At 43.2% G+C, this 144,179-nt stretch overlaps 2 protein-coding genes and 1 long non-coding RNA gene across 3 annotated transcripts in view; 1 reads left to right on the forward strand and 2 right to left on the reverse strand.

Moving 5' to 3' along the window:
- The first annotated feature begins 35,531 nt into the window (after positions 1 to 35,531).
- On the forward strand, positions 35,532 to 99,816 carry LOC123755722 (uncharacterized). Its single transcript, XR_006772561.2, has 2 exons — positions 35,532 to 35,929; positions 90,033 to 99,816. It is a non-coding gene; the product is annotated as an uncharacterized lncRNA (long non-coding RNA).
- An 18,405-nt stretch (positions 99,817 to 118,221) lies between these two features.
- The window catches only part of LOC123755728 (uncharacterized), a 107,020-nt gene continuing 81,062 nt past the window's right edge, over positions 118,222 to 144,179 (reverse strand). Inside the window, exons 6-7 of the mRNA XM_069305539.1 lie at positions 140,236 to 140,313; positions 118,222 to 118,532 (exon numbers count right to left, since the gene is read on the reverse strand). Of these exons, the coding sequence (XP_069161640.1) occupies positions 140,245 to 140,313 (69 nt within the window). The 3' untranslated portion in view covers positions 118,222 to 118,532; positions 140,236 to 140,244. The remainder of the gene's footprint in view (positions 118,533 to 140,235; positions 140,314 to 144,179) is intronic.
- LOC138352960 (piggyBac transposable element-derived protein 4-like) lies at positions 135,964 to 140,067 on the reverse strand. Its single transcript, XM_069305622.1, has 3 exons — positions 140,029 to 140,067; positions 138,059 to 139,106; positions 135,964 to 135,968 (listed from the first exon to the last, which is right to left on the reverse strand). Exons 1-3 carry the CDS (start codon positions 140,065 to 140,067, stop codon positions 135,964 to 135,966), a joined length of 1,092 nt encoding a protein of 363 aa, XP_069161723.1.

Below are 144,179 nucleotides of genomic sequence, written 5' to 3' on the forward strand. Positions count from 1 at the left end.
CTTACCTTCTCCCGCTCGTGTATACAATACTAACTTGTGGAACCCGTCCTCAACGTGAAACACCGGGATCATCTGCTTTTTCCTGAAGTGAGATGCAAAGTTCGCCGTCTCACCCCTTTCGCTAGCGTATCTACGCTCGCATGTTGCATTCTACCTCTCCTCGTCCTTCCCACCTTACTCAGTCTCACAACCATTTCCAGATCTTAGACCTGGACACGCCCACCACCTCCTCCCCTGTTCCTTTACGTTCTGTCCCGAAGGAGCCCCTTCCTGGTTCTCCATCTGAAGTTTCCCTCCTTCCTACCCAGCCTGTCATGTCTCCTGTGTCTTCTTTCCCCAATAATTCTTTCCATCTCTTTCCATCTCAGTCTCTTGGCCCTCCATGCCGCCTGTCTGTCCAGGCTGATGTCCATCACCCTCCTAGCAATCTTCATGTTGTTCACTCCCATTCATCTTCTGTTGAGACAATTGAGTCTATCGCCCAGTACATTGTTGCTGTAACACTTATCTCTTTGAATCAGAAACGTAAACTTGGCTCCTCTCCTTCGTCCTCCCCAGCAGGTAAGAAGGCATCACTTTCTTTCTCACCCCCCACCTCTGACACTCTCGCTCCGTCCCCTTCCATTTCGGTGGTTGGGCCCCCTGTCCCGGCTATGGAGGTTTCTATAGCCCCTGATTCCCTCTCAGTTGCTACCCTTGCTGAGGTGCGCTCCCCGGGTTCTGCCCCCCCCCCCTCCTCCTGCTGTCCTTGACCTCCCCTCTCGGTTGTCTCCTCCTCCTCTGGGTCCTACCCGTCCGCCTCTGGTCTGTCCTCCCACTCCCTTCACTCCATCCTTACTCAGTTTACCAATCCCTCCTAACCCTGATTTTACTAACCCTGATCCTGATCCTGACCCTGAGGTTATTTAATATACTGTGTTCTTTACCTGATCCTGAGGTTATTTAATATACTGTGTTCTTCTTTACCTTTATTTCTTCATTGTTCTCTGTTGCTGTCCTTTCTCTTTTCGATAATGTCTATTCTTCAATGGAATATTTGTGGATTTTATGCCAACTTCCATGAACTCCAACTTCTGATTACACAGTTTTCACCACTTTGTGTTTGTCTCCAGGAACCGATGCTTGGTGCTCGTCCTGGTCACTTTTATGGGTATTCCTTTCTTTCACCCCCCCCCCTTTCCCCAGTTCTTTCTGGAGCCCATAACTCTACTGCTCTCTTGATTCATACTGATTTTCCCATCGTCCCCCCTACTGTTTCCATCCCCTATCCATTGTTCTGCTGCCCGTGTTTTTGTGAGTAAATGGTATACAGTCTGTTCCATTTATCTCCCCCCAAATGTCCTGCTTTCCCTTCCTGATCTTAAGCACCTCCTGGACTCCTTGCCAGAGCCAGTGCTCCTGTTGGGTGATTTCAACTGTCGACATTCCCTCTGGGGTGATGTTCTAACAAACACCTGAGCCCGCCTTCTCAAACCATTCGTCCTCTTTTCTTCCCTGTCTCTTCTGAATTCTGATGAGCCCACCCATGTGGATTCTCGAACTCGCACCCTTTCCTATCTTGATCTTTCTCTCTGCTCGTCGTCCCTTTACTTAGATCTCACGTGGAGGGTTCTTGATGACCTCCATAACAGTGACCATTTCCCCATCCTTGTTTCCTATTTTCTTTTCACCCCTCCCCTCTCCTTCCCTAGGTGGCAGTGCCACCCTGTTCCTTATTGTTCAAACTGCCTTGTCCCCTCTTACAGTCGTGGATATCCTTGTTGACTGTCCTGACTTCCAGGATGAGCGTGTGTCTTACTATCCGACTGTCCCTCACAGTCACTTGTCCCTCGATAGAATTCTTGGTGAATCGGATACTTTTGATATCGTTCATTTTATGTATTTCTGTTCTCATATTGGCATCCTTAGTGATATTTAGCGCCCTCTGATTATTCCGCACATTTGATGGTGCTACATAGCCTTCCCGGCTTGGTGCCTTCTTCTGATAATTTCTTACTTCTTGTATATAAATTTGTGTGTGGGTATACACCCACATGCAACACTTAGTCAAAAAAAGTCTCAAAGATGGTCGGTATGCTCTCTAAAATCAGATATGTCCCACACACTGCTCTCATCTGATTATACTATGCGCTAATCTATCCCTATCATTCATACGGCAGCTGTGCATGGGGTTCAACCACTGCAAATTATCTGAAGCCTATCATCACTCAACAAAAAATCTGAAATTAAAACTATAACAAATTTTGTCTTCAGACAACACACAGCCCCTCTGTTTAAGTCCCTTAACATGCTAAACATACACTCACTCCACACATTCTCACTCCACATACATTCACATCGCTGATAAACTGATCTACAAGCAACTTTATGCTTATTTAGCCAAACACAATATACTTAGCTCTTGCCAATATTGTTTCAGACCCAAAAAAGCACTATCGATGCACTTATTAGTATGAATAACTTGATACATGCAACTCTTGATAAAAATGAGTTCCCTGTTGGTTTATTTGTTGACCTACGTAAGGCTTTTGACACTGTTAGCCATCAAAACCTTTTTCTTAAATGATTTCATTATGGAGTCAGAGGTCATTCCCTACAATATCTTCAGTCTTACCTTACTGACAGGCTCCAGTATGTTTCTGTGAATAATTCCATTTCTCCCACCCTACCCATCAACATTGATGTTCCACAGGGCAGCATACTTGACCCCTCTCCTCTTTGGCGCCCAGAACACCAAAGTGTTATTAAATTAAGTCACTGCACATCTCATGTGTACTCTATATATATTTAAAACTCTGAACTGTAATGTCAATCCTGGCCTTAAAAGGACCTAGAAGGTTGTAACAGAACCCATGGGCACCACACCAGAAACAAATACCTATTTGATATTGCCAAGGGTGGGACTTAATCAAACTAGAAATGCTCTAGAAATCTAGGGACCCAGAATGTGGAATGACCTTCCCAGTCATGTCAAAGGCTGTACCTCTCTCAACCAGTTTAAGCTAAAAACTAAGTACTACCTAAGTAACTCCATGTTATCTTCCTTACCCCCTAAATGTCAACCCATGTCTTACTATTTTAATCAATGCTGCTTGTTGACCAACTTGTACAATTGCTGATTTCTGCCATGTCTTTTCCCCCCTTTTTTATTCCTTTTTTCAACACAATTTACACTTTAATCTCAATTTCTATTAAGTTTTAGTCTAAGTGTCTTTTCTGGGGGAGCCCCATCGGCTCCCCGGAGCTATCCAGGCTGAATGGATATGTATAACTTTCTGGCATCAGTCAATGTGTTTGGAGTTTTTGCCTACCGGGGACCACGAGTCAGAACCTGGGGCCAGATTCACGAAAGCACTTAGGCAAGCACTTACGAACCTATACATCTTTTCTCAATCTTTGGCGACTTTGTTTACAATTATTAAACAGTTAATGAGCTCCGAAGCACCAGGGGGCTGTTTATAACAATAACAACAGTTGAATGGGAAGTTTTCATGCTTGTAAACATGTTTAATAAATTTAACCAAAGCCGTCAAAGATTGAGGAAAGATGTACACGTTCGTAAGTGCTTGCGTAAGTGCTTTCGTGAATCTGGTCCCTGGCCCCCCTCAGAGAGGCACGAGGAGCAATGGCCTTTAGAAATGGTTGGGAGCATTCTATGTCTGCCATCGACTGGGACAGGCACCCAGAAAGGCAGACACCCCAAAACAAACCCCTATTCTGGTGAAACTATTGCTACCGAAAGCCGAACAAGTAGACAGAACTCCCCAAACGAAAATTAGCAAACGAACATGACGTCATCATGTTGCCGCGCCACCGTCTGTGCAACCCCCCTCCCTTGGAGGGGGAAGGGGGAGCCACAGACCCTTGCGCCGGCGACCCAACCTGCAGGTCTTTGCTGATGCGATTCTGGGAAAGTCTTTTGCCTCTGGCTCTGTAATTTTTGTCTCGGTTCTGTGTCTAGTGACGTGGGCTGTCTCTCCAGGTGGTGTGTGAGCCAGGAGTAATATTCAATGGTACTCGGGCTGCATGCGCCTAGGGCTACCTTCCCTAGGTGCCCTGTAAGTACTGCCTTTGGGGCTTGGGGCCACCTTCCACAAATCACCTTGTGCCTCCGCTGTGCCGTTTACTGCTCTGTACTTGGCCGCCCTTGGGGTCTGCTGAAGTTTTCTTGCCCTTGTGTGTCCCTGGGTAGGGAGTAGTTTTTGTCACCGGTAGGGGCGCTGGGTACTGCTCAGCTAGTTTTCACCAATTATAGGGGCCGGCTCTGTTCTGCCTGGGTACGTTGTCCTCTTTCGGGGTTTTTCTTTTGTTTTTTGTTTTCTGCCTAGTGGGGGGATGTACCTGCGTGGTTCCCCTTAGCAGTTGGGGGTGTATAGGCATATTCTGTTGGTGGTGGTATCCCCCCACTTAGCCCCGCGAGTGGACACGTCCTGGGGGTTCAGCTTTAGCAGTTTGTTTGGTAGACTTGGGTGCCAGTTTGCAGTACCCTGCCTGGGCTTCCCTTATCGTGTTAAAATGGCTAAGGGCCCAGGGAAACCCCCACCAGGGCTCCGTGATCCGGTGGATGTGACCCTTGAGACCCATCTTGCTTCTTGCGAGTTTGAAGGTTGCTCTGTCCCCTTGTCTTAGGGCGACACTCACTAGTTGTGCCTCCGCCATTCTGCCTGTTGGGTCGGTGATTCTTTTGACCCGGAGTCATGCGACGTTGTTGTCTGTACGTGCTCCAGTTCACCTGTGCTACTCAATATGTGGGTGACGGTAGCTGCTGCATTGCATGCACGGTTTGGTTGCTGCAGTGTGCTCTATTGCAGCCCCGGATACCCCAAAACTGCCCCGTTTTGGTTATAGGGGTCCGGACTTTGGGGTGGGAGTCGCTTCGACTCTGGTTCCGTCCACCCCTCCTCGTTCTTCCCCTTTTGTTGTGGATATGTTCCTACCCCCTTGCTTCCGGCTCCGAAACGTCTGCGGGTTTCGGAGTTGGGGCTGGGTTTAGTTGGGTTGAGACTCTGGCAGTCTCAGGGGTTTCCTCTTCTGGGGCGGTGGCAGAGGCATTCGAGCCTGTTCATCCAACCATAGCGTATGGGTCTGCAACCCGTCCTCGACTCAAGTCCATTACATTCAGCAGTCAACCCCACAGACGCATTCATAAATTTTAACATGCTGTTTATTCAAAACGGGAATTTTCTTAAGTATAAATTAATATTATAATATATTAGCATATTGTGTATAAATAGGCATAGGATAGGTTAGGTTAGGTGTTTAGGTTCTGTTGGCGATTATTTGTATTTGTAGTACGTGGGTGAAGCATTTATAGCGTTGTGATTCGAACAAAATTCGTCAGTGAAGCACTTGGTCCGGATATGTTCGAACGTCAGGCTTTGTGAGTCGTGTGTAAACCGCTTTTCATTCATAAACAGGGAGTTTGGTGGGTGCATGGAATCACTTTTGGATCTTTGTTTGGAGGACGGGCTGGGGTCTGATGCGTGGGCTCCCTTCCTTAGTGTTTTTAAGCCTGCCCCGGCTTTTTCTTATGAGACCCGGGCTTTGGGAGGACGGCTCGGCCCTGGGTCCTGCTGTGGGGGGTCCCCAGGGTTGGGGAGGGGGTTGACTGGGGGGCCTGGCCCCGTTCGTCCCACTTGGGTTTTGTGCTCTCGGAGTGGGGCTTGCAGTTCCTCAGTGTGGGGTTTTCCTTCCCCCCTCTGCTTCCGAGTTGGTTCGTGTCTGCCCCTCCGCGGGTTCAGTTCCATGTTCCTTTGAGTCCATCGGTCCCATCCTTCCTGTGGGTGCTTTTCACTGCTTTCTTACCCTTTTTCTCTTGGGTGTGTACTTTTCTCCATGCTGCACTCCTGTTCCCTTCGTATCTGGATCCCTGCATGGCCCTTATATGTGCCTCTGTGCTTCCATGCTTGCTCCTCGCTATTCTCGAGGGTTCGCACAACTCTTCAATACTTTCCATATTATTGGAAAGTCTGTTGACTTCCGGTGAGGCTTCCCTCCAATCGTGTCTCAGACTCGTTGGGCCTCTTCCGTTTTCCTTGTCTTCTTTCGCTTCTATTTTGCATTATTTTGTATTCCCATTGTCTCTCCTTCCTGTCTCGACATTCCTGTTATTCGTTACATACACATTGCTGGCGTCCTTCCCCAGGAGATGGGTGGGGCGGTTCGGACCTCAGGCGCAGGGGCCTGGGGGGTCAGTTTGTTTCTGGGCAGTGTACACATGTGTTGATGTTCCACATCCTTTATCGCGGATTATTCACCATTCTCGCACATCTTCTCTCCAGTCATAGCCCCCTCATTATTGGGGGTGTTCTGGATTTTATGTGTGGGGAATTCACCCAGTTATTTTCTCTGCTTACGAGTGTGGGATGGCTCAGAGTGGCGCCACCTCCACTTTTGTATGGCACCTCGTCTTCTCCTGTGCTCGTACCACTGGATGTACTCCACTAACGATGCTCCTGGTACATTACACAGCTCAGCTGTGTTGTGACATGGTCGTATCTCCGCTCTGTAGGCGAGATTGTACAGTCTGGCGACTGTCGGCCAGGCGCTTGTTCTCGAATTTTGGTGGGGTATTCAGTGTTGTGTTTTGCTTGGCTACTTTGCGTGCATCTTTTCGTGATCTTACTTTGTCAGTGTCTAGTTCTTTGTTACACGGTGGGGCGCAGCCCCAATTTTCGTTGCCTTTTGTTTAGTCTTTCGGCTCCTGGATCTTTTCTCGATATCTAGACACTCCTTCGTTGCCTCCGTCCTTGCTGTCTGTACACTCATTCATTGCCTCGGGCTATGCTCTCTGGACACTCCTTCATTGCCTGTCTTTCAGGGCCTGGCTGCACCCATATATACATTCGGGTCTCTCTGTATATCTGGTTGGTCATGTACGTACATTATGTTACCGGCTGCTACTTAGGTCATCTTCGTTTGTCCTATTCATTGTACTCTCTGGTCCCTAGCTACTGGTGTTTGGACCAGATGGCAGTGCGGCAACATGATGACGTCATGCTCGTTTGCTAATTTTCGTTTGGGAGTTCTGTCCACTCGTTCGGCTTTTGGTAGCAATAGTTTCACCAAAATAAGGGTTTGTTTTGGGGCACCTACCTTTCTGAGTGCCTGTCCCAGTCGATGGCAGACATATAATAATAATAATAATAATTTTTATTTAGGTAAGGTACATACATAAAGAGATTTTACAAAGTTTGTTGGCTTTATAGATAGAGCTAGTACATACAATGCCTAAAGCCACTATTACGCAAAGCGTTTCGGGGAGGAAAAACATTAATGACTAAAGCTTAAAACTAATGGGTAAAAAGAATAAGATGTGTTGAGTACAAATAAAAATAGAGGTAAAAGAGGGGGGAACATTGTTGAAAAAGCAGCACAAATACAATTACAAATTATTACAGAAAATTACATTCAAACAGCGTTGATTTGAAAAACAAAAAAAAACAAACTTTTATAGAAACTTTTACAAACTATAGAATGCTCCCAACCACAGGGTGGGGGGTTTTCTATAGGCTATTGCTCCTCGTGCCTCTCGGAGGGAGCCAGGTTCTGGCTCGTGGTCCTCCGGTAAGCAAGAACTCTAACCACATTGACTGGTGTCAGAAAGTTATACATATCCATTCAGCCTGGATAGCTTCGGGGAGCTTCAAGGACTCGCCCAGAAAATGACATTTCATTACATTCAACGCTGTTTTTTTCTCCCACACCTTACCCAAAATGCCCCCTCCCCTTCCGGCCCGTTGGCGTCGTGAGGGGGCTTGGTGGACGGCTGCCGGAGTGTGATGCTCCGTTGGGCAGTCCTCTGTCCTTTTCTGGCCTTGCACTCCTGCTGCTGTCTTCTCCAATTGTGCCGGATCGCTTTTCCTTTTCCTTATGTTTCGTTTTTCTCCCCCCTCTTCTCCTATCTGCTTGTCGTTTCCTGCCGACCTTTTGCTTGTTTTGGATTCTTTCTTTGGACTTCTTCTATTTTGACGCCCGGGTGCTTGAGGAGGCATACTCTTGCACCCGTAGAACTGTAGTACCCGACGTCTCGAGCGAGGGGAACCTTTTATTGTCAATCCCCCTTTCGTCGCTGAACCCGATCTCGACGGACTGACGGTTCTTAAGGTGGCGTTTGTGGGGCGTATACTCACGACGCACCCCTAGGGGGCCCCGGCATGATCAGCGATAGCTTCCTGTTGGGTGTCCTGCCTCTAATTGTGGCTCCATGGTGGGTATGGGGGCACATTCGTGGATGAATTTGTCACTTTTCGTCTCTATGTCGTTGAATGTTTCCGTTGTACCCTCTCAGGCTCGTGGGGTGGGCGACCAAGCCCCCGAGTCGGCCTGTATTGGAAGACCAGGCTCTGTAGCTCCCGCTGCGTTGGGCCCCGACCTTGCTCCTCCTTTGACCGCCCCGACTTCTTCCCCCAGCTCCCCTCCCTCCTCTGAGGTTGGGTCGAGCCTCCAGCCCCCGGTGGTGACCACTTCGTCCCCTGGTGTGGCTAAGTCTTTCGTTGTGACTACTGCGCCTTTTGACCCCTCTCTCTCTAGGGGTTCTCAACGCCGTTCGCGCCCCAACCGCACTCGCTCGATTCCTTCCCGTGCTGATGCGTATCAGGCCTTGTTTGGTCCTGCTTCATGGGCCAAATATTTTGATCTCCTCCCTCTTGATTCTGCGCCTCCTGACGATTTCTCCCTCCATCGGCATCTTGTAGATTCCGTGGATGCGTGTGTTACTTTCAACCCCACTCGTCTCGGTACACGTGTCGTTGCTGCTCCTTCTCAGGATGCGGCTTCCCGCTTGGCTGCCTTATCTTGCCTTGGCGAGATCCCTGTTCGGGTCTCCAAGAACGTTCAGATGAATTCCAGTGTTGGCACTATTCTCCTCCCACCCCATGTTGCAACCGGTGTTCGGAATCTGCAGGATTGCCACGATGATATTCGGCATATCCTTGATGCCCAAGGCCATTCTGTCCTCCAGGTTGACTCGTTTACTCGTCCCCCTCGTGGTCGTCGCCGTCAACCCCTTCGCATTGTGAAGATCACCTTTGATGGTAGGACCCTTCCATCCTCTGTCATTCTTGCTGGTGCTAGGTGCTCTGTCCAGGAGTATATTCCTTCTCCTCGACTTTGTAATAGGTGCTGGAGGTTTGGGCATGGTGCCCTCCGCTGCTCTGGGGCTGTCTCTCTCTGTCCTTTGTGTGGGAGTGAAGGTCACTCTAAGTCGGAGTGCACTTCTTCCCAAGCTCGCTGCCTCAACTGCGGTGAGGCCCATCCTACGTTCTCCCGTGCCTGTGTCCATTACAAGCTTGAGGCGGCCGTCCTTAACCTGAAGCACCGGAAGCGTTTGTCTTTTCCTGAGGCGAGGCGCCAGGTTCGCCGGCTCCCGCCTTATACTAACATCTCTTATGCTCGCGTGTTGCGCTCTTCCTCTCCTCGTCCTTCCCCCCTTCCTCAGACTCTCAACCGTTTCCGGGCCTTGGACCCTGATACGCCCACTGCCCCCTCCTCTGTTCCTTTGAGTTCTTTCCCGAGGGGTCCCCCTCCTGGTCCTCTGTCTGGGGTTCCCCTTCTTTCGACCCGGTCTGTCATGTCTCCTGTGTCTTCTTCCTCGTCCCCCTCCGATCCTCCTTCCCATCCTCTTCCTCCATCTATCGGCTCTCCCCGCCACCTGTCGGTGCAGGCGGATGTCCATCGCTCTCCTAACGGCCGTCGTGTGTGCTCTCGTTCGGCTTCTCCTGTTGAGACACTGGAATCCGTTGCCCGGTACGTAGTTGCTGGGACACCTGTCTCTTTAAGTCAGAAGCGTAAGCCTGGCTCCTCTCCTTCCTCTTCCCCGGCGGGTAAGAAGGCTTCGCTTTCTTCCTTAGCTCCTACTTCTGGCTCTGTTGCTCCTTCCCCTCCCGTTTCAGTGGTTGCGCCCCCTGTTCCTGCTATGGAGGTTTCTTTGGCCCCTGCTTCCCTTTCGGTTGCTGCTCTTGCTGGGGTGCGCTCCCCTCTTTCTACTCCCCCTCTTCCTACTGCTGTCCTTGACTGCTCCTCTCCGTTGTCTCCTCTTCTTCCTCCTCCTCCTCCGGACCCCGCCCGCCCACCTCTGATCTGTTCTCCCGTTTCCTTCCCTCCGTCTTTGCTCAGTTTACCCATGCCCCCTAACCCTGACTTTGCTGACCCTGATCCCGACCCTGATATTCTTTAACGTGCTCTGTTGCTCTTTCGCCTTTGTTTCTTCCTTGTTCTCTGTTTTTGTCCTTTCTCTTCCCGTCGTTGTCCATTCTTCAATGGAACGTTCGAGGTTATTACGCCAATTTCCTCGAACTCCAACTTCTGATTTCGCGGTTTTCGCCCCTTTGTGTCTGTCTCCAGGAGCCAATGCTTGGTGCTCGTCCTGGTCGTTTTCGTGGCTATTCCTTTCTCTCCCCCCCCCCAGCCATTGCTGGGGCTTCTAATTCTTCTGCTCTCTTGATTCGTGCAGATGTTCCCTTTGTTCCTTTACTTTTTCCTTCGCCTCTCCATTGTTCTGCTGCTCGTATCTTTGTGGGGAAATGGTACACAGTTTGTTCCATTTATCTCCCCCCGAGTGTCCCGCTCTCTCTTCCTGATTTGAAACACCTCCTAGACTCCTTGCCGGAGCCTGTGCTCCTGCTGGGTGACTTCAATTGTCGTCATTCTCTTTGGGGTGACGTTCTGACGAATACCCGGGGTCGCCTCCTTGAGCCGTTTCTCCTATCTTCTTCCCTGTCTCTTCTGAATTCTGGTGAGCCCACTCATTTGGACTCTCGGACTCGCGCCCTTTCTTGTCTTGATCTTTCTCTCTGCTCTTCTTCTCTTTACTTGGATTTCACGTGGCAGGTCCTTGATGACCTCCATGGAAGTGATCATTTCCCCATCCTTGTTTCCTTTTTCTCTTTTCGCCCTTCCCTCTCTTTCCCTAGGTGGCAGTTTGCTAAGGCAGACTGGACCCTATTTACCCTCAGTGCTGCTCTCTCTGACCTCTCCCTTCTGCCTCTCTCTCGCGCTCTCCTCCTTTTTCATGACACTGTCTTCAACGCTGCCCTCCGCTCTATTCCTCGCTCTTCCTCTCGGGGTCCACGGAAGTGCGTTCCCTGGTGGAATGCGGACTGTGCTCGGGCTGTCCGCTGTAAGCGTGCAGCCTGGAAGAGGCACCGCCGTAGGCAGACGACCGATTCTTTTCTTTTCTTTCGGAAAGCGACTGCGGTGGCCCGTAGGGCCATCCGTACGGCTAAACGTGAATGTTGGGCATCTTATGTCTCAACAATTACGTCCGAAACCCCTCTGGCCCAGATCTGGAAGCGTATCCGCAAGATAGCGGGTAAGTTCGTTCCCGATGTTTCACCGGTCCTTCACCTCCATGATACTCTTGTGGCGGACCCGTTGCAGGTCGCTTCCGAACTGGGTTCCCACTTTTCTTCTGTTAGCTCTGGTCTTCATCTTCCCCAATCTTTCCTTCTTCGTAAACCTATCCTTGAGTCTCGTCCTTTAGATTTCTGCACTCATCTTCAGCTTCCCTATAATGATCCCTTCTCCCTCTCTGAACTTCGTTCTGCTCTGGCCCTCTGCGGTTCTACGGCGGCGGGCTCCGATGGTATTCATTATGAGATGCTTCGCCATCTCCCTCCGAGCACGTCTCAGTATTTACTGAGTCTGTATAATCGGATCTGGGAGTCGTCGTCAGTCCCTGAGGACTGGCTCGATGCCGTTGTCCTCCCTGTTCGCAAACCGGGGTCTCTGGGTACTTCCCCTAAGGACTTTCGCCCTATTGCTCTCACAAGTTGTGTCTGCAAACTTTTTGAACGTATGGTTAACGTTCATCTGATGTGGTTCCTGGAACACCATCACCTCCTCTCCCCTTGTCAATTTGGTTTCCGCAAGTGCCGCAGCACAACAGATGTCCTGGTGAACTTGGAGGTCTATATTCGTACTGCTTTTGCTGCGAAGACCTCCGTTGTTGCCGTCCTTTTTGACCTGGAAAAGGCTTACGACACCACTTGGCGTTATCATATCCTATCTCAACTTCATTCTTTTGGCCTTCGTGGGCGTCTCCCTCTCTTTCTCCGCAGCTTCCTCTCTCGTCGTTCCTTTCGGGTGCGCCTTGGTACCGCTCTCTCTCCCTCTTTTCAGCAATATGAAGGTGTGCCCCAGGGTAGTGTTCTGAGCCCTACTCTTTTTCTGGTTGCCCTCAATGGTCTTCTTTCCTCTCTTCCTTCTGGTGTCTTCTCCGCTCTCTATGTCGATGATCTTACCCTTTGTTGTCAGGGTGATGATTCGCCTCTCCTTCAACGCCGGCTTCAACTTGCAATTGATGCCGTGTCGTCTTGGGCCACTGATCATGGCTTCAAGTTCTCTACTTCTAAGACTTGTGCCATGACATTTACGCGGAAACGGGTTGTTCTTCGTCCCTCTTTGTCACTTTATGGTCATCCCCTTGAATACAAAGATTCCGCGAAGCTTTTGGGGTTATTCCTTGACACTCGTTTGTCTTGGTCTCCCCATATCTCTTACCTCCGTGTTGAGTGCTCTAAGGCCCTTACCCTCCTTCGGGTCTTGTCCCATACTTCTTGGGGGGCAGATAGGCGCACTCTCCTTGCTTTACATTCTTCTCTCGTCCTGTCTAAGCTCGATTATGGTTGCCCTGCTTACTCGTCTGCTTCTCCTTCTACTCTTCGCCGTCTTGATGCTTTGCACCATACTGGGTTGCGCCTCAGTTCTGGTGCCTTTCGTTCGACTCCCGTCCTTAGCTTGTATGTTGACACTGGCTTCCTGTCTCTCCAGGACCGCCGTGATCGCTACTGTCTTCGCTATCTTGCGCGGTCCTTGCAACATCCTTCCTCTCGCCTCTGTCGTGCTTTAACTTTTACCCCTCCTGCGGTTCCTGTTCCTCTTCACCACCTCCCTCTTTCTGTCCGGTTATCTCGCCTGCAGGATTCTCTTTCCGTTCGTATTTCTGATGTTTCTCCTCGTGTTGTTCCTTCTTTGCCCCCGTGGAGGGTCCCTCTTCCGCGGTTTTGTACTTCCTTGACCCGTATCACTAAAGCTTTTACCCCTCCTACGGTTCTAAAACGCCTTTTCCTCGAGCACTTTTCTTCTCACTCCCGCTCCGTTTCTGTCTTCACCGATGGGTCTAAGTCAGCGGACGGTGTTGGCTACTCTGTTGTTTTTCCTGATCGCACTTATATGTGTCGCTTGCCTCCGGAGACTAGCATCTTTACAGCGGAACTTTATGCTATTCTCTATGCTCTTCGTCTCCTACTTTCTCGTTGTCAGTCTTCCTTTGTAGTTGTTGTTGACTCTCGTAGTGCCCTCATGGCTCTCGGGTCCTTTAATCCAGTTCATCCAGTGGTTGTCGAGATCCAGCATTGGCTGTTTCTCGTTCATAGTAAATTTAAGTCGGTTGAGTTTTGTTGGGTTCCCAGCCATATTGGTGTGTCTTTAAATGAGCGTGCGGATGCTGCCGCCAAGGAAGCTGTCCGCTCTTGTCCCATCTCTCGTAAGGGCATTCCGTATTCCGACTTTTACCCGGTTATCCATTCCTCAGTCCTTACCCGTTGGCAGGCTTCTTTTTTGTCTGTTACTGGTAACAAGCTACGTACTCTTAAATGTTGTGTTTCCTCGTGGCAGTCCTCCTTCCACCGTAACCGGCGGTGGGAAACAGCTCTGGCGAGGTTGCGTATTGGCCATACTCGCTTAACCCATGGTCACTTGATGGAGCGCCGCCCTGCTCCTTATTGTCCTAGTTGCATTGTCCCTCTTACGGTCGTGCATGTCCTTCTTGAATGTCCTGACTTCCAGGACGAGCGTATGTCTTGCTTTCCGACCGCCCCTCGCGGTCACCTGTCCCTCGATAGAATTCTTGGTGACTCGGATACTTTTGATATCGTTCGCCTCATGCGTTTTTGTTCTCGTATTGGCATCCTTGGTGATATTTAGCGCCCTCTGATTATTTTGCGTATTTGATGGTGCTACATAGCCTTCCCGGTTTGGTGCCTTCTTTTGATAATTACTTACTTACTTACCCAAAATGCTATGCGTATTAGTGGCTTTAGGTATTGTATGTGCTACCTATATCTATAAATCCAACATTATGTCTTTTTTATTCAGGTAAAAGCACATACACAGATGATGAGTTACAAACCTTGACCCCTCAAGGTCAAGGACCTAGATTCAGGAAGCTCCATGTATTTCTTCGTAAGTAGGTTTGCTACGAAGGTTCCTAAGTGTGCCCTAAGAAGATGCTTAGGTGCAATTCAAGTACGTCCACTTAGGAAGATATTTGTTGGTTCACCTGCGTGCCGATAGAGGTCACTACTGTGTTTCATTTGACCAATCAGAGAGCAGCAACATTCTTCATATTGAAGATTTGTTACACAGTGGGGCGCAGCCCCAATTTTCGTTGCCTTTTGTTTAGTCTTTCGTCTCCTGGATCTTTTCTCGATATCTAGACACTCCTTCGTTGCCTCCGTCCTTGCTACAGTCTCCGTGGTGTAGTGGTAAGACACTCGCCTGGCATTCCGCGAGCGCTATGTCATGGGTTCGTATCCTGGCCGGGGAGGATTTACTGGGCGCAATTCCTTAACTGTAACCTCTGTTTAACGCAACAGTAAAATGTGTACTTGGATGAAAAAACGATTCTTCGCAGCAGGGGATCATATTCCAGGGACCTGCCCGAAACGCTACGCGTACTAGTGGCTGTACAAGAATGTAACAACTCTTGTATATATCTAAAAAAAAAAAAAAAAATTAGTGCTGGCTTATGGGAGCTCTACTGCCTCCTATTTACGTCGAATTTTCTTATAAAATTAGTATATTTCGAAGTAAAACAGTTTTTTTCAACTTCTACAGCCAGCATCGACATTGTAGTAAACAAATATGTTACATTTGTTGTTTACCTACGTAATTCTAAGAGATACTGTGTAGCTGCCCTTGTTGCTCGGAAGATGCGCTGACAATTATTGTATATATTTACTGAATTTACCCAAGGGCCACTAACTATCTAGTGGCCTCGACGAGGACACAAAGCCGGCGGCTTGTTAAAGGGCCCGCCAATTGTCTTAATGATATTTTTTACCTGGAATTTGGCATTTACGGCTTCAGCGGGTAGGCGGTTCCATGGGTTTATAACCCTCTTGGTGGAAAAAAAAATTAGTTTTCAGTCCTACTTGAGAGAACATACTCTCCAACACTATATCTGTGATTGCCCTGTTATCAGTGACTTCATACCAAATGGTATGAAGTATTTTGAGCTCTGTAATTACTTCATACACTCAGGAATATTGGAAGATATTCTGGCACCCAGATTTTGCCAGTGGAGGCTAATAGATCAGCATTAAGTATTTTGTTCTCTCCTAATTCCATGTATGACTGGCCATCCTGTGAAGTGAGGATATGTTGGATGAGCTTGTAGCTGGTTTTTGATCTACACTGTGTGGTCCTTTATACAGAATAGGGAAGCAGCACATTGCTGTGTATACCTAAACATGTTTAAAAATACATTGTTCTGCGGTTGGAAGAAAACGCTCACAGAGTGGGGGACTTATTTTATGTTATAATAATAATAATAATTAATTATTTAAATACAAATAATTAATTAATAATAATCATAATTAATGGTTAAATAATTGATAATCCTTAAATGAAGAAGCATAATAGCTCATTATAACGAATAAATAGATAATTAAAGTGGAATTAATTATGGTGACTAATAATGATTAGTGAATAACCATAACTTATTATACAGAAATAAAATTAATGGATAGCCGTTATAATGACGCACCCCCAAGGTAACACAAATTCGTTGCAAGATGGAACAAGTGTCCCCAGCAAACTGCTTTAGCGTCTTCCCTTGGAAAGTAAAACCGGGGAAGCAAGGTTTCCCGGGAGGAGGGTGGGCGTTTTGTTGTGTATCTAGCGAGGAGGAGGCGAGCAAGAGGTGCTGAGACCGCGGGCACGCTTTTAAGTACCCCGCTCGATGCGCGCGCTACTTTATTTTATTTTATTTTAGTTATTTTATTTTATTTATATATATACAAGAAGGTACATTGGGTTTGTGAGAATACATTGGATAGTACAGTATTTACATTCTTGTAAAGCCACTAGTACGCACAGCGTTTCGGGCAGGTCCTTAATCTAGCAGATAATTTTAAGTAGGTAATTTCAATCAGAATTGATAAATGATAAAGATACATTACAAGAGAAAAATGAGATGAGAGAGATAAGTAGGTATATTAAAGCACAATGTTATATTAAAGCTCTGCATTAAATACATTGACAGCTTGATTAGTAATTTAAACAAGGTTAATAGACACCACTTAGTCGGTTAGTCTCTGATTAAACTAACCTTAGTTTAGATTAAGCTAACCTTAGTCGGTTAGCTCTGATTAAATACATTGACAGCTTGATTAGTAATTTAAACAAGGTTAATAGACACCACTTAGTCGGTTAGTCTCCAAATCATGGTACTACACTTTCTTCCCCACAGAACTTCACCGCTTTTGTTGTGAAAGCAGTGACTATTTTGAGAGGAGTCTTGTAGAAACTGGTAAGAGTAATTATAATATAATGTTTCCATGATTCAGTGCTTACCTCTTGTGAAAATCGCGAAGAGTTGTTTCGTTTTGGTGATTGGATTTAGGAGTGTTTAGTTTTGGCGATTGTGGGGATTAACATACAGGAGTTCATGCTGTTAAGGAAATAGTCAACTTGAGAGCAATTTTGTTGACCCAGGTCAATATTAAAGTCTCCTCCCAGAATGATGTGGTTTTTGTTGAGATTGTTGTTTATAATAAGATTCCTTAGGTTGTCTGAGAAAGAAGCTATGTAAATATTAGGAAATCTATAGATGGCTCCAATAGTCAAAGAGGATTTAAGGTATTTAATTGTAAACTGAGTGTTATAAATAATAGTGTGTGGGGCTCCTATGGGGTACTGGTACTATTAAGGGGTAAGGGTAGTTAGAAGACAGAGTATCAAATATGGGAGAGCTAAAAGGCCCGGCCCCCAAAATAAACTATCCACAGTAGTAATAACTTGCTACTAGACCATATATGTTAGTCTAAGGGTTGATCAATGCGCTCCCACATAGGAAGAAGGGATACTCTGTAATTCATGTACTTATTTATTAACCCCTTAACAACCCCCCCATATACACTCACACCAATAACAATAATAATAATAACTTTACCACACTATCTTACGTTAAAAGCCTTGGTCCACCTAGGCAGGATACAAGGTTTACACTAATAACAAGCTAGGGTAAAGTACTACTGGATAAGCACTGAAGCTGGATGCAGCTTAGGGTAGGGAAACCACGTGGGACCCTAATACAAAACACAACACTTAGGGGTACCCAAAACACTGGCAAATACTACCCCCAGGTCTCACCAATCGTTACTACCAGAGTAGGTACACTTAATAATGCCCCATACTTAACTTAAGGGTACAGGAACTTCAGGTAAGGGAAATAAGTAAGAGGAGAAGGGAGAAGAGTAGGGGTGCAGCCACAGAGTAGGTCTCGTCCGCACGAACACCAGCCAGAGAAGAGAGAGCTCCTAGCAACCAGCTGGCCTCCCTCATGTCGTGGTGCCGGAAGGAGCCTAATTGATCGTGCAGCTAAGCACATTAAAGATCTTCCCCTATGCAACGTATTGTTACTTTATGAATGATTAGAAAGTATTATTAAGCAAAGTTGGTGCCTATGTTATTATTTAATAATCAACCCCCAGCTCAGTCTTTAAATGCTCTTTGAGAAACAATAATAGTCTTACGTCTGGCAGGGAAGATACAAACAATTGCCGTTCGAGTTGCACTCAACTGTACTACTAGAAAGTTTAATAGCTCAATTTTGACCTCTGGTTTCCACTGGAGAACCCAGGGTCGTAACACTGAGCAAAAGTATATTCACAGTAGTCATCTCTGTCACTAATAACACTGTTGCAGATAAATGTATCTCGGTAATATATAGCTGTGCCACCACCTTTTTTATTAGGCCTACAGTTATGAATGGCTTTATAACCAGCTAAGTTGTAGAGTTGGGTATAGTCTTTATTTAGCCAAGTTTCTGTTAAAATAATGAACAATAAGTTAGTACCTAGAGTGCTGTTAGTAATGCATTTAAATCGTCAAAATGTTTACCAAGTGATCTAACATTTTGGTTGTAAACTGATAAACAGGTGCTATTTTGGAGTTTGTTTTTAGCCTGGTGTGCTGTGAAATACTTGCAATAATGATGATCTATGTGCTGGGTGGTGTAGATATGAGACAGAAGATTTTGATCAGGATCAATATCAGTGTGCATAGAGATGCAGAGAGATCACGATACAAGATACCCGATATAGCAAAACACAAGACTAAAAGCAAATACAATAAAATAGTAACAATTTAGAATACAATAAAATAGTAACAATTTAGAAGTAAAACAAAGATCCAATAGATAGCCAGGAAGGACACAGAAGTTAGATAAAATAAAAAACAAAAAATCAGTAGAGACTGACAATATAAATGTAAAATAAAAAAAAATGAAAAAAATAATAATCAAAAAGTAAAATGATCTTGAAGATAATTAGCTTAGTAATGGTTAATTAAAATCCTATAATTGGTATGAACCTAAGAAAACAAAGTGAGCTCAAAAAGATAATTCCGAGAAAAAAAAAAGATGACATGTAAATCTAAGTAAATCTTGAACTTTAATCCAGACGAAACCACTAAAAAACAGGAAGAAATATTGCAACAGCTTGAGAACCATCTGAACAACCTACAACAACAACACACTGTTACCCAAGACGAGACAGACCAACATAAACTACTTGAGTCTGTAATTATCTCTTCACGTGATTTTCCCCAAGAAACTGATGGAGAAGACTGTGCTGCCATCGTGATCAAGGTATTGCAGGATAAGTTAAGGTATTCAATCCAAAAAAATGACATCAAAGCAGCTTATAGAGTGGGTACCAAATCATCTGGTACTAACAACAGGAGAATACGTATAAAACTAGATAGCTGCTCCAGCAAGTCTGATCTTATCTCATTTGCAGTCGCTAGTATGTTTATGTGAATGAATGTCTGACCAGGTTCAGGCAAAATATATTTTTTAAACTGCGTGGTTTCTGCAAAAATTCCCCTCCAATTAAACACTGTTTTGTGCGAGATGATAAAATTATAGCTAGGAGGACTGACACTGGAAAAACCTATTCAATAACCACTGAAGCTCACCTTAATTCTTTCCTCAGTGACTGTGGGATAACTGCTGTATAGCCTGAATTCAAATTATAATCTCATTTAACTACCTTTGTGTACTTTAGCTCTGACTTTCCTTTCAAAAGGTTTTAACTTTAGTTAAAAAAAAAATAATAATATTGTCATCTTTATTATTGTCTTTTTTCTTTTTACTCCCATGTTCCATAGTACACTGGCTTTGCCTGTGTCCTCTAGCATTAACTTCATTATCCAGTGTCCTGAGTGTATCTCTATTTAAACTACCTCAGTTTGTTTTTGTGTAACTTTAGTTTTCAACTATAATGTACTTATAATAGTATAGTTAGTTAGTTTAGTTTAGTTCATTTATTATGCACCCCATACCCATCTTGTGGGCGGTAGTGGAAAGGGTTACAGAGGCACATAATGGGCTCAGGGACTGAACCCCACAAGTATAGTAAGCAAGCTTTTCATTTTATAGATTTCATAATTGCTTTTTTACTTTTTTGGTCATCTATTGTTATTAATTATTCTAGTTCATTTTTTACATTCCTAGTTCCCATTAAGTTTTTTTTACTAAAAATTACCATTAAGTTTATATTTAGAATTTTTATTCTACTTTTTTCTTTGTTTTCTATTTTGTAATTTGCCATTCTTGCCTTGTTTTCCTGCAAACAGCCTTTTTATGCAGACAAGTATAGACCCAGAACTAAACCTCTTATCCACTATCTATGACAATCATCACTTCAATGGTCAAAATTGCAGATATTTTACAGCACATGATGTAAACAATGTATTAACAGATAATCACAATATCTCTGTAATCAACTTGAATGTTAGATCCCTAGGTAAACACTTCGATGATGTTAGTGCCTTGATTGAAACTATTGACAACAAATTCTCTTTTATTATACTCACTGAAACGTGGTTGAAAGAGGATACTACTCAACTCTCTAACATGCCTAACTACTCGGCAATTCACAACTGTCGTCAAATTCAGAGAGGTGGTGGTACTGCTCTTTACTACCACCAAGAACTAACATGCTTAAAAATAATTAGAACTAGAGACTGCTGTGGGGAGTATATCTTCGCCAGTTTCAGAGTCAAGGGTACCGAGTCTGTCCTGTCTGTGGGTGCAGTCTATAGAATTCCTAACACTGATGTGTCCGAATTCAATTCAAACCTTTGAAATCTAATAGTAGATAACAGACTGTACAAAAACCATCTAATTATCGCAGGGGACTTTAATATTGACCTCTGCGAGCCTGAACACCCTACTGCTGTTAGCTTCCTCAACTGTATGAATTCCTGCTTCCTCATACCCTTAATCACTAGACCAACTAGAATCACTGATAGTACTGCTACGACTCTAGATCACATCTGGACCAACATAACCTCTCCGCTTACTTCAGGTATAATCACTGATAGCACTACAGACCATTACCCCACATTTCTCTTAACTAACATTATCAAACCACTATTTGAGTCAAAGGAGTTAAGCTTTAGGCTGCACAATGAAACTGCTATAAACAATTTTATAACTGCTGCTGATAATGTCAACTGGGAGTCCGAGTTAGGTACCATAGGGGACATCAACCTAGCAGTGCAATCTTTTCATCAAACAACTCTTAGCCTTTATAACACCCACTGTCCTATGCTTACAAAACAAGTCACAAACAAAAGGCTTAACAATCCTTGGCTTACAAAGGGAATACTTAAATCCATTAACAAAAAACATGACCTTGAGAAAAAGTATAGGTTAGGAACCATCTCCAAAGAATTCTCAAAGAATTACTCGTTATTGATATCTAAAATAATTAGACGAGCCAAAACTAAATACTATGAAGATAAATTTACCCAAATAAAGAGCAACATTAAAAAAACTTAGATCACAATTTCACAAATATTGGGATCAAAGAAGATTTTAAATAACAAACCAACACTCCTGTCCAATAACGTTGGTCAGCTTTCAGCCTCTGATTCTGCTATTGAGTTCAATAGGTTCTTCTCTTCCATTGGGTCATCCCTTGCAAATGATATTCCATCTTCAAGTACTGATGTTAAGGACTATCGTACAGATAACTATCCACAGTCTCTGTACCTAAAGCCTACTAATTCCACTGATGTCAATGAGATAATCATTTCCCTGAAAACCAAGTCTAGTGCCCTCGAGGAGATACCAACTTTAATTTACAAAAAAAGCCTCCAGATCTTTAGCCCCTGCTATTGCATTGCTCTTCAACAAGTCACTTGAACTCCAAACCTTTCCAGACATTCTAAAAAAAGCAAGAGTAACCCCTGTCCACAAATGTGGTGATCTCACAGATGTTAACAACTACAGACCTATATCAATCCTGCCTAACTTGTCAAAAATATTTGAAAAACTAATCTACAAGCAGCTTTACTCTTTTCTAGCCAAACACAATATACTTAGCTCTTGTCAATATGGCTTCAGACCCCAAAAAAGCACTAACGATGCACTTATTAGTATGATTAACTTGATTCACGCAGCTCTTGATAAAAAGGAGTTCCCTGTTGGGTTATTTGTGGACCTGCGTAAGGCTTTTGACACTGTCAACCACCAAAACCTTCTTAAATTACATCATTATGGAGTCGGAGGACACTCCCTGCAATACATCAAATATTACCTTACTGACAGGCTCCAGTATGTTTCTGTGAATAATACAATTTCTCTCACCCTACCCATCAACATTGGTGTTCCTCAGGGCAGCATACTTGGCCCTCTCCTCTTTCTCATCTACATTAATGACCTTCCAAATGCCTCCCAACACCGCAAACCAATTCTATTTGCTGACGACACAACCTTCATTTACTCCAGTCCTGGCCCCCTTGCTCTAAATGCCACAGTAAATACTGAGCTAAAAAAAGTCCATCTTTGGCTAACTGCCAACAAACTCACCATTAACATTGACAAAACGTTCTATATTCTGTTTGGCAATAAATCCTCTAATCAAATAAATCTCAAAATAAACAATACCCAAATTTGTAACAAATTAGATGGCAAATTCCTTGGCGTTCTCATCGACCACAAGCTGAATTTCCAGGGACACATTCTAAATATATCAAAAAAAGTTTCAAAAACTGTTGGCATTCTTTCTAAGATCAGATATTATGTACCCCGCCCTGCCCTGGTGACTCTCTATTACTCCCTCATCTATCCATATCTCAACTATGGCATTTGTGCTTGGGGTTCTACTACCCAAAATCATTTACGTCCTCTAATTACTCAACACAAAGCTGCTATTAGGACAATATCCAACTCTAGCCCCAGACATCACTCGGTACCCCTACTCAAATCTCTGAATATGTTAGATATTAAGTCACTGCACATTCTCTCATGTGTATTATACATATATAAAACGCTGAACTGTAATGCCAATCCTGACCTAAAAAAAGATTCATTGAAGGTTGTAACAGAACCCATGAGCACCACACCAGAAATAAATACAGTTTTGATATTCCAAGAGTACGACTTAATCAAACTAGTAATGCTCTACAAATCAAGGGACCCAGAATTTATTTATTTATTTATTTATTTATTTATTTATGCATATACAAGAATGTACATAAGGAATGTGAGGATACAAATATGGTAATTATAGTCTTGCAAAGCCACTAGCACGCGCAGCGTTTCGGGCAGGTCCTTAATCTAAGAAAATTTTAAGGAGGTAAATACTTGCAAAATTTATAGACAAAAAAATGATAACAGATTACATGAAATGAAAAAAAAGAAGATGAGAGAAAATTGTAGGTACAGTATATTAAAGCACATAGGTAGCTAAGATTGATTGCAATGACAGCTTGAATGGTAGTTGACAACAAATTGGTAGGCACAATACAGCATATGGCTAGCACATAAAAGAAGACAGCAATGAACACAATGATAAGGTTGTTTGATATTACATAAAAATTAGGAGATTGGGTAACACTAGGTACAGAGCAAATTTAAAGCTCAGTGTAGGAAACTAAGATGATGATGTTAGGTACTTTTTGGTTTTGCTTTTAAATAAGGCAAAAGTTTTACAGTTTTTCAATTCACTAGGGAGTGAGTTCCATAGACTAGGTCCCTTAATTTGCATAGAGTGTTTACACAGATTAAGTTTGACCCTGGGGATATCAAAGAGATATTTATTTCTGGTGTGGTGATAATGGGTCCTATTACATCTGTCCAGGGAGAGTTTCAGAGCATGGTTTGCATTTAAGAACAGGGTTTTGTAAATGTAGTTGACGCAAGAGAATGTGTGGAGGGAGTTAATATTTAGCAAGTTTAGGGATTTAAACAAGGGAGCTGAGTGTTGTCTGATAGCAGATTTTTGCTGTGTGATGATGGGCTTAAGGTGGTTTGCAGTGGTAGACCCCCATGCACAGATACCATAATTAAGATTGTGGTAGATTAGTGCATAATATAGTGAGAGGAGAGCAGAGTTAGGAACATAATATCTGATTTTGGAGAGTATACCAACTGTCTTAGAGACTTTCGTAGTTATGTGTTGAATGTGGGTGCTGAAGTTGAGTCTCTTGTCTAGGAATAGGCCAAGAAACTTGCCATCATTTTTATTACTGATGTTAATGTTGTCTATCTGTAGCTGAATTGCATTTGATGATTTGCTTCCAAATAGGATGTAGTAAGAATGTGGAATGACCTTCCCAACCATGTTAAAGACTGTACCTCTCTCAACCAGTTCAAGATAAAAACGAAGCACTACCTAATAAATTCCCTGTGACCTACCTTACCCCTCTATTGTCAACCCATGTCTGTTATTTATTTTTTTTAATCAACACTGTCAACCTATTGTATTTGTGCTGCTTTTTCAGTCATGTTCCCCCTTTTTTTATCTTTATTTGTATTTGTTCTCAACACATTTTATTCTTTATGCTCAATTAGTATTAGTTCTAGATATTAATGTTTTTCCTGCCCGAAACGCATTGCGTAATAGTGGCTTTAGGCATTGTATGTACTAGCTCTATCTATATATCGATCCATTAATGTAACATCACTTGAATGTATGTACCTTACCTGAATAAACATATTTATATTTATTTATTTATTTAGAACCCATGAGCACCATACCAGAAATAAATACAGTTTTGATATTCCTAGAATACGACTTAATCAAACTAGAAATGCTCTTCAAATCAAGGGACCCAGAATGTGGAATGACCTTCCCAACCATGTTAAAGACTGTACCTCTCTCAACCAGTTCAAGATAAAAACGAAGCACTACCTAATAAATTCCCTGTAACCTACCTTACCCCTCTGTTGTGTTATAATCTCAGCCTGTAGGAGAAACGAGTCTCCCCCCTTGAGAGTTATTCAGCACGCCTGACCTATTTAGAAGGTCTAGCAAATATAGAGGTGATAACACATATGTAAAATAGCTGGTTGGATTTAAATAACTATTTAAGATTATGGGCAGTGAAGAAGAAAACAGATAAATGACTGGCTAGGAGATGTGGACATTTTGCTGGAGGCGTGAGGCTCGTTTCTGGAGGGCTTTGACCTCACTTGAGGCCAGACATCGCAGGGGGAAAGCCGCGCTCCGTTGAGCTCCCGTCAGAAGGGAACCCCTAGTGATGCCCGAAACGCTTTGCGTAATAGTGGCTTTAGGCATTGTATGTACTAGCTATACCTATAAGTCAAACAATCCTTGTAAATATTTATTGTATGTATGTACCTTACCTAAATAAAATTGTATTGTATTGATATATCTTCAAGAGAAGAGAAGTGTGTAGACGTGCCAGCTGTAGAATCGAGCTGGGAACGTTGTCGTCTCAAGTCCTGGTCGACGAGAAGAGTATTAAGCCGCCCAGAGACATTATTGTGGGCCGTGGAAGCGCCCTGACCAAGCTCTGTCAGAGGGATAGCGCCCTCGACGAGACAATCTGTGGTAAGCACGATATGCGTTTGCCCGAAACGCATTGCGTAATAGTGGCTTTAGGCATTGTATGTACTAGCTCTATCTATATATCAATCCATTAATGTAACATCACTTGTATGTATATACCTTACCTGAATAAACATCTGAATCTGAATCTGAATATAAGCCAGTTCATAGTGATTGCTTGTAGTTGGTCGTGTGTCCAGCGACAGTAGCAATGTTTATTTATAAGTTAGACATGTTTTGATAAGGCAGAAAGCCTAAAATAAGAGAGTGGAGAGGGAGGAACACGGATCGACGTCCGTCCCCTCTGAGCGCTGGCAGGTGACTGAAGGCTCCCGACGGCGGAGGCCCCTCCCGGAGTGAGTGAGGTGGAGTGAGGCCCGCCGGGCGAGGTGGAGTATGGACCCGCCCAACGGGGGAGTCCACTCTCACTGTATGTAGAGAACAGATAGAGGTTTGAGGCAAACATATTGTGTGATTATTTTTGTTTATGTGTTAAAGGGGAAATATTTTTATTGGAGTGTCGATGGGTTGCAGATTTGTCTTTGGGGAAGAAGTTGCTGAGGACTTCGAAGCCAGCACAGAAGGAGTAGTTGATGAGACTCCCAGGTAGTGGAACAGAGGACCTCGAGCTGTGAGGAGAAGCAGTGAAGAGGAGTGTCACGTGCTTCTGTAGAGGTGGTGAAGCACCATAGTTGCTCGAGGAAACTTCATGGTGTAGCAGCCAAGAGAGCTGTGGAGGACCCTAGCAGAAGGGTGAAGCACCGTAGTTGCTCAAGGAAACTTCATGGTAGCAGCCTGGAGGAGCTGTAGAGGATCCTGGTAGTTAAGCCCAGAAGAACCTGAAGAGATCAGGGTAGTGAACTTCCAGAGGTGGAAGGGAAGTTCTGGTGGATTACTTGTAGGGAGTTGATAGAGTGTTTGGTTGTCATTAGCGTGCAAGACGCAGTGAGAGGTGAGTGACTGTTTGCATTCTTATGTCAAGGAGTGTTTTATACTGAAGTTTAGAGTTACAGTCGTAGGCTGGATTACCTACAGATGTATGCGTTCTAGGACTGATAGGGTGATCGATTGATCATTGCGGTGTATCAAGGAACATTTATGCTGATATATGTTATTGCATTCACATGCTGATTTTCATTGTACACATTTATATATATATATATATATATATATATATATATATATATATATATATATATATATATATATATATATATATATATATATATATATATATATATATATATATATTATTAAATATGACCGAAAAAGTAAGATTAATAATTCTAACACGAATTTTCTCAATCTTTCGTACATTACGCTTCACTGTTGGAGGTAAATCAAAAATCACTTCTCCAAAATTCATTTTTATTTCTAGTCTGACGCGACACGGGCGCGTTTCGTAAAACTTATTACATTTTCAAAGACTTCACAAATACACAACTGATTAGAACGTATCTCTGATTTTATATCTACATTTGAGTGAGGTGGGAAGGGTGATGTGGCATTAACACAAGACAGAACAGGAGGGGATATTAATAGGGTATTAAAAGTATCAACACAAGACAGAACAGAAACAATGGGTATTGAATAGAAGTGTTTGTAGAAAGCCTATTGGTCCATATTTCTTGATGCTTCTATATTGGAGCGGAGTCTTGAGGTGGGTAGAATATAGTTGTGCAATAATTGGCTGTTGATTGCTGGTGTTGACTTCTTGATGTGTAGTGCCTCGCAAACGTCAAGCCGCCTGCTATCGCTGTATCTATCGATGATTTCTGTGTTGTTTACTAGGATTTCTCTGGCGATGGTTTGGTTATGGGAGGTTCTCTTCCCATAACCAAACCATCGCCAGAGAAATCCTAGTAAACAACACAGAAATCATCGATAGATACAGCGATAGCAGGCGGCTTGACGTTTGCGAGGCACTACACATCAAGAAGTCAACACCAGCAATCAACAGCCAATTATTGCACAACTATATTCTACCCACCTCAAGACTCCGCTCCAATATAGAAGCATCAAGAAATATGGACCAATAGGCTTTCTACAAACACTTCTATTCAATACCCATTGTTTCTGTTCTGTCTTGTGTTGATACTTTTAATACCCTATTAATATCCCCTCCTGTTCTGTCTTGTGTTAATGCCACATCACCCTTCCCACCTCACTCAAATGTAGATATAAAATCAGAGATACGTTCTAATCAGTTGTGTATTTGTGAAGTCTTTGAAAATGTAATAAGTTTTACGAAACGCGCCCGTGTCGCGTCAGACTAGAAATAAAAATGAATTTTGGAGAAGTGATTTTTGATTTACCTCCAACAGTGAAGCGTAATGTACGAAAGATTGAGAAAATTCGTGTTAGAATTATTAATCTTACTTTTTCGGTCATATTTAATAATATATGTCTACAGGAAAGACTGCTACCAAAATATACTAATATATATATATATATATATATATATATATATATATATATATATATATATATATATATATATATATATATATATATATATATATTTCTCTTGTTGATAGTGCAACAGTGTATGTAGACTTGATCTACTTGAGGAGGGTGATAGTATCAGGCGGTGAATCAGAAGATAGGATACCACTTGGTAAACTAATAATAGAGTTCTGATGGTGTTGGAGAGCAACCTGATTGTAATAGTATAGAGTATAAGATTCATTATTATTATATGTGTGTATGTATTGTGTATGTGCTTTGTCCAGTAAATGTATTCAAATTTGCTGGTATTTGACCTTGTCCTAGTGAGGCTTCCCATGAAATAGTACAGAATAGGAGAGAGAGAGAGAAAGAACCAAGAACCACTGCTGTGGACAGGGTAGTAGGTAATACTAATAAGTCAAAGGGGGATTGAGGAGATCATATCACCTAAGGAGAGAGTGGGGAGTCACAGCGGCTCGAGTGGGTGTGTGCACGTGACAATGAGGCTGAGTGTTGGAGCCGCATCCCCTAAACGTGTGACGTTGAGCCCCTCTCCAAGAGCCAGAAGCGCCTAGTGTGATCTCCTAGTGAAGTGTAAGCACTCTACAGAGTTGTGGGTTGGGTTGTCCGTAAAGGAGGAACACGACGACAACACAACCAACACACAAGACTATAATAGTTGTCAACCCATGTCTGTTTTTTTTCAAAACAACGCTGTTTGAATGTAATTGTCTGTAATAATTTGTAATTGTATTTGTGCTGCTTTTTCAGCCATGTTCCCCCCTCTTTTACCTCTATTTTTATTTGTTCTCAACACATTTTATTCTTTATACCTATTAGTATTAAGCTTTAGTCATTAATGTTTTTCCTGCCCGAAACGCTTTACGTAATAGTGGCTTTAGGCATTATATGTACTAGCTCTATCTATTAATCCAACAAACTTTGTAAAATCTCTTGTATTTATGTACCTTACCTAAATAAACATTTATTTATTATTTATTTATTACAATTTAATGAATGATTAGCATGGATTAGCAGTTCAAAAGAAATATGACTATTACATATCAACATGAGATCTTAATGATCCATGGTCAACATGATTTAATAAGGATAATACAGTACTGTATTTGTAATAATACAACCTTACCTTGAGGTTACCTTGAGGTGCTTCCGGGGCTTATATTAGCGTCCCCGCGGCCCGGTCGTCGACCAGGCCTCCTGGTTTCTGGGCTGCTCGCAGCCTGACGTACAAACTATAATTTAAAATCTTTATTATTGATTTTTTTTATTAAGAAGATTAGGTATACACTTCAAGGTAAGGTACACAGCAATGTGCTGCTACCCTATTCTATATGGAATATTACACAATGTAGATAAAAAACTAGCTATAAGTTTATCTAATACTCCCATCTGACAGGATGGTTAGACATACAGTACTGTACATGGAATCAATTTAGAAAATACCAGCCTCAATACAAAAAACAAATCAACTCTGACTAAACAACTCTTCGCGATTTTCACAAGAGGTAAGCACTAAATCATGGAAACATTATATTATAATTACTCCTACCAGTTTCTACAAGACTCCTCTCAAACAATGTATTTTTAAACATGTTTAAGTATACACAGCAATGTGCTGCTTCCCTATTCTGTATAAAGGTCCACACAGTGTAGATCAAAAACCAGCTACAAGCTCATCCAACATCCTCACCTCACAGGATGGCCAGTCATACATGGAATTAGGAGAGAACAAAATACTTAATGCTGATCTATTAGCCTCCACTGGCAAAATCTGGGTGCAGCACAAGAATATCTTCCAATATTCCTGAGTGTATGAAGTAATTACAGAGCTCAAAATACCTCATACCATTTGGTATGAAGTCACTGATAACAGGGCAATCACAGATATAGTGTTGGAGAGTATGTTCTCTCAAGTAGGACTGAAAACAGAGGTTTTTTCCACCAAGAGGGCTATAAACCCATGGAACCGCCTACCCGCTGAAGCCGTAAATGCCAAATTCCAGGTAAAAAATATCATTAAGACAATTGGCGGGCCCTTTAACAAGCCGCCGGCTTTCTGTCCTCTTCGAGGCCACTAGATAGTTAGTGGCCCTTGGGTAAATTCAGTAAATATATACAATAAAATATATACAACCTCTATATAAATGAGTGTCTTACAAAGCAGCGTGGATCCCTCCTCTACAGGCTGCGCCAAATTCGCAAACAAAAACCTGGTCTAATCAAGCAGTGCTACACTAGGAATGGTACGATTTTTGCGAAGAAGGAAATTACAGGAAAAAGATATGAAATAAAATGTGACCAACAACTCCTGGCCTTCTTAAGTGATTGTGGTATATCTGAAAACTTTAACCCGACCAATGCCAGTACTTAAAATAACTCTTTCAGTGCCTGAGCCTAACCTAACTTAATCTAACTTTGTCTAAGGTGCTGTCTCTGCCTTACCTTTTACCTAATGTTCTCTCATTCATATAATTTCCTAAATAATCCATCAAGTCTCTATGCACTTATGCAAGCATCTACCTCAGTTTCATTGTAAAATTTTACTCTTAAATCTAATCTTACCCTATTCCATTTATATTTTAAATTTAGTTGTATTGATCTATATCATTTATTGAAATCAATTATTGATCTCATTTTTGTTATTTTAATTAAATTCATACTAATTATAAGTTAAAACTAAGCTTAATAAAATTTATTATCTTTAAGATTATTTTACTTTACAATTATCATTTGTCAAATTTTTTTATATATTCATCTTGTCAGTCTCTACTGATTTTTTGTTCTCTCCACCAAACTTGTGTATCCTCCATGGCTATCTAGTGACCTTATTTCTACCTCTAATTGTTTCAATTCTTTTGTTTACTTGCATTTATTGTTGTGTTTTGCCATAATTATTCTCTAATTTAGCAGACTCAATACTTTGTAAGCTCTTATTGTATCGTTATATTATTATATTGTTGTGTTTTGCTATAATTACTTTCTATTTTACAGCAGATTTGTTTTCATCTGTTCCTGTAACTGCTTATCTTATTGTATCGTGACATTCTTATCTATATTGTCATTATCTATATTGACATTCTTATCTATATCTTATCTATATATTCTTGTGCTGCTTTTTCAGTCATGTTCCCCCTTTTTTTATCTTTATTTGTATTTGTTTTCAACACTTTTTATTCTTTATGCTCAATTAGTATTAAGTTCTAGATATTAATGTTTTTCTTGCCCGAAACGCATTGCGTAATAGTGGCTTTAGGCATTGTATGTACTAGCTCTATCTATATATCAATCCATTAATGTAACATCACTTGTATGTATGTACCTTACCTGAATAAACATATTTATATATATATTTTATATATTGATATATATTATCTATCTATTGTTACTTACAGTGTACCTGAGAGTACTTGTAAGCAATCTACCTCATTTTTCATTTTTGCTCAATTTGTTTTTGTATTGCTTAGTCTTGTTTATATTTTTGTTTTGTATATCTATATCTTGTGTTTTGTATAGTCCATGTTTATATGTTTTTTCTTTAATCTCATTTATTACCTAGGTTGCCTATAGCCTAGCCATACTCCCTTACTCCATTGTACCCCTGTAAGCCCCTTTTGTGTTTGTTTTGCACAGTATTGTGTACATTTTTTTCCCCTATTTTATAGCTTATTTCTACCTTGTAATTTGCCTTTCTTTCCTTGTTTTTCCTGCAATCAGCTTTTTTTATGCAGTCAAGTATAGACCCAGAACTTAACCTCTTATCCACTATCTATGACAATAATCACTTTAATGATCTAAATTGCAGATATTTTGCAGCACATGATGTAAACAATGTAGTAACTCATAATCACAATATCTCTGTAATCAATTTGAACGTTAGATCCCTAGGTAAACACTTCGATGATGTTAGTGCCTTGATTGAAGCTATTGACAACAAATTCTCTTTTATTATACTTACTGAAACATGGTTGAAAGAGGATACTACTCAACTCTTTAACATGCCTAACTACTCAGCAATTCACAACTGTCGTCAACTTCAGAGGTGGTGGCACTGCTCTTTACTACCACCAAGAACTAACATGCTTAAAAGAAATTAAAACTAGAGACTGCTATGGGGAGTATATCTTCGCCAGCTTCAGAGTCAAGGGTGCCGAGTCTGTCCTGTCTGTGGGTTATAGAATTCCTAACACTGATGTGTCCGAATTCAACTCAAACCTTAGAAATCTAATACTTGATAACAGACTGAACAAAAACCACCTAATTATCGCAGGGGACTTTAATATTGACCTCTGCGAGCCAGAACACCCTACTGCTGTTAGCTTCCTCAACTGTATGAATTCCTGCTTCCTCATACCCTTAATCACTAGACCTACTAGAATCACTGATAGCACTGCCACGACTCTAGATCACATCTGGACAAACATACTTACTCTCCGCTTACTTCAGGTATAATCACTGATAATCTGTATAATCACTCATTAACATCAGTGAAATTAGCGGGCGTTAGGTACAGAGACTATAGATAGTTACCTGTAAGATAGTCCTGAACATCAGTACTGGAAGATGGAATATCATTTGCAAGGGAAGACCCAATGGAAGAGAAGAACCTGTTGAACTCAATAACAGTATTAGAGGCTGTAAGCTGACCATCGTTATTGGACAGGAGTATTGATTTGTTATTTAAAATCTTCTTTGATCCCAATATTTGTGAAATTGTTCTCCATGTTTTCTCAATGTTGCCCTTTGTTTGGGTAAATTTATCTTCGTAGCATTTAATTTTGGCTCTTTTAATTATTTTAGATAGCAATGATGTGTAATTCTTTGAAAATTCTTTGGAGACGATTCCTAACTAATACTTCTTCTCAGGGTCATGTTTTTTATTAATACAAATACAAATACAAATATTTATTCAGGTAAAGTACATACATACAAGGTGAAATACAAAAGTTGATGGATTCATAGATAGGGCAAGTACACACAATGTCTAAAGTCACTATTACGCAAAGCGTTTCGGGCAGGAAAAACACTACAACTAAAACTTAATACTAACTTAGATTAAAGTATAAATTGTGTTGAGAAAAAATAAAAAAAAATGAAAAGGGGGGGGGGGGGAAACATGGCAGAAAAAAAGCAAAAATACAATTTGGTCAACAAACAGTAGTTTAAAATCGTAGACATGGGTTGACATTTAAGGGTGAGGTAGGTTACATTGAGTTAATTAGGTGGTACTTAGTTTTTATCTTAAACTGGTTGGGAGAGGTACAGTCTTTAACATAATTGGGAAGGTCATTCCACATTCGAGGTCCCTTGATTTGTAAAGCATTTCTAGTTTGACTAAGTCGTACTCTTGGAATATCAAATAGGTATTTGTTTCTGGTGTGGTGCTCATGGGATCTGTTACAACCTAGCTTCTAGGGAGCTTTTAAGGTCAGGATTGACATTACAGTTCAGCGTTTTATATATATATATTATATATATAATGTTTTATATATATAATGCTAAACTATAATGCCAATCCTGATCTCAAAAGCTTCATAGAAGGATGTAACAGAACCCATGAGCACCACACCAGAAATAAATACAGTTTTGATATTCCTAGAGTACGACTTAATCAAACTAGAAATGCTCTACAAATCAAGGGACCCAGATTGTGGAATGACCTTCCCAACCATGTTAAAGACTGTACCTCTCTCAACCAGTTTAAGTTAAAAACTAAGCACTACCTAATAAATTCCCTGTAACCTACCTTACCCTTCTATTGTCAACCAATGTCTGTTTTTTTTTAAAGAGCGCTGTTTGTCGACATAATTGTATTTGTGCTGCTTTTTCATCTATGTTTTCATTTCTTGTTTTCATTCTACTCATTATGCTCAATTAGTATTAAGCTTGTCATTTAAGTTTATCATGCCCGAAACGCTTTGCGTAATAGTGGCTTTAGGCATTGTATGTACTAGCTCTACCTATAAGTCAACCAATCTTTGTAAAAATTTATTGTATGTATGTACCTTACCTAAATAAACATTTTATATATATATATATATATATATATATATATATATATATATATATATATATATATATATATATATATATATATATATATATATATATATATATATATAAAATACACATGAGAGAATGTGCAGGGACTTAATATCTAACATATTCAAAGATTTGAGTAAGGGTACCGAGTGATGTCTGGGGCCAGAGTGAGATATTGTCCTAATAGAAGCTTTGTGTTGAGTAATTAGAGGACGTAAATGATTTTGGGTTCTTGATTTGATTTCGGGGCTTTTTAGTGTCCCCGCGGCCCGGTCCTCGACCAGTCCTCCACCCCCCAGGAAGCAGCCCGTGATAGCTGACTAACACCCAGGTACCTATTTTACTGCTAGGTAACAGGGGCATAGGGTGAAAAAAACGCTGCCCATTATTTCTCGCCGGCGCCCGGGATCGAACCCGGGACCACAGGATGACAAGTCCAGTGTGCTGTCCACTCGGCTCCTGGCTATTTGGGGTTACCTTGAGGTTACCTTGAGGTGCTTCCGGGGCTTAGCGTCCCCGCGGCCCGGTCGTCGACCAGGCCTCCTGGTTGCTGGACTGATCAACCAGGCTGTTGGACGCGGCTGCTTGCAGCCTGACGTATGAGTCACAGCCTGGTTGATCAGGTATCCTTTGGAGATGCTTATCCAGTTCTCTCTTGAACACTGTGAGGGGTCGGCCAGTTATGCCCCTTATGTGTAGTGGAAGCGTGTTGAACAGTCTCGGGTAGTAGAACCCCAAGCACAAATATCATAGTTGAGATAAGGATAGATGAGAGAATAATAGTGTCACCAGGGCAGGGCGAGGTTCATAATATCTGATCTTAGAAAGAATGCCAACAGTTTTTGAAACTTTTTTTTATATATTTAGAAGGTCCCTGAAAATTCAACTTGCGGTCAATGAGAACGCCAAGGAATGTGCCATCTACTTTGTTACAAATTTGGGTATTGTTAATCCTGAGATTTATTTGATTTGAGGATTTATTGCCAAACAAAACATAGAAAGTTTTGTCAATATTGAGGGTGAGTTTGTTGGCAGTTAGCCAGTGATGGACTTTATTTAGCTTAGTATTTAAGTATTTACTGTGGCATTTAGAGCAAAGGGGTCAGGACTGGAGTAAATGAAGGTCGTGTTGTCAGCAAATAGAATGGGTTTGAGATGTTGGGAGGCATTTAGAAGGTCATTAATGTAGATGAGAAAGAGGAGAGGGCCAAGTATGCTGTCCTGGGGAACACCAATGTTGATGTTTAGGGTGGGAGAAATTGAATTATTCACAGAAACATACTAGAGCCTGTCAGTAAGGTAAGACTTAATGTATTGCAGGGAGTGACCTCTGACTCCATAATGTTGTAATTTAAGAAGAAGGTTTTGGTGGTTAAGTGTCAAAAGCCTTACGCAGGTCTATAAATAACCCAACAGGGAACTCATTTTTATCAAGAGCTGCATGTATCAAGTTAATCATACTAATAAGTGCATCGTTAGTGCTTTTTTGGGGTCTGAAGCCATATTGACAAGAGCTCAGTATATTGAGTTTGAGTATTGAGATTGAGTATATCCCTGAAGTAAGCGGAGAGGTTATGGTGGTCCAGATGTGATCAATATGTAAACATATTTTGTCAGTTTTACTGTAATTTATCAGCCTAAAATTACCTGTACCTGTACCTGTAAAGTAAAGCTGTAAAGTACCTATAAACATTTGTTGTCAGTTCTACAGTAAATTATCTACTTAGAATTATCTGTTAGTTTAAGGACTTGCCCGAAACGCTATGCGTGCTAGTGGCTTTACAAGATTGCGAAATCAACATCATTCCTATGTTCTCTCTTAACCCCCAATGTACGTTCTTGATAATAAATAAATAAATAATTAATAAAATAAATAAATATAGTCTCCCCCTAGAAAGTTCCCGTTCTCTTCGATGAGTGCATCGGGTTAAACGGGAAGACGACCATCGCTACGCATCTTCCAATACACTAACCGCTCTCTCGGGCGCATCCGATCCCACAATCGTCGTCAATCAACAACATAACCGCTCACAACAGCTCTCTCTGGATCTCCAGTGAGCCCCTCCAGTGGCTTTGATCGTCGCCCCTAAATCAACACAACAACAGTGGCTTTGATCGTCGCCCCTAAATCAACACAACAACAGTGGCTTTGATCGTCGCCCCTAAATCAACACAACAACAGTGGCTTTGACCGCCGGAGGTGACATTCGCCTTTGGTTATCGTGCTATGTCTGCCGTACTGCTGCGCTGCTTCAGAGTCTGGCACGGAGCTCCTACGACCCGTGTGGTGTCCCTTCAACACCAACACAACGAAGTTTGACCATATACAGGTAACCATATTTACTGAAGGCTTTTGATGCTACAGCTAATAATAAGTATATAAGTGATATAAGTAGAAACACATCTGTACTATTGCTTATACTGAGTTATTTTAGTTCATTTATTATGCAGCCCATACCCATCATGGTCGAGCCGAGCCGGTCGGCCAAGCAGACAGCACGCTGGACTTGTGATCCTGTGGTCCCGGGTTCGATCCCGGGCGCTGACGAGAAATAATGGGCAGAGTTTCTTTCACCCTATGCCCCTGTTATCTAGCAGTAAAATAGGTACCTGGGTGTTAGCTGTCACGGGCTGCTTCCTGGGGGTGGAGGCCTGGTCGAGGACCGTGCCGCGGGGACACTAAAAGCCATCTAAAAGCGAAATCATCTCAAGATAACCTCAAGAATCTCAAGATAGCATGTATTATGGCTATGCCGGCACTTATAATTTTATTTATTTATTTATTTATATACAAGAAGGTACATTTGGGGTTAAGAGAGTACATAACAATGATGATTTTACATTCTTGCAAAGCCACTAGCACACACAGCGTTTTGGGCAAGTCCTTAATCTAACAGGTAATTTTAAGTAGATAATTTCCAGCAAAATTGACAGATAATATTTACAGGTACATTGTAAGACATTTTGAAAAAATACACAAAGATTAGATTAATACAAAATAATGACAATACACTGTAATGACAAAGAATACTAGGTACATTAGGGTAAAGTTTAAAGGTTATCAATTGGTTCATTGTAGCACAATTTAAGGATCATTTCAAGTAATAATGCAGTTGACTATGCACTCAATATAACAATCATGATATCAGATGATATCAATAATTACAAAGGTAAAGTTATATGGCTTAGGTGCATATATTGGGAGATTGAGTAGCACTAGATATGTTGCAAGTTCATAGCACTAGGTAGGAAACTATGAAGGTGAAATTAGGTATTTTTTGCTTTTTGTTTTTAATAAGGCAAAAGGCAAATAAGGCAATATAATAAAAAAATCGGGAGGGAAATAAACACAGAAAAATATTCACTATCACTTCAAGACGATCTAATTAGGGTTTTGAAATGGTCAAAAGATTGGCAGATGCATGTTTGCTGTGAAGAAGGTAGGATAGTGATCAGTTATTCTGGCAGTGATTATATTTGAACCCCCGTTGGAATCAGACCCAACTATGGGATGGGTCAACCCAAGTATCACGTTTCCAAAAGGGTCACCCATGTTGGAATAGACAAATGCCGAAGAATATTGTTGAAAACATCTGAATAACTTATTAAACCAAAATTATTTATAAGTCAGAAGAAAGACAGAGATGGGATCTATATGTAAAACCTCTACCAGACAAATATTTTAAGTAAAACCGAAGAGATTTGTAGCTGTATAAAAGTGGCAGTTTTCACACTCGTCAAGCTCGAAACCCGCAGTATTCATCTCAGAACAATGCTTATTTTATGCAGATTCATTAATAAATGTAAGAGTTTTATATGTTGCAAGAAAGTTAGAAATATAAGCTTCATTCTAAATACCTTACCATGGGCATATTTAAATTTAAAGCGAAGATACGTGTACTTTTATAATAGCCAAGCTCCGACCCCGGACAGATCGATCGACAGAGCAACACTCTCTCTCAGAACAATGTTTATTTCACGTAAATTTGTAAATAATCGTAAATTTTTTATATGCCTCAAAAAAGGCAGGAATATAAGGCTCATTTTAAACACTTTATCATAGCCATAATTAAAGTTCTAATGAAGATTCATGTGTTTTAATAATCGCTGAACTCCGACCCCTGCATAGACTGATCGACAACAAATCTCAACAAATTCAACAAATCTCTAGTGTTATATTTTCCCGTATATCCTTAAAAAAGCAAGAGTAATGCTAGTTCATAAAGGAGGCGAGACAGCTGACATAAACACCTACAGACCCATATCAAATCTACCAATACTCTTTAAAAGTATTTGAAAAACTATATTTAAACTGCTCTATTCCTACCTTGTAAAGCTCAACATAATTAGTCCGTTAGTTTGGCTTCTATTCCCAAAAGAGTACCAATGATACCATTACTGTATTAATCTACTTGATATAATCTACACAGCCCTTGTCAAAAATGAGTTCCCAGTTGGCCTCTTCTTTGATCTGAGAAAGGCCTTTGATACTGTAAACCATAACTACCTCTTAGACTTCACCACTATGAAATCCGAGGCCTTTGTTGGAACTATATTTTATCCTGTCGTAGTGACACACAAATTTGTAGCCATCAATGACATAACCTCCCCCACTCTATCATTAACTGTAGGAGTGCCACAGGGCAGCATCTTAGGACCTCTCCTATTTCTGATATACATCAATGATTTGTATAATGTTTCTAGCATTCTTAAACATATACTATTTGCTGCTGATACTACCTTCATCTATTCAGACCCTAACCCCCACACACACACTAAATAATACTGTAAATAATGAATTTAAAAAGTTCACTTTTGGATGTCAGCCAACAAACTCACACTAAACATAGAAAAGACCTACTACATTTTATTTGGAAGTAAATCATCAAATCAAATTCAACTTCAGATCGACAATGTTAACATTTAAAATGATGGAAAGTTCCTTGGCCTATACATAGACTAGAGATTGAACTTCAGCATCCACATACAACACAGCCAGAAAAGTCTAAAAAAATGGTTGGTATACTCTTTAAAATGATTGGCCCCCCCCCCACACTCTGCTATCCTCTCTTTATACTATGCACTAATCTATCCCTATATTATATACAGTATCTGTGCATGGGGTTCAATCACTGCAAATTACCTCAAGCCCATCATCACTCAGCAAAAATCTGCTATCAGAACTATAACAAACTATGTCTTTAGACAATACACATCCCCTCTGTTATAAGTCCCTCAACATGCTAAACAAACACTCCACACTTTCTCTTGTGCTATCTACATGTACAGAACCTTGTTTTTAAATTCTAATTGTGCTTTTCCTCGTATAGGGGGTACCTCGGTTTAAGAGCTTAATCCGTGCCTGGAGACAGCTTGTAACCCGAAACTCGTAAACCGAAGCTAATTTCCCCATAAGAAATAATCGGAAGTGAATTAATCTGTTCCTGACTACCCAAAAACTTCACTTCAAACTAAACTTTATACCTAATTCATTTAAAGGCTCAAAGTCTAGTTCTGGCACACACATTCAGGCCAAAATTTTCTCCAGCCAGAGATCAGGATTCTTTGAGTCACTTCTTGCCAGGCTTTGTCAATGAGTTTTAAAGCACTACAAATGTTAAAATGGTCCTTCCAGAACTCTTTGAGGGTGAGCTTTGTGGGTTCAGTCATTTTAAAACATTTCTGAAAAGTGCCCTTTCATAAAATTTCTTAAAATTCGCTATGATTTTCTGGTCCATAGCCTGAATTAGAGGAGTGGTGTTAGGAGGAAGGAACTTTACTGTGAGAAAATTACTGTATCTGTGCAACAATTCATCTTCCAAGCCTGGAGGATGAGCAGCAGCATTGTCGAGGAGAAGCAGGGCCTTGAGTGGCAAACTTTTCTCCTGCAGATATTTTTGTATAGCAGGGCACACCACATCATTCACCCACTCCGAAAAAAAAATCCTAGTCATCCATGCCTTATTAGCCGTCCACATCACACACATTTGGTTTTTCTGCACACCATACTTTTTGAAAACTCTTGGATTTTCAGAATGATACACAAGCAAGGGTTTAATTTTCAAATCTGCACTCGTTCCAGGGGTTTTCTTTACAAGGTCTTTGTGCAATATCCTGGTTTTCTCACAAATGATGGCCTCTGAAACCAACCTGTTCTCGCACTTGTTTATAGTCAATATTTGGCTTATTATTAAGTGCATATGTGACATACTAATTTATTGTGAATATTTGAGTTTACCTTGAAAAGCTGAATAGAAAACACCAACCTAACCTAACCTTAGTATGTTAAGATAAGCAACTTATTGCTTCTTAATTACAATAAATACTTATACCTATACTGATATTACAGTTTTATATAAATAATAAAACAAAATTAAAATGTTTAAATAAATTTTAAAGTAACTCAGGATATTGTCAAATTTTGTATAAAATCTCTATTGTTTAATAAAACTGAAAAAGAAATTCCTAATATTAAAACTGGTGTATAGCCAATCCATAGAAAGAGTTTATACCTTGAAAACAAAATATAACTTGGAATATACCACATATGTACTTATTAATAAGCCAAATATTGACAATAAGCATTGTCATATATGTACTGTCTTGTGTGAGAGCAGGTTGCTGAAACACTATCACCCGCTAACTCCTTGTTGTGTATCCAAATTAATAACAACTTTTCCACATCCTCAAGTATTTGTGGTCTTTGTTTCATGATTGTTGATATGCCTTTTTCCACTTTAGCACTCATAATGTCCTTTTTCTTGGCAAGTATAGTGCATATCGTTGACGTGGATTTGTTGTACTGCCTAGCTAGTTCAACAACACGAGTACCATTTTCATGCTTCCGAATGATCTCTTGTTTTTCCTCTATTGTCATCCTCACATGTGATTTCTTGCCTTGAACCTTACTACTGGCTTTCTAGGGACCCATGGCGAGATATATAATAACAATTTTTATGCTCAAATGGCCAAAAATCTGACAAAAAACAGTGAATTCTTGTGAAGAATTTAGGCGGGAGAGTCACTAGGCACGAGGCACTTGTAAACTGAGGCGCGATCGCCATGCCACCACACGCTAGGTCGGCCCGTACACGTATCAACACGCTCGTAACCCGATGCAAATTTTCCGACCAAATCGAGCTCGTAACCTGAAAAGCTCATAAACCGGGATGCTCGTAACCCAGGGTTCCACTGTAGATGTAATAGAACCCATAAGCATCTGGGTTTTATTACTCAATCTGTGCAAACACTCCATACAAATAAAAGGCCCCAGTCTATGGAACTCACTCCCTGATGAATTAAACAAATTGTCCAACCTATGCCTTATTCAAAAGTAAAACCAAAAAGTACCTAATTTCACCCTCATAGTTTCCTACCATGTGTTTCAAATTCACACTGTATCTTGTGCTACCCACTCCCCCAATATTAGTATTTAACCCCTTAACTGTGCGGCCTCCAAATATGACCCCCCCCCTCCCAGTGCGCAGGAAATAAAATCTCTGGAAAAAATTCTTTTCTGTTTTTAGTGTCAAAAACTCTTCCCTGAGTTAGGGTATAGTAACAGAAGGTCGAAATTGTAAGTACAGTGGAACCTCTATTAACGAGTTTTTCCAGTAACGAGCAAGCCACTCGCAGCAAATTTGTCTCTATTGACGAGCTCGCCTCTATTAACGAGTGAAACCACATGGCACTTCCTAGCGTCTCGCGGGTTCTCGCAAATTCTCGGACGCCTCCGACACCAGTGTTGTTGTTGTATCTCACATGACAAGCATCCCTCTGGATTTATTTGAGCTTTTCTTTGGGTTTTTAGTGGTTTTGCGACTACAATTTGTAACACACGATGTCTCCAAAGAAGCTGCTTGCTAAAGATAGTGTTGTCAAGAGGAAGAAAGACACAATTACTGTGGATTTAAAGAAGGAAATTATAGCAAAGCATGAGTGTGGTGTCTGTGTGATTGATCTCATAAGGAAGTATGGCAGGTCCTCATCAACAATTTACACCATTAGTAAGGGAATGAGGAGGTAAGGGAGGATGCTGCCTCTTCCACTGAGATCAGGGAAGTGTTTGGAATGTTTGAAAAGGTGAACGCATTCTTGGAAAAGCTGCCCTGATAAAGCAGTGACAACCCGGTGTGTGAAAATGTTTAATTAATTTATCACTTTGTGATAACACTTTATGAAAGTGTTATCACTTTCGCAGGTATATGTCGCTTGAACGTAACACACTTTTTTTTCTCTTGAATGCACCCAAACACCGCGCTCAAGCGTCATTTGAGCAAATATTTCTATAAAATCCAATTCTTATCCGATCGACTTGGGGATTGTATACATGTTTGCCATGTGCAGGCGATGAGTCACAATAACGTGGCTGAAGTATGTTGACCAGACCACACACTAGAAGTTGAAGGGACGACGACGTTTCGGTCCATCCTGGACCATTCTCAAGTCGATTGGGAATCAACTTGAGAATGGTCCAGGACGGACCGAAACGTCGTTGTCCCTTCAACTTCTAGTGTGTGGTCTGGTCAACATGTTTGCCATGAAATTTCCGTTTTCTTTAATAACCACATTTCCTATTTGAGAAAACGGCATTGTATTGTATCTTCGTGGTAAGACTATTATATTGTTGACACAACGAGTGTAATCAACGTAGTTTTTTATTTGGTGCTGGTCTAATGCATCCTTGTGTGACATTTGAAATGAAATTTGGGTGAAATTCCCAAGAAGAGAGAGTCCGCCTGACTCAGAGGTGGATTCTCCTTCCACACCATAACCCCTCTCATCCTTCCCACCTCCCCATCGTCTCCCTCAAGCCAGCAACTACTCTTCATAAGGTAAAGTAAATATTAAAACACTACAACAAAACATTTATATTTACATGTGCAATATTATATTTACATAAAAAAAGTCATACAAGTATGGATGTTTTTGGGAGTGGAACGGATTAAATTTATTTCCTTTATTTTAAATGGGGAAATTTGTTTCCAAAGACGAGTTTTCCAGGTAACGAGCTCGGTGCCAGAACGGATTAAACTCGTTAATAGAGGTTCCACTGTACTTTAGCTGTTATGGGGTCCGTAAGTTCGTGCATGACGTCATCATCACCCGTGGCATACGCCCCCGGGGCCTGTAGGGCGCTCTGAGCAGGATGCGCGAGTTACCGCGAATATATTTTTGTTAATTTTCTGCGCACAGTTCCAAATACATTTTATATGCTTTTACGTGCCAATCCTATGTATAATGAACATATACACTATATTATTGCAGTAGAACATCTGTACTGTCTGAAGACACTGTGTTACGTGCATGACACATGTGTTCACATATCCAGCACATATTTCCATTGTATTCTGCTAATTTATGTATATATACAGTCTATTTACACACTATACACTATCACACACTATATACATTCACCATGAACACACTCAGAACTCCACGAGTTCTTTTGGAGTTCCACTCCACGTGAGAACTCACGAGTCCACGAGTTCGAGATATTTTGAAAAAAGGTGACACCCCTAGGGTCAACACTGCAGCAGAGGAGCTCCAGCATATTTCAACAATCCTAAGTATTGTAGTACAGGTTGATGGTAGTGAGTGGTGTCCCAGAGAACATAAAGGTATAGTGCTCTTGAAAAATAGGTGAGATAACAGGAAAGTGCTAAGGGAAGTGAAAAATTCGGATGAGAAAAAGTTGCCCTAGTGTTTACAGTGCAGAGAAGAACATTCAAGATGGCCACTGGCAAGGGGAAAAACAAAACAGAGCTTGATTTTGAGGGATTCAATGAAGAAAGCATTGATATTAGCAGTCTACATAACAAGTTGGTAAATTTAGATACTATAGTGAACTCTCGTGTAGAAATAATTAGTAAATTGAAAGAAAGTAATGACCATTTGAATAGCAAAGTTTTATGTCTTGAGGGTTTAGTGAAAGACTTGCGCAAGGATAAGAATCAATTGGAAACAAATTGCAAAGCCATGGAAGAAGAAAATAAACTCTTAAAAATAGCTTTGGAAGAAGTTAAAGTAAATTTAAACATAAATGACTACAATAGGTTAGGCAAGGAAATTCAACAGGAGAAACAGCTTTTGTCAGCACAGATGGAGGAAGTTACACAGGGAATAGAACAGTGCAATAAAGATATGCAACTCACTTATGCACAAGTGGCCAAGGAGAAGGAAAAAAGTAGAAGAAGCAGTAAAGGAAGTCAAACACTGCAGCAACCAAGATAAAACAAACATTAGGCTGGAAGTGAGAAAAGAATTGGCATCTAACCCGAAGTTGGTGCAAAACACAGTTGATCGGAGTAAGTCCCTGATCATTTTTGGCTGCAAAGAAAAGGCGATAACATCTAGGTCAGAAAGAGCTGTAGAAGAAGCTAAAGTAGTAGATAAAATTGTTGGCCTCGTGGAAGGTCTTACAACCATAGAGAATGTGTGCGACTACAGGAGAATAGGCAGGTACGTAAAAGGGAAAAATCGACCTTTGAGGATCACCCTAAACGATGCCAAACAGATGGAAGAAGTACTAAGGAATGCTAGAAAATTGCAAAGTGATGAGGATGGGAAAGGGTGGTCGTTAAGACGAGATCTTTCAAAAGAAGATAGAGAGAAGCTGAAACTGAACCTCGCCGAGGCAAAACATTTAAATGAGAGCAGGAATGAAGAAGAAATAAATTCTTTTTTCTACAAAGTGATAGGGGTAGGCAAACCAGTAAAGTGGTACATAAAGGCAAACCAACAAAATCAATAGAGAGAGGGGGAGTGAAGAATAAGGAGAGGGGGAACAAGTTCCTGAAGATTGCATACACCAACATAGATGGAGTGAGATCGAAGATACTGGAGTTAAGTGATGTAATACAGCTGCAGACACCAGACATTGTTGCACTCACGGAGACTAAACTTGAAGATGTAATTTTAAATGAGGTCATATTCCCAAGGAGCTACTCAATTTGGAGACGGGACAGAAAAATTAGGAAAGGCGGTGGTGTTGCTGTGCTGGTAAAAGAACACCTAAAGGTGAAGGAAATAATGACTGCCAATCCACAAGAAGTTGACATAATAGCACTAGAGATCTGCCATGAGGATGATAAACTAATGATAATAAATGCATATAGTCCACCACCAAGCAGCACATGGTCAGAGGAGGAGCTAGATAGTAAACGTGAAGGTCTTATAACAATAATGAGAGAGATTATAGCGAGAGCGGATAACGATAGATCACGACTGTTGATAGTCGGTGACTTCAACTTGAAATCCATAGACTGGGAAGCATATGAAGCTAAAACAGAAGATTTTTGGACCTGTAAATTTGTAGACCTCATCCTGGAAACATTCTTGTATCAACATGTTAAACAAGCTACGAGGATGAGGGAAGGGGATGTTCCCTCCATGCTAGATTTGATATTTACCAGGAAGGAGGAAGAGATATTTGACATTCAGTACCTTCCTCCCTTGGGTAAAAGTGACCATGTCTTTTTGGGAATAAAGTATGCAATGCGTTATAAGCTGGAAGAAAATAAGGAGGTTGAAGCAGTTGAAAAACCAGACTTCAGGAGAGGACATTATGGTGACCTTAGAAATTTTTTTAGTGAGTATAATTGGGCAGACTTGATGCTAGGCAAGGAAGTGAATGAGATGTATGTCAAGTTTTGTGAAATATATGATAAAGGCACAAAAAAATTTATACCAAAACAGAGATGCAGAACTAGGAAACAGGATTGGTTCAATAGAAATTGCGAGAGGGCTAGAGACCAAAAGACACAAAAATGGAATCAATACAGGAAGAGGCCGAACCCCCAAACATACCAGCGATACAAAGATGCGAGAAACAACTACACGGCAGTGAGGAGAGAGGCAGAAAGAAATTTTGAAAAAGGTATTGCAGACAAATGTAAAACAGAACCAGGTCTATTCTATAAATTCATAAACAACAAATTGCAGGTAAAGGATAATATTCAGAGGTTGAAAATGGGAAATAGATTCACGGAAGATGAAAAGGAAATGTGTGAAACACTAAACGAAAAGTTCCAAAGTGTGTTTGTACAAAATGAAATCTTTAGGGAACCAGATACAATAAGAATTCCAGAGAACAACATAGAGCACATAGAGGTGACTAGAGACGAAGTGGAAAAAAATGCTCAGGAGCTCGGTAAGAACAAAGCAGCTTGACCCAGATGGCGTTTCACCATGGGTTCTGAGAGAATGTGCATCTGAGCTCAGCATTCCACTTCACCTGATCTTTCAGGCATCCCTGTGTACAGGAATCGTAGCAGACGTGTGGAAACAGGCTAACATAGTTCTAATCTACAAAATTGGCAGCAGGGAAGACCCCCTCAATTATAGACCTGTATCATTGACAAGTGTAATAGTGAAAGTATTGGAAAAACTAATCAAAACTAAATGGGTAGAACACCTAGAGAGAAATGATATAATATCAGACAGACAGTATGGTTTTCGAATCTGGAAGGATCCTGTGTATCGAATTTACTCAGTTTCTATGATCGAGCCACAGAGATATTACAGGAAAGAGATGGTTGGGTTGACTGCATCTATCTGGACCTAAAAAAGGCTTTCGACAGAGTTCCACATAAGAGGTTGTTCTGGAAACTGGAAAATATTGGAGGGGTGACAGGTAAGCTTCTATCATGGATGAAAAATTTTCTGACTGATAGAAAAATGAGGGCAGTAATCAGAGGCAATGTATCGGAATGGAGAAATGTCACAAGTGGAGTACCACAGGGTTCAGTTCTTGCACCAGTGATGTTTATTGTGTACATAAATGATCTACCAGTTGGTATACAGAATTATATGAACATGTTTGCTGATGATGCTAAGATAATAGGAAGGATAAGAAATTTAGATGATTGTCATGCCCGTCAAGAAGGCCTGGACAAAATAAGTAGATGGAGCACCACTTGGCAAATGGAATTTAATGTTAATAAATGTCATGTTATGGAATGTGGAATAGGAGAACATAGACCCCACACAACCTATATATTATGTGAGAAATCTTTAAAGAATTCTGATAAAGAAAGAGATCTAGGGGTGGTTCTAGATAGAAAACTATCACCTGAGGACCACATAAAGAATATTGTGCAAGGAGCCTATGCAATGCTTTCTAACTTCAGAATTGCATTTAAATACATGGATGGCGATATACTAAAGAAATTGTTCATGACTTTTGTTAGGCCAAAGCTAGAATATGCAGCTGTTGTGTGGTGCCCATATCTTAAGAAGCACATCAACAAACTGGAAAAGGTGCAAAGACATGCTACTAAGTGGCTCCCAGAACTGAAGGGTAAGAGCTACGAGGAGAGGTTAGAAGCATTAAACATGCCAAAACTAGAAGACAGAAGAAAAAGAGGTGATATGATTACTACATACAAAATAGTAACAGGAATTGATAAAATCGACAGGGAAGATTTCCTGAGACCTGGCACTTCAAGAACAAGAGGTCATAGATTTAAACTAGCTAAACACAGATGCCGAAGAAATATAATAAAATTCACCTTCGCAAATAGAGTGGTAGACGGTTGGAACAAGTTAAGTGAGAAGGTGGTTGAGGCCAAGACCGTCAGTAGTTTCAAAGCGTTATATGACAAAGAGTGCTGGGAAGACGGGACACCACGAGCGTAGCTCTCATCCTGTAACTACACTTAGGTAATTACACTTAGGTAATTACGAGTGTCAGCTGCCACATCCTCTCTCCTCCAACATCCAGTATCTCCCTCACTCCTCCAACATCTTACTCGCCAACATTGCTCCTCCAACCATACTGTTATTGTTTGTATTACACTATTTACACATGTTATGTATACCTATCTACATGTTTTATTCACCAGAACTATGCAAGTAAGACGGTACTGTGTCTAAACTTTACAGTGGCCACCATACACTGCATGAGAAATCTCACAGCAGCCAGCAGACGATGCTACGATTACGTCACCTCCCTCACCAAAATAGCTTCTCCCAACATACTCCTGTTGCTGTTACTACACTATATACACACATTGTATATACCCATGTACAATGTGTTCACCATAGCGAAACCACCAAGATAGTATGGTGAGCAAGACAAGAGTGGCTGCCACACGGTGAGGCTACCTCGATTCTCTCCCTCGCTCCCTCACCACAATTACTCCTCCCACAATATTATGCACAGTGCTTAATATCACCACAATCCTGCTGTTATCACAATACTGGTCACTAAATCCTGTAAATACATAATTGACCACAAGTTTATTTTGTAAAGGAAGCTAAAAAGTCATTTGAAGATTCCTAGATGGATGAACTAATGCTGTGGTGCTGTGTCTAGCACTGTGAACATTGTGAACAGCATTGAATCACTAATATTTGAACATTGTACACAGTCATTATCACACTCAGGCTCTTCTGTAATACTATCATGGCTAAATAATGCAAGTTACATATATATTTTGACATTATTAGGCGATGCTGTGGTCACAAGCTGAACAGCAGTGCTATGGGCTCATGCTGCGAGCGCCGGCCTTGGTTGCTCACTCACTACTGAGGCTCTCACACCCGGGAATGTGGACCACGATTTTTTTTAAAGATGGCTTCTGTTTACAAGAGCTTTACTGAGGAAGCTGATGTGAACCCCATGTAGCCGCGGGAGTTTTGAATGGAATGTGAAAAATACAAATACCCGGAGGGCGCGTAGCGCACCCCAGACATGGGCCTGCAGGCGCGTTGCGCAGTTAAATGGTTAAAACATGTATCTTCATGTGTAATCACCACTGTCATTTTATATTGTAGTTATTTGTTGATCTAAAATTTTGCTACAATGTACCTGCCCTAAATGCTATGCATGTTAGTGACTTTGTAAGAATGTTAAATCACCAATATTATGTACTCATACAAACCCATTATACCTTCTTGTAAATTTTTAGTTATAAATAATTTATAACTTAAATATTCAAGGAATTTATAAATAAATAAGTGTGGGTGGGAATGGAAAAGGTTGCAGAGGCCCATAATGGGCTCAGGGACTGAACCCAAAAATTTATTTACTTAAGCAAATTAGTCTTGATAGCTGGTTGCAAAATTTGTTATATTTAATGTCACATCAACAATTACTGGGGTAGAGAACCGACCACAAGTTCAGTCTCCAAACTAAGTAATATAACATATGTGGTGAGCTAGTTTTATAATTTGTATAATTATCCAGCACACCACTCCCCATTCAGTGGACACCTGTGGAAAGGTTTCATTCACCCACATTTACTACCTGCAGTTAGCAAACTGGGTATATTTGGTTAAAGTTTCTGGTAGATTGCAAGTACTGAAGGAAGTGACCTCAGACTCCATAGTGTTGGAATTTAAAGTTTTTGTGGTTAATTTACCTGGATTTACCTCAGGGCCACTAACACACTATTGACCTTGACAAGGATACGAAGCCAGTGGCTTGACAAAAGTCCCCCCATTTGCCCTGATGATTTTTTCCAGTTGGATTTTAAAATTTAACAGTTTTGGTATTTACTGCATCGGCGGGTAGGCCGCTCCATGGGTTTATAACCTTGTGGGTGAAAACCATGTCCTTTTTTCAGTCTTACATTATGGATTGAGCATGAAACCAATGCTCCTTGTTGGTGTTACATCTGACTTTTTGAAAAAATTGTCCAGATCAACATATTTCAGATTGTTCAGTATTTTAAGTTTCAGTGAGATATGCCTTATCATGCCTGGTTTGCAGTGTTGTTAGCCCTATGGCCCTCAACCGTTCGTGGTACAAGAGTTGAGTCTGGAATGATTTTTGTTGTTCAGTGCTTGCACTGTCTCCACAGCAGCTATGTCAAAGATTAAACAAACCCTGGCTCACAAGTGGCATCCTGAAAGTAATCAAGAAACATGAATATGAAAAAAAACTTAGGATTGGCCTAGTTATAAAAGTAATTAAGATGTACAGTGGGGCCTCGATTTACGATGGTAATCCATTCCGAGAGACGTATCGTAAGTCGAAACGATTTTTCCCATAAGAAATAAAGGGAATTGAATTAATCCGTTCCCCCTCCCTCCAAAATATTAACTTACAAATACATTTTATACTGAATACAATTCTTTTCTCTAACTATAATACAGTACATATGTTTACCTTACCTTTATGGAGGACTCTTGATGGCGTATGGAAGATGGTGATGAGGGGGGAGGAGAGTTGTTACTGTTTGGAAGGGGAAGTCCCCTTCCATTATAACATCAGGCAGAGATGACTTTTCTGGGATACATTCTCTGGCATGTTTTGCCTGCATACCACTAGGACCTGCTTGTGGCTCACTGCTTGTTTGTCTTACTAAGAATCTGTCTAAAGACACTTGTTTTTCCCTACATTTTTAACATTTGTCTGTAGTAAGACATCACACTGTCATTTAAAGGTCAATGCAATGGCCTGCTACTGCTTTATCTGGGTAAGTTTTTTCAACAAAACTTTGCAGTTCTTCCCATACTACACACATTTTCTTAACGAGGAAGGGACATCCTCTGCTGCCTCTACTCACAACTATTTTCTTAGGTTGAACCTTACTACTGACTTTCTTGGGACCCATGGCGTGATATATAATTATCAGTTTTATGTTCAAAAAGCAAAAAATCGGCACAAAAATGGAATTACTTATAAGCGTCATCGTCACTAAGCAGGCAGCTCTAGTAAACTGAGACAGGTCGGCCCGCGTGACTGGGAACCACGCACTCGGTCAACCTAATCGTGTACCAACAAATATCGTTAGCCAACAACACTATTGTAAGTCAAGTCACATTTTTCGATAAAATTTACACCTGTAACTCTAAGTTATTTTAACACTATCGCCCGCCCCATGAGAGCGCCACAGACTTTGACATCATGGGGCTAATGGTGCAGGCGAGCATGCAGCGATGCCTAAATGTGTATACAGTACAACCTCGATTCAACGTACCCCGATTCAACGAATCTCCGGCTAGTTTGCACACTTTTCAGGCCGAATTTACTCGCCCGGTTCGACGAACAATGGTTCGCCGAAGCGGGGATGTTCGGATTTGCTTACGATGTCCAGGCAGAGTTCACAGACTGGTGGAAAACTTTCCCATTCTATCACAGATTACAATTAATAATTCTCTCATATGACAAGTGGATCACACAAGTGGACTACACAAGTGGACCACACATGTGGACCACACATGTGGACCATACATGTGGACCACAAGTGGTCCACAAGCTTACGATTTTGGGACAGAGTTCACAGAGTTGTAGAAAACTTTCTCATTCTATCACAGATTACAATTAATAATTCCTTCATAAGACAAGTTGGATCACACAAGTGAACCATATGAACCAAACACCAGCCAGAATGGTCCACACAAACACCAGCCAGAATGGTCCACACAAACACCAGCCAGAATGGTCCACACAAACACCAGCCAGAATGGTCCACACAAACACCAGCCAGAATGGTCCACACAAACACCAGCCAGAATGGTCCACACAAACACCAGCCAGAATGGTCCACACAAACACCAGCCAGAGTGATCCACACAAGTGAACAACTGAGTTTCCTTGATTTTCGTTCACTGATTTGGGGCACACATATCTTTGTACATTAATTTAAAGGATGAAGCGTGATTACCTTGCTACATGTGGTAAAATCTCCTTATAGACATTTTCTGTGATGAAACAAGATGAGTGAGGGTGGACAGATAAGAGAATACTGTACTGTAAACCTTACTTTACAGTGAGGTTTCACTCACTTTCGTCTGTGTGTCGTCATAGTTCAGTGACCCATGACTTTTGAAAGTTTCATATTAATAAATAATTTCTAAAACCAGTGTTTTAATAGCTTTTTATTATCCTAATTAAACTAAACTAAATAAAACCAAAAATATACTGTATTATGATAGACATCTGCTATTTGAGAAATTACTGTATGTTATTGGAACAACTCCAGCATGAGTGGACGGGTCTAATTCCTGTACACAGCACCATGCTTGTTTCATCCTTCCCTCCCTCTCTCCCTCCCTCCCTCCCTCCCTCCCTCCCTCCCTCCCTCTCTCCATCACTCCCTCCCTCTCTCCATCCCTCCCTCCCTCTCTCCATCCCTCCCTCTTTCCAGCCCTCCCTCTCTCCAGCCCTCCCTCCCTCCCTGTCTCCAGCCCTCCCTCCCTGTCTCCAGCCCTCCCTCTCTCTTTCTCCATCCCTCCCTCCCCTCTCTCCAGCCCACCCTCCCCTCTCTCCAGCCCACCCTCCCTTTCTCCCGCCCTCCCTTCCTCCCTCTCTCTCCATCCCCCCCTCCCTCCCTCCCTCCCTCCCTCCCTCGCTCTCTCCCTCCCTCCCTCGCTCTCCTCCCTCTCTCCATCCATCCATCCTTCCCTCCCTCTCCTCCATCCATCCTTCCCTCCCTCTCTCCATCCATCCTTCCCTCCCTCTCTCCATCCATCCCTTCCCTCCCTCTCCTCCCTCCCTCCCTCCCTCCCTCCCTCCTCTCCCTCCCTCCCTCCCTCTCCCCCTCCCTCTCTCCATCCACCCTTCCCTCCCTCTCCCCTTTCTCCCTCCATCCATCCAGAATTGAAGAAACAAACCAAGTTAAAAAAAAGTTAACTGGGTCAACGAGTTAGGGTTATCAGTGAGGTGGTCCCTTCACCACCACCGACACACCTCCCCCACCCCACCCCTACAGCCCATACACACACACACACACACACACACACACACACTGCTCAACTCAAGCTCCATACCTCCCTCAAATCATCCATCCTTCCATCCTTCAATCAGTCCATCTCCATTCTCTCCCTCCCTGCCTCCCTCCCAGCCTCCCTTCCAGCCTCTGCCTGCCTGCCTGTCTCCCTCCCTGGCTCCCTCCGAGCCTCTGCCTGCCTCCCTCCCTGGCTCCCTCCCAGCCTCTGCCTGCCTCCCTCCCAGCCTCCATCCCAGCCTCCATCCCTGGCTCCCTCCCAGCCTCTGCCTGCCTGCCTCCCTCCCTGCCTCCCTCCCAGCCTCTGCCTGCCTGCCTCCCTCCCTGGCTCCCTCCCAGCCTCTGTCTGCCTGCCTCCCTCCCTGGCTCCCTCCCAGCCTCTGCCTGCCTCCCTCCCTGGCTCCCTCCCAGCCTCTGCCTGCCTCCCTCCCTGGCTCCCTCCCAAGTGCTGCCTGCCTGCCTCCCTCCCAAGCTCTGCCTGCCTGCCTGCCTGCCTGCCTCCCTCCCTCCCTGCCTGCCTGCCTCCCTCCCTCCCCTCCCTGCCTGCCTTCTTCCCTGCCTGCCTTCTTCCCTGCCTGCCTTCTTCCCTGCCTGCCTCCTTCCCTGCCTGCCTCCTTCCCTGCCTGCCTGCCTGCCCATCCACCCACCAGTCAGCCATCACTAACACAATGAGTGCATTTGGAGCCAACATGGTGCACGGATGTTCCTTGATTGTGCAGTCACAGAATGAACGCTCCAGTCTCTTGACAAATCGAAATATAGTGTTAAAATTAAAGTTGCAGTAATTTTAGTGTACAATAGTTTTCATAAACTTTATTGTAGTACTCAACATACAGCAGAACTACTCATCACAGTGTTAACGGCATAATACGGCATAATACACTACAGTATGTATTTGCTGTACAGCATTCACAACTCCATGAGACTTCAAGATGGACTTAACTCCAACAATAAGGTAAATAACAAATGTAACAGTATTTGTTAGTAGAGTAATAATATATAGGTACAGTATATAATATGATAATGCATTTTTATTGTCTACAAGAAAAATAAAGACACTGATGCAAACGCCTCCTGAAGGTCACCTCTTGCAACGAATCCAACGCTCCAACGAACTGGGGTCGGTCCCATATAGTACGTTGAATTGAGGTTGTACTGTACTCGTTTCAGTTTTCCCACCTTCATTCTCGTGCTACGTCGTTCGTTTTGGTATCATTGTGTTCCCAATTAAATTCCCTGCAGATGTATATGCATATAATGTCCAAAAGACTCCTCGCAGCAAAGCCTAAAATTTCATGTGAACGAGCACCAATTTGCACGCCACAACTTAATGTATATACTCGTTCAGTTTGATAACATAAATTTTCATGTTATATCGCTCGTTTTGGTATCAAATTGTTCGCAATATAAAGCCACGCATTTAATAATTAGTCTCATAATAATAGAGCAATAACTGGAATTTTAACAAATATTTTAATTTTGGACTCTCATCATCAAAATTATTTATATCTTTCCAGTGTTCTGACATCAATTTTCATGTTACATCGCTTATTTTGGTATCAAATTGTTCGCAATATAAAGGCGCGCATTTTAAAACTAGTCCCATAATAATAGCACAATAAATAGAATTTTAACAAATATTTTAAAATTTAAAATTTTGACCCAAAAAGTATTTATAATCCTTCAAGTGTTCTGACATCAAGTTTCGTGTTACATCTTTCATTTTGGTATCAAATTGTGTGCATTCTAAAGGCGCTTATTTTGAAACTATCCCGAGGTCAATCGGATAAAAAATGAATTTTATACAAATATTTTTGTAGTGGACGCGAATCCTGTCCTCGGCTAGGACTCAAGAGAAAAAAAATGGACATGATTTGTGTCCAAAGAGAGCGATACTGTTAAGTTGCGGCAATTGTAAGTCGAGGTGCCACTGTACTCATCAATGCTTACCAGTATAATAAGAGCAAAAATTTCTTATTATGAGAGTAGATTCAATGAAGCAAAAGGCAACATGGAAAGTCATATCTAACATCCTAGGATCTAAACAACAATCACATAACCAGATTAAACTCTCCAAGAATGGTTATTCATCTGTAACAGATTTAGAAACAGCAACTTGAATTTAATAGCCTCTTTTCATCGATTGGTGCTAACCTTGCCAGAAAAATCCCACAGACTCAGGCACATGTTACCATGTATCTTTCAGATAGCTATCCAAACTACCTTCTCCTTTTGCCAGTCAGCTCGACAGATGTTGTGTCCATCATTCACTCAATAAAAAAAACAAGGCTGGGAGCATTAGTGATATCATACCATCTATAGTATACAAGAGTACCTTCCATGCCCTTGCATCACTTATAGCTCTGCTGTTCAACAAATCTTTAAAAGCGTCATACCTTCCCTGATATCCTTAATAGGGCACGAGTAATGCCAGTTCATAGAGGAGGCAATCAGACAGACATAAACAATTACAGACCAATATCAAATCTACCTATATTATCAAAAATATTGGACAAATTATTTACAAACAGCTCTACTTCTACCTTGTAAAATTCAACATACTAAGTCCCTGTCAGTTGGCTTCCGCTCCCAAAAGAGTACCAACGATGCAATTATTAGTCTGCTTGATATAATCTACTCAGCCCTTGACAAAAATGAGTGTCTGATTGGACTCTTCATTGACCTGAGAAAGGCCTTTGATGCTGTTAACCATAACTACCTCTTACTTAAACTCCACCATTATGGAATCCGAGGCCTTGCCCTGAACTATATTCGATTCTGTCTTGGTGACAGACACCAATGTGTAGCCATCAATGATACAACCTCTCCCACTCTACCATTAACCGTAGGAGTGCCACAGGGCAGCATCCTAGGACCTCTCCTATTTCTTATATACATCAATGATCTGCCTAATGTCTCTAACATTCTTAAAATTATATTATTTGCTGACGATACTACCCTGATATACTCAGACCCCAACCCACACACATTAAATAATGTTGTAAATAATGAATGATAAAAAGTCCACTTATGGATGTCAAAAAAACAAACTCAAACTAAACATAGAAAATACCTACTATATCTTATTTGGAAGCAAATCAACAATCGCAATTCAGCTTCAGATAGACAATGTTAACATCAAAAATAAAAATGATGGAAAGTTCCTTGGTCTATACTTAGACAAGATACTCAACTTCAGCACCCACATACAACACATAACCAAGAAAGTCTCAAAAACAGTTAGTATACTCTCTAAAATCAGATACAGTGGTACCTCGAATAATGATTGCCTCAAATGGCGAGCATTTTGGGTAGCGACCGGCCCATCGCTGACAATTTGTCTCGTATGGCAAACGCTCGTTTGAATAACGACACCACATGGTGGGGTTGCGCTGATTCTTGCACATTCTCGGACACCTCCGACAATGCAAATAAATTATGTTGTTTTTGTTTAAAGATGTTAATGATACTGGGATATAAAGGGATGACTGCTGAGATGTTGCAAAGTATTGTCTTTTTTGTAGGAAAAAGAAATGAAATTGTTTGAAATACAACAAATGTCAGAAAGGTTCGTTCAGTGTTCGTCAGGTAGGTTGCTCCATGTTTCTTAAGAGGGCGTTATTCACAAAATATGCAAAAAATTAAAACTCGTTCAATTTCAATCAAACTTTTTTGACAAGTTGTATATGAAAAGGGTTTCATTTGGTCAAGTCTCAGCATCGTAGCATAAATAGGAAGGATGAAAAAAAAATATTGAATTATGTGTCAAAAATTTTCAAAAATGGTCAAAAAAGATTATCAAACAAAAATGTCAACTGAAATCATGTCTATGACTCACAGGTATCACAATAGCATATATTAAAAACAAATTATAATTAGTTTTATTAACAAAAAATTTAGTTAAAAAAAAAAGTCAAATTTCACTTTTTTTTTTTTTTTTTAATTTTATCTCTCTTTTGTTTATGGGGCGATTTGCATGAAACTTATACACCTGACTGCACGTAAGCCTATCTGTAAGGGTGCCAATTTTGGAGGAAATTGGTTGATGTCAACTTCAGCCACAGAGGGCAACACCTTAGACTTTATTTTTTACTTGAAAGTTTATGTTACTTGAACATGAATATCTTTTTCATTTTTTATGCAATTTACATGAAACTTACACATTATATATAAAGTTTATGTCTCTAAAATCGTTTGCAAATGTTTTTATCTTGAGTTCTTTATTGACTTTATAATAGCAATAAACATGATATATTTGCATAATTTTGGGGGGGAACTTAGACTATTTGTATTAGGAAAACTAAAGACGTTTTGGAAAATCTTTTGCTAGAGATCCTTTATTATATGTTAATGTGTCAGAAAAGTGTCATAGAATGATTATATCTGAAAGGTGTGGTTGTAAATTTACACTTGAGAATGTGTAAAATTCGTTGAAAAAAATAAAAAAATTAAAAATCTCCCTTACTATTTAGGCTACAGTGCTGAAACTTCGAACAATTGTAGCCCTTTTCATATACAACTAGTCAAAAATAATGGTTGACACTAAACAACAACTTTAATATACCCGAATAACGCCCCTTTATCCCTTAACATGCTCGGGGTCTAATATCCTGCTATCCACACAGGCGCATGTCATTTTGAAAAAAAAACAAATTTTTTTTTTTTGCTAATCTGTTAAGTTCTGTTCACTGATCACGGGAAAAATAAAAAAAAAATTCTATTGTACTTACTTTTGTTGCAATAGAGCCGAGAAGCTCGGTGATGACGTCACAATCTGCATGTTCGCTCATGCAGTACACGCCCGGGAGATGTTGCGCGCGGTCCTCAAACAGCCAGAGTTGCCACAAATATATTTTCGCACTATTTATTTACAATGTCTAAGCGCATTTTATCTAATTTTTTTTCACTAATTGTGTTTCAAATACTGTTTGAACATATTTTGTATCAATAATTGTTGCATATTTGAGTATACACAGGCGCACACAAATGTTTTCAATTACGGCAATATAATATGTCATTACAGTCTATTATATTGTATGTTCTGCTTATATTTGTATATATTTACACACACACGCACACGCTATCTGCTTATATGTTTACATATTTACACACTCGCACACGCTATACACACTTTGAAGCACACTTAGAAGATTTCTAGACTGTGGTAGTCATTGAAGCAGTCGACAGCACATAATGGGATACCACACGTTTCACACCATGTTTGCACAAGCTTCCGTTTCTTGTCTCTACGTGTCGTTGTTTTACACACCAAGCAATCACGTTGGGCTATTGCACGCTTCACACCAGGTGGCAAATACTTAAGTTTGTGTGCTAGGAAGCCTTCAGTGTGAGCGAGGCGTGGAGTACCAGCATGCTGCAACAGTGGGTTTATGATGGGCCGCTGAATACCTGGGACATCTTTTGCAAACTTTCCTAATAACTGTATTGCAGCATCAAATACAAAGTCACGGAAAGTGGGCTTACGTCCAGTTCTCACAAGGTACATGTTGAAACAGTTCAGCATGCTCATGTCCACAAGATGGAAGAACACTTTTTTCGTCCACCTACATGTCTTCCGCACACACTCTGCAGTGCCAATCATCATGTCTGATTTATCAATCAACCGCATGTTGATATTATAGTCTAAAACACAGTCTGGCTTATATAGTGGTGCGTTTGTTTTATGGCTCACTTTCCCACTGTTCACCATTGTTCCATCATGAATTGTTGTCAACAAGTTCACCTCTCTTTTGTCTTTCCACCGAACTGACAGAATGTTATCACTTTTCCTTCTCTGACACTCACCAACTGCAATGTCGTTGTCAAACACAGGCATTTCCCTTCGTTGTGGCTTTACTGTACCAACCAATCCGGTTCTATTTTCTAGCAAGAACCGAGCTAGCAAGGGACTTGTATAGTAATTATCTGTGTATAAAATGTGTCCCTTGTTCATCCACGGAGCCATGATGGTCTTCACTACACTCCCCGAGAATCCATGTTCGTCGTTACCGGGAATGTCTACATCACTAGCCGAGTACAGAATCATGTGTAACACGTATCCTGTCTCACAATCACAAAGAACAAAAAATTTCAGGCCAAATCGGTTTCGTTTTGAGGGAATGTACTGTTTGAATGGAACACGTCCCTTGAAAAGTATGAGAGATTCATCAACCACCAGCTTCTGTGCTGGTACGTAAAAATCTCTGAATTTTCCAATAACATCGTTCATGTAGTGCCTCACTCGCCACAGTCTATCATCAGGTGTTCGGTCCTGAACACTTCCAAAATGTAGACACCTGAGGAGTATCTGAAACCTGTCTCGTGACATATATTTCCCGAATAAAGGTGTTGGTATTGTCTTGTCCTTGCTCCAATAGTCATTTATTGCATGTTTGTGACAGTGCTTCATCAACAAACAGAGTGCCAAAAACACATACATTTCCGCCACTGTGGTATTTTTCCAACGCTGCAGTCGTGAAAATTCTGTGATTTCCCTCTCAATCAGGTAAGCAGCATGCAGGTTCGTTTGGTGTACAATGTATTCCATGAGTGGTTCATCATAGAATGCTGTAAAATATTCCATCTCAGCCATGTCCTCACCTTGATTAGGGAAAAGGTTTGTAATCCCTACATCTTTATCGTCAAAGTGAGGAATATTAGGAATAAAATCGTCACCATCACTCCACTCAAGTACACCAGGCGTCCTGCGAGATGCAGAGGAAAGACGGCGAGGAAGCGATGCATACCGGCGACCAGGAGCTGAATACCGTCTGCGAGAAGCACGGCGGCTACGTGCACGTGAGGTGGGTGCACGTGAACACGAGGGTCTTGGTCCCTCATGTGGTGCCATGCGGTGGCGCTTGGCCGGGCGAGATGCTGCTGACGCGACAATTTCTCGCCCAGTTACACCACTGGTACCAGCCACAGGCTCAATAAAACTTTGATCTGAGTCACTAAACCCAGAAAAGGAGTCACCTCCCTCTGACTCGTCACCCTCAAACAGAAAATATCCACAGGAACTGTGAGGTCGTGGTAGAATTGGGGTAGAAAATGGGCGAGGAGGCATGGGAGAGCGTATAGGCCTCGCCATGGCATGGCGGTCATTCTCACTTTCACTGCTGCTGCTACTATCACCCGACAACTGTGTATAATCCTCATCGTTGTCTGAATCGTCAAACACACTTTCTTCACCTTCAGAGAATAATTCGTGGGCTATTTGCTCTGGGGTGAGGGACTGAGTGGTGCGTGCCCGTGAGGCGTTTGACCGTGCGCTCGCCATGGTGACTCTCGCTAAACTGAGGCCTCCCATGCCATCGAATCGTGAGCTGGATTTTTTTTCAAAATGGCCGCTGTTTACTAGAGCCCCTGGGCAGCGTATGGGACCCCCAGCTACACCGCGGGCCATTCAAATCGTGCGCGGTACCCATACACTTCATATGAAGTGAAGCGCAGTTGACTGGTAAAACGATTTACACTTCATATGAAGTGATGCGCACTTTAAGGGTTAAATAAAAAAGAACTGTTGAAAAAATTTGACAAACGGTCAAATGTCATAAAAGTTCGTTCATTGTTTGTCCGGTAGGCTGCAACATTATTGAGACGTAAATGAAAAATACTATTTATTTATTTATTATTTATTTATTTATTTATGCATATACAAGAAGGTACATTGGGAATGTGAAGATACATAATATGGTAATTACAATCTTGTAAAGCCACTAGTACGCGCAGCGTTTCGGGCAGGTCCTTAATCTAAGAAAATTTTAAGTAGGTAAATACTTGCAAAATATATATATATAAAAAATGATAACAGTTACATGGCAAGAAAAAAAAAGATAAGAGAAAATTGTAGTTACAGTATATTAAAGCACATAGGTAGCTAAGATTGATTACAATGACAGCTTGTTTGGTAGTTGACAAAAATTGGTAGGCACAATACAGCATATGGCTAGCACATAAAAGAAGACAGCAATGAACACAATGATAAGGTTGTTTGGGTTAAATACATAAAAATTAGGAGATTGGGTAACACTAGGTACAGAACAAATTTAAAGCTCAGTGTAAGAAACTAAGAAGATGAAATTAGGTACTTTTTGGTTTTGCTTTTAAATAAGGCAAAAGTTTTACAGTTTTTCAATTCACTAGGGAGTGAGTTCCATAGACTAGGTCCCTTAATTTGCATAGAGTGTTTACACAGGTTAAGTTTGACCCTGGGGATATCAAAGAGATATTTATTTCTGGTGTGGTGATAATGGGTCCTATTACATCTGTCCAGGGAGAGTTTCAGAGAATGGTTTGCATTTAAGAACAGGGTTTCGCAAATGTAGTTGACACAAGAGAATGTGTGGAGGGAGTTAATATTTAGCAAGTTTAGGGATTTAAACAAGGGAGCTGAGTGTTGTCTGAAAGCAGAGTTAGTTATTATTCTGATAGCAGATTTTTGCTGGGTGATGATGGGCTTAAGGTGGTTTGCAGTGGTAGACCCCCATGCACAGATACCATAATTAAGATAGGGGTAGATTAGTGCATAATATAGTGAGAGGAGAGCAGAGTTAGGAACATAATATCTGATTTTGGAGAGTATACCAACTGTCTTAGAGACTTTCTTAGTTATGTGTTGAATGTGGGTGCTGAAGTTGAGTCTCTTGTCTAGGAATAGGCCAAGAAACTTGCCATCATTCTTATTACTGATGTTAATGTTGTCTATCTGTAGCTGAATTGCATTTGATGATTTGCTTCCAAATAAGATGTAGTAAGTCTTTTCGATGTTTAATGTTAGTTTGTTCGTTGACATCCATAAGTGGACTTTTTTTAATTCATTATTCACAACATTATTTAGTGTATGTGGGTTGAGGTCTGAATAGATAAGGGTAGTATCGTCAGCAAACAATATAGGTTTGAGAATATTAGAGACATTAGGGAGATCGTTTATATATATAAGAAATAGAAGAGGTCCTAAGATACTGCCCTGTGGCACTCCAACGGTAATTGGTAGAGTGGAAGAAGTTGTATAATTGATGGTTACATATTGGTGTCTGTCACTAAGATAGGATCGGATGTAGTCAAGGGCAAGGCCTCGGGTTCCATAATGCTGGAGTTTAAGTAAGAGGTAGTTGTGATTAACAGTATCAAAGGCTTTTCTTAAATCAATGAAGAGTCCAATCGGAAACTCATTTTTGTCAAGGGCTGAGTAGATTACGTCAAGGAGACTAATGATTGCATTGTTGGTGCTCTTTTGGGACCGGAAGCCAAACTGGCAGGGGCTGAGTATGTCGAATTTTACGAGGTAGGAATAGAGCTGTATGTAAATAATTTTTTTTCAAATATTTTTGATAGAATGGGTAGATTTGATATTGGTCTATAATTGTTTATGTCCGCCGAGTTGCCTCCTTTATGGACTGGCGTTACTCTTGCTTTTTTGAGGATATCAGGGAAGATGTAACACACTATAGATTTGTTAAACAGTAGGGCTATGGGTGGGGCAAGGGCATGGGAGGCGCTCTTGTATACAATGGACGGAATTTCACTGGTGTTCCCTGCCTTGGTTTTTAGTGTGTGTATGATGGACACATCTGCCGGGCTGATTGGTGAAAGGAGAAGATAGTTTGGATAGCTGCCTGAGAGATATGTGTTAATATGTGTCTGAGTCTGTGGGATTTTACTGGCAAGATTAGCACCAACCGATGAAAAGAAACTATTAAATTCATTTGCCATTTCTAAATCAGTTGACGGTATATCCCCATCCTTGTAGAGTTTTATTTGGTTATGTGAGTGTTGTTTAGTTCCTAGGATACTAGAGATTGTTTTCCAAGTGCTTTTCATGTTGCCTTTTGCTTCATTGAATCTATTCACATAATATGCAAGTTTTGCCTTTCTTATGATACTGGTAAGCATTGATGAGTACCTTTTAGCTACTTCCTTTGAAACTAGGCCAATCCTAAGGGTCTTTTCATATTCATGTTTCTTGTTGATTGAGTTGAGAATGCCACTTGTGAGCCATGGATTGTTTAATCTTTTGTCAGTTACTTGCTTGGTAAGAAGGGGACAATGAAGGTTGTAGAGGCTTAGAGTTTTGGAGAGGAAGAGGTTAGCTAATGAATTTATATCCTGGGTATTATTGAATTCAGAATCCCAGTTAATATTGTGAAGTGCATCTGTAAGATTGCCTAAAGCTGATTCACTGTGTAGCCTAAATGAAAGTTTCTTGCTTTTGGTGGTGTTATGTCCATGTTCGCTATGAGAAAGGTAGGATAGTGGTCAGTTGTTCTGTCGTAGATTATACCAGATACAAGGGGAGCTGTTATGTTTGTCCATATGTGGTCCAAGGTAGTGGCTGATGTTTGAGTGACTTGGGTAGGTTTGGTGATTGTGGGGATTAGCATACAGGAGTTCATGCTGTTAAGGAAATAGTCAACTTGAGAGCAATTTTGTTGACCCAGGTCAATATTAAAGTCTCCTCCCAGAATGATCCCACTCCTCCCCAGAATACAAAACAAATGAAACACATTTGAAACAAAGAAAGATTGCTATAATGGAGCAGCCTACCCGACAAACACTGAACGACCCTTTATGGCATTTGTCCATTTGTCAAATTTTTTCAACCGTTTTTTTATATTTTTTTATGTAAGAAGCATGGAGCAGCCTACCTGGCGACCGCAGAACGAACCTTTTTGACATTTGTTCTGTTTTTCCAATTTTTTTTTTTTTATTTAACCGCTTAACTGCTCCAACCGAGTATTCTCGGTCAGCGGGAAACTGCGCCAACCGAGAAAACTCTCTTTGATTTTTCGGTACCAATTCTAAATGTGTACGAGGTTGGTTGTGTACGGAATGGACTCTTAGGACCTCCAGTGAGAGGCAGCCATTTTGGAAAAAAATTGCAGAATGCCCTAGGGCTGCTGGCTGGGTTAGTACTGAATGAACAATCATGGATGGCGCAGGCGCCTCTGGCTCCCAAACACCTGTCCGATACGATGTTGAAAGATAACACTGTCGGTGAAATTCAAACCTTATTGTTTGAAGAACATCAGGGTCATAATATTGGTGAAGTTAGGCGCAATAAGGACCTAACACAAAGGTCGGATGCAAGTGATACAGTACCCTATGAGGACTATACAGCGAGCGTATCCAGTTGTAGCTCTGTAGGAGTGTCACCCTTGCAATCCTATGCTATCTCCAATTTATTTAGATGATACATAGATGAATCGTTTTCTGCGTTCAGTGATGATGCATCTGATACAAGTAGCATAGATGAACAATGTTAGCGACTTCCATGGTGGTGTTTTCCATAGATATTTTCAAGAATACTGTACCTGAATCTCTTCCTGACTGACGGACACTCTTTGAGGCTTGCTGAATCTCTTTCTGACTGATGAACTCTCTTTGAGGCAAGCTGAATCTCTTCCTGTGTGGGACCATACAAAGCAATCTTTTCACGAATAACTTACAAATTGATCTTTACTTATAATATTTTCAATACTACCTTATGCTTTACAAGATTGGCTACATACCACCTACAAGTACTAAAGCCAAGGGTGTATGTGAGTGTGTTATTTGCAAGCACACAGAATGTAGAAACAGGAAGCGAAAATTTATCTGTACCTGGTGCACTGAGAGCGAAGTCGCGCTGTGTACCATGGACTACTTCATTGATTATTACTCACTTCTGAAGTACTGAGTGCGTAATACAGTGTGTTACTGTGTAAATAGTGTGTGAAACTGTACATATTGTAATTTTAGTGAATTTTTAACAGGTAATATTGCAACAATAAACATTGTGGACACATTACTGACACATGTATCACAGTTCCATGGAACATTATGGACGTTCTACTGTATACATATTGTAAAGGACACAAATATGCATCATTTACGATAAAAAAACAAATAAAACCGCATTGGAAATACATAAAACAAATAATTGAAAATATATTTGTGGCAACACCCGGTGCTTGAATGGCATGGGCCACCAGGCCCTGATGACGTCACAGTGCATCTTGTCCACGTCCCCACAGCCAAAGTAAGTGGAATTTGGTATTTATTTTTACATAGACATGTTGAGGGAAGGGAATTTATCGTTTTACGAAGAAAAAATAATTTTTTGGGAACACTTTATTTCATGCGCACCAGGGGAATTTCACAATAAACTCGGCACAGCATGGTGGTTAAGAAACATGGAACAGCCTACCTGCCGAACACCGAATGAACCTTTTACTGTAAGACAAATGAAAAAAATATTGAAAAAATTTGAAGAAAGAAAAATGTCATAAAGGTTTATTCAGTGTATGTAAGGTAGGCTGCTCCATTATTTAAAACATCGAATATCATATTGATGTTTTTCGGTGGTAGAACGGATTAATTTGATTCCCATTATTGTCAATAGGGACATTCGTTTTGTATGACGTCTGTTTCACATGATGATCACGGCGCCGGAACGGATTAAAATCATTATTCGAGGTTCCACTGTATTATGTTCCAAACTCTGCTCTCCTCTCACTATACTATGCACTAATCTATCCCTATCTTTCATGTGGTATCTGTGCATGGGGTTCAAGCACTGCAAACTACCTCAAGCCCGTCATCACCCAGCAAAAATCTGCTATCACAACAATATAAACTCTGCTTTCAGACAACACTCAGCCCCCTATTTAAATCCCTAAACATGCTAAACATAAACTCATTCCACACATTCTCTTGTGCCATTTACATTTACAAAACCCTGTTCTTAAATGCAAACCCTGTTCTGAAACTCCTCCTGGACAGATGTAACAGAACTCACAATCACCACACCAGAAATAAATACATCTTTGATATCCCCAGTCAAACTTAATCTGTGTAAACACACTATGCAAATGAAGGGACCTAGTCTATGAAACTCACTCCCTAATGAATTGAAAAGCTGTCCTACTTTTGCCTTATTCAGAAATAAAAGCAAAAAGTACCTAATTTCATCTAAAATAGTTTCCTACCTAGTTCTTTAACCACTATGCTGCGCCAACTGAGAAAACTCGGTTGGTGGGAAACTGCGCTAACCGAGATAACTCCTTTTGAATATTTCGCACCCATTCAAAATGCGTGCACGGTAGGTTGTATACCTGGTTGATGGAGTTCTTGGAGTTCTTCTACTCCCCAAGCCTGGCCCGAGGCCAGACTTGACTTGTGAGAGTTTGGTCCACCAGGCTGTTGCTTGGAGCGGCCCGCAGGCCCACATACCCACCACAGCCCGGTTGGTCCGGCACTCCTTGAAGGAAACAATCTAGTTTCCTCTTGAAGATGTCCACGGTTGTTCCTGTAATATTTCTGTACGAAATGGACTCTTTGGGACCTCCAGTGAGAGGCAGCCATCTTGGAAAAAATTCCCAGAATGTCCTAGGGCTGCTGGCTGGGTTAGTACAGAGTGAGTAATCATGGATGGCACACATGCCTCAGGCTCCCAAACACCTGTCCGACAGTGTTGAAAAATCGCTCTCTGTGTAATTCAGACCTTATTGTTTGAAGAACATGAGGGTCATGATATTGATGAAGCTAGGCGCAATAAGGACCTAACACAAAGATCTGATACAAGTGATACAGTACTGAAGAGGACGATACAGCGAGCGTATCCAGTTGAAGCTCTTGAGCGCCACCTTGCCCACTCAATTTTTATAGATGATACATGGAATCATTTTCTGGGCTCGGTGATGATGCATCTGATACAAGTAGCATAGATGAACAGTGTTAGCGGCTACCATGGTGGTGTTTTCCATTGATATTTTCAAGAATAACTGAATCTCTTCCAGAATGGCTGAATCTTTTCCTGATTGAATGACTGAATCTCTTCCAGTGAGGGACTGATCCAAAGCGATCTTTACCTTTCAAATTGATCTTTTCCAATAATCTTTTCAAGACTACCTTACGCTTTACAAGTTTTGCTACATACCACCTACAGGTATTAAAGCCATGGGTGTATGTGAGTGCGTTATTTGCAAACACAGAACGAAGAAACAGGAACGAAAATCTATCCGTACCTGGTGCAACAAGAGCGAAGTCGCGCTGTGTACCATGGACTGCTTCATTGATTATCACTTACTTCCGAAGTACAGTGGTACCTCGGTTTAAGTGTTTAATCCGTTCCGGGAGACAGCTCGTATTCCGAAAACTCGTATTCCGAAGCTAATTTCCCCATAAGAAATAATGGGAAATGAATTAATCCATTCCTGACTACCCCAAAAACCCCACATCAAACTAAATTTTTATACCTAATTCATCTAAATATACCTACAAAACTATGTTCAAGTTATTACTTACCCTTGTTGTTGAATGCTGTAGGCGTATGGAAGATGGTGAGGAGGGGGGAGGAGGAGAGGTGTTACTGTTTGGAAGGGGAGTCCCCTTCCATTTTCACATCAGGCAGTGAGGACCTTTCTGGTGTGCACTCCATGGCACGTTTTGCCTGAGTACCACTAGGCCCTGGTTGTGGCTCACTGCTCGATTTTCTCACAACAAATCTGTCCATGGAAGCTTGTTTTTCCCTTTTTTCTTCGCAAGCTCTCTCTGTAGTACGGCATCTCATTGTCATTGAAAAGATTAAGGCAACGGCCTACTACAACTTTCTCTGGGTGAGTCTTTTCAATAAAAGTTTAAATCTCTTCCCACATCTGACACACCTTCCTAATTTCTGCAGAAGGGACATTCGCTACTGCCTCATCCTCCTCCACTGTAGAATCATCAGCTGCGTTGTCTTCCTGCTCCTGTTGAAGGGCTTGGAGTTCTTCGGTGGTCAGTTCTTAGTTGTGTTCTTCCACCAACTCCTCCACATCATCACCATCCAATTCCAAGCCCATTTGCCAGCCCAGAGTAACAATTTCCTCAACAATAGGCTCATCATTTAAAGGCTCAAACCCCTCAAAGTCTAGTTCTTTCACACATTCAGGCCACAGTTTTCTCCAGCCAGAGATCGGGGTTCTTTGAGTCACTTCTTGCCAGGCTTTGTCAATGAGTTTTAAAGCACTACAAATGTTAAAATGGTGTTTCCAGAACTCTTTGAGAGTGAGGTTTGTGACTTCAGTGACTTCAAAACATTTCCGGAAAAGTGCCCTTTCATAAAGTTTCTTAAAATTCGCTATGATTTTCTGGTCCATAGGCGTGGTGTTAGGAGGAAGGAACTTTATTGTGAGAAATTTACTGTATTTGTGCATCAATTCATCTTCCAATCCTGGAGGATGAGCATGAGCGTTGTCGAGGAGAAGCACGGCCTTGAGTGGCAAATTTTTCTCCTGCAGATATTTTTCTATGGTAAGGTACAGCACTTCATTCACCCACTCCAAAAAAATAAGCCTAAGTCACCCATGCTTTTTTATTAGACTTCCACATCACACACATTTGGGTTTTCTGCACTTTATACTGTTTGAAAACCCTTGGATTTTCAGAATGATACACTAGCAAGGGTTTAATTTTCAAATTGCCACTTGCATTTGAACACAGCACAAGCATAAACCTATCTTTCATAGGCTTGTGTCCGGGCAAGGATTTTTTCTCCTTGGTAATGTATGTCCTCTTTGGCATTCTTTTCCAAAACAGTCCTGTTTCGTCACAATTAAACACTTGTTGCGGTAGGTATCCCTCAGCCTCTGCAAACTCTTTAAATTCTTCAATAAATCGTTCAGCGGCTGGTTTGTCTGAGCTGGCTGCCTCTCCATGCCTCGCAACACTATGGATACCACTTCTTTTTCTAAATTTTTCAAACCAGCCCCTGCTTGCCTTAAACTCTTTCGTATCTGCATCACTCGTTCCAGGGGTTTTCTTTACAAGGTCTCTGTGCAATACCCTGGCTTTCTCAAATGATGGCCTCCAAAACACTATCACCCCTTAATTCTTTGTCATGTATCCAAATTAATAACAACTTTTCCACTTCTTCAAGTATTTGTAGTCTTTGTTTCGTGCCAGTTTAGCACTCATAATCTCATTTTTCTTCTTAAGTATAGTGTATATTGTTGATGTGGCTTTGTTGTACTGCTTATACAGTTCAATAACACGTGTACCATTTTCATGCTTCCGAATGATCTCTTGTTTCTCCTCTATTGTCATCCTCACATGGGCTTTCTTGCCTTGATCCTTACCACTGGTTTTCTTGGGACCCTTGGTGAGATATATAATAACAACTTTTATGGTCAAATGACCAAAAATCCAACAAAACACTGAAAATCCGGGTGAAGAATTGACGTGGGATGGTCACTGGGTGCAAGGCACTGCTAAACTGAGGGGCGGAGGGGCGACGATCGCCGTACCACCACGAACAAGGTCGGCCTGAACTCGTATCAACAAACTTGCGTTCCGAGGTAACCCTCGCCTTCCGAGGCACATTATCCGAGGAAATCCGGCTCGTATTCCGAAAAACACGTATACAGAGACACTCGTATTCTGAGGTACCACTGTTCTGAGTGTGTAATACAATTTCACTGTGTAAACAGTGTGTGAAACTGTACATATTGTAATTTTAGTGAATTATTGTGACAATAAACATTTATTGTGGATACATTACTGACACATGTTACTGACACAGTTCAGTTCCATGGAACATTATGAATGCTCTACTGTACACATATTGTAAAAGACACAAAAATGCATCATATACAATATAAAAAACAAATAAAACTACATTGGAAATACATAGAACAAATAATTGAAAATATATTTGTGACAACTCGCGGTGCTTGAATTGCTCACGTGACCGCCTCTGGGAGTTTCACGTACAGACGACCAGCCCGTGATGCCTTCCCTTCCCCCCCCCACTTCTCCACGTCCCCACAGCCAAAATAAGTTAAGTGTAATTTTTTTTTTTTTTTTTTTTACATGTACATGTTCAGGGAAGGGAATTTATCATTTTACAAAGATAAAAAAAAAAATTATGAACACTTGATTTTATTCCCAAAGGGGGAATGTCACAATGAACTTGGTGCATCACAGTGGTTAAACTCGCACTATCTAGTGCTACGCAATCCCCCCAATATATGTACCTAAGCCATACAACCTCACCATTGTAATCATTGCTGTCATCTTATATCATGGTGTTATATTGAATGCATATTTTACTGCATTATACCTTGAAATAACCCTCAAATTATGCTACAATGTACCTGTTTATAACCCTTAAATTTTACTTTAACCCTTCAATTGCGCATCGCATCATATGATGCTTTGGCCGACTTGCAGTAAATTGCGCATCGCATCATGTGATGCTTTGGAGTACTACGCAAGATTTAAACGGCCTGCGGATACACGGGGTTCACCACACCTTCATCAGGGCTCTTGTAAACAGACGCCATTTTTAAAAAAAATCGTGGGCCAAACTCCCGGGTGTTAGGGGCCTCAGTATTGAGTCAGCTACCAAGCCTGACGCACGCAGCATGAGCTCACAGCACTGCTGTTCAGCTTGTGACCACAGCATCGCCTAAAAATGCCATACTATACTTGTTCATGCTATTATGTAGCGATGATATTATTACAGAAGACCCCTGACTGTGATAAAACTGACCAGGGTTCTGATAATAGCAGGATTGTGGTGATATATGGCGCTGTGCGCCATGAAGGGAGGAGTAATGCTGTGGGAGGGAGGATTACAGTCTCCGTGGTGTAGTGGTAAGACACTCGCCTGGCGTTCCGCGAGCGCTGTCATGGGTTCGTATCCTGGCCGGGGAGGATTTACTGGGCGCAATTCCTTAACTGTAGCCTCTGTTTAACGCAACAGTAAAATGTGTACTTGGATGAAAAAACGATTCTTCGCGGCAGGGGATCGTATTCCAGGGACCTGCCCGAAACGCTACGCGTACTAGTGGCTATACAAGAATGTAACAACTCTTGTATATATCTTAAAAAAAAAAAAAAAAAAAAAAAAAAAAAAAAAAAAAAAAAAAAAAATGGTGGCGTTGTCTTTTGAGTGTGTGTGGCCACCTTTTATTGACTGCACTCACCATACCAGCTTAGTGGTTCGCTATGGTGAACACAAATGTAGATACTTATATGTAACGTGTGTATAGTGTGAGATAACAGCGAGAGTAGGAGGTTGAGAGCCGCCATTTTGGTGAGGGTGGAGCGTCGTCTGCAGGACTTATCATGTTGTTTACTGATGACCACGATGGTCTTTGGGCACCATACCAGTTTACTTGTACAAGTATGGTGAATAATACAGGTAGATATTTATATATAATGTGTGTATAGTAGCGTAATAACACCACAAACAGTATTGTTGTAGGAGAAATATTAGTGCGTCTGGCCTTGAGGGCGGCCGCCACCAGCTGACTGTGAGAGTAGCTACGTCTCTGTGCCTTTACTCACTATACAAGCTTAGATGTACAGTTATGGTGAACAAAACATGTAAATACTTATATATAATGTCTGTATATAAAAGCAAAAACAGTATGTTGGGTGGAGAATGGTGGCAAGTCAGGTGAGGTGAGGGAGGGAGTGGCAGCCAGTGGCAGCCAGTCACTGCCTGCCACTGCCACTCAGCATACCAACTTAGTGGTTTGTCATAGTGAACAAAACATGCAGATACTTATATATAACCTGTGTATATAGTGTAATAACCGACAAAGTATTTGTTCACTGTTTGATGAACATAATTGAATCAACAATATGCACACCATATTTTTGAGTATAGCGATGATTCACTCATTTTATTATATAAATATATCACACTACACACTATTGAATAATATTACAGCAAAAAAACTACGAAAAATCAATCAGAGACATTGAAATAATTAGGTAATTATCTCTTTGTGGAAACTCCGGCCTGACAGCTGGCGATTAACAGACCGCCTGGGACGCCCGCTCAGTCAGCGCCTGATTTTTGCCACACTTCCCCGCCCTATAGTGGGCAATATATGCCACTTACGATTTTTTTATTATTTTTCCCGTGATCAGTGAACACAAATTAACAGGTTAGGAAGAAAAAATAATTTTTTTTTTTTTTTTTTTGGTATGCGCCTGTGGGTGTCAAATGGTATATAGCTATGTGCCATTTAAGGGTTAATGTACCTGATAATCTTTGTCAAATTTTCTTACAATGTATCTGTTAACATTTTTTAAATTTTGCTAGAAATTACCTACCTAAAATTATCTGTTAGATTAAACCAGGCAGTTTTTTGTTTTGATTCGCCTATCTTTCTGGGTGCCTTCCTTGGTGATGGCAAAGATGATATCCTAAAATGGAAAGTGATCTAAAGCCATCGCTTCCTATGTCTTTGTGAAGGAACCAGGTTCTGGCTCGTGGTCTCCATTAGGCAAAAGAACTCTGCAACTGATGACACTAGGTAGTATGGCACTTAATCAGTGATGATAGCTTCTGGGAGCCTCTGGGGCTCACCCAGAAACTGGTGTTTCATTATATTTAAAGATGTTTTTCTAGGTAAGGGGGAGCCCCTTACCTAGCTCCCCGGAGCTATCCGGGCTGATATGAATGTATTAGACCCTGGCATCAGTCAAAGTGCATGGAGTTCTTAGGCCTTCCGGGGACCATGAGTCAGAACCTGGCCCCTCTTGAGTGGCATTAGGAGCAATGGCCTATAGAAACCCCCGTGTGGTTGGAAGCATTCTATGTCTATCATAAACCGGGTCAGGCACCCAGAAAGGTAAGCGTCCCAAAAACAAGCCCTATCTGGTTAAATTATTGCTAATGAAAGCGGAACTGTTGGACAGAACTCCCCCAAATAAAAGACAAGAAAACGAGCATGACATCACCACCATCACTGCGCCGTTGCCTGTGCAGCTCTTCCCTCCTCAGGAGGGGGAAGGCGGAGCCCCAGATCCCAGCACCGGCTATCCACACTTTCAGTTCTGTAGCTGATGTGAGACCAGGCAGTCGTGCGACTCTGGCTCCGAATATTTTCCAGTGCTGTGCCTTATGGTATGGTCCTGTTCCTGTGGTGTGCGAGCCAGCGGTAATTTCACAAGTACTCGGGCTGTATGTGCCTAGGGTTACCTTCCCTAGGTGCCCTGTAAGGACTGCCCTTGTGGCTTGGGGTTCCCTTCCGCAAGTTGCTTTGGACCTACCTCTGCCGTGGTCTTTTGCTGCTTGGTGATTGCCTGCCCTTGGAGTCAACAGGGGTGTTTTATGCACTCCTGTTTGCCTCTGGGTAGGAAGTAGCTTCGTCACACTGGTAGGAGCGCAAGGTACTGTGCAGCTTGTTTTCACCTTAATACAGCAGCCGACTGTTCCGCCTGGTGGTGATGTGCTTGTACAGGGTTTTTCTTCAATTTTTTGTTTCTGCCTGGTGGAGGGTCTGCCTCTTGGTCTTGTTGACTCTTATTATTGTGTGTTCTTAGTGGTCCTCCGCTAGGTCCCTATGTGTATACACATCCTGTGGGTTCAGCTTTTAGTAGTTCGCTTGGTAGTTTGGGGTACCGGTTAGCAGTACCTTCCTTGCTTGGGCTTCCCTTAGCTGAGCGTCTAAAGACCCTGGAAAACCCCACTGGGGCTCAGTGGTCCGATGGATGCGTCCTCCCTGGGTCTTATCTCGCTTAGCTCAAGTTTGTGGGTTGCTCTGTCACTTTGTCTGAGGGTGACAATCACCTGTTCTCCATATTGCTGCCTGTTGAGTCAGTGCCACCTTTGTCCCGAAGTCCTGCGAGTGGTATTCCTTGCATGTGCTGTACTCTGCTTCACCCAGTTCACTGATCAAGATATTTGGGTGCAGGCAGCTTCGGTGTTATATGCATGTTATGGGTTGCTCACCCGGATGCCCCAAGGCTGCCCAGTTTTGGATATAGGGACTCGGACTTTTGGGTTTTAGTCACCTTGACTTTGGTTTCATCCGCGCCCCTTGGTCGTTTCCCTGCTGCTGTTCATCTTGTTCCTTCCCCCCTTCCCCCTGCTTCCGGCTCCAAAGCGCCTACGGGTTTCAGAGTTGGGATAGGGGTTTAATTGCTGGTGAGTCTTGGAGAGTTTCGGGGGTTGCCCCTTCCGGTGTGGCAATGAAGGCATTCGAGCCTGTTCCTCCAGCCGGTGCTTCTGGGTCTGACCAGTGGGCCCCCTTCATTCCAGCTTTTCCGGCGGCTTCTCCCTTTTCTTTTGAGGCGGAGGGTTTGGAGGACGGCTCAGTCCCAGGTCCTAATGTGGTGGTTCCTGGGGCAGAGGAGGAGCTAACTTGGGGGGGCTTGGGCCCCGTTTGACCCTGCTTGGGTTTTGGTACCTCTGAGTAAGTCTTATTACAGGAGGGGGGGGTTCTTAACCCCCATCCTTGCTTGAGTTTGATATGGCATCAATCTCTTCCCGGGTCTGGGTTTGGGTCCGGGTTTCCCCGGGTACTTCCGTTCCTTTTTTCCGGAGATTTTTGGTGTCCCGCATCATGCCTTGATAATGGATCCTGCTTCTTTTGAGTTCAGTTCTTCTTTTCTTTACTGGGGTGCATTACAAGGTTCCTGAGTCGTTCTGGTTGGCAGACAGTCCTATCTTTTCGTTGGGGGCGTGACATATGTTCTGGCGGTCCTGCATGCTTGAATAGCGAGAGGCCCTTATGGTTGTACTGTGCAAGTTTACCTGGGGAGGGGGGCACGTTTGAGCGCCTCAATGTGTGTTTGTTCGCCCCTGCCTTTCCTCAGGAAGTCGGCGTTGTACTGCTTACGTGGAAGTTCCCTCCCTTTCGGCTGCCCCTGGTTGTGGAAGACTTGCGCGCCTGTGGCCATTTGGCTTTGGTCTTGCATTTCTTTTTCCTTCTCGAGCTGTCTTCGGACTGGCTTGAGGAGGACGTGGAGGTGCTCGGGGTCGATCCTGAGTCTTGTGTGCTGGTCTCAGTGGTGCGGGCGTTGGCTGTTCTGTTGAGGATGTTTTCGCCGATACTGCGGAGGCAGTGTCTGTTCTTTGTTAATCATTTCGCATGCCAGCAGGCGGTGCTCGCTCAGTCTGCGGAATTCCTGTGGGCTCTGGCTCTTAGGTTTTCTATGCTTTTTTGTGCTTTGTTGTTTGCAGTCTGCGGTGGTGCAGTATCTGCAAGCGGCCTCTTCTAGTTGTCGTACTATGTCTGACTTGTTAGTTCTCCGGGGGAAGGGGGGGGGGGGTCTTCCCAGAAGGGTCGTGTCAGGGCTCGGGGTTCCTCCCGTTATAATTACCTGTGTAATTACCTAAGTGTAGCTACAGGATGAGAGCTACGCTCGTGGTGTCCCGTCTTCCCAGCACTCTTTGTCATATAACGCTTTGAAACTACTGACGGTCTTGGCCTCCACCACCTTCTCACCTAACTTGTTCCAACCGTCTACCACTCTGTTTGCGAAAGTGAATTTTCTTATATTTCTTCGGCATCTGTGTTTAGCTAGTTTAAATCTATGACCTCTTGTTCTTAAAGTTCCAAGTCTCAGGAAATCTTCCCTATCGATTTTATCAATTCCTGTTACTATTTTGTATGTAGTAATCATATCACCTCTTTTTCTTCTATCTTCTAGTTTTGGCATATTTAATGCCTCTAACCTCTCCTCGTAGCTCTTGCCCTTCAGTTCTGGGAGCCACTTCGTAGCGTGTCTTTGCACCTTTTCCAATTTGTTGATGTGCTTCTTAAGATATGGGCACCACACAACCGCTGCATATTCTAGCTTTGGCCTAACAAAAATCGTGAACAATTTCTTTAGTATATCGCCATCCATGTATTTAAAGGCAATTCTGAAGTTAGAAAGCGTGGCATAGGCTCCTCGCACAATATTCTTTATGTGGTCCTCAGGTGATAGTTTTCTATCTAGAACCACCCCTTGATCTCTTTCTTTATCAGAATTCTTTAAAGATTTCTCACATAATATATAGGTTGTGTGGGGTCTATGTTCTCCATTTCCACATTCCATAACATGGCATTTATTAACATTAAATTCCATTTGCCTAAGTGGTGCTCCATATACAGTACTTATTTTGTCCAGGTCATCTTGAAGGGCATGACAATCATCTAAGTTTCTTATCCTTCCTATTATCTTAGCATCATCAGCAAACATGTTCATATAATTCTGTATACCAACTGGTAGATCATTTATGTAGACAATAAACATCACTGGTGCAAGAACTGAACCCTATGGTACTCCACTTGTGACATTTCTCCAGTCCGATACATTGCCTCTGAACACTGCCCTCATTTTTCTATCAGTCAGAAAATTTTTCATCCATGTTAGAAGCTTACCTGTCACCCCTCCAATATTTTCCAGTTTCCAGAACAACCTCTTATGTGGAACTCTGTCGAAAGCCTTTTTTAGGTCTAGATAGATGCAGTCAACCCAACCATCTCTTTCCTGTAATATCTCTGTTGCTCGATCATAGAAACTGAGTAAATTCGATACACAGAATCTTCCAGATCGAAAACCATACTGTTTGTCTGATATTATATCATTTCTCTCCAGGTGTTCTACCCATTTAGTTTTAATTATTTTTTCCAATATTTTGACTATTATACTTGTCAATGATACAGGTCTATAATTAAGAGGGTCTTCCCTGCTTCCACTTTTGTAGATTGGAACTATGTTAGCCTTTTTCCACACATCAGCTACAACTCCTGTAAACAGGGATGCCTGAAAAATCAGTTGAAGTGGAATGCTGAGCTCAGGTACACATTCTCTCAGAACCTATGGTGAAACTCCATCTGGACCAACCGCTTTGTTCTTATTTAGCTCCTTGAGCATTTTTTCCACTTCGTCTCTAGACACCTCTGTGCGCTCTATGTTGTTCTCTGGAATTCTTATTGTGTCTGGTTCCCTGAAGATTTCATTTTGTACAAACACACTTTGGAACTTTTCGTTTAATGCTTCACACATTTCCTTTTCATTTTCCGTGAATCTATTTCCCATTTTCAACATCTGAATATTATCCTTTACCTGCAATTTGTTGCTTATGAATTTATAGAATAGACCTGGTTCTGTTTTACATTTGTCTGCAATCCCTTTTTCAAAATGTCTTTCTACCTCTCTCCTCACTGCCGTGTAGTTGTTTCTCGCATCTTTGTATCGCTGGTATGTTGTTGTGGTAGACCAGTGGTGCCAGTTTCAGACCCGGCACAGCCTTCGGAACCGATGACGACTTGTTGGCGCGGTGATCGCTCTGCTCGGAAATCTGCTTCTCGTAAGGGGCTTTGACCCTTTTACAATTCGTCCCAATGATGGAGCAATGGGAGGGGGGCTTACTATTTGCTCACACCTGGTCCCGTGATTTGTGGGCTTTTCGGGTCATTTCTTGCAGCATGCAATGGTGTTAGGTGGCCCCTCCTCCTTCAGGGGTTCAGGAGTGGTGAGGCAGGCCTCTTCTCCTGCGCTCTGTCGAGTCATCTTGGAGTGGGTTCACTTTGGCGTGGTCGAAACGTTCTTCTCCGTCAACGTCATGGGAGCCGGTGGCTGAGCGGACAGAACACTGTACGCGTGAATCTGTGGTCCCGGGTTCAATCCCGGACACCGGCGAGAAACAATGGGCAGTTTCTTTCACCCTGATGCCCCCTGTTACCTAGCAGTAAATAGGTACCTTGGAGTTAGTCAGCTGTCACGGGCTGCTTCCTGGGGGTGGAGGCCTGGTTGAGGACCGGGCCACGGGGACACTAAGCCCCTAAATCATTTCAAGATAACCTCAAGATAACCTCTTTCAGGTGGGTTCTCACCTGTTTCTGGTTCCGAAACGGTACTGCATGGACCTGCGGTTCATTCTAGACTTGTCCCGTCTGAACCCCTAGGTCCTTTCGGATGACTACTACCCCCTCCTTTCGGATGACTTCTGTCCCAGATCAGGCTTCTTTTGGAGCCGGGCACTTGGGTGCTGTCCTTTGACCTCCGGGAGGTGTTGTCTCCACTCGATTATCCGGACTATATGGGAAGGACACCCAGCTGGATATTCACATGTTCCTGATATTGGTACTTTTTCACCTACGAGTCCAAAAGTGACCATTTCCAACTATTTTTATACAACAAACAACATAATTTGAATTGCCTTGCCAAATATAATTATTAAATATTCAACTAGAAACCTCACCTTACCTTGTTGGTGTTCGTCTTCTTGATTGATGCCACACATCTTGAAGTTAAGAATTCTTAATAATTTATGTAACCTATACTAACACAGCACTAAAATTAACACTTAAAATTACTGTACAGTTCATTAAGCAAAGTTAGTTTTGACTGCCAGCTGCTGAAGCCTCACTGGTTGAAGGCATTTGGGTTGCCTGTGAGGCCTCACATGTTGAAGGCGCTTGCTTACGCCTCACTTGTTGAAGGCGCTTGGCTTGCCTGTGACGCCTCACTTGTTAAAAGGCATTTGGCTTGCCTGTGACGCCTCACTAGTTGAGGTGTAAAACACGTAACTTGTCTTTAATTGTTAGGACAACCTTCTTCCTCTTAACACCTCCAGAACGATTGATGCTGCTACCAGACATAGTTTTCGCCAAAAATGTTCAAAGTTACTATGAAAATAAAAAAGCTATTTAACAAAATATTTCACTAATGGTGCGGCACTGTGGTATATCATGAGGGACGGGAGCACATGGGTTGACCAGTGTTAGACGGGTCGACTTGGGGCAGCTATAACACATTATGTAGACCACCAGGAGGAAAAAACTCACAATAATATTTGAAAAAACTTACGCCTATGCACATTGTTTTTAGGAAACTTATATATTTGTTATTACATAATTACTAGTATTTCATTTGTTTTTGGCTATGATGAATTGTTCTAAAATTAATGGTAATTCCTGTACCCAGGTGGTCCCTCCTGACGCTCCCCTCCCACCCTCCCGACACCACACACCCACCCACCCTCTCCTCCACCATGCACCTCGAGCCACAGCCAGACGGGATTAATACGGTTCGGCCCCCCCCTGTAACACTGTAAAGTGTTTTGGGTTAAGTTTATTTAAAATATATATAGTACATAAGTCACAGACAAGGATTTGAGAAAGGCGCCAGGTTGTCGGCCTGAGATCTCACACCTCAAAGCGTTAATGACCTCAAAGTGACCTGAGGTCAGATCATGAGAATTTCACCTTGCTTCCGCTAATCTTTTAATTGGAGTCTGGTAGCCTTCAAACATGCCGACGTTTAAGGAGTGGCTTGGTAGGGCCGGAGGCTATCTACTTGTGGGCGGAGTTAGTACTAGGGTCCCCAGTATATACTCGGAGAGCTATCGATTCGAGAGGATTAAGAGAACAGCAGACGAGCCAGCAGAGCAGAGAAGACGTCCCTAGCAGGGAGGCTGTCGGCCGGCAGGGGCGAGACAGTCTCTGTCAAGCTACAGACCCCCCCCCCCTCTCTATTCAACTTAGACTCAGTCCTCGGTGAGTGAACATTTAGGTGACTTGGTCGTGTTTTACAAGTGTTGTGTGATGATCAGGGGCAGTCAAGTTGTAGTGTTCTCAGATTCTTGGAGGATGACTCACTTTGAATATTAATCTTTAACATTTTAATTGGATTGCTTAAGTTATGATACTTATCATGAAAAATATAATTGTTAAATTTATTATTTAAATGGACTTTATTTTGTTCCCTAGAGATTTTGAGTTGAGGTGAGAAAGTCTCTGTGGTTACTGGTTTCATGGTTTAGAATGAGTACATGATAAAGATGGGACCATACTAATAATGATATCTTGATAACATCTTTGGCGAATATTGTGATACAGACAAGTTCCATTCCTTGTCTTGTATGTAATGATCATGAATGGATGGTGGCAGCATTTCGTCTTCTACTATCTACTCTTCTACTTCTACTATCTACTCTTCTCCTACCTATCTACACCTCTCCCTCCACCCCTCTCTAAACTCTCACTTTCAACTAATGACCCTCCTCGCTCCTCCCACCTCCCTACCTCTCACCCCAAACCCCCACTAATTACTTCACTTTTCATTTCTTTCCTTTCGTTTTCTCTTATACGTTTGTGGCAATGATTCTGTATTCTAGAGTTCTCTCTAGAGTTTCGGGTAACTGATCAAGTTACGGCGCCTTGTAGTCTTAGCACCTAGGTAGTCAAATACCTAGGTTACAAGGTGTTGAACGAGAGAGGTTGCCTTAGGATCTCTGGGAGTGCTCTAGAATAGTTAGCTAACTGGGGGCGGGATAACGGACTAGAGAGAGCTGTTTCCCCCGGCCTCGTTAGATAACTGGGGGGTGGAATAATGGACAAGATAGAGCTATTTCCCCAACCCCCCGTTACAATGTTGGCAGCGGTGTTGAACAATGTTTATGGTGGGGTTCATTTAACATTGTTCAGTCCCACGTGTCTTTTTGCCGCTCAGGCGCTATCAGGGAGATCTTGACAGGTGTTTTATATTCGCGATTTAGCGAGTTTTTTTCAGGTTAGGAGATAGTGATTCTCTGGTGTTGTGTTTAGTGATTTGGTGTGTTTTGTGAAGTTCAGGGAATGTTCACCAGAACTTGCGAGTGTAGTGTTTTGTGTTAAGTGATAAGATTTGGTGATTTGGGAACTTAGCGGTTGGTGGGTAGTGGAGCTCAGCTGAGTGTGACAGGTGACCTCGCATGTCCCACGGGGACACCCAGCCACCACTGGTCTCCAGGTCAATGGGGAGTGGCAGGTGTAGTTCTTAAGTAGTTTTAAGTGGTGGTTCTGCTCAGATTATTGCGATCGACTGTTTTACTCCATTTGAATGCAATAACCTGAGGTGTACTGGTATTGTACAGCATACTAGGGGGAGGCTTAGTATGTCAGTAGACTTCACGTTGGGGACGCTCGACGTTAGATAGTCTGGTCACAGGGGTGGCAACAGTTTGGAGTTGTTGACCGGCGGAGAAGCTAGGGAAACACTCTGGGTCACGTAGGTGGCTGTAGGTTAAGGGTGGGAGTAACGGATAATTATGTAAAGATTAGGAAAGGTACAGTTAAGTTAGGCTAGTGTTTTGTCTATTAGTGTTGATTTTTTTTTTTTGTGACAAGTTAAAAGTAGTGATGACCTTATTCTCTCTTCTCTAACTTTACTCTGTTACTGTTTTATGTTCCACCAAGTCAATATCATTCAGAGTTAATTGGATTATTAAAATTTAAGTGTAGTTGTTGCCAGGAGGAGAGCGGTATGATTTGACTGTGTAAACCCTATACAAACTACAGGGTCACATAACATTTTGGGAGCACGGTATTGTCGCCTTTATGTTCATTCACAGGTTGGAGCCAGAAGAGAGGCGAGGTGCACATACAAAAGAGGGAGACGGCTGCTGTGTACCACACTCATGGGCGTTTATCACCACCACGACCAGCCCACTACCTGGAGGTCATGGCTCCACCACCACCACCCCGGGGGACCCCAAGATGCAGCCCTCTCGGTCGGTCAACATTGGTCTACCCAGTGGACCCCAGGACGGACGGACCCCAGTGGACCCCAAGACGGACGGACCCCCAGTGGACCCCAGGTCGTTCTGCAGACGACCCCAGACGACCCAGTAAAGATGGAAGAGGAACAACAACGACTCCAGTCTGTCCCACCAACATCGGTCTACCCAGGATGGACCCCAGGACGGACGGACCCCAATGGACCCCAGGTCTACTTGTCAAAGACCCATGGGAGGAGGAAGAGAGAAGAAAGAAGAGAGAAGAAAGAAGAGAGAAGAAAGAAGAGAGAAGAAAGAAGAGAGAAGAAAGAAGAAAGAAGAAGAAGATAAGACAAGCTGAGTGAGACACGATGCCTAGTGTCCCTTGCTGGTGTCAGCATCATTGCATGGAGCGTAATTGCAAGACAGGATCGTTTGCCTTAACTGGCCGCCCCTCCTGCAAGCATGTTGCTCTGTTGAGTGATTCTTCCTGTGTCGTGCGGACTTGATGTGGCTGTCAGAAGTAGCTCTCTGAAGGAGGCTTGCTGGAGCAACAGGGAGGAAGAAGAGTAGGATGGGATTTCTACTGTTGGCAACTATATGAAGGTCTCGAAACTTGTAGTCCCCATAGCTGTGAAGAACCCCAATATACGTCTCTCATGGTGACTGACGTAGGGCCAATTACAGATCAGCTGGGACAACCGAATTCCACGGTCCTGTGCGCAGTTCAAGTAGTAACGGCTTTCTGGTTGACCAAGGGTTGTTGTGCATTAACGACGGAGAAGCGACGGAGGCAGTTGTGTTGAAGAAATGTGGTACAGGATTATCTACAAGACCAAGCAGTGACGTCGCCCAGCCAGAGACAATGGACGTCTGTCTACATATTTCATTTTAGAGTAGGATGATGTATATTTGTTTAGCTAGGATGTATTTTTTTTTTTTCCGTTAATAAAGTTGTTGCACACAGCTAGCTGCTTTAGCAGTGTTGCAAAAACTTTATTTCGGGGAGAAGGGGAGATGTAACACTGTAAAGTGTTTTGGGTTAAGTTTATTTAAAATATATATAGTACATGAGTCACAGACAAGGATTTGAGAAAGGCGCCAGGTTGTCGGCCTGAGATCTCACACCTCAAAGCGTTAATGACCTCAAAGTGACCTGAGGTCAGATCATGAGAATTTCACCTTGCTTCCGCTAATCTTTTAATTGGAGTCTGGTAGCCTTCAAACATGCCGACGTTTAAGGAGTGGCTTGGTAGGGCCGGAGGCTATCTACTTGTGGGCGGAGTTAGTACTAGGGTCCCCAATATATACTCGGAGAGCTATCGATTCGAGAGGATTAACACTTTCGCGCTCTCGGCGCTCAAAAAAAAAACAATACCCCAGATGCTTTCGGCACTTCGCGCGCCTACGCGGTAAAACCGAAAAGTGTATACTCTTTTGACTGTCCTGACAATAATTGAAGGCGCACGTATTTAAATTTGGTATCACTGTGTTCGCAATGAAATTGTCTATAAGAGCATACCTATAAAATGCCGCCCAAGCATAAGGAGTATCAACACCAAATAAAAAAATATGCAGATCACTCGCCGAGAGCACCAAACAGCAACAAAATGTTTCCACTCTCTTAATGGTTGCGAAACCTACAGTTGTCCTACATCGCTAATTTTGGTATCATTGGAATCGCAATAAAATTCTCTACACGGACATATGCATATGAATGTTTAATATAGGTAATTGCCCACCCGCAAGAGTGTGTGAAGTGGAGAGTAGTTAGCCGCGAGCGCACTGGCGAAAACACAGGGGGGAAATCATGCTTGGAAAGTTTATACGTTTCCTGACCCTACTTTTCTATGTACGTATTTCTTTTTTATACCAATGTGTTCGCAATAAAATTTTCTATAAGATGAACTGTATAACATTTGTACAAAGCATGTGTAAGAGAAGCGCCAAATATAGAACCACGTCGCTCAGTATGCGTTCGCGGCAGAAATGAACGCATTGTTTTCGTTCGTTTGATGTTTGTCATGTTTATACATGTTGAAACATTTTATAATTTGTATGACAGTGATCGCAGTAAAATTCCCTACACAGACATGTACATAACACATACAAATATTTCCCACGTGTTGGATATATCAACGGCTAAAGGGAACCCACTGCCACACGCTCGCCACACCCCCAAACATACTTTGTGTATTTTTTTTTTTTACTCATAGAAGTTTATGTGATATAATATTCATTCTGGTACCAAAACATTTGCAAATAAATTCCCTACAAAACAAAAGTATCCCCATCCATTTCGGTTAAAAAATGGAATTTATAGAAATATTTTTTCGATGGACGAGAAAACTCAGCTGTTATGAGGAATCGTAAGAGAAAACGGCGACGAGTTATCTCTAATCTAAAGCGCGAAAGTGTTAAGAGAACAGCAGACGAGCCAGCAGAGCAGAGAAGACGTCCCTAGCAGGGAGGCTGTCGGCCGGCAGGGGCGAGACAGTCTCTGTCAAGCTACAGACCCCCCCCCCCCCTCTCTATTCAACTTAGACTCAGTCCTCGGTGAGTGAACATTTAGGTGACTTGGTCGTGTTTTACAAGTGTTGTGTGATGATCAGGGGCAGTCAAGTTGTAGTGTTCTCAGATTCTTGGAGGATGACTCACTTTGAATATTAATCTTTAACATTTTAATTGGATTGCTTAAGTTATGATACTTATCATGAAAAATATAATTGTTGAATTTATTATTTAAATGGACTTTATTTTGTTCCCTAGAGATTTTGAGTTGAGGTGAGAAAGCCTCTGTGGTTACTGGTTTCATGGTTTAGAATGAGTACATGATAAAGATGGGACCATACTAATAATGATATCTTGATAACATCTTTGGCGAATATTGTGATACAGACAAGTTCCATTCCTTGTCTTGTATGTAATGATCATGAATGGATGGTGGCAGCATTTCGTCTTCTACTATCTACTCTTCTACTTCTACTATCTACTCTTCTCCTACCTATCTACACCTCTCCCTCCACCCCTCTCTAAACTCTCACTTTCAACTAATGACCCTCCTCGCTCCTCCCACCTCCCTACCTCTCACCCCAAACCCCCACTAATTACTTCACTATTCATTTCTTTCCTTTCGTTTTCTCTTATACGTTTGTGGCAATGATTCTGTATTCTAGAGTTCTCTCTAGAGTTTCGGGTAACTGATCAAGTTACGGCGCCTTGTAGTCTTAGCACCTAGGTAGTCAAATACCTAGGTTACAAGGTGTTGAACGAGAGAGGTTGCCTTAGGATTTCTGGGAGTGCTCTAGAATAGTTAGCTAACTGGGGGCGGGATAACGGACTAGAGAGAGCTGTTTCCCCCGGCCTCGTTAGATAACTGGGGGGTGGAATAATGGACAAGATAGAGCTATTTCCCCAACCCCCCGTTACACCCCCCCATGGCTTTCATATCCGGACAATTCAATGATTATCCGGCTGACTGTGCGGATAGTGTAACATCGGCAGCAAGTTAACCGGCTCCGATTTTTTATCCGGCTAAACCAGCTTTTATCCAGCTCCCATGGCTATTTTGGCCAAATATTGAGAACTTTATCTGGTCACAATTTTGGCCGTATAAAAGCGTTTTCCGGATGTTCGAATCCCGGATAATTGAGTGGTTACAGTTGACACATTCTGATTTATCTGGGGTTCAGGGACTGGCTCAGTTTTGTTGTGGAGAGTCACGCTTACCGCTTTCATTGCCTTCTGTTTGGCTTGAATCTGGCACCTCTTGTGTTCACATGCCTTACCCAGGTTGTGGTGGCCCGTCTGCGTCTCTTAGAGGGTTCGGGTTCTGGCCTACCTCGACAACTGGCTGGTGTGGGCTTCCACCATTCTGCGTGTTTACTCGCCAGGGATTTGGTTCTTTCCCAGCTCGCCGGGTTCAGATTCCTGTTGAACTGGAGGAAGTCTCATCTGGTCCCGCTCCCAGGTTCGGACTTGGCTGAGTCCCGCTCCCAGGTTCGGACTTGGCTGGGTCTTGTGTGGGACTCTCGGACGGCTTCCTTGTCTCTCCCTCCAGAGGCTCTGCTGTGGCTGCGGTCCCGCCTTCTGCTGTTTCTGGAGGGCTCCTGGATGACGAGGAGGTTGCTTGAGCTTGTGCATTTCTCTGAATTTTACAGTGTTGGTCTACCCATAAGGACGGGTTTGGCTTCATTGACTGTTCTGGTTCCTTCGATGATGCTCCTTGCGCCTCTCTTGTGATCGCTAGGTTCGGCCCCCGGGTGTCTTACTTCGGCTGCTGCATTGCCGGCTTCCTCTTTGGGTTTTTTGGGGTTCAGGGCCTTTGCGCTGACCCGAGCCCTTCCTTGATGTGTTGTAAATAATTTTTTAAATATTTTTGATAATATAGATAGATTTTATAGTGGTCTGTAAGTTGTTTATGTCTGCCGGCTTGCCTCCTTTTTGAACTGGCGTTACTTGTGCTTTTTTAAGAATATCAGGGAAGATATGACACTAGAGATTTGTTCAACGGCAGAGTTATGGGTGGCGCAAGGGCATGGGAGACACTATTGTATATCACAGATGATATTTCACTAATGTTCCCAGCTTTTGTTTTTAGTGAGTGAGTGATGAAAACAACGGGCTGACTCGCGAAAGGAGAAGATAGTTTGGATAGCTGCCTGAAAGAAGTTAACATGTGTCCAAGTCTGTGGGATTTTTCTGGCAAGGTTAGCACCAATCGATGAAAAGAAGTTATTAAATTCAGTTGCCGTTTCTAAATCTGTTGCAGGTGTAGAACCATCCTTGGAAAGTTTTATCTGGTTATGTGAATGTTGTTTAGTTCCTAGGATGTTAGAGATAGCTTTCCATATGATTTTCATGTTGCCTTTTACTTCTTTGAATCTACTCTGATAATAAGAATTTTGCTTTTCTTATTATACTGTAAGCATTTATGAGTACCTCTTAACTACTTCCTTTGTAACTAAGCAATCCTAAGTTTTTTCCATATTCATGTTTCTTGTTGATTGCTTTGAATATACTACTTGTAAGCCAGGGACTGTTTAATCTTTTGCTAGTTACTTGCTTGGTGAGGAGAGGACAATGAGTGTTGTAGAGGCTTAGAGTTTTGTAAAAGAAGAGGTTAGCTAATGAATTTATATACTGTGTATTATTGAATTCAGATTCCCAGTTTATATTGCGAAGTGCATTTCTGAGGTTGCCTATTGCAGCTTCACTGTGTAACCTGAAGGTAAGTTTCTTGTTATCTGGTGGTGTTATGTCATGTTTGCTATGAGGAAGGTAGAATAGTGGTCAGTTGTTCTGTCAGTGATTATACCAGATGCAAAGGGGAGCTGTTATGTTAGTCCATATGTGATCCAGGGTAGTAGCTTGGTGGTTATGGAGTTTAGGTGGGCTTGGTGATTATGGAGATTAGCATAACAGTTAATGCTGTTTAGGAAATAGTCGACCTGAGGGCTATTTTGTTGACATAGGTCAATATTGTAGTCACCTCCTAGAATGATGTGATTTTTGTTAAGATTGGTATTTATAAGATTCCTTTGGTTATCTGAGAATGAAGCTATGTTAGTACAGTATTGGGAAATCTATAGATAGCTCCAATAGTCAAGGAGGATTTAAGGAATTTAATCGAGAACTGAGCAAAGGTATATTCACGGTAGTCGTTTCTATCACTAATGACATCACTAATCACTAATGACATCACTAATGACTATCACTATCACTGCAGATGAAGATATCTTGGTAATATATAGCTGTGCCACCTCCTTTTTTATTAGATCTACAGTTGTGAATGGCTTTATAACCAGTTAAGTTGTGGAGTTGGGTATAGTCTTTACTTAGTCAGGTTTCTGTTAAAATAATGAACGATAGTTTAGTACCTAGTGCTGTGAGTAGTGCATTTATATCATAAAAATGTTTAACAAGTGATATGACATTTTGGTTGAATAGGCAAGTGTTATTTTGGCGTTTTTTATTTTTTGTAAGGTTTGCTGTGTAATACCTGCAGTAGTAATGATCAACATGCTGGTTATTGTAGATTTGTGACAGCAGATTTAGTTCAAGATCAAGATCAACATCAGCTTACAATTAGATGCAATGGAGTCAAGATACAATAAGGCAAGCAATTACAGAACAGTAAAATACTAAATCTGTTGTAAATATAAAATAACTAAAGCAAAAAAGACAACCAAAAAATGCAAATGCACATATAATAGAAACGAGTAAAAGTAAAATAAAGATCACTGCAGTTAGACAAGGAAGATACAGAAGTCAAGTAAAAAAATAGAATCAATAAAGATTGACAAGAATAATGTTCAATAAGAAAATGGAATTAATAAAGACAAAAAAATTACAAGGTTAATCTTTTTTTTTTTTTTGCAGGGATATTTCTGTGCGGGCCCTAAGCCTCTGGCTGGCCCAGTAAGTGTTGCTTGTTTCTGTTTTACTTGGGCGGAGTATGAGTATTTATGACTCGTAAGGTCGCTTCAGTAAGATTTTGCCATATGTGTTTAACAACAACTTCTGCTCTGTTGAATCTAAGAAAGTGTTAATTAATACTGACTTAAATAATCTTAAAGTAATATAATCTTAATGATAATTAACTATAATTAGCTTAGTTATGATCCTATAATTAAAATTACATGTATCTATGTAATTGCTGATATGAAACAGATAATGTACAATGGGGCCTCGACTTCCGATGCTAATCCGTTCCCAGAGACGGATCGGAAGTCGAAATATCGGAAGTCGAAGCAAATTTTTCCATAAGAAATAAAGGGATTTGAATTAATCCGTTCCCCACCCTCCAAAATATTAACATAAAAATACATTTTATACTGAATACAATTTTTTCTAACTACAATACAGTACCAAAGTTACTCTTACCTTTATGGAGGGCTCTTGATGGCTTATGGAAGATGGTGATGGGGGAGGAGGAGAGTTGTTACTGTTTGGAAGGGGAGTCCCCTTCCATTATCACATCAGGCAGTGATGTTTTCTCTGGGGTACTCTCTCTCTCCTACGTTTTGCCTGAATACCACTAGGACCTGGTTGTGGTTCAGTGCTTGTTTGTCTCACTACAAATTTGTCAAGAGACATTTGTTTTTCCCTTCGTTTTAACATTTGTCTGTAATGATGCATCACTTTAGCACCCATAATGTCCTTTTTCTTAGCTAGTATGGTGGATATCGTTGACAGATTTGTTGTACTGCCTAGCCAGTTCACCTACCTGCACACCATCTTCATATTACGAATGATCTCTTGTTTCTGCTCTATGGTCATTTTTACATTGGATCTCGTATGTTGAGCCTTACCACTGACTTTCCTGGGACTCATGGCGTATTATATAATAATTACTTTAATGTTCAAAATGCAAAAAATCATCACAAAAGTGGAATTTCTTATAGGCGCGATCGTCACTTAAGCGGGTAGTTGTAGTAAACTGAGGCAGGTCGGACCGCGTGACCGGGAACCACGCGCTCGGCCGACCCGAACGTGTACCAACAAATATCGGATGTCGAGTCGCATTTTTCGATGAAATTTATATCGTAACTCAAAATTATCATAAGTAGGGGCAATCGTATGTTGAGGTGCCACTGTATTCTATGATACTGAATTCAGCCTACAGCGAGGCTAGCAGACTGAGCAGTGAATAGGTTGGAAGCTCGTCGAATGTTTCCAAGCAATGAGTCAACTGAGAAATGTTATTGTCAATTATCACATTATCTGCACTGTAATTTGCCTGTTTTATTAGCAAGATATACTGGAGCAATTATAATGCTCAAGATTGTGGTACATTTTAAATAGAATGCATTTCCATTTGAGAAAAATTTGACGACTTGGTGTAGCCCTCCTGGCATGAAGAAGCAACCATCAGCTGACTGGCATTGTGCAGTACTTACCTATCAACCCAGAGTGTTTGGTGGGTGGGGGTGGGGGTCTGGGGATAGAAGGTGCTGCCCTGCCTCCCTTGTTCCTTCCCTGCCTGACTGGCCGGGCGGCTGCCCACCTGCCTGCCCACCCCCCTCTTGCAGGCCACCGACTTGCCCTGCCTTGCATGGCAATCAGCCTGCCTCTCCCCCTTCCTGCCTGGCTGGCTGCTTCCCTCCTCTGCCTCCCCTCCCTCCTTCACCAGTTTGCCAAGAAAATTTAATAGTTTCACAAGTGAAATTATCTAAATAATTATGATGCCCTGCTGTGAAAGTTATGGGAAGTGGTGTACAGCGAGTGTTAGGCTGGGTGTTTCACTTGTTTATCTCTCGGTGGTAAAGGTTCACATTTTATGTTTGGCAGACAAGTGGACCCCTGGTTTTGGAAATATTTTTTAGGCTTCGGATGTCAACTTATACGCCGGAATATACGGTACAGGCATACCTCAGAATAAGAGTTTAATCCGTTCCTGGAGACGCCTCGCCTTCCGAAAACTCGCATTCCGAAGTTAATTTCCCCATAAGAAATAAAGGGAAATGAATTAATCCGTTCCTGACTACCCCAAAAAACCCACATCAAACTAAATTTTTATACCTAATTTACCTAATTCATCTAAATAAACCTACAAAACTGTGTTCCAGTTATTACTTACCTTGCTGTCGAGTGCTGTAGGCGTATGGAAGATGGTGAGGAGGGGGGGGGAGGAGGAGAGGAGTTACTGTTTGGAAGGGGAGTCCCCTTCCATAATCACATCACATAACCCCATGCCTTGTAACACTATGGATACCACTTCTCTTTCTAAATTTTTCAAACCAGCCCCTGCTTGCCTTAAACTCTTTCTTATCTGCATCACTCGTTGCAGGGGTATTCTTTAGAAGGTCTTCGTGCAACACCCTGGCTTTCTCACAAATAATGGCCTCTGAAACACTATCACCCCTCAACTCCTTGTCGTGTATCCAAATTAATAACAACTTTTCCACTTCTTCAAGTATTTGTGGTCTTTGTGCCGTTAATGTTCTTACTCCTTTTGCCACTTTAGCACCCATAATCTTATTTTTCTTCTTAAGTATAGTGCATATTGTTGATGTGGCTTTGTTGTACTGCCTACAAAGTTCAACAACACGTGTACCGTTCTCATGCTTCCGAATGATCTCTTGTTTCTCCTCTATTGTCATCCTCACATGAGCTTTCTGGCCTTTATCCTTACCACTGGCTTTCTTGGGACCCATGGTGAGATATATAATAACAAATTGTATAGACAAATCACCAAAAATCCAACAAAACACTGAAAATCCGCGAGAAGAATTGATGTGGGGGTAGTCACTGAGTGCGAGACAATGGTAAACTGAGGGGCGGAGGGGCGACGATCGCCGAACCACCACGCGCTAGGTCGGCCTGTACGCGTATCAACAAACTCGCGTCCCGAAGTAACCCTCGCCTTCTGAGACAAATTTTTGGAGTAAATACTGCTCGCCTTCCGAAAACCTCGCATACAGGGACAATCGCATTCCGAGGTACCACTGTACTTAAATTTTGTCTTTTTATTGAACCGATTCCATATTATTTACTCATTCATTCCCTTTTTCTTTTCAGCCAATTCTTTCAGTAAAAGAATTACACTTGCCGTGCCAGCATTCAATATCATGTAGAATGTGAGTGGCAGAAGTTCTTGATTTGTCATTAGTGATTGTCACCGGTAGCAGAAATACAAATACACTGGCAACCCTCTGTATCTTGCAGCTCACCCCAACTACTTGGCTGTTACATGCACAGCCTCAACAAACTGGTTGCTACTTGCACAGCCTCAATGACCTACCCATTATGGCATCAGCTCATCTCAATAAACTGGCTTACAGCTCATCTCAATAATCTGGCTACTATTTACTCAGCCTCAACATTCTGTAGACATGGCTCCCTTAACTTGTTCAGATATTGTAATGCACCAATCTCGCCCTTTGCAGTAAACACTTCAACAATAGAATAACATATTTAGATTTTAACTACAAATTTTGTAAATATCTTTTAAACATTAAAAGTGGCAAATGATACAGCTGGTTTATGTATTCCAGGTGTTTAACAGTTTCCTTTGGGAAAGCTTTTTTATCATTATACAAATATAGTAAGGAATGTAAGTACTGTAAATTTGTTGTGTGTACTCAATTTCTCAGTTTTATGCACTGTTCTATAGAAAAATCATATATAATTTCTATACATGTTAGTGGCTTTGCAAGAATGTAAATTCATTTGATCATAGTTGTATGACCCAGTATTACCTTCTTTTGAGTGTTTTAAACATAAAAAATTCATTACTCTTCCTTGTCATTGTTAGTCATCTATACACTTTATGTACCAAGATATTAGTTTATATATATTATTTTATATTGATACTCACCTTGCTTCCAAATATTTCAGTAACATTTACCATCAGTATGCTAATGTGTGTAAAAATTTACCATTAATGTACTACAGTTCATGACAGTTTACCATTAGTATCTCAGTGTTTGTGAAACTTTATTGTTAGTATCCTGCAGTGTGGCACTTTATAAAGATACAGTTCTGCTTTTAACAATAATGCAGTAATACTTTTAAAATTTATATCATTATTGGTAACTTTTACCTGTTGTTATTGAGGAAGGAACCCATTTTGTATTATCATTGTAAAATTCTGTTCATTAATTTTGAATGTGTTAAATGTTAAATTATGTGAGCAGTTAACTCCTGGCTCTTGAGCTGGCATGTTCTTAGATACCAGTACAGTATTGTACTTATCTGAGTAGAAATACGTTTTTTATTTTAGCAAATTAGATTCCGAGCTCAATAATTTTAATGTAATGCAAATTTAAATTATGTTTATACACTTAAATTAAAAAAAAATTATGGCAACATTTGTTTTCCCCGAGTAATTTTATGCCTTATTAATTCTGTACAATACAGTTTTGGTGTGTGTGTATTTACAGTGCATAATGAGCAAACAATCATCTTTTTTCTTTCTGAATTATATCTAGGATCTCTTAATACTGTATTTTGTAATAGTGCCACACTGACTGCTTTTTCATAATTACTTATTCTCATGGCATAAAATTCTTGTTGCTTGTTGGTTGGGGAGCATGTATCTGGACAATATAGGAAAAAGGATAGTTCAATATATTGAAAATATTCACTGAAGTACCTGTCCATTCTTGTTAACATCAGAGATCCAGTTGTACCACGCACTAATGAATTAATAACAATATTATCTTGGTTACTTTGATGCTACTTTATAAATGCCCCTTGTGAGTTATATTAATTTTAATAATAGTTCATTGTGTCTTGGGACAGGCAGCCAGTGTATATATATACATGTTAGGCTTATATCAAGGTTCCTCCCCCCCCCCCAAGAGTCAAATTACTGAACCTCCCCAGAATACAACTCTACAACAAGCTGACTAACATATGGGTACCTATTTACTACTAGGTGAACAGGTGCATTAGGGGATAAAAAACACTCCCAACCATTTCTGTCCTGCCTGAGATTCAAACCCAGAATTTCCAATTGAGAATAAAGAATAAACCCAACTGTACTAACAGGACCCTGAATAATTTAGTCTATTCAAACAAAGGGCTTCCTCTGCATTGCTCACTGTTGAATCTTGTACAAAGTTCACACTTAGGCCATTCTTGGGTCTAATTCAGTAAAGTTCATAATATTTAAACAAAAATATGAAAAGTAATCCTTAAGAAAAATAATTCAAAAGGTTGTGAAACCATTAGTATTACAATATCTTTAAAGAAATTCACAAACTGTAATGCATTATTATAAAAAATTAACCACAAATAATGTTTAGTTCATCAAAGAGATAGGCTGTATCACTAGCTGTGAGTATTAAACTGGTTTAATACCTTTGCCTTAAACATCATTCTCATTAAACCTTTGATGTTTCACATTAGAGAGAAACCATATCAGTATTGAGTCATTTGGAAAATTTTCATATACATTAATTAAAATAAAACAGTTCATGAAAAAATGAATACATATCAGTGTTCAGTTTGCCTAAAAGGCTTTCCATGCAAGTCAAAACTAGTACGTCATATGAGAGTTCATGCAGGAGAGAAACCAAATCAGTATTCAGTGTGTGTAAAAGATTTTAGCATAAAGTCAAATCTAATACAGCATATGACAGTTCATTCAGGAGAGAAGCAGTATCAGTGTTCAGAGTGTCTAAAAGGTTTTAAACACAAGTCATCTCTAATGTACCATATGAAAGTTCATTCAGGAGAGAAACCTTACCAGTGTTCAGTGTGCCTAAACAGTTTTGTAAAAAAGTCACGTCTAGTATATCATATGAAAGTTCATACAGGGGAGAAACAGTATCAGTGTTCAGAGTGTATAAAAGTTTTTTCACGAAACTCAAATCTAGTACTACACATGAGAGTTCACACTGGTCAAAAACCATATCAGTGTCCAGAGTGTCTAAAATGCTTTACTAGAAGGTCAAGTCGAGCACGTCACTTGAGAGTTCATTTGGGAAAGAAACCATATCAGTGTTCAGAATGCCTAAAAGGCTTTCCACAGAAGTCAAATCTAGTATGCCATTTGAGAATTCATTCAGGAGAGAAACCATATCAGTGTTCAGAGTGTTTAAAAAGCTTTACACAAAAGTCAAATCTAATAATGCACATGAGAGTTCACACTGGTCAGAAACCATATCAATGTTCAGTGTGTCAGAAATTCTTTACATACAAGTCAAATCTAGTACAGCATATGAGAGTTCATTCAAAAGAGAAACTGTGATTTTTGTTACTTATGAGTTAGGATCATAGTAAAGGTATACTGTATTACCCAATGTAATACCTGTACTGGTACATCTAGGTTCATGAATAAATGAGATTAACTGTATATGTTAAGGTAAATATGTGTTCAGTCATTTGTAGATTCAAGAGCATCTAGTGTTGCAAGGCAGCTAACTCCTGGCCTGACCCTCAAGGCCTAGGCTCTTGTACACTGCCCTTAGGCAGGTGTCGGTGCCTTCTGCTCCTTCATGCTGTGATGGTGGATGAACGAATTACATCCATGTGGCCTTGTCACCTAAGTATTCCCCATGCATGGAGACTCGTGTATTCTGCATTGTTCCTTCATTTAGTTGTTGAGCTTACCCAGCTGCTGTGGCTCCTGGGGGTCAACACAATTTTCTGGGGATAGCCCCGTCGGCTCCTCGGAGCTATCCAGGTTGATATGGAATTATTAGCTTTCTGGCATCATTCAAAGTGCATAGAGGTCTTGCCTACCAGGGACCACGAGCCAGAACCTGGCCCTCCTTCCGAGAGGCACGAGGAGCAATGGCCTATAGAAACCATGTGGTTGGGAGCATTCTATGTTTGCCATTGACCGGGTCGGCACTCAGAAAGGTAGGCGCCCCAAAACAAACCCCTACTCTGGTGAAAATATTGCTACCAAAAGCTGAACGAGTGGACAGAACTCTCCAAACAAAAATTAACAAACGAGCATGACGTCATCATGTTGCCGCGCCGCTGTCTGCCCACCCGCCCTGGGAAGGGGAAGGGGAAGCCCCAGACTGTTGCGCCAGCGCTCCAACCTCAGTTCTTGGCTGATGTGATACTGGCAGGTAATGTGCCTCTGGCTCCTGCTTTGGTCACAGATTCTCTGCCTTGTGGTGTGGTCTGTCTCTACAGGTGTGTGAGAGCCAGGAGTAATATTCTACAGTACTTGGGCTGCATTCCCCTAGGGTCTCCTTCCCTAGGTGCCCAGTAAGTACTGCTGGGGCTTGGGACCACTTTCTACAAGTCGCCCTAGGATCTACCTCCCTGTCTTTTACTGCTCGGTAATAGGCCGCCCTTGGAGTCAGCTGGGTTTTTTTGTTGCCCTTGTTTGCCTTGGTAGGGGGTAGTTTTCGTCACTGGTAGGGGTACGGGGTACTGCACAGATAGTTTTCACCTATTATAGCGGATGGCTGGGTACGTTGTCCTCTTGCAGGGTTTTTCTTTTGTTTTTGTTTCCTGTCTGGTGGGGAAGTCTGCCTATAGTTGATTGCCTGCATCTATATTTAGGGCTTGTATATCCGTATCTGTCTTCTTGGTGGTACCTTCCCTCCCCCCCATCCCTGCTAGGCCCCAGTGAATGGACATGTCCTGGGGGTTCAGCTTTTAGTAGTTTACTCAGTAGTCTTGGGCGCCAGTTTGCAGTACCCTGCCTGGGCTTCTTTTAGCATGAAACCAAGGCTAAGGGCCCTGGGAAACCCCGCAGGGGCTCTGTGGTTCGATGGGTGTGACCCTCAAGTCTCCTCTCGCTTCGTGCGAGGTTAATGGTTGTTTCAGGGTGTTCCCCATGTTTTAGGGTGACAATCACCGGTTGTGCTTCCGCCATGCTGCCTGTCGGGTCGGTGTTTCTTTTAACCCAGAGTCAAAAGAAACTCTTTTTGCGACGTTTGTTTTTTTGTGAGTGCTCCAGTTCACCCAAGCTACTGAACATGATACGAGAGTGCAGGCAGCAGAGGCGTTGCATGCTTGATTTAAGTTGCTGCAATGCGATAGGTTTGTTGTGTCCCCCGGATGCTCCGAGACTGCCCCGTTCTGGTTATAGGGACCCGGACTTTGGGGTGAGAGTCACTTCGACTTTGGTTCCGTCTGCCCCTCCTTGTCCTTTCCCTTTGGTTGTTCATCCGTTCATCTCCCCTTTGCTTCCGGCTCCGAAACGTCGAGTTTCGGAGTCGGGGCAAGTTTTTGAGACTGGCGGTCTCGGGAGAGTCCCCTTCCGGGGTGGCAGCGGAGGCATTCGAGCCTAGTCCTCCAGCTGGAGCTTGTGGGTCTGACCAATGGGCCCCCTTCATTCCTGCTTCCTGCCTTTTAGAGGGGGGGGGGGGGTTGGAGGAAGGCTCAACCCCCCGGGTCCTCGGGGTGAGGTTGGGGTTGACTTGGGGGGGCCTTGGGCCCTGTTGGACCTTACCTGGGTTTTTGTACCCTTGGAGTGGGACTTAGTTGTTACAAAGAAAGGGGGGTTCTCTTTAGCTCCCTCCTCGTACAAATTGGATTTGGCGTCTATCCCTCCCCGGGTTCGGTTCCATGATCCTGTGGGTTCCTCAGTCCCATCCTTTTGGAGGTTTTGGCTTCCCACGTCCTGTCACATGTGATGTGGGAAGCCCTTGTAATTACCTAAGTGTAGTTACAGGATGAGAGCTACGCTCGTGGTGTCCCGTCTTCCCAGCACTCTTTGTCATATAACGCTTTGAAACTACTGACGGTCTTGGCCTCCACCACCTTCTCACTTAACTTGTTCCAACCGTCTACCACTCTATTTGCGAAGGTGAATTTTCTTATATTTCTTCGGCATCTGTGTTTAGGCTTACTTCCTGAGCTTCCCAGATTATGCTTTCGTGATGGAACCGCATTCCTTCGTGTATGGATCTTCGTGTCCATACTGGGATCGTTATGAGGTTCCAATGTCATCCAGGTTAGCAGACTGCCCGCTCTTCTTGTTGGAGGCTTGGCATACATTCTGTCGGTCCCGCACGCTTGAGTGGAGGGAGGATCAGATGCCGTTGCAGGTTTTCCTGGGGGGCGAATTTGATCATCTCAATGCATGTTTGCTCCTCCCTGCCCTTCTGCAGGATGTTGATGTGATGCAACTTTATGTGCAGGTTTCTTCCCTTTTGGCTGCATTAATTACGGAAAATTTGCGTACACGTGGCCTGCTGGCTTTGGCCCTGCGTTTCTTCTCCCTCCTCGAGCTGTCCTTGGATTGGCTTGAGTTGGATGTGGAGGAACATGGGGCTGCCTCTGGGTCAGGTGCGTCGTCTGTATTGTTGAAGCTGCTCGCGCTGCTCCTGCGGGGTGTGGTTTTGCGGTTTTTTGCTTCTCAACTAGTGTGTCGACAAACGGTGCTCACTTCGTACTTGAAATCCGCTCTTAGGTTGTCTTCACCTTTTTGTCCGTTGCTGTTTGCAGAGTCTGCGGTTGAGCGGTATCTGCAGGCAGCTTCAGTCAGTTGCCGTCCAATGTTGGACGGGGTTCTTCCCATCGTAGTAGGCCAATGGTGCCAGATTTGGCACAGGCGCAGCCTTCATTACTGTCTTTTTCTGGTCGGCATGGGGATCACCCTGTGTGCCGCTTAGGTTCTTGTAAGGTGCATCAGCCCATTCACGGTTCATCTCATTGACTAGGCGATGGAGGGGAGGCTCGCGCTGTTTGCTTGCGCCTGGTCCCACGATTTGTGGGCCTTTCGGGTCGTTTCATGCAGCCTGCGGTGGCATTGGGTGGCTTCACCTCCTTTGCGGAGTTCTGGGCTAGCGGGGCAGGCCTCTAATGTGCTCTGTCGAGTCATCTCGGAGAGGGTTCACTTGGGCGTGGTCGAAATGACCTCGTATCTCAGGTGAGTTTTCCTGTTTCCAGTCCCGAAACGGGTCTGCGCGGACTTCCGGTTTGTTCTGGACTTGTCTCGTCTGAACCTGAGAGTTTATTGCCCCCTCCTTTCGGATGACTACTATGTCCCAGGTCTGTCTTCTGTTGGAGCCAGATGCTTGGATGGTGTCCCTGGATCTCAAGGACGTGTATTGGCACGTCCCGATTCATTCGAGGATCAGGGACTGGCTCGGTTTTGTTGTGGGGTGTCAGGGTAACTGCTTTCGTTGCCTTTTGGTTTGAATCTGGCGCCTTGGGTTTTCACATGCCTTAGTCGGGTCATGGTGGCCCGCCTGCATCTGTTAGACGTTCAGGTTCTGGCCTACCTTGATAACTGGCTGGTTTGGGCTCCCAGCCAGTCCGTTTGTCTGCTCGCCAGGGATTTGGTTCTTTCCCAGCTTGCCAGGTTCGGGTTCTTGGTGAACTGGTAGAAGTCCCATCTGGTTCCCTCTCAGGTTCAGTCTTGGCTGGGTCTTGTGTGGGATACTTGGACTGCGTCCTTGTCTCTTCCTCTGGTGGCTCTGCTTTGCCTGCGTTCCCATCTTTGTTTCTGAGGGGCTGCCGGGGTCACACGGCGGTTGCTCGAGGGTTTGCATGGGAGCCTGAACTTAGCCATGATGGTCTACCCGCCGAGTCAGGTGTGGCTTCACCAGCTGTTCTGGTTCCTTCGGGGATGTCTCTTTCACCTCTCTTGCGACCGCTGGGTTCGGCCTATGGGGCTTTGCGTTGGTTGCTGCGTCGCCAGCTTCCTCTTCGGGCTTTTCAGGGTTCAGTACCTTGGCGCCTACCCAAGCCCTCGCTCAATGTGTTCACGGATGCGTCGTCTCTTGGCTGGGGCTTTGAGACTAGTGCTAACCAGGCCGGCCAGGGATGGTGGGGTCCGTCCTTCTGTCGGGCTCACAGCACGGTGCGGGAGTTCACGGCTGTGTGGCTGTCACTCCGGAGGATTCGGGTCGCTCGCGGATCAACGATCTGGTTCCATTCAGATTGTTCCTCGGTGGTTCATTGCCTGAACCGAGGGGATTCGATGCGGTCCTTGGCTCTTTGGGGCTGGTCACTTTGGGTCTGCTGAATTCTTGGGGTTTGGCTCTCGTGGCGGTTCACGTTCAGGGGGTGTCCAATGTCCTGGCGGATGGCCTATCTCAGTTAATATCCCTGTCCACTGAATGGACGTTCGACACCAACTCGTTCAGTTGGCTCTGCCAGACATTTGGGCCTCCGGAAGTGGATATCTTTGCGTCAATGTGGTCGAGGTGTGTGTCTGGTATATGTGATGCCCTTTCCCAACTGTGAGGCTGTCGGGGTCAACGCTTTCAGGCGGGACTGGGCGAGGTGGAGTTTCCTGTACAGTATCCACTTGATTTAATGGCCTCTTATTTACCTATCTACCGATTCCATCAACCGGTTTGGAAGACCGGTATCTGGAGCCTCGTATACCGGTCTGATGGTCGATATAGTTGTAGATCAATATTTAGTTTGTTTTGGCATCGGCGGGCCTTCACATGGTTTTTCCTATCACTGTGTAGATGTACTTCGGTCACTGATAGGGTTATCTTGTTCTTCCAATCGTGGTTGTTTAACCCCTTAGACCGCGCATATTACTGCAAATATTGGGGCATAGTAGCGAAAAATAATAGAATTATGTAAAAATAACTTAAAAATGTTAAACAAATTTCCAACTTATTGGCTTCAGTGTCATGAAACTTTCATCATAATATTTTCAGAAATTGATTTTAGACAAATTTTTTGAAAAATAAGTACATTTTATTGATAAGAACAGCTCCTAATAACTGGAACTGAAGGATTATATCCACACAGTGGATATAATCCACATAAATAAAAGTGGACATATCCACAAAGTGGATGTGCAGTTGGAGCCTTTATATCATTGCTGAGTAATACATAATAATACAAATAATAATATATAACAAAATAGATCATATTAACATAGTTATTCATCATATAAATACATTGTCCACTATTAATATATGTTACTTTCATTAATGTCCCAAAAATATTTGTTTTCCTTTTTTTAAGATTATATTTTTTTTCTCCTTTGTTTATTATCTGATTTTGTTGTAACCTTTACATCCTGGAAAATGCATATGTTTTCATAACTATGTGAAGATAGAATGAAATGGGTCAACAAATAAATCAGTCACAACTTACAAAACTTGGGACTTTTAATTTTTTGGCTGATTTTTTTCTCTGATTTCAAACTATTTTCTTTGTCTCTTTAGATTGTTTTGATGATAAAGGACCATATTAGGGCTTTTTCACTTATATAAAGTATACCCTAAATATATCCCCTAAATCATTATAATTATTATAATTATCCCTATAGTGTTGTAACACCATAACGGTGTTTTGTAGTTAATTTGTATATACAACGAGAGTTAGCTAGGCAAGATTTTGAGAAGCAACAGTCTCTTGGTCCGTAGCCATTAAGAAAGTCACACCTAGAAGTGTTAATGACGACAAACTGACCCGTGGTCAGGTCATGTGATCTGACCTGGCATCTGCTAATCTGAAATTGTAGCCGGGTGGGTCTTTCAAACAAGCCGCCGTTTAAAGGTGTGGCTTGGTAAAGGGCCTGAGGCTATCTGCTTGTGGGCAGAGTTAGCTACTAGGTTCCCAATAAATACCCAGGGAACTGTAGATTAGAGAGGAGAGGATACAGCACAACAGGAGCAGAGCAGTGAACAGCCGTCAGTCCAGGCTGTCCGGTTTGATGGGGGACTCTGCCTGTCAACCCATACCACCTCCTCTCTATCCAAATTAGGCTCAGTCCTCGGTGAGTTGAACGTTAAGGTGACTTAGTCGTGGTTACTAAAGTGTTGTGTGATTATCTTGGGGTGGACAGCTGTAGGGTTCTCAAATTCTTGTGTAATGACTCACTTTGTATATTAATCTTGAATATTAAATTGAATTGCTTAAATTATGATACTTATCATGTGAAATATAATTGATGAATTTATTGTTTAAATTGTCTTTAACTTTGTTCCCTAGAGCTTTGCGAGTTGAGGCGAGAGAGCCTCTGTGGTTTGATGATTTTAATGAGTACATGTTTAGAGTTGATACATGAACTTCTTGGATAATTTTGTGATACAGACAAGTTCCATTCCTTGTCTTGTAGGTACTGAGAAAGAATGGATGGTGGCAGCACTTTCTACTTCTACTTATCTACCCTTCTACCTCTCCTACTCACTTCTTACTCCCTCTTCTCTCCCACTTTTCCTTTCACCTGACGACACTCCTTACTCCTTTCATCTACTCCTCCCTCCTCTCTGCCCCTCTCACCTCAAACCCTCACTAATTACTTCATTATTAATTTCTTTCCTTTCGTTTCTCTTATACGTTTGTGGCAGTGAAATGTTATAGAGGTCTCAAGAGTGCTGGTAGCTGATCAGGTACAATGCCTTGTTGGTGTAAGTAATTATCAAAAGAAGGCACCAAACCGGGAAGGCTATGTAGCACCATCAAATGCGCAGAATAATCAGAGGGCGCTAAATATCACCAAGGATGCCAATACGAGAACAAAAACGCATAAGGCGAACGATATCAAAAGTATCCGAGTCACCAAGAATTCTATTGAGGGACAGGTGACCGCGAGGGGCGGTCAGAAAGCAAGACACACGCTCGTCCTGGAAGTCAGGACATTCAAGAAGGACATGCACGACCGTAAGAGGGACAATGCAACTAGGACAATAAGGTGCTGGGCGGCGCTCCATCAAGTGACCATGGGTTAAGCGAGTATGGCCAATACGCAACCTCGCCAGAGCTGTTTCCCATCGCCGGTTATGGTAGTAGGAGGACGGCCACGAGGAAACACAACATTTAAGGGTACGTAGTTTGTTACCAGTAACAGACGACCAAGAAGCCTGCCAACGGGTAAGGGCGGAGGAATGGATAACCGGGTAAAAGTCGGAATATGGAATACCTTTACGAGAGACGGGACAAGAGCGGACAGCTTCCTTGGCAGCAGCATCTGCACGCTCATTTAAAGACACACCAATATGGCTGGGAACCCAACAAAACTCAACCGACTTAAATTTACTGTGAACAAGAAACAGCCAATGCTGGATCCCGACAACTACTGGATGAACCGGATTAAAGGACCCGAGAGCCATGAGGGCACTACGAGAATCAACAACTACAAAGGAAGACTGACAACAAGAAAGCAGGAGATGAAGAGCATATTGAGAATAGCATAAAGCTCCGCTGTAAAGATGCTAGTCTCCGGAGGTAAGCGACACATACAAGTGTGATCAGGAAAAACAACAGAGTAGCCAACACCGTCCGCAGACTTAGACCCATCGGTGAAGACAGAAACGGAGTGGGAGTGAGAAGAAAAGTGCTCAAGGAAAAGGCGTTTTAGAACCGTAGGAGGGGTAAAAGCTTTAGTGATACGGGTCAAGGAAGTACAAAACCGCGGAAGAGGGACCCTCCACGGGGGCAAAGAAGGAACAACACGAGGAGAAACATTAGAAATATGAACGGAAAGAGAATCCTGTAGGCGAGATAACCGGACAGAAAGAGGGAGGAGGTGAAGAGGAACAGGAACCGCAGGAGGGGTTAAAGTTAAAGCACGACAGAGGCGAGAGGAAGGATGCTGTAAGGACCGCGCAAGATAGCGAAGACAGTAGCGATCACGGCGGTCTTGGAGACCAAGGGGAGACCAAGACAAACGAGTGTCAAGGAATAACCCCAAAAGCTTCGCGGAATCTTTGTACTCAAGGGGATGACCATAAAGTGACAGAGGGACGAAGAACGACCCGTTTCCGTGTAAAAATCATGGCACAAGTCTTAGAAGTAGGAACTTGTAGCCATGATCGGTGGCCCAAGACGACACGGCATCAATTGCAAGTTGAAGCCGGTGCTGAAGGAGAGGCGAATCATCACCCTGACAGCAAAGGGCAAGATCATTGACATAGAGAGCGGAGAAGACACCTGAAGGAAGAGAGTAAAGAAGATCATTGAGGGCAACCAGAAAAAGAGTAGTGCTCAGAACACTACCCTGGGGCACACCTTCGTATTCCTGAAAAGAGGCAGAGAGAGCGGTACCAAGGCGCACCCGAAAGGAACGACGAGAGAGGAAGCTGCGGAGAAAGAGAGGGAGATGACCACGAAGGCCAAAAGAATGAAGTTGAGATAGAATATGATATCGCCAAGTGGTGTCGTAAGCCTTTTCCAGGTCAAAAAGGATGGCAACAACGGAGGTCTTCGCAGCAAAAGCAGTACGAACATAGACCTCCAAGTTCACCAGGACATCTGTCGTGCTGCGGCACTTGCGGAAACCAAATTGAGGAGGTGATGGTGTTCCAGGAACCACATCAGACGAACATTAACCATACGTTCAAAGAGTTTGCAGACACAACTTGTGAGGGCAATAGAGCGAAAGTCCTTAGGGGAAAGTCCAGAGACCCCGGTTTACGAACAGGGAGGACAACGGCATCGAGCCAGTCCTCAGGGACTGACGACGACTCCCAGATCCGATTATACAGACTCAGTAAATACTGAGACGTGCACGGAGGGAGATGGCGAAGCATCTCATAATGAATACCATTGGAGCCCGCCGCTGTAGAACCACAGAGGGCCAGAGCAGAACGAAGTTCAGAGAGAAGGGATCATTATAGGGAAGCTGAAGACGAGTGCAGAAATCTAAAGGACGAGACTCAAGGACAGGTTTACGAAGAAGGAAAGATTGGAGAAGATGGAGACCAGAGCTAACAGAAGAAAAGTGGGAACCCAGTTCGGAAGCGACCTGCAATGGGTCCGCCACAAGAGTATCATGGAGGTGAAGGTCCGGTGGAACATCGGGAACGAACTTACCCGCTATCTTGCGGATACGCTTCCAGATCTGGGGCAGAGGAGTTTTGGACGTAATTGTTGAGACATAATATACCCAACATTCACGTTTAGCCATACGGATGGCCCTACGGGCCACCGCACTCGCTTTCCGAAAGAAAAGAAAAGAATTGGCCGTCTGCCTATGGCGGTGCCTCTTCCAGGCTGCACGCTTACAGTGGACAGCCCGGGCACAATCCGCATTCCACCAGGGAACGCACTTCCGCGGACCCCGAGAGGAAGAGCGAGGAATAGAGCGGAGGGCAGCGGTGAAGACAGTGTCATGAAAAAGGAGGAGAGCACGAGGGAGAGGTCAGAGAGAGCAGCACTGAGGGTAAATAGGTTCCAGTCCGCTTTAGCAAACTGCCAATTAGGAAAAGAGAGGGAAGGGCGAAACGAGAAAAAGGAAACAAGGATAGGGAAATGATCACTGCCATGGAGGTCATCATGAACCTGCCACTTGAAATCTAAGTAAAGAGAAGAAGAGCAGAGAGAAAGATCAAGACAGGAAAGGGTGCGAGTCCGAGAGTCCAAATGAGTGGGCTCACCAGAATTCAGAAGAAACAGGGAAGAAGAGAGGAGAAATGGCTCAAGAAGGTGACCCCGGGTATTCGTCAGAACGTCACCCCAAAGAGAATGACGACATTTGAAGGTCCCCAGCAGGAGCACAGGCTCCGGCAAGGAGTCCAAGAGGTGTTTCAAATCAGGAAGAGAAAGTGGGACACTTGGGGGGAGATAAATGGAACAAACTGTGTACCATTTCCCCACAAAGATACGAGCAGCAGAACAATTGAGAGGCAAAGGAAAAAGTAAAGGAACAAAGGGAACATCAGTGCGAATCAAGAGAGCAGAAGAATTAGGAGTCCCAGCAACGGCTGGGGGGATGGGGAGAGAAAGGAATAGCCACAAAAACGACCAGGACGAGTACCAAGCATCGGCTCCTGGAGACAGACACAAAGGGGCGAAATCAGAAGTTGGAGTTCGAGGAAATTGGCATAATAACCTCGAACATTCCATTGAAGAATAGACATCGACAAGAAGGGAAAGGACAACAACAGAGAACAAGGAAGAAACAAAGGCGAAAGAGCAACACAGCACGTTAAAGAATATCAGGGTCAGCAAAGTCAGGGTTAGGGGGCATGGGTAAACTGAGCAAAGACGGAGGGAAGGAAGCGGGAGAACAGACCAGAGGTGGGCGGGCGGAGTCCGGAGGAGGAGGAAGAAGAGGAGACAACGGAGAGGAGCAGTCAACGACAGCAGCAGGAAGAGGGGAGCGCACCTCAGTAAGAGCAGCAACCGAAAGGGAAGCAGGGGCCAAAGAAACCTCCATAGCAGGAACAGGGGGCGCAATCACTGAAATGGGAGGGGAAGGAGCAACAGAGTCAGAAGTAGGGGCTGAGGAAGAAAGCGAAGCCTTCTTACCTGCAGGGGAGGAGGAAGGAGAGGAGCCAGGCTTACGCTTCTGACTTAAAGAGACAGGTGTCCCAGCAACTACGTACCGGGCAACGGATTCCAGTGTCACAACAGAAGCCGAACGAGAGCACACACGACGGCCATTATGGTAGCGATGGACATCCGCCTGCACCAACAGGCGGCGGGGAGAGCCGATAGATGGAGGAAGAGGATGGGAAGGAGGATCGGAGGGAGACGAGGAAGAAGGCACAGGAGACATGATAGACCGGGTTGAAAGAAGGGGAACCCCAGACAGAGGACCAGGAGGGGGACCCCTCGGGACAGAATGCAAAGGAACAGAGGAGGGGGCAATGGGCGTATCAGAGTCCAAGGCCCGGAAACGGTTGTGAGTCTGAGGAAGGAGGGAAGGACGAGGAGAGGAAGAGCGCAACACGCGAGCATAAGAGATGTTAGCATAAGGCGGGAGCCGGCGAACCTGGCGCCTCGCCTCAGGAAAAGATAAACGCTCCCGGTGCTTCAAGTTGAGGACGGCTGCCTCAAGCTTGTAATGGATACAGGCACGGGAGAAGGTAGGATGGGCCTCACCGCAGTTGAGGCAGCGAGCTGGGGGAGAACTGGGGGAGAACACTCCGACTTAGAGTGACCTTCACCCCCACACAAAGGACAGAGACAGTCCCAGAGCAGCAGAGGGCACCATGCCCAAACCTCCAGCACTTGCTACAAAGTCGAGAAGGAATATACTCCTGGACAGAGCACCTAGCACCAGCAAGAATAACAGAGGATGGAAGGGTCCTACCATCAAAGGTGATCTTCACAACACGAAGGGGTTGACGGCGACGACCACGAGGGAGACGAGTAAACGAGTCAACCTGAAGGACAGAATGGCCTTGGGCATCAAGGATATGCCGAATATCATCGTGGCAATCCTGCAGATTCTGAACACCGGTTGCAACATGGGGTGGGAGGAGAATAGTGCCAACACTGGCATTCATACGAACGTTCTTGGAGACCCGAACAGGGATCTCGCCAAGGCAAGATAAGGCAGCCAAGCGGGAAGCTGCATCCTGAGAAGGAGCAGCAATGACATGTGTACCGAGACGAGTGGGGTTGAAGGTAACAGACGCATCCACGGAATCTACAAGATGCCGGTGGAGGGAGAAATCGTCAGGAGGCGCAGAATCAAGAGGGAGGAGATCAAAGTATTTGGCCCATGAAGTGGGACCAAACAAGGCCTGATACGCGTCAGTACGGTAAGGAATCAAGCGAGTGCGGCCGGGGCGCGAATGGTGTTGAGAACCCGCAGAGAGGGGTCAAAAGGTGCAGTAGTCACAACGAGAGACTTAGCCGCACCAGGGGACGAAGTGGTCACCACTGGGGGCTGGAGGCTCAACCCAACCACAGAGGAGGGAGGGGAGCTGGGGAAAGAAGTCAGGATGGTCAAAGGAGGAGCAAGGTCGGGGCCCAACGCAGCAGAGGCTACAGAGCCCGGTCTTCCAAGACAGGCCGACTCGGGGGCTTGGTCGCCCACCCCACGAGCCCGAGAGGGTATATCAGAAACATTTAACGACATAGGTACGAAGAGTGATAAATTCATTCACGAATGTGCCCCCATACCCACAATGGAGCCACAATTAGAGGCAAGACACCCAACAGGAAGCTATCGCCGATCATGCCGGGGGCCCCCTAGGGGTGCGTCGTGAGTATACGCCCCACAAACGCCACCTTAAGAACCGTCAGTCCATCGAGATCGGGTTCAACGACGAAAGGGGGATTGACAATAAAAGGTTCCCCTCGCTCGAGACGTTGGGTACAACAGTTCTACAGGTGCAAGAGTATGCCTCCTCAAGCACCCGGGCGTCAAAATAGAAGAAGTCCAAAGAAATAATCCAAAACAAGCAAAAGGTCGGCAGGAAACGACAAGCAGATAGGAGAAGAGGTGGGAGAAAAACGAAACATAATGAAAAGGAAAAGCGATCCGGCACAATTAGAGAAGACAGCAGCAGGAGTGCAAGGCCATAAAAGGACAGAGGACTGTCCCACGGAGCATCACACTCCGGCGGCCGTCCACGAAGCCCCCTCACGACGCCAACGGGCCGGATGGGGAGGGGGCCTTTTTGGTGTAGAACCTAGGTAATCAAATACCTAGGTGACAAGGTGTTGAACTAGGAAGGTTGCAGTTTGGACTCTGGAGGGAATAGAATTTAGAATAGTTAACTAAGGGCGGGATAATGGACTAAAGAGAGCTATTTCCCCCACCCCGTGTTAAAGTTTTTTTGGGGGTTATTTTTTCTTGACTTCATATCAACACAGTGACCTACAACTTTCACATATTCGAGTACGAATGCCAAACAATGTTTATTAAAACATACAATTAAATTAACGAATTAAAACTACTTTTATTCATTGTTGATAACTTCAACTTCAACTCTGAAGCCAGAGTTTCAACTTTGAGTGGCTTCTAAAATTCCAGTTATTAACCGATTCTCACTATTTTGACATATTATGTGCTCAGCTGTCAATTTAACAGCCTATATGGGGCTGAGCCCTAGTCGTTATTTACGGAGCTCCGTTATTTCCGAAGTTAAGTCGGGTCGGTAATTTTTCAAGTAACATTCAGGTAGGATATATTTTATACTGTATAACTAAAATTAAATAAAGTTCATTGTGTAATTGCATTCCAATTTAGTGCACGGCCGACGATTAAGCCAGTTGCTGGCTGCTGCATGGATGATGTGTGAACACGGTCTGATCAAGCCCAGATGGGTGGGAAAAAATTGATTCATTCCTTTGTATTGAAAAATATTTCATGTATCAATCAGTGAGTTAATATTGTCTTAATAAAATTTTAGAGATGTGTTTTGATTTACCCTGAACAGTGCAGGTAATGTATTTTTAATGTTACGACACAGGCTGTGGCGGCCATGCCATAACAATGGCGATCGAGCCTTGTCACTGAGAGCTAGCCAAGACGAAATATTTTGAGCTCACCTTTTCTCTGCTGATGATAGAATATACATTTGCAGAGACTAATATGTAGCTTTTGTTGAAAAAAAACAATTAATATCTTGAAATACTATAATGAAATTGGTAAATTGACTTACTTTTAATGAAGCATCACAGATTACGAAGCTGTGATGATTACATCATCCTCTGCAGCGCTTGTTTTATATTGTTTATATTGTATACAGGGTACATACTGTATGTACAGTACACTTATTTTCAGGCACTCACTTCACACAACAGCTAACCTTACTACTAATTCACATGAGTTCTAATTCTACTTCACTATTGACAATTATGTTGAATGTTAAACTCTGCTGCTGCTCGTGCATGAGAATATCCTTTATCAAGTTTCTTAATTAACTCCAGCTTCTGTGCAACCGTCAGGCGCTTCCTTTGGGTAACTTTTGGCATTTTGTAAATTAAAAAGATCACAATTACAGTACAGTAATATCCTTCACAATTGAAGCTAGCCGCGCGAGTTCACGGTAAACAATGGGAACACATGGCCCGGCGGAGTACATACTAGGTCCGTGGGAAAAAAAATACCTAGTGCCTATACATACTATAAAAAGTATTTAATAAGAAAACAAAGACTTTTGCTTAATAAAAACTGTTTCAAAATATTTTATTAATAATAATTTACAATTTTCTTCATTAAAGTGAATCATTTTAAAAGAAAATTAAGATGTAATATATGACTCTGGACGATCCAGGTCGGTGGCGGCCTGGTCGCCATGTGAGGGGACGCTGATGCCACAACAAACCCAATACAGACCGTCGGTAATATCGACCGCAGACCGGTATAGCAGGCTCCAGATACTGGGCTCCCAAACCGGTCGTTAATACCGGCAGATCGGTATAAAAGAGGCCGTTAAATTGAGTGGATACTGTATTGACGATTTTTTTTACAGTAAACTATACTGAAAACCTATATTCTAATTTGATGAAAATGAAGATCATATGCTATTCTGAGAGAATAATAACGTTAGATGAACAATTAATGATAGTTCATATTTTTTTATTCTGGCACTGGCTGAGTTGCACCAGCTTGAGTTCGGTATTGATGTTACATCTGCTCCGTTCTGCAAGCTGTCTCGTGCATTGTTTCACTTCTGGCCTGCACATGTCCCGCCTGAGCCGACCAGCTCTTTTCCTGTTGGCATTGGCTTCTAGGGGTGGGGTCGGGGAGCTTCATGCTCTCCTCCGGCACTGGGGTTTCTGTTCTTTTTGGTCCTGGTGGTAGGCTCGTTTGTTTATAGCCGTCTCCTCCTTTTCTGGCGAAGAATGAGACGACTGCTTTCTGGAGGGGAGTCCTTGGGTTGTTGATGCTTGGTTGGTCAGGCCTGGGGGTGCATCATGTGCTGTCTCCGGTTGCGGCTCTCCGCTGTTATTTGCACACCACGGCTTCGGTGGCTGGGGACGCATTTTGGGTTGACCCGGTTTCTCTCCTTCCCTGTTCACGGGCTCAGGTCTCCCAGGTCGTCCGCAGGGTTATTAAGTCTAGCCAGCCTGCAGTCTATCCTCATGTCCACGATATTCGTAAGTTTGCTGTTTTGGGTTGTTTTGGGTTGACATTCGGGCACAGGGTTTTTGGAGATCAAACAGGGTCCTGGCCACTTGCTACCTTGTCAACGTCCCTGGACCTGGTAGGGCCTGTATTGCATTGGGTTAGCGGTTGCAGCCAGTTATCTCGACTTCGCGTTGATGAGCGAGGACTGACCGCCTCCCGGGTAAGTCCCTGTTTTTCCTTGTCTTTGGGTGGTTAGCTCTGAGGATCCAATGGAGCTTCCCCCAGAAAACCAGCGTTGAATGTAATGAAATGCCATTTTCTGGGTGAATCCCGGAGGCTCCCCAGCATTCCTCCCTCCCCTCTGGTTGGCAGTGTTTTTCACATGTTTTTTGACATCCAGCCTAAGAATTGACAGTTGGGTCGTCGGAGCGAGGGTTTGGGGTTCCTCCTTCCCCCCCTCCCGGGGAGGATGGGGGGGGGGGGTGAACAGACAGCAGTGTGGCAACGTGAGTACGTCATGCTCGTTTGCTAATTTTCGTTTGGGGAGTTCTGTCTACTCGTCCTTGCCCCCTTCGGTAACAATATTTTTCCCAGAATAGGGGTTTGTTTCTGGGTGCCTACCTTTCTGGGTGCAAGACCCGGTCGATGGCAGACATAGAATGCTCCCTACCACACAGGGGTTTTTATATATAGGCCATTGCTCCTCGTGCCTCTCAGAGGGGGCCCAGGTTCTGGTTCGTTCCCGGTAGGCAAGAGCATGCACTTTTGATTTCAGAAAGCTAGTAATTCCATGTCAGCCTGGATAGCTCCGGAAAGCCTCGGGGACTCGCCCAGAAAATGCAGTTTCATTACAATCAACGCTGGTTTTTTGATAGGGGGAATAGAAGTAAAATGGGAGGTTCAGTGTGGCCCACCTGAATCATTTGGCTCATCTGGCTAGCTTGTCTGGTTAGACATTGGATGAAGTTGTCATTGCAGGGCTGGCATTGGTCCCTGTGCTACTGCTATATTCTGACTCTTCGGTACTGCCCTTGTTAACCAACACATGTGTTGGTTGCACATGTGCCTGTACTTTCCTTTGTTAAACTGTATGGTAGGCTGGGGGGTGGGTGCAGGGCAGTGAAGTCCAATTTAGACTTATTTTATATCCTCTTCTCAATACATCTGTTATCCATCTCAGATTTGTGAGGTGGGTGACCAAGTCCCCCAAAGTTGGACTGTGGTGGAAGATCGAGCTCTATGACTCCAGTTATGGTGGGCCTAAACCTAGCTTTGTCTTCGGTTCATTCTAATGACCCTCTACATTCTCCAGTCGCTACCTTAGCAGTCAAACCTCAAGTTCCCAGTGTGACTACCTCATCACCTGGAGTGACTCAGTCTTTAGTTGTTACAAAGGCACCCTTTGCCCCCCTCTGTACTTGGGGTCCACGGTGCTGTCCTCACAATCGAGTAGGTGTGTCCTCCTTAACTTCTGGTCGATACCTGGTTGATACCTGGTTGATGGGGTTCTGGGAGTTCTTCTACTCCCCAAGCCCGGCCCGAGGCCAGGCTCGACTTGTGAGAGTTTGGTCCACCAGGCTGTTGCTTGGAGCGGCCCGCAGGCCCACATACCCACCACAGCCCGGTTGGTCCGGCACTCCTTGGAGGAATAAATCTAGTTTCCTCTTGAAAATGTCCACGGTTGTTCCGGCAATATTTCTTATGCTTGCTGGGAGGACGTTGAACAACCGCGGACCTCTGATGTTTATACAGTGTTCTCTGATTGTGCCTATGGCACCTCTGCTCTTCATTGGTTCTATTCTATGTACCATGATCTGTTTGGCTCTGCTACATGGCCTAAATATTTTAATGTCTGTCACAATGACCTTTGCTTCCTAGATGATTTACATGTACATAGACACTTAGACACTGTGTTGACTGTGTAGATATACATATTACATTTAATCTCACCCGGACTGGGGTCCGTATTGTTGAGGTCACTTCAAAGGAAGCGACCACCTACCTAACTGCCCTGTTTTGCATTGGCAAGACCCCAGTTCAGGTCTCCAAAAATGTCCAATTAAATGCCAGCATCAGCACACTCACTCTCCCACTCAAAGTTGCAACAGGGAACATTGAACTGAAGGACTGCCACCAGGATATTAATTACATCCTCAAGACCTACGGCAGGGGTGGTAAATCCATGACACATTTGCCCAGAATGTCATGTGTGTAATTTTACTGGGTAGCAGAAAAAAATTATTCAGTGCATTAACGATTTCCCAGAGAGTAGAAACACAGTAAAAGATTGAATATTAAAGTCAGAAACAAATAGCTGAACAGCTAACAAAAGATATTGGTTCATGTAAATTTCATTCCATTTGTCTTGATGTCATCATCAGCTAGGCTAGCCGTTATTGCTTGGTTTTGGGGGTGAAGAATTAGTTGAAATATGCAAGGCAGTAGTAAACAAATTGTCTAATCAACAGAATGGCCTTTCCATAAATATTTGCTATGACAACTGATGATTGGTTTTGTAAATAAGTGTGCCAAATATTTTGGATATCCACTGGTAGGCTTTCATTGTACTGTACATGAGGAAGCTTTGTATGTAAAAGTTGGCCTTAAGAAACTACAAGATGTGATAAAAATAGTAACCAAGATAGTTAATTTGATGTACACAGGGCTACCTACTTATGTACAACAGTGTTCGTTGGCTTAGTAGAGATTCTCTCTTTAAACGATCTGTTGAGCGGATGAAATTTGTCTGTTTTTGACGAATGAAATTTTTTTTTTTTGTCAAGAATTATCTGAAGTGTGGATTTGTTGACTGATGTTTTATTCGCAGATTTCTCCTCGCATTTTAATGACTCTTAACACCAAATTAAAGGATTCTGGTAAAACATTTGATATGTTTGACAATATTACAAAATTTCAGTTTGATTTCAAAGGCTTTTAATATGATGTTGACAATCTTATATATTTAAATATTTATTTTAAATATTTCTCAAACTTAAAAAAAAAGTTATATCTTGAATTTCATGAGAAAAGTCATTCAGAGCATTAAAATAAAATTGTTGAGCATCAATGATTCATTTGTGGATCAATTTTCTCTTAAGATTTACTAAATTTAGGTCATTTGAAGAACTGCAAAATTCATAGCATGCAGACAGTGTAACATTAAACAAACTAAATTTGGAAATGTATAATTTTGAGATGCAACAGATTTACAAAGCAGCTCAATTTGGAAGCAAAAGTTTATTGGCATAAGAGCTGAACTAGGAAATATTGAAATATCAGTCAGTGGATTAATACAGAAAATTGCAACAAAATGAGGTTTTGAAACTGGAATTACATTCTAGAAACTTTTAACTGAAAAATCACATAATTGCAATATTAACAGTATTTATATCAACATTCATTAGTCCTTATTTTCATTTATGAACTTTGTCAAGTCTAATATAGGAGTAGACTTGCTGATGAAACTAGTGCTGCATGTATAGCTCTTGGAACACTCAAATATAAACCTAATATAAAATGTCATTGTTGGTGCAGCAGCAGCAGCAAGAGTCTGAGTAAAATAACTTTATTGTTCTTTATATTTTTATAATATGAACCAAAGCTTATAATTTCATATTCATATTTCTTATTGCTTAGAAGATAAAATACTATTTATAAATTATTATTTTTCAATTTATGTATCTTGTTCTTGTGTATCATTTAATTATTTATAAATTTTTAAGAGATTTCTATAAAGCTTTCGTGTATTTCAGTCCGTCATCCTTTTGTTAACAGTAAAACAATATATATGTAAATAAGCAACAAGACTCCATTTTCCTTAGAATAGTTTATTAACCTTCGTGCTGTGCGACTTTTATTAACAGTCTGGTGGGGCGCCAAAATTGAAGTGCTCCCAAAAAAATTTTGTTTCTTTGGATTTTTTTTTAAATCCCTTCCCTGAATATGTACATGTAAAAAGAAATTAAAAAAAAAACCCACTTACTTTTGCTGCGACGATGTAGAAAATATGCGGCGTGACGTCACTAGAATGTGATCGCCCATGTAGAAAGCGCTTGGAGGTGGTTGCACAGGTGATTCAAGACTTGCGAGTTGCCACAAAATAGCATCCTCACTCCAAGGAATTTCCAGATGGGCTGAATAAATTGCATTCTGTACTATATGTTCAGTGGAACATACAAATGTTCAATTAAGCAAGGATTGTTCGTTTAACTGGTCACCAAGACCGAGCGTTGGAAGTGGCTGTCATCAACTATGAATCACCAAAGTGTAAACAGTTGTACAGTGTTTTATTTCGCCTACATATTTATTCCCCAAATACTTTAGGAATGCCACAATCAGATTAATCCCTAAGCCAGGTAAACCCCCAACCCAAACTGAAAATACGACCAATTTTCCTCCTCAAAGTACGTACAAGGCAAAATATAAAAAAAAAAAAATAATCAGAGACTTGTGAAGTAGATGGAAGAAGAAAAGTATAAAACCAGGCAACATGGGTTTAGAAACTGCAGAGAGGCCCATACAGCTATAGCCCTGATCTACGAGCACATACAGCTATAGCCCTGGGGCCAGATTCACGAAAGCACTTACGAACTTATACATCTTTTCACAATCTTTGGCGGCTTTGTTTCCAATTATTAAACAGTTAATGAGTTTCGAAGCACCAGGAGGCTGTTTATAACTAACAACAGTTGATTGGGAAGTTTTCATGCTTGTAAACTGTTTAATAAATGTAACCAAAGCCGTCAAAGATTGAGTTAAGATGTACACGTTCGTAAGTATTTGTGTAAGTGCTTTCGTGAATCTTGGCCCTGATCTTCGAGCACATAGCCAACACAATGTTGAAAAACGATCAGTGTAATGTAGTGCTTAGAGATGTTTTGAAAGCCTTCGACAAAGTTTGGCACACAGGCCTAAAATATGAGATATCTGAGCTAGGATTTCCACAGATTTACTGCTACTCTGCAGCTTTATAGACAACAGAACTGCTAGGCTCAATATCAGCAGAAACTTGGGTGACTTAATAGAACTGAAAAGTGGAGTACTGTACTACAAGAAAGCTACCTCTCCCCCACTCTATTCAACATATATACAGCTGACTTACCCCAACTCCAGCATGGAGAATACATCGCATACGCTTGCGATGTCATACAAATACTGTAATATGCCAACCAGGACCATCGAAGTCGCTACTAGCCAACAAGACCAAGGCAGCAATTGAATTCATAAACAACTTTTGAAAAGCAATGGAAAATTAGCACAAACAAACAAAAGTTCCAGATAATGCACATTTAAAAAAAGAAACTCGGACCCCATTATCCTTGATAACGGTCCGATCCAATAATCGGGGATAGGCAGAATACTGGGACTCCTGATCAATAGAACAGGGATAAAAATTCACGTAAGGGACTGATTAAACAAAGCCAAAGCAGCCTTAGGAAAACTGAGAAGACAGCCCTCCCGTCTCTTGGCCCTCCACGTCACCTGTTTGTCCAGGCTGTTGTCCATCCTCCTCCTAGCAATCTTCCTGTTGTTCACTCTCTTTCTCCTTCTCCTGTTGAGACAATGAGAATCTATTGTCTAGTCCGCTGTTGCTGGGACATCTGTCTCTAAGTCAGAAACGTAAGCCTGGCTCCTCTCTCTCTTCCTCCCCCGGTAGATAAGAAGACGTCGCTGCTTCCCCTGCCCTCCACCTCTGACACTCTCACTGCCTTCCCCTCCCATTTCAGTGGTCGAGCCCCGTCTCGATTATGAAAGTTCCTTTAGCCCTCGATTCTCTCTCAGTTGCTGTCCTTGCCGAGGTGCACTTCCCCTTCCCATTCTTCCCTTGACTGCTCCTCTCTACCCCCCTCCCCACCTCCTGCTCTGGATCCTGTCCGTCCGTCTCTGGTCTGTCCTCCCACGCCCATAACTTTATTGTCCTTGCTCAATTTACCCTTGCCCGCCTAACCCTGATTTCACTAATCCTGATCCTGATTTTCTTTAGTATGCTGTGTTCTTCTCTGCCTTTATTTCTTCATTGTTCTCCTTCTGACAATGTTTTTTTTTTCAATGGAATATTCATGGCTTTTATGCTAACTTCCATGAACTAGAACTTCTGATAACACAGTTTTCACCACTCTGTGTGTCTCCAGGAGTCAATGCTTGGTACTCGTTCTGGTCACTTTCGTGGTTATTCCTTTCTTGCCCAATCCAGTGATCCAGCGACGGTCGCGACTGAACTGGGTTCCCACTTTTCAACTGTTGGCTCCAGTTCTTCTTCAATCCTTCCTTCTTCGCAAGCCCATTCTTGAATCTAATCCCTTAGATTTCTGCACTCATCTCCGACTTCCCTATAATGATCCCTTCTCTCCGAACTTCAGTCTGCTCTAGCCCTCTGTAGTTCTACGGCAGCGGGTTCAGATGACATTCATTGTGTGATGCTTCACCATCTCCCTCCATGCACATCTCAGTATTTACTGAATACCCATATCTGAGAATCGTCGTCTGTCCCCCGAGGCCTGGCTCAATGTGGTTGTTCTCCCTATTCGTAAACTGGGGTCTCTAGGGACATCTCCTAAGGACTTCCGCCTCATTGCCCTCATGAGTTGCATCAGCAAACTCTCTGAACGTATGATCAATGTCCGTCTGATGTGGTTCTTGGAACACTGTCACCATCTCAATTTGGTTTTCGCAAGTGCCGCAGCATTACTATGGTGTCTTTTCATGATAAACTTGGAGGTCTATAGTCGTACTGCTTTTGCTGCGAAGGCCTCCGTTGTTGCTGTCCTTTCCAACCTGGAAAAGGCATACGACACCACCTGGAAATACCATATTCTGTCCCAACTTCGTTCTTTTGCCCTTTGTGGTAATCTCCCTCTCTTCCTCTCTAGTCGTTCCTTTAGTGAGGCTTGGTACCACTCTCTGCCTCTTTTTGTAAATTCGAAGGTGTAAACCAAAGTAGTGTTCCGAGCACTTTTTTTCCTGGTTGTCCTCAATGATGATCTTTCCTCCATTCCTTCTGGCATCTTCTCTCTCTATGTCGACGATCTTACCCTCTGCTGTCGAGGTGATGATTCCCCTTTCCTTTAACAGCGGGTTCAATGTACGATCGATGCCGTGTCATCTTCGGCCACCAATCATGTCTTCAAGTTCTCTACAACTAAAACTTGTGTTATGACTTACTCGGAAGCAGGTCGTTCTTCATTCCCGTCACTTTGTGGCCATCCCCTTTTGTACAAAGATTCTGCTAAGCTTTTGGGGCTAATCTTTGACACTCGTTTGTCTTGGTCACAGCATCTCTCTTACTGTATCTCCGAGTTGAATGCTCAAAAGGACATCAACTTATTTAAGATCGTCCCATACTTCTTGGGGAGCTGATAGACGCACGCTCCTCTTTTGTTCTATCTAAACTCGGTCATCATTGCCCTGCTTGCTTTTCTGCTTTTTCTATCCTATGCTGTCTCGACGCTCTGCACCTTTATTGGGTTAAACCTCAGCTCTGGTGCCTTTCATTCGACTCCTACCTTAAGCCTGTATGTGGAAACTGGCATAATGTCCCTACAGGATCGCTATGATCGTTACTTCGATCATGTACTTACTGTCTTCACTACCCTGCACGGTCCTCACAACACCCTCATCTTTGCTTATGTCGTACCTTGACCTTTACCCCTCCTGTGGTTCCTGTTTCCTCCCTCGCCACATACCTCTTTCTGTATGGTTGTCTCGCTTACAAAATGCAATTTCGGTTCGTGTTGCCAATATTTCCCCTAGCGTCATTCCATCCTTGCCCTCGTGGAGGGTCCCCCTTCCTAAATTTTGTAAAACCTTGACCAACATGACTAAAGCTTTTACCCCTCCTACAGTTCTGAAACGCCTTTTCCTGGAACACTTCTGCTCTGTTTCCGTCTTCACCGATGGGTCTAAGTCTGCAGACTGTGTAGGTTACTCTGTTGTTTTTCCTTACCACACCTGTATGTATTGTCTGCCTCCAGAGACTAGCATCTTCATGGCAGAACTTTATGCTATTCTGTATGCTCTTCATCAACTGCTTTCTTACTGTCAATCCTCTTTTGTTGTTGTAGTCGACTCTCGCAGTGCCCTGGTTGATACCTGGTTGATGGGGTTCTGGGAGTTCTTCTATTCCAAGCCCAGCCCGAGGGCAGGCTTGACTCGTGCGAGTTTGGTCCACCAGGCTGTTACTTGCAGCAGCCCGCAGGCCCACATACCCACTGCAGCCCTGTTGGTCCGGCACTCCTTGGAGGAAACTATCTAGTTTCCTCTTGAAGATGTCCACTGTTGTTCCGGCAATATTTCTTATGCTCGCTGGGAGTGTGTTGAATAACCGCGGACATCTGATGTTTATACAGTTCTCTCAAATTGTGCCTATGGCACCCTTGCTCTTCCCTGGCTCTATTCTGCATTTTCTTCCATATTGTTCACTCCAGTATGCTGTTATTTTACTGTGCAGATTTGGGACCTGGCCCTCCAGTATTTTCCACGTGTATATTATTTGATATCTCTCCCTTCGTCTTTCTACCAAGTACATTCGGAGAGCTTTGAGGCGATCCCAATAATTTAGATGCTTTATCTCATTTATGTATCCCGTATATGTTCTCTGTACTCCTCCTATTTCAGCAATCTCTTCTGCTCTGAATGGGGAAGTGAGTACTGAGCAGTACTAAAGACGGGACAGTATGGCTCTCATGGCCCTGGAGCCCTCATGGCTCTGGAGTCCGGTTCATGTGGCAATTCAGTGGCAGTTGAGATTCAACATTGGCTGTTTCTTATCTCCAGTAGATTTAAGATAGTGGAGTTTTGTTGGGTTCCCAGCCATATTGGCGTGTCCCTAAATGAGCATGCAGACGCTGCCGTTAAGGACTCTATCCACTCGTCCCATCTCCCGTAAAGGTATTTCTTATTCCGACTTTTACCCAGTTATTCGTTCCTCCAAACTTGCCCGTTGGCAGGGTTGTTGGTCTTCTGTTACTGGTAACAAACACACTGTGCTCTTAGGAGTAGTAGCCCTTACGCTTCCTCATACCACCATAACCGGCGGTGGGGAAACGGCTCTGGTGAGGTTACGTATTGATCATATACGTGTTGCCCGTGGGTGACACGTGTATCACCGGGCACTTAATGGAGCACCGCTCCATTAAGTGCCCGGTGGAACGACGCCTGCCACTGCACTCCGAATGAGAAGGCAAACCGGGAGTCCCCTTTAATATTTGACAATTTGGGGGGGGGGGGAAGATGGGATAGGAGGGTTCTTTTTGGGGCCAGACGGATAGAACGAATTCCGCACTGGAACGAATCGGCTTTGCCCCATGTAGTTCGTTCAAGTGAGGACACAATTAGGTAATATCTTTGTGATAACTCCTGCCTGACAACTCGGATGGAGCAGACCACCTCCGACGCTTGTTCTGTCAACGCCTCTTTTTTGGCAGACTTCCCCGCCCTATTGCGGCCAAAATATGCCACATACGATTTTTTTTTTTCCCCGCTGTGATCAGTGAACACAAATGAACATTTTTATGACTTTTTTTTTGTGCTTGGCAGTGTTGATGCCCTTAAGGCCCTGAGCAGCTTAAGTGTTAAAGCTGCTACCATACCCAAAAATTAGTGATACACTTAAAAGACTAATTAAGAGTATAATAATCTTTATTTGACTATTAAACAATCAGTATGCATATTGAAAAGTTATTTTGACTACTATTCAAGTGTTCACATACAGTCTGGTTATGAAACTAATAAGAATGCAAACCTTATACAACAGGAAACAATGTAGGTATGTATAAGGAGACATAATGCATTGTAGTAATTAATTATAAAGCCCCAAGTAGCTTGCTGAAGTCATCTTTGTTGTGACAAGGCTGTCTTTATGATTGTTCATCCTGTTACTGGGCAGATACAAATGTACTCATCCTTATTTAATATGTTTTCATTTCATCCATCTGGAAAGAAATAAAAAATGTTTTTTAAATAAGTAGTGCATTAACCCTTTTAACAGCGCAAATTGTATATATACAATTTTGGTCTAACTGCCTGCAAAGCGCATATCATATACATACATTTTAAAGTACATTGTAAGATTTAAAAGTCCAGCGGCTACAAGGAGGTCCACATCAGCTTTCTCAGGGCTCTAGTAAACAGACGTCATTTAAACAAAAAAAATTTGAGTAACCTTCCCGGGTGTGAAGGCCTCAGTACTGAGTGAGCAGCCAAGGCTGGTGCACGCAGCATGAGCTAACAGCACTGCTGTTCAGCTTGTGACCACAGCATTGCCTATCTTGAGGTTATCTTGAGATGATTTTGGGGCTTTAGTGTCCCCACGGCCCGGTCCTTGACCAGGCCTCCATCCCCAGGAAGCAGCCCGTGACAGCTGACTAACACCCAGGTACCTGTTTTACTGCTAGGTAACATGGGCATAGGGTGAAAGAAACTCTGCCCATTGTTTCTCGCCGGCGCTTGGGATCAAACCCAGGACCACAGGATCACAACTCCAGCGTGCTGTCCGCTCGGCCGACCGGCACCCTAAAGTCAAAATATATATGTAACTGCTATTATTAAGCGAGGTTAGTATTAGAGAAGAGCCTGACTGTGATAAAGACTGTGTACAATGTTCAGATATCAGTGAACACAATGCTGTTCAAGATGTTCACAGTGCACTGCTATTGTTTGGTCCATCTAATAAGAATCTTGAAACGATTTCTCATGTTCATTTACAAAATAAACTTGTGGAAAATTATTCATTTACAGAATTTAGTGACCGGGATTCTGATAATAGGAGCAATGTAGCAAGAATTAGTGATGTGCTTAGAATTTTGGTGAGGGAGGTGGCGTCAGCTGGCCGTGTGTAGCGACCATTGTTATTGTCTGGACTAGCAGCAAACAATATACTGGGAGGAGCCATTTTGGTGAGTGAGGTGGTGTTGTCTGCTAGCAGCTGTGTAACTTGTCATACATTGTATGGTGGCCACTATGATGTTTGGACATGTACCAGTTTAGTTGTACAGTTAGGATGAACAAAATGTGTAGATACTTATATATAACGTACGTACGTACGTACGTGTGCGTGCGTGCGTGTAATGTGTAATAACAGCAAAAATATTTTTTTATTGTTTTATGAACATCATAATTGAATCACTAATATGCACACCATACTTTAGAGTATAGCGATGGTTCACATTTTATTATGATTATATCACATTACACACTATTTAATAATACAGTATTACTGAAAAAAAAGAGAATAATCAAACACATTAAAATAAATAGGTAAAAATATCTTTGTTTCAACCCCTGCCGTCAGCTGGCTAGTGCAGCAAGTCCATATCAGGACATTTTGAGACCATATAAAATAGGCATTAGAACATTCAGAGGTTTTTCTCCCACCAGAGTAGGAGAAGTCTTATTCAGGCTACAGTTAAAAAAGCATGATTCTTGATAGAGGATGTGATCATCCACACCCAAACTACACTTGTTCCCCACCATGGGAGGAGCCTACCTTCAAAATAGTAATAGAACATCTTCTGATGAAAAAGGCTGCTTATGATCCAACAATTCTAAGGTGTAACATAGAAAAGCAAATGAGCAGCACTGCAGTATCAGGGGCCACCCACATCTTCATAGATGGATCGGTGGACACAATATTTGAGTGCTGGTGCTGCTCTTTGCATGGACAGCGAACAGGCATATTAGAGACTGGGAGGACCAGTATCTTTAGCCCAAACTGAACTGTTTGCCATACAACAGGCATTCACAGGAGATTGCACAAAACACTCAAAATGCAATCATACACACAGACTAAAAAGCTGTACTTAAAAACCAGCATTGAATGTAATGAAACGCCATTTTCTGGGCGAGATCCGGAGGCTCCCCAGAACTATCAAGGTTGATATGTAACTATTAGCTTTCTGGCATCAAAGTGCATGGAAACCTTGCCTACCGGGGACCATGAGCCAGAACCTGGCCCCTTCAGAGAGGTGCGAGGAGCAATGGCCTATAGAAATCCCTGTGTGGTTAGGAACATTCTATGTGTCATCGACCGGGTCAGGCACCCAGAAAGATAGGAGCCCCAAAACAAACCCCTATTCTGATAAAAATATTGCTACCGAAAGCCAAATGAGTGGACAGAACTCTCCGACGGAAATTAGCATATGAGCATATCATCATCACGTTGCCGTGCCGATGTCTATGCAACCCCCCCATCCCCTGGGAAGGGACAGCCCCAGACCCCCGTGCTGGTGATCCAACTGGCAGTTCTTAGGCTGGATGTTAAAACACGCAAAAACATCACTGACCAGAGGGAGGGGAGGGGAGGGAGGGAGGGATGCAGGGAAGCTCCCAGGTCTCACCCAGAAAATGGCGTTTCATTACATTTAACACTGGTTTTCTGGGGGGGAGCCACATCGGCTCCCAGGAGCTAACTACCCAAAGACAAGGAAAAATACAGGGACTTACCTGGGAAACAGTCAGTCCTATCTCCTCAAGCAGACGAGGAGTCACAATAACGTGGCTGACAATCGACTTGAGAATGGTTCAGGACGGACCGAAACGTCTTCGTCCCTTCACTTTCTGGTGTGTGGTTTGGTCAACAACTCTCACCTTAACGCGAAGTCGAGACAACTGGCTGCAACTGCCGCCCCAATGCAACGCAGGCCCTACCATGTCCAGGGACACTGACAAGGTAGCGTGTGGCCAGGACCCTGTTCGACCTCCAAAACCCCCCTGCCCAAATGTTAACCCAAGACATGTTGCCAAAAACCGCCGCCAAGGCAGGAAACGACGGAGAGCCGCAACCGGATGCAAAACATGATAACCCCCGGCTTGACCAACCAAGCATCAACAACCCAAGGGCCCCTCTGGAAAGTAGCAGTCTTATTCTTCGCCAGAAAAGAAGGAGATAGCTGCAACTGAACAAACCTACCACCAGGACCGAAGGAGCAGAAACCCCTGCGCCGGAGGAGAGCATGATGCTCCCTGACCCAATCCCCAAAGGCCAATGCCAACAGGAAAAGAGCCTTAGAAAAACAATCCTGAACTGAGGAGAAGAGAGAAAGGAGAGAACCTGGTCCAAAGACCAGGACGGCTTAGGAGGAGCATGAGCAGGCCGGAGGTGAAACAACCCACTATACAGGTTGCGGAACAAGGCAGAAGTAACATCACTGAACACAAGCTGGAGCGTCTCTGTCAGCGCCACATACTAGGCGACAGTACAGTATAAGCTCGATTCAACGCTCTATATGGGACCAACCCCCACTGCATTGGCGCGTTAGATTCGTTGCAAGAGGTGACCTTCAAGAAGGTGTTTGCGTCAGTGTCTTTTCTTGTAAACAAAAATGCATTATTATATACTGTACCTATATATTTACTACTCTACTAAAAAATACTGTGTTACAGTTATTTACTTTATTGTTGGAGTTATGTCCATCTTGAATTCTCATGGTGTTGTGAATGCTGTACAGTAAGTACGTACTGTACTGTATTATGCCGTTAGCATTGTATTGATAAGTAGTTCTGCTGTATGTTGATACAATACAGTTTATGAAAACTATTTTACACTAAAATTACTGTACTGCAACCTTGATTTGAACACTAATACTATGCACTTAAATTTAACACTTATTTTAAATGTACACTCCACACACGTTCTTAGATGTTTGCATCAGCTTTGCTGCTTCTGAGCTGGTGCTGACTGCTGTTATACCGGTGCTGGGTACGGCTGTGCTCGTGCTGGGTATGACTGTGCTGGTTGATTTTCTGCTACTAGTTCTTGCAAAATATTGCTTAATTTTTGGCAGTAATAAGGCACTATTAGCAAGCCTCTGAGACATCTTGTTGTATAACAACACAGCTGTAGTAAAAAAATAGTAAATTTCATGATTATTCTTCCACCGGCGGATAAATACGTCAATCGCAGACAAAACTAAGGGCACTGGGTGCCTACTGTATGAATGCAGACTAGGTCTACACCCTACAGTAGGCTGGTGTTTAAGCTAGATCCAGTAACATAAATTTCTCTCAAATATTAGATTTACATCAAATTATATATTTTTGGGTTATATATTTAGTTTAACAACATTGTTACAATAATAAGAGCTATAAAAAATCCTTTTTTTAGAACCGATTTATTAATTTTATTATTTTGAAGCCGTAGGTCACTGAACTGTGGCGACGAAATCGCACGGAACACGCATGGTGGTGTGCACACGGATTAGACCCGTCCACTCGCACTGAGTTGTGCCGCCAATAACAAGTAATTTCTCAAATAGTTGATATCTATCATATTACAGAATATTTGTGGTTTTATTTAGTTTAGTTTAATTAGGATAATAAAAAGCTATTAAAACACCAGTTTTAGAAATGATTTATTAATCTGAAATCTTCAAAGTCCTGGGTCACTGAACTATGACGACACAGACGAAAGTGAGTGATTACTGTATCGCATTCCCTTATCTGTCCACCCTCACTCATCCTGTTTCACCACTGAAAATGTATATATAAAATGATTTCAACACATTAGCTAGCTATTCACACTCCGGCCTTTAAACTAATTTGCTAAGATACATGTGCCACAAATTGGTGAATGAAAATCATGGAAACAGTCGACAGAAACAGACAACAGTTGTCCACTTGTGTGGACAACTCTGGCTGGTGTTTGGTTCATATGGTTCACTTGCTGTGTGGCCCACTTGTGTGATCCAACATGTCATATGAGGAATTATTAATTGTAACCTGTGATGGAATGGTAAAGTTTTCCACTACTTTGTGAACTCTGTCCCAACATCGTAAGCTTGTGGACCATTTGTAGACCACTTGTGCAGTCCACTTGTGTGGGTCCACTCAAGTGATCCAACTTGTCATATGAAGGAATTATTAAATGTAACCTGTGATGGATTGGGAAAGTTTTCCACCAGTTTGTGAACTCTCTCCCAACATCGTACGCTTGTGGACCACTTATACGGTCCACTTGTTTGATCGAACTTGTCATATGAAGGAATTATTAATTGTAATCTGTGATAGAATGGAAAAGTTTTCCACTAGTCTGTGAACTCTGTTTCGACATAGTAAGCAAATCCAAACATCCCCCTGCTTCGGTGAACCATTGTTCATCGAACCGGGTGAGTAAATCCGAGCTGAAAAGTGTGCGAACTAGCCGGAGATTCGTTGAATCGGGGTATGTTGAATGAAGGTTGTACTTGCCTGCTTGATGGGGTTCTGGGAGTTCTTCTACTCCCCAAGCCTGGCCTTCTTGCCTGCTTGATGGGGTTCTGGGAGTTCTTCTACTCCCCAAGCCCGACCCAAGGCCAGGCTTGACTTGTGAGAGTTTTGTCCATCAGGCTGTTGCTTGGAGCGGCCCGCAGGCCCACATACCCATCACAGCCCGGTTAGTCTGGCACTCCTTGAAGAAAACAATCTAGTTTTCTCTTGAAGATGTCCACGGTTGTTCCAGCAATATTTCTGATGCTCGCTGGTAGGACGTTGAACAACCGGGGACCTCTGATGTTTATACAGTATTCTCTGATTGTGCCTATGGCACCTCTTCACTGGGTCTATTCTGCCTTTTCTTCCATATCGTTCACTCCAGTATGTTGTTATTTTACTGTGCAGATTTGGGACCTGTCCCTCCAGTATTTTCCATATGTATATTATTTGGTATCTCTCTCTTCTCCTTTCTAGTGAGTACATTTGGAGAGCTTTGAGACGATCCCAATAATTTAGGTGCTTTCTCGTCTATGTGTGCCATATATGTTCTCTGTATTCCCTCTATTTCAGCAATCTCTCATGCTCTGAAGGGGGGGAGTGAGTACTGAGCAGTACTCAAGATGGGACAACACAAGTGATTTGAAGAGTACAACCACTGTGATGGGATCTCTGGACTTGAAAGGTTCTCATGATCCATCCGGTCATTTTTCTGACTGATGCAATACTTGCTTGGTTATGCTCCCTAAACGTTAGGTCGTCGGACATCATTATTCCCAAATCCTTGACATGCTGTTTTCCTACTATGGGCAGATTCGATTGTGTTTTGTACCCTGTATTATGTTTCAGATCCTCATTTTTGCCACATCTGAGTACCTGGAATTTATCACTGTTAAACATCATGTTATTTTTTGCTGCCCAATCAAAAACTTTGTTATATGTCTGATTGTAGTTTTTCAATGTCTTCAGCAGAGGTAATTTTCATGCTGATTTTTGTTTCATCTGCAAAGGATGACATGAAGCTGTGACTTGTATTCAGCATAAGATGACTGTCCTGGAACAACCATGAAAGGACAAAAAAACCCTAACAGAGACTGAAGTACACCTATGCAGTAATAGGAAAAACCCATAGGGCCGTCAGGAAACTTCATACTGCCGCCGAGACAAAGCACGCAGGTGGGAGAACAACAACGAAGCCACCTGCGCCCCATACAAAGTGATGATAGACCAGAGTCAGAAACCTCCATATACGAAGACTTGAGGAGAAGAACGAACCTAGCCTCATACCGGGCTGGAGTGATCTGCTGAATTAGGTGGAGCCAAGGGAAGACCCTTGGGTTCAGACACCAAGCAAGCAGCACCTGAAACCAAGGCTGGGCTGGCCACCAAGGGGCCAGAAGGACAACTCTCCTCTGGTAAGTCTCCAAGCGAGCCAGGGACCTAGAGCAACAGCTGAATCGGGGGAAAGAGGTACAGGAGCCCCCCACCTCGACCGGTCCTGCCAAAAGTCATCGACCCCGACGCCCTCGCAGTCGGGGAAGGGCGCCACATATACCCCATGACGCTGTGACCACGCTGACACGAAGAGGTCCACCTCCTAGCGCCTGCATGTCTGGCAGAGCTAACTGAACGAGTCGGCATCGACAGTCCATTCCGTGGACGAGGGAATGAACCGGGACAGGCCGTCCGCCAGGACGTTGTACAACCCCCAGATGTGAACGGCCAGGAGAGCCAAACCCCGAGAACTCAGCAGATGAGTCACCTGAAGCACAAAAGAGCCAAGGACTGCATCAAACCCCCACGGTTCAGGCAATGAACTACCGGGGAGCAGTTCGAATGGAGCCGGATCATCGATCCGTGGGTGACCTGAACCCTCCAAAGCGCAAACCACACCGCCGCGAACTCCTGCACTGTGCTGTGGGCTCGATTGAAGGACGAACCCCACTGCCCCTGGCCGGCCTGGTGAGCACTGGTCACAAAGCCCCAGCCCAGAGATGATGCATCCGGCACTGAACCCGAAAAACCCTTTCGGGTAATTACATTTAGGTAATTACCCAAAAGAGAGAGCCGGCGACGCGAAGCCCCCAGGGATCGAACCCAGCGATCGCGAGAGAGGCGAAAGGGACGTCACCGAAGGAACCAAACCCGACCCGGTGGGTAGACCATCGCAAAGTTCAGGCTCCCACGCAAACCCTCGAGCAACCGCCGGGTGACCCCGGGAGCCCTCAGAAATGGACATATGCAGGACCACAGCCGAAGGAGAGGCTCCGGAGGAAGAGACAAGGAAGTGGTCCTAGAGTCCCACACAAAACCCAGCCAGGCTCGAACCTGGGAGGGAACCAGATGGGACTTCCTCCAGTTCACCGAGCAGACACGAGGACCAACTGAAAGCCCAGACCAGCCAATCGTCGAGGTAGGCCAACACCCAAACACCTTAGAGACGCAGACAGGCCACAACCACCCGGAGTAAGGGGAGTGAACACGCGAGGAGCCAGGTTCAACCCAAACGGGAGACAATGAAAGCTGTAACCATGATGCCCCACGACAAAACCGAGCCAGTCCTTGAACCCCGGATGAATGACACGTGCCAACATGTGTCCCTGAGGTCCAAAGAATACCATCCAAGCGCCCCGCTCCAACAGAAGCCGGACCCAGGACAGAGTGGTCATCCGAAAGGATGGGCAAGAAACCCAGGGGATCAGACAGGCCAAGTCCAGAATGAACCGCAGGTCGCACAGTCCCGTTTTGGAACTGGAAACAGGCGTGAAACCCACCTGAGGGACATTGTCGTTCTGACCATGCCCACCCAATCCGAGACGACCTGGTAGAGCACGGGAGAAGCAGCCTGCCCCGTCAGCCCCAAACCTCCCAAAGGAGGAAGGGGCCACCCAACGCCATCACAGGCTGCAGGAAAAACACAAAACGCCCACAAATTGTGAGACCAGGCATGAGCGAACAGAGCAAGCCTCCTCCCCATCGCCCCGTCAATGGGCTGAACCGCAAAAGGGCTGATGCCCCTTACAAGAACCTGACCTGTGCACAGAGCAATCACAGCGCCGACCAGACGCAGACGGTTCCGAAGGCGGCGCCGGCCTGGAACCTGGCACCTGCGGCCCATCTCAACGAGCGGAACCTCGAACACTGGCATGACTCCTCTGGAAGGAATTTCCCCCCCTGGGACCCCCGGAGAACTAACAAGTCAGACATCGGACGACAGCTAGACGAAGCCGCCTGCAGATACTTCTGCACTGCAGAGTATGCAAACATCAGGGGACAAAAAGGCGAAGACAACCTAAGAGCCAGGGCCCAAGCAGATTCCAAGGAGGAAGCAAGCACAACCTGGCGACATGCGAGATGTGCATCAAAACACAGTGATACCGGATCCTGCAGGATCGACGCAAACACTATGCACGAGAAGCCGAGACTAAGGCACCAGACCTGGGAACGGCACCAAGCGTCTCCACATCCTCCTCAAACCAATCCGAAGACAGCTCCAGGAGGGAAAAGAAATGCAGGACTGAGGCCAACAAGCAACGAGCACACAAGTCCTCAGCTACAAGCTCAGCCGAAAAGGTGGGAACCTGTACGTAAAGCTGAACCGCGCCAACATCCCACAGAAGGGCAGGAGCGAACAAGCCCTCATTAACCACCGTGCTGCGCCAAGTTTATTGTAAAATTTCCTGTGAGCATGAAATAAAGTTTCCAAAAAATTCTTTTCTTCGTAAAATGATAAATTCCCTTCCCTGAACATGTCTATGTAAAAATAAATACCAAATTCCACTTACTTTGGCTGTGGGGACGTGGACAAGGTGCGCTGTGATGTTATCAGGGCCTGGTTGCCCGTGCGTGAATCGCCCAGACACGGTCGCACAGGCCATTCAAGCACCAGGTGTTGCCACAAATATATTTTCAATTATTTGTTTTATGTATTTTCAATGCAGTTTTATTTGATGTTTTTTTATCGTATATGATGCATATTTGTGTCCTTTACAATATGTATACAGTAGAACGTTCATAATGTTCCCTGGAACTGTGATACATGTGTCAGTAATGTGTCCACAATAAATGTTTATTGTTGCAATATTACCAGTCAAAAATTCACTAAAATTACAATATGTACAGTTTCACACACTATTTACACAGTAACACACTGTATTACACACTCAGGTACTTCGGAAGTGAGTAATAATCAACTGAAGTAGCCCATGGTACACAGCGCGGCTTCGCTCTCAGTGCACCAGGTACAGATGAATTTTTGCTTCCTGTTTCTTCATTCTGTGTGCTTGCAAATAACACACTCACGTACACCCTTGGCTTTAGTACTTGTAGGTTGTATGTAGCCAAGCTTGTAAAGCATAAGGTAGTATTGAAAAGATTATAGGAAAAGATCAACTTGTAAAGTAGTCTTGAAAAGATCGCTTTGTATGGTCCCACACAGAAATAGATTCAGCTAGCCTCAAATAGTGTCCGTCAGTTAGGAAGAGATTCAGGTATTCTTGAAAATATCTATGGAAAACACCACCATGGAAGCCGCTAACACTGTTCATCTATGCTACTTTTATCAGATGCATCATCACTGAATGCAGAAAACGATTCATCTATGTATCATCTAAATAAATTGCAAGGGCTTGCAAATAAATTGCAAATAAATTGTAGCTCAGAGCTACAACTGGATATGCTCGCTGTAACCTCCTCATGGGTGATGTATCACTTGCATCCGACCTTTGTGTTAGGTCCTTATTGCACCTAGCTTCACCAATAGTATGACCCTTGTTTTTCAAACAATAAGGTTTGAATTTCACCGACAGAGCGTTATCTTTCAACACCACGTCGGACAGGTGTTTGGGAACCAGAGGCGCGTGCGCCACCCATGGTTGCTCATTCAGTACTAACCCAGCCAGCAGCCCTAGGGCATTCTGGGAATATTTTCCAAGATGGCTGCCTCTCACTGGAGGTCCTAAGAGTCCATTTCGTACATAACCAACTTCGTACACATTTAGAATTGGTACCGAAAAATAAAAAATAGTTTTCTCGGTTGGCACAGTTTCCCTGCCGACCGAGAATACTCAGTTGGCGCAGTTAACTGGTTAAGGTACTCGAACGTGGCCCCCCCCCCCCAGGAAAACCTGGACAACCGTCAACATCTTGCCCCACTCGAGCATAAAGCCCCGCTCAGAGGGTTTGAAAACCCAGACAGGGTCCAACGAGGCCCATGGCCCCAAGTCAGCTCCTCCCCAACCCTAGGAACCTCCATGTCAGGTCCCAGGGGTGAGCCCTCCTCCAAAACCCCAGTCTCAGAAGAAAAAACCGGGGCAGCTGGAAAAGTGGGAAAAGATGAGAGGGGTCCACTGGTCAGGCCCCGATGCAACGGTTGGAGGGAGGGGCTCGAATGCTTCCTTGGAAGGGGCAACTTCTGAAACTGCCAGTCTCGGAAAATTCTAAACTCCACCCTGACGTTTCGGAGTTGGAAGCAAGGGGAGAGGGGGGGACAGAATGAACCATGGCAGGGGAAGAACGAGGGGGGTATGGACTGAACCAAGGCCGAAGCGACTAACACCTCCAAGTCCGGGTTGCTATAAGCAAAGCGGGGCAGCTGCGAGGCATCCGGGGAAGCAACCAACCAAGAACGTTGCAGCAACTTAAACCTGGCATGCAACCCCTGAGCCGCCTGCACCCGAATATCTGTAGATCATCTGTAGATTGGGTGAATTAAGTCACAAAGAAGCAACAGTGCTCGCAGGACTCTTGAGTCGAAGGTTTTACCGACCCAACAGGCAGCATGACGGAGGCCAAAAACAATGAGCGTCGCACTGAGACAAGGAGACAGCAACCCTCAAACTCGCACAAGGCGAGAGGAGACCCAGGGGTTTGCATCCATTGGACCCCCGTGCACATCCGTGGGGATTCCCAGGGCCCTTAGAATGGTATCACTAAGGGATGAGCCCTGGCAGGATACTGCTAACCAGCGCCCAAGTCTACCAAACTGCTAAAACTGGGCCCCCGGGACGTATCCACTCACGGGGGGGAAGCAGGGGATACCACCGAACACAGGAGGTCAACACCCTAATCTAACAGGGGCAAGGGGCACAAAGGCAGACCCCCTGCCAGGCCAAAACAAAAAGGAAAAGAAAAAACCCGCAAGAGGATAACGTACGCAGGAGGTACAGAGTCAGCCGCTGTAATAGGTGAAAACTAGCTGTGCAGTACCCCGTGCCCGACCAGTGCAAAAACTACCACTTACCCTAAGGTAAACAAGGGAGTAACCCCGCCCCCCACCAAACACTTAGGGGCGGTCAATCACCAAGCAGCATGAAAATGAAACGCCATTTTTTGGGCGAGTCTTGGAGGCTCCCCGGAGCTTACCTGGCTGATATGCATGTATTAGACCGTGGCATTAGTTAATTCGATTGGAGTTCTATTCCTACCGGGAACCACGAGCCAGAACCTTGCCCCCTCAGAGAGGCACGAGGAGCAATGGTCTATAGACACCCCTCTTGTAATTGGAAACAGTCTATGTCTGCCATCTACCAGGTCAGGCACCCAGAAAATTAGGAATTCCAAAACAAACTATAGCTGGTTAAAAATTGCAAACCGAAAGCCGAACTAGCAAGCAGAACTCCCCAATCGAAAAAAAGCAAACAAGCATGACGTTACCACAGCCGCCGTACCACTGTCTGCGCAACTCCCCCCCTCCCTGGGAGGGAGAAGGGGGAGCCCCAGACTCCCTCGCGCCGGCTACCCAACCTCAATTCAGAGGCTGAATATCAGAAACTCAAAAAAACGCTGACCGGAGGAAGGGATGCTGTGGAGCCTCTGGGTCTCACCCAGAAAATGGGGCTTCATTACATTCAATGCTGGTTTTCTGTGGAGAGCCCCTTTGGCTTCCTGGAACTACCTAACTTAAGATAAAGGAAAAGAGGGACTTACCCGGGAGGCGGCCGCCACTTGCTCCTCAACTCGAAGTCAAGACAACTGGCTGCAACCTGCGACCCAAGGCTACACATGCCCAAGAAGGGCTAGGAACATTAATGAGGTACCGTGCGGCCAGGATCCTGTTCGACCTCTAAAAGCCCCATGCCCGAATGTCAGCCCAAGACATATTACCAAAAACAGCAGCCAAAGTTGCAAACTTATGAACATCGTGGGCACAGGGATAGACAGCAGGCTGGCTGGACCGAATAATCCTGCGGACAACCTGGTAAACCCGCACCCTAGAACAGGGAAGAAGGGAAACCGGGAACACCTAAAGCGCGTCCCCTGCCACTGAGGCCGTGGCTCGCAAATAACACTTTAGAGTCGTAACCGGACTCAACACATGATGCATCCCCGGCCGAACCAACGAAGCATCAACACCCGAAGGACCCCTCCGGAAAGCAGCAGTCTCCTCCTTCGCCAGAAAAGAAGGAGACGGCGACAAACGAACAAACCACCACCAGGACCAAAAGAGCAGAAACCCCCTGCTCTGGAGAACATGAAGCTCCCCAATCCGACCCCGGAGGCCAATGCCAACCAGAAAAGAGCTTTAGAGAAGCAGTTCTGATCCGAAGGGGCCACCGTGGAGAAGAGAGAAAAAGACCAATCTGGTCCAACGACCACAACACCTTAGGTGGCACATGAGCAGACCGGAAGTGGAACAACGCCCGAGAAAGCTTGCGGATTGGAGCAGAAGTGACATCCACCCCGAACGCAGCATCCGTCAGCGCTGCATGATACAAGGCGACAGTATTCGGCATAAGATGACGGTCCTGAAACAAACTGGAGAGAAAGGACAAAACAACCCAATCAGAAATCGAAGACAACATACGAAGAGTCACAACAGAATGCTGATGTGATATACACGGACTTCGCAAAAGCTTTCGATAAATGTGACCATGGCGTGATAGCACACAAAATGAAGTCAATGGGAATAACCGGTAAAGTAGGATGCTGGATACTCAGTTTTCTGTCAAACAGGACTCAGCGAGTAACGGTCAACCATATAAAATCTAGTCCAAGTGCAGTTAAAAGCTCTGTACCTCAGGGTACAGAGCACATTGCACTGCTGCTTTTCCTTATTCTCATATCAGATATAAACAAAAATACAAGTCACAGCTTCGTATCATCCTTTGCAGATGACACAAAATTCAGTATGAAAATTATCTTGGCTGAAGACACTGAAAAACTTCGAAGCTGATATTAATAAAGTTTTCGACTGGGCATCAGAAAATAACATGATGTTTAACAGTGATAAATTCCAGGTACTCAGGTACAGTAAAAATGAGGACCTTAAACATAATACAGAGTACAAAACACAATCAAATGTACCCATAGTAGGAAAACAGCATGTAAAGGATTTGGGAATAATAATGTCTGACGACCTAACGTTTAAGGAGCATAACCAAGCAAATATTGCGACAGCCAGAAAAATGATAGGATGGATTACGAGAACTTTCAAATCCAGGGATCCCATCACAATGGTTGTACTCTTCAAGTCACTTGTGTTGTCCATCTTGAGTACTGCTCAGTACTCACTTCTCCCTTCAGAGCAGGAGAGATTGCTGAAATAGAGGGAATACAGAGAACATATACGGCACGCACAGACGCAATAAAGCACCTAAATTATTGGGATCGTCTCAAAGCCCTCCAAATGTACTCACTAGAAAGAAGACGAGAGAGATATCAAATAATATACACCTGGAAGATACTGGAGGGCCAAGTACCAAATCTACACAGTAAAATAACAACGTACTGGAGTGAATGATATGGAAGAAAATGCAGAATAGAACCAGTGAAGAGCAGAGGTGCCATAGGCACAATCAGAGAACACTGTATAAACATCCGAGGTCTGCGGTTGTTCAACGTCCTCCCAGCAAGCATAAGAAATATTGCCGGAACAACCGTGGACATCTTCAAGAGGAAACTAGATTTATTCCTCCAAGTAGTGCTTTACCAACCGGGCTGTGGTGGGTATGTGGGCCTGCGGGCCGCTCCAAGCAACAGCCTAGTGGACCAAACTCTCACAAGTCGAGCCTGGCCTCGGGCCAGGCTTGGGGAGTAGAAGAACTCCCAGAACCCCATCAACCAGGTATCAACCAGGTAGTCAAGAATTGCTGAAAGGAGCCCCAGGAAACTTCATACTGCCACCGAGACATAACTTACAGGTGGGATACCATCAATGAAGCCACCTGATCACCATACAAGTGGTGATAAACCCGCGTCAAAAAGACCAGATGTGAAGATTTGAAGAAAAGATCGAACCAGCCATGTACCGAACCAGACCAATCTGCTGAAAATGGCGGAGCTGCAGGAAAACCCTCAGGTTCGGACATCGAGCAAGCAGCGCCAGAAACCAAGGCTGGTTCGGCCACCAAGGGACTAACAAGACTACTCTACCCTGGTAACCCTCCAAGACTCCAAGAGAGCCAGGACTATGGAGCAACAACTGAACTGGGGGGGGGGGGGGGGTAGAGGTTCAGGTAACCCCACCTTGACTGGTCTAGTCGAAAGACATCGACCCCAACAGTTTCAGTCAGGGAAGGGTGCTGCATATACCAGAAGACGCCTCAACCAAGCCAATGCAAAGGAGTCCACGTCCGAGCACCTGAACATCTGGCAGAATCAATGGAACCAGCCAGCGTCAATCGTCCATTCCGTGGACAGGGGAATGAAATGGGACAGGCCATCCGCCAGTACATTGGACACTCCCTGCACATGAACTGCCAAGAGAGCCAAACCCCGAGAACTCGGCAGACGAGTCAGCCAAAGCGACCAGTTCCAAAGAGCCAGGTACCGCATCAAACCCCTGCAGTTCCAACCTGTCCTCGACTCAAGTCCATTACATCCAGCGGTCGACCCCACAGACGCATTCATAAATTTTAATATGCTGTTCATTCAAAACGGGAATTTTCTCAAGTATAAATTAATATTATAATATATTAGCATATTGTGCATATATAGGCATAGGTTAGGTTAGGTTAGGTTAGGTGTTTAGGTTCTGTTGGCGATTATTTGTATTTGTAGTACGTGGGTGAAGCATTTATAGCGTTGTGATTCGAACAAAATTCGTCAGTGAAACACTTGTTCCGGATATGTTCGAACGTCAGCAGTTGTGAGTCGTGTGTAAACCGCTTTTCATTCATAAACAGGGGGTTTGGCGGGTGCATGGAATCACTTTTGGATCTTTGTTTGGAGGACGGGCTGGCAGTTCAGACAATGAACCACAGGGAAGCAGTCCGAATGGAGCTGGATCGTCGATCCGCGAGCAACGCAAACCCTCTGAAGGCTAATGTCACACAGCTGTGAACTTCCACGCTGTACTGTGAGCCCGGTGGAAGGACGGACCCCACCGACCCTGGCCAGTCGGGTGAGAGCTGGTCACAAAGTCCCAGCCGAGAGACGAGGCATTTGTGAACACATCAAGCGAGGGCTCAGGTAGGCGCCACGGCACAGAGCCCTGAAAAGCCCGAAGAAGAAGCTGGCGACGCAGCAGCCGACGCAGCAGCCGACGCAAGGCTCCTTGGGGGGTCCTAACCCCACGGACATGAGAGCGGCGGAAAGGATGTTCCCTGAAGGAACCAGAACAGCCGCCAAAGCCAGATCTGACCCAACAGGTAGAGCAGCACAGTGAAGTTCAGACTCCTGCACAGCTGCTCGAACAACCAACAAGTGACCTGGGTGCCCTCCAAATAGAGCCAAAGGCAGGACCGCAGCAGCAACGCAGTGGGAGAGAGAGAGAAGTAAGTGGTCCGAGAATCCCACACAAGACCCAGCCAAATCCTGAACCTGAGAGGGAACCAAATGGGACTTCCTCCAGTTCACCAAGAACCCGAACCTGGCGAGCTGGGACAGAACCAAATCCCTGGCGAGCACACACGGACTGGCTGGGAGCCCAGACCAGCCAGTCGTCAAGGTAAGCCAGAACCCGATCACCTAACAGACACAAATAGGTCACCACAACCCGGGTAAAGTGTGTGAACACGCGAGGTGCCAGATTCAAGCCAAATGGAAGGCAACATAAGTGGTAAGCCTGTTGCCCCACAGGAAAACCAAGCCAGTCCCTGAATCCCGGATGAATCGGAACATGCCAATAAGGGTCTCGAAAATTCAGGGACACCATCCAAGCACCTGGCTCCAAAAGGAGCCGGACCTGGGACAGAGTGGTCATCCAAAAGGAGCGGCAAAAGACTCAGGGGTTCAGACGGGACTGAGTGGTCATCCGAAAGGAGGGGCAAAAGACTCAGGGGTTCAGACGGGACAAATTCAGAACGAACAGCAGGTCTGCACAGTTCCTTTTCGGAACTGGAAATAGGCAGGAAACCCACCTGAGGGATGTCGTCCTTTTGATCACGCCCAAGCGAACCCCATTCCAGGATGACCCGACAGATTGCAGGGGAAGATGCCCGCCCTGCCAGCCCCGATTCCCTTGGAGGAGGAGGAGGAGGAGGAGGAGGAGCCATCTGATGCCACTTGCAGTTCGGAGGAAACTACCTGAAATGCCCACGAATCGTGGGACCAGGCAAGAGCAAACAGTGCGAACCTTCCCCCCTCTCTATCGCCCCTTCAACGGGGTGAACCACGAAAAAGCTGACGATCCTTACGAGAGCCCGACCAACGCTCAGAGCGATCAATGCGCTGACCAGACTCCAATTCCTCCACAGGAGAGGCCGGTCTGAATCTGGCACAACTGGCATACGAAGAACTTGGGTTGAATAGCTGGTGCGGGGAGGGTGTGGGGCTCTCCCTTCCCCCTCCAAGGGAGGGGGGGGGGAGCTGTGCAGACAGTGGTGCAGCGGCGATGGTGATGTTATGCTTGTTTGCTGTTTTCTGTTTGGGGGAGCTTCTGCTTGCTAGTTTGGCTTTCGGTTGCAATTTTTAACCAGCTGTAGTTTGTTTTGGGACGCTTACCTTTCTGGGTGCCTAACCTGGTAGATGGCAGACATAGAATGCTTCCAACCACATGGGGGTTTCTATAAGCCATTGCTCCTCGTGCCTCTCTGAAGGGGAGGGGGGGGGCCAGCTTCTGGCTTGTGGTCCCCAGTAGGCATAGAACTCCAATCAAACTGACTGATGCCACGGTCTAATACATACATATCAGCCCGGTAAGCTCCGGGGAGCCGGAGGGGCTCTCCACAGAAAAAAATATTAATTTTGTATGTAGTCTTCATTTTGACAATCACACATGATCAAGAAATCTTCAGTGTACTATTCTGTAAATTAAATTATAAATACATAATTATTATAGTACATGAAACAATGACCAAAATTTGCACACAAGGTGTCTACTGGTCTAGATACAGTATGAATAATATAAATTAACTATGCATGGGATGGGGTAAGCGTGGCGGTGTTTCCTCGCCCACCTCACACCAAGAAACAAATACTGTCTTTGTTTCACTGATCAATTTGCACTGAATATAAACTACTCAGACCATCCAGGATTTTGTTAACACTTTCGAGCTCTCGGCGAAGGTCACTCAGCCAACCGTATGTGCGCGCGGCGTTTTTATCGCTTAATTGTAAAAACAAAAATGTGTATACTCTTTTTACTTTTCTGACCTTAGTTTTCATGCTACGTATTTCACTTTGGTACCAACATGTTCGCAATAAAATTCTCTAGAAGAACATCAGTAAAAAAAGTCACTGAAAGCTATAGAGATACCAGCATGAAATAAATAACTACGAAGATGAGTCGCCGTGAGCGCTCAACAGCAACAAAATGTTTTTACTCTTGGGATTATTATCACCTCTACAATTGTCCTACAGCCTTAATTTTGGTATCAATGGACTCCCAATAAAATTCCCAACACGGTGATATGAATATATTCGTAGAATAATGGTCCCGGCCCACCCTGCAAGAGTGTGGGAAGTGGGCGCACTAATACCCGGTAACAATGACCGGACGACACACGCGCGAAACGTTGCTTTGAAAGTTTATACTTATTTCACTGTTCTGATATTATTATTGTATGTATGTCATTCATTTTTGTGGCAATGTTTTCGCAATAGAATGTTCTATGAGCTAAATTATACTACACAAACTTGGACCAAATAGGTGTACTTACCAAGGGAAGGCTGGTTGTGGAACAGTAAGTTGAGCATTTGTTCTTCACTCCACCTTCTTCAGGTTCTTCATTCCTGAAGTTGCTCAACAGATGGTTTGTAGGTGGAGTGAAGCTGTTGCAAGTGGTTACTTCTTCACCACCCAATACACCTGTTTCCGGTGGTAATTGGTGCAGCAGGGAACAACACAGAGTGCAACACCACAGGTCTTGCATCCATAGTTCGTGTCCTTCCTTTTACCGGACCGTGCGCATGCATGACACTTGAGACGTTTGGGCAGTCTGTAAATTTCATGTTTCAGTTTGTAGTTCATGCGATTTTCTGAATCAACAATAGGGCGGCCAGGTCCTCTCGCTGGAGGTGTAACAGGAGTTGCAGGAGAGTCAGATTCATCTGACAAAACAGTTTCGTCAACTGGCAGTGTGGCAGACATGTCGGGTTCAGATTCGTTGTCTGCTTCATCTTGAGGTGGTGTAGTGAACAAAGGCCGTCTCACACCAGATGGTCCGGGAGTTGGCATGGCGTCAGCATTGGCAGGAGCTGTGTCATCATTTATGTCTGGAGCGTGCCGCAAGTGTTGAGATGATGATGATGTTTTAGGCCACTCCTCTGTGTCCCAGTGCAATAGGGCCCAGATTGCCACTTCGTGGAACTGTAGCAATGTTAGCTTTTTTCGATCAGTTGTGTTGTATTTGTACAAAACATAGGCATTATGCAATGCCATTTGCAGGAAATAAAAGGTAATCTTTTTGGTCCACTTGTGAGTTTTCCTGGTAAAATGGTAATATTTAACCATTTGATCGAAGTGGTCCACACCTTTCATGAACTTATTGTACTCGCAAATTGCAGTTGGTTTGTTCACTGTTACCTGTTGTATTCCACTTGTTCCGTCTCGGTTGCGAATTCGCTTCCTTCGCTGAACTCGCTGAGTGTCTGCATTGTGGATGTTGGGTAATGATTGAAACCACTCGCTTGTCTTTCCACAGGCGAATGAAGGTATTATCTTTGCGGCGGTATACTGTGGTATCCAGTGGAAGCTTACCCTTGGCTAGAGCTTGCAATACCTTTGGGGCGCCACGTAGCATTCTAATTGTGCCACATGTGTACACCCCAAGTTCTCTCAATGTTTCTGTCAGGGTAACCGAGTTGTAGTAATTATCCATGTACAAATGGTAACCCTGGTTCACTAAAGGCTGCATCAACCCCGTTACTGTATCCACTATCGTCTTACCAATACCTGAGTATACGTCAAAGTCATATATGTACCCAGAGACAGATTCAGCAAGCATATAAAGTTTCACACCATACTTGTCTGGTTTGTTTGGATTGTACACTTTGAAGGATAGTCGGCCTCGCCATGCCATTGTACCCTCATCCAAACACAGCTCTTTCTTGGGGATGTAAACTTGAGCAAACCTCTCTTTCAAGTAATCCATCACTGGTCTCACTTTTATCAACTTATCACGATTGTTCACGTGCACTGCATTGGTATCGAATGTGTGGAAAAACTGGTTTATATGCTGGAATCGTCTGGACGGCATGAACAAGCTGAAGAAACGAGCATGCCATGGCTTTGCTGTTTGCCAATACATCCTCATAGTTGGGAGCCTAATTATGCCCATCAATATGAACAGTCCTAGGAATCGCGCCATTTCACTCACCTTCACTGGGGTCCAAATATCTGATACATTTTCATTGGCCATCCGGAATAACTGTGAGGCGTACAAATTTGTTTCAACGGTAAAGAACTCAAGGAGCGCACGCGTGATGAACAATTGAATATAAGCCAGTGCACTAGTAGGCTTGGGAATTTTCAGTCCAGGATTTCCAGTAAAATCATCAACAACTGGAGAAGTATTGCTATGACTCCAGCCCTCACCAGCCCCAGCCTGCCGAGTACGTACTGTACGTGTACGCCTTTCAGCAGGCTCGAATGAATCCTCATCACTTTCCTCATCACTTATACTTTCAGAATCACTTGGCGCAATTTGTCGTGTGTTCCTACGACGAGTAACGTGTCTGGTAGCTACTTTTCTAGGTAGCCTAGATGCACCACGTGTGCGCCGAGATGGAGGAGGAGGAGGGGGTCGCGGTGCCTCCTCTTCCTCGGTGAGGGCCTCAGTCTCCTCATCACTCGTTGCCGTATCATTCCCTCTAGCTCTAGGTACACTATAATCGTTGTGGGTTCCAAAATCTTCCTCCAATACCTCTACATCACCTTCAGCTTCTGATAAATCCTCCACAAGGCCTGGAATTTTCGTTGGTGTGAGCTTCACTCCGCTCCACTTCTTAAAAATTTGGGTTATTTTGTCCACTCTCTATGACCTGGAGGCTTCCTTGGGCGTAGAAGTGCTTGGGCCTTGACCTTGATCCATTTTTGATGAAGTAATTGGGTATAATCCACACGGAAACAGGTAAAAATGCTCGAGTTTGGCGCGCGAGAGGAGCGTGATCGACTCACGACACGTGACACGAAAACAATGGGCCCGTCACGTGAGCGGGTAGGCCGACGCGCCAGGCGGCCTAGTGGTGAGAAAGAGAACTTCATGGCGCGTCGTTTGAAACAAACCCCAATGAAATCGGATTAAAATTGAATTTTATACAAATATTTTAAAAGAAGACATAACTTTATGTCCACTATGCGTTTACGTTAGACGAAACCGGACGCACCGGCGCGTCCAGATAGCGCGAAAGTGTTAAGTTAGGGTGAATCTTATCTTATCAGGGTCCACTGTATTTTGATACAAAATATTCAAATTTATTTAATTTCTACTCGCAATGATCAATAAGAATTTAATAGTCACAAGCCCTCTTTACAAACTGATAAGTTATTTGTTTTTGTCTAAACTTACCCCACTCCCTCTGTCCTCCTCACTACATACTAGCTTGCCTCCGAGATGCTAGCCTAGTTTTTTGTAGGCAACTGTGACAACACCAAAAGAGTGCTGCCACAATTTGCACCTTTCCCCTCCCCCTGACCCAGCCTGGATAAATTATTTTTCTTTTTACAGGGTTTGGTCCTGAGTGGTTTGAAAAGCAAGACAACTGCTATAGGTATAATTTATTTGTGGTTAATAAGTCGAAGTTATTTTAGTACTTTTTAATGAGATTAACCATTGCACTGCACAAAGAGCCTTTAGGTGCTCAGAGTTGTGCTACTATTTTTTAATTAGGCTATATTTTAATGTTTGTTAATGTTTTCATTACTCCATGTTTTGAAATGGAAATAGTTGAGTTTGGAAACATTTTGACATTAACTTTACCTAAACGCTTATATAAACAACAAAAATATGTCATTGACAATTGCACTATGAAATTTTTGCCAAAAACAGGTGCGCAGTGCAGTGGTTAATTAGGTCAAAGACCATGTATATATGAAGGACAAGTTTCTGTAAATTTAAAAAGAGCTAATACCTTGGCAACTTAGCTTTTCCAGACCTGCTGACTGGATTGATCCACTTGTGGGCTCTTAGGATCCAAGGCTTCAGCACACTGCAAACAACCCATAGAGAAAGTTTTAATTATCGTTATAAATTTACTAAAGTGTTTTTATCTTCAGATCATGAAGAATGGAACAAATATTATAAGAAAAGAAGTGAGAGAAAATGAGAAAAGGAAGGAGTATACATGTTGATGAATAAAGAGTTCTATAAGGACAATGTATAACTCCTCTTATTGCAGTTCAGTGTTTGAGAAATTCAAGTTTGAAAGAACTAATATTATTATTTGAAAGTTGGTTGTTATTGCATATATAGTGTGATGACAAATCATAAAAATGGGGGGTGGGGCAGAGAGGGCAGGAACATGGCTTAGAAAATAAGATAGGTATGCGATTCACTGAAAATCCAAATTATGAAACCTGGCTATTGGGTCACTGAGCAATGCATAGTAGCCTAAATTATACCACAAGAGTGTTAACAAAAAATTACATGAAATATTGCAGCAAGCAATTATACTTAGAATACCTGTATTTCCCTAAAATAAGTGAACCCATCCAGACTCAGAGAACCAAGTGTGATACAACAAGGTGACACTACACATTTCAAGAATCTTCCATCATTGAAAATTTTTACACCCACTTAGCTAATTTTTTATGAACAAAACTAATAGGATCAGCAGCAGTCAATCTAACGGTACTAATAACCCAGGTGACAACTGAATACAAAATTGTTCAGAGCATTAATGGGGACATGAGAGAATACAAGGAGAAAGCTACTCCCCAAATTGCAAAATACGATTTAAGAGGCTCGAACCATTTTCATTGTTATGGAAAAAAAAGATTCAAAACCTTTTGAATTTTATGAAGCTATTTAAAGATGTAACCTATTGTAATGTCTGGTATATAAAGTCTAGCTTTTATTGTCATTAATCTAAATGTTTATCTTAGTTAAATACCAATTTGTTGTATTTTTTGTTAATTTTTGTTTTATTTTGCAAGTGTTGCAAGTACGTTAGATTGAGCTTTAGTAAATGTTTATATCTTGAGTGTGTAATTACCCAAATGTAGTACAGGATGACAGCTAAGCTCGTGGTATCCCGTCTCCCCAGCACTGTCAAATAACGCTTTGAAATTAGATGGTTTTGTCCTCCACCACCTTCTCACACAAGGGGACACAGGTGGAAGCCGAGTACCCAAATGAGCCACAGAGACATTAGAAAGAACTTTTTCAGTGTCAGAGTAGTTAGTAAAAGGAATGCACCAGGAAGTGATGTGGTGGAGGCTGACTCCACACACAGTTTCAAATGTAGATATGACAGAACTCGGTAGGCTCAGAAATCTGTACATCAATTGATTGACTGTTGAGAGGCGGGACCAAAGAGCCAAAGCTCAACCCCCCCCCCCCAAGCACAATTAGGGGAGTACAATTAGGCGAGTACCTAACTTGTTCCAACCGTCTACCACTCTGTTTGCAAAAGTGAATTTTCTTATATTTCTTCGGCATCTTTGTTTAGTTAGTTTAAATCTATGACCTCTTGTTCTTGAAGTTCCAGGCCTCAGGAAATCTTTCCTAGAAATTTTTTCAATTCCTGTTACTATTTTGTATGTAGTGATCATATCTCCTCTTTTTCTTCTGTCTTCTAGTTTTGGCATATTTAATGCTTCTAACCTCTCCTCGTAGCTCTTGCCCTTCAGTTCTGGGAGCCACTTAGTAGCATGTCTTTACACCTTTTCCAATTTGTTGATGTGCTTCTTAAGATATGGGCACCATACAACCACTGCATTGGCCTAACAAAAATCGTGAACAATTTCTTTAGTATTTTGACATCAATGTATTTAAAAGCAATTCTAAAGTTAGAAAGCATGGCATAGGCTCCTCGCACAACGTTCTTAATGTGATCCTCAGTTGATGGTTTTCTATCTAGAACCACCCCTAGATCTCTTTCTTTATCAGAAGTCTCTTAAAGATTTTCCACATAATTTATAGGGTGTGTGGGGGGTCTATGTTCTCTTATTCCACATTCCATAACATGGCATTCATTTAGATTAAATTCTATTTGCCAAGTGGTGCTCCATATATTTATTTTGTCTAGGTCTTCTTGAAGGGCATTACAATCATCTAAGTTACTTATCCTTCCATTATCTTAGCATCATCAGCAAATATGTTCATATAATTCTGTATAGATTGTTTCTGTATAGATTGATTTAAATCTGGTAGATTGTTCATGTAGACAATGAACATTACCGATGCAAGAACCAAGCTCTGTGGTTGATACCTGGTTGATGGGGTTCTGGGAGTTCTTCTACTATCCAAGCCCGGCCCGAGGCCAGGCTTGACTTGTGAGAGTTTGGTCCACCAGGCTGTTGCTTGGAGTGGCCCGCAGGCCCACATACCCACCTACAGCCCGGTTGGTCCGGCACTCCTTGGAGGAATAAATCTAGTTTCCTCTTGAAAATGTCCACGGTTGTTCTGGCAATATTTCTTCTGCTTGCTGGGAGGACGTTGAACAACCGCGGACCTCGGATGTTTATACAGTGTTCTCTGATTGTGCCTATGGCACCTCTGCTCTTCACTGGTTCTATTCTACACTTTCTTTCATATCGTTCACTCCAGTACGTTGTTATTTTACTGTGTAGATTTGGTACTTGGCCCTCCAGTATCTTCCAGGTGTATATTATTTGATATCTCTCTCGTCTTCTTTCTATTGAGTACATTTGGAGGGCTTTGAGACGATCCCAATAATTTAGGTGCTTTATTGCGTCTATGCGTGCCGTATATGTTCTCTGTATTCCCTCTATTTCAGCAACCTCTCATGCTCTGAAGGGGGAAGCGAGTACTGAGCAGTACTCAAGACGGGACAACACAAGTGACTTGAAGAGTACAACCATTGTGATGGGATCCCTGGATTTGAAAGTTCTCGTAATCCATCCTATCATTTTTCTGGCTGTCGCAATATTTGCTTGGTTATGCTCCTTAAACGTTAGGTCGTCAGACATTATTATTCCCAAATCCTTTACATGCTGTTTTCCTACTATGGGTACATTTGATTGTGTTTTGTACTCTGTATTATGTTTAAGGTCCTCATTTTTACCGTACCTGAGTACCTGGAATTTATCACTGTTAAACATCATGTTATTTTCTGATGCCCAGTTGAAAACTTTATTAATATCAGCTTGAAGTTTTTCAATGCCCTCAGCCGAGGTAATTTTCATACTGATTTTTGTGTCATCTGCAAAGGATGATACGAAGCTGTGACTTGTATTTTTGTCTATATCTGATATGAGAAAAAGGAAAAGCAGCGGTGCAAGGACTGTACCCTGAGGTACAGAGCTTTTCACTGCACTTGGACTAGATTTTATATGGTTGACCGTTACTCGCTGAGTCCTGTTTGACAGAAAACTGAGTATCCAGCGTCCTACTTTACTGGTTATTCCCATTGACTTCATTTTGTGTGCTATCACGCCATGGTCACATTTATCGAAAGCCTTTGAGAAGTCCGTGTATATCACATCAGCATTCTGTTTTTCTTCTAATGCCTCAGTGACTTTGTCGTAGTGCTCAAGTAGCTGTGAGAGGCACGATCTTCCCGCTCGAAATCCATGTTGGCCTGGGTTGTGAAGGTCATTGGTCTCCATGAAATTGGTGACCTGACTCCTAATCACTCTCTCAAATACTTTTATGATGTGCGATGTTAGTGCAACTGGTCTATAATTTTTTGCCAATGCTTTGCTCCCTCCCTTGTGTAGAGGGGCTATGTCTGCTACTTTAAGTGCATCTGGTATCTCCCCCGTGTCCAAGCTCTTCCTCCACACTATACTGAGTGCCTGTGCTACCGGCACTTTGCATTTCTTTATAAATATTGAATTCCATGAGTCTGGACCTGGGGCCGAGTGCATGGGCATGTTTTCAATTTCTTTT

The sequence above is a fragment of the Procambarus clarkii genome, chromosome 55, assembly GCF_040958095.1.
Source record: "Procambarus clarkii isolate CNS0578487 chromosome 55, FALCON_Pclarkii_2.0, whole genome shotgun sequence".
Lineage (NCBI taxonomy): Eukaryota > Metazoa > Arthropoda > Malacostraca > Decapoda > Cambaridae > Procambarus > Procambarus clarkii.

Excerpts from the sequence above, each read along its gene's own strand:
- LOC138352960 (XM_069305622.1), bottom strand. The coding sequence starts at position 140,067 with ATGTTTCCAAACTCAACTATTTCCATTTCAAAACATGGA. Across the intron at positions 139,107-140,028 it reads TTTCCATTTCAAAACATGGA|TGGAGCGGAGTGAAGCTCAC; the intron begins GTAATGAAAACA and ends ATTTTTAAGAAG.